General features: G+C 43.0%; 2 protein-coding genes and 1 pseudogene across 7 annotated transcripts; 1 reads left to right on the forward strand and 2 right to left on the reverse strand.

Moving 5' to 3' along the window:
- Nucleotides 1-5,685: 5,685 nt before the first annotated feature.
- On the reverse strand, nt 5,686-32,544 carry DDX50 (DExD-box helicase 50). 4 transcript variants are annotated; one of them, XM_028151431.2, is made up of 16 exons: nt 32,415-32,478; nt 28,643-28,754; nt 27,717-28,013; nt 25,334-25,409; nt 24,812-24,990; nt 23,090-23,207; nt 22,787-22,972; nt 22,169-22,314; nt 19,401-19,550; nt 14,001-14,162; nt 13,405-13,524; nt 12,632-12,705; nt 12,248-12,407; nt 9,841-9,975; nt 8,176-8,220; nt 5,686-6,183 (listed from the first exon to the last, which is right to left on the reverse strand). In XM_028151431.2, exons 3-16 carry the CDS (start codon nt 27,903-27,905, stop codon nt 5,905-5,907), a joined length of 2,019 nt encoding a protein of 672 aa, XP_028007232.1. In that variant the 5' UTR covers nt 27,906-28,013; nt 28,643-28,754; nt 32,415-32,478; the 3' UTR covers nt 5,686-5,904. The 4 variants fall into 4 exon arrangements, 3 of the variants coding, with proteins under 3 accessions (XP_028007232.1, XP_008143661.1, XP_054585005.1); XR_008558750.1 differs by lacking the exon at nt 28,643-28,754 and adding an exon at nt 7,176-7,289 and having other exon boundaries at nt 6,124-6,183; nt 32,415-32,544; XM_008145439.2 differs by lacking the exon at nt 28,643-28,754 and having other exon boundaries at nt 32,415-32,544.
- A 2,726-nt stretch (nt 32,545-35,270) lies between these two features.
- LOC129152009 (60S ribosomal protein L21-like) lies at nt 35,271-35,771 on the forward strand (annotated as a pseudogene).
- A 3,530-nt stretch (nt 35,772-39,301) lies between these two features.
- STOX1 (storkhead box 1) lies at nt 39,302-92,433 on the reverse strand. 3 transcript variants are annotated; one of them, XM_054728894.1, is made up of 4 exons: nt 92,124-92,433; nt 45,844-45,996; nt 41,211-43,566; nt 39,302-39,583 (listed from the first exon to the last, which is right to left on the reverse strand). In XM_054728894.1, the coding sequence occupies exons 1-4, from the start codon at nt 92,431-92,433 to the stop codon at nt 39,436-39,438; spliced, it is 2,967 nt and encodes a 988-aa protein (XP_054584869.1). In that variant the 3' UTR covers nt 39,302-39,435. The 3 variants fall into 3 exon arrangements, with proteins under 3 accessions (XP_054584869.1, XP_054584871.1, XP_054584870.1); XM_054728895.1 differs by having other exon boundaries at nt 39,505-39,583; nt 43,379-43,566; XM_054728896.1 differs by lacking the exon at nt 41,211-43,566 and having other exon boundaries at nt 39,481-39,583.
- Between the last annotated feature and the right edge of the window lie 22,867 nt (nt 92,434-115,300).

Below are 115,300 nucleotides of genomic sequence, written 5' to 3' on the forward strand. Positions count from 1 at the left end.
GGACGCTCTATCCACTGAGCCAAACCAGCTAGAGCTTTAATATACTTTTTAAAATATATTTTTATTGATTTCAGAGAGGGAGAGGGAGAGAGAAACATCAATGATGAGAATTGATCATTGATCCTGCAACCTGAGCATGTGCCCCTGACCTGAATCTAACCCAGGACCTTTCAGTCCACAGGCTGACCCTCTATCCACTGAACCAACCGGCCAGGGATCTTCACTACTTTAGATTGAGTTTGCAAAATCCTTTCATGAACAGCTTAGCAAGACGTCTATTCTTTTATTTTTTTTAAATATATTTTATTGATTTTTCACAGAGAGGAAGAGAGAGGGATAGAGAGTCAGAAACATCGATCAGCTGCCTCCTGCACAGCCCCCGCCGGGGACGCGCCCGCAACCAAGGCACACGCCCCCGACCGGAATCGAACCCGGGACCCTTGAGTCCGCAGGCCAACGCTCCATCCACTGAGCCAAACCGGTTTTGGCAAGACGTCTATTCTTTTATTTTTATTTTTTTAAGACGTCTATTCTTTTAATTGATTTTGATAGAAACATTGTTTGCCTCCCATACCGCCCAACCGGGATAGCCACAACCTGGGTATGTGCCCTGACCAGGAATGGAACCTGCCACCTTTTAGTGTACCTGACAATGCTCCGAGCCACACTGGCGAGGGCAAAACGTATGTTCTTGATCATTTTGTTAACTCTGAAAGTAAACGCCCAGACTCACAAGCCTGGTTTAGAACTAAGATTCAATAGGGTCTGGTCAACAAACTTCCTAAACTTCCGCTGAAGAACTAGTGATCCAAAGAATTGGAGCTAAGTCATCATAAAATCATTTTTAAAAATGGACTGAAACCCTGGCTAGTTTGGCTCAGTGGATAGAGTGTCTGCCTGCAGACTGAAGGGACCCAGGTTCAATTCCCAGTCAGGACACATGCCTGGGGTTGGGGCTCAATCCCCAATAAGCCCCGCCTCCCTGCTGTACTTGCACTGCTTCAGTGATCAATCGGAAGCACCTGATCAAAGATTCTCATCATTGATGTTTCTCTCTCCCCCTCTCCCTTCCTCTCTGGAATCAATAAAAACATATTTTTTAAAAATGGGTTGAAATCATGCATGGCTTTGAAAACCTGCACTATATTTGCTCAGTGATTTTGGACACTACCTGATTTTTCTCATACATGAAATAACAAAACCTACTTCATAGGTGGAGAAAATTAAGTAAGATAATGAATGAAAAGTGTTTGGCAAATACAGCACAATAAATGAAAGCTATTAAAACTCATAGATGTGTGAAGGTGGCTAGAAAATTCAAAATGTAATCATTTCGTGACAGGAAAATGCTGCAAATTTTATTTCTGCATGTCATAAAGTTATTTTAATTGTACTTTTAAAATACAGCTTAAAGGAAAAATTTCATGTTTCACATAAACTATTATTTCATGTTTCAGAGTCTCAATTTTTTAACAAATAAATTTATGTAATTTATATTCTGTGATATCCTTGAGCCAGGAGCCTTCAGACAGTGCCTGACACATAGCAGCCTATCACCAAATGTTGACCATTAAAATGGCATTGTCAGGTGAAATAAATTTTAGCTATATGCCAGGCAGAAAAGCAATTCAATCAATCATCCCGGCATTAGGTGTGAGAAAAGGGGGAGCAAACATGAATGTAGTCAACCAACTGAATAACAAAATGCTTAACATCTAGGATGTCAGCATTGTACGCAAACGTTAGACTGCCTCAAGCTGATAAACCACAGTCTGGTTGATAAACCACAAAACTATGGGATACTGCTATGTATGATACCACTAGAAATAGTATAAGACATTTTTATTACCAACAGATGTTCAACGAGAGCGCGCCCAGAACACTGCTAAATGAATTGTTGTCAAAGCTTATAAAGTAAGGAAAATCCTTTGTAACATACCTGCACAAGGCCAGAATTATAAGAGGAAAAAAGCAAAAGGCTCTTTTTGGCTCATAGGTGGCCAAATTACTATATAGAATCTACTTATCAGCATAAAATTTAATAAGTAGAAGATATGAGTTTAATATACATCTTATAGAAAATGCGAAGTTCTGCTTGAATACTGACTGCAGCAGACTAGTGTCCTCTGATGTAGATGATACATTTTCATGAAATTATGGAGAGGATTTGTTTCAAAAAGTATGTATACATACATGCACACACATAGTGAATTCAACTCTACACAACAAAAATGTTTGCAGTAATTATCTCTGAGTGATGTGATTGTAAGTGGTTTTTATTTTCTCTATTTTTTCAAATTTTCAACAATGGATATATATTACTAATATAAAAAAATATTTTTATAACTTATTAAGCACTACCCCAAAATATACAAAGCAAAATGTGAGAGGAAGCTCTCAGACATTCCTATCTAAATGTGAATTTGTTACAGGGGGATAAATGGTGCCGAAAGGAGACTTTGGGTGGGGAACACACCATACCATAAAAGATGTTATAGAATTGTACACCTAAAACCATATAATTTTATTAACCAGCTAGAGGCCCAGTGCATGATTCAATCATGCACGTGTAGGGTCCCCTACACACTTTCGCTTTTCACGGTGGAGCTGGGTGCCTGTCCGCTGGTGCACCAGGCCTTTCAGAAGCCTCCGCCGAGCCGGAGGCTTCTGAAAGGCCTGGTGCCGGAGCAGACAGGCACCCAGCTCCCCCACTTTTGATGGTCCGCGGCTGCTGAGGGGGGCTACCCTGCGGACACCTGGCTACCCTGCTGTTGAGAGGCGTAGCTGGGTGTCCGCGGCAGGCCCCCTCAGTGGCCGCAGATCTGGCCTTTGAGAGGCACAGGGGGCGGGAGTCCCGCCCCCTGCGCCTCTCAACAGCAGGGTAGCCCCCCTCAGTGGCAGCAGATCCGTGCCTCTCAATGGCCAGATAGGCCACCCCGAATCCCGCCCCCCAGCCTCCCGCCGCCCAATCGTGGGCGTAGCGGAGTGATGGTAATTTACATGTTACTCTATTATTAGATAGGATGTCACCCCAATAAAGTCAATAAAATTAAAATAAACAAATGTGAATTTGTTATTCAAATGTCTAATGCCGAAGGTAATAAAACATTTTTTACTAATTCAAAAACTGAAGATCAGGGCAACTGATTCAAATTCAAATAGCTGTGCACAGAGTACCAAACTGGAGGCTCTGAATGGCCAAAAAGTGGCACCATGACGTTCTGGGCTCTATGAGGAAGGAGCAGAGTAAGGTAAGTGGCTGAATGAAGCCCAAGGGCGAGAATCTGGTGAAGAATTTGCCCTGCCTGCTCCTTCTTCCAGAAGATATGGAAAGCTATGTTTGAATCTTTTTAGGACCTGCCTCACTTTCCGTTACTAGGGAAGCCAGCCTTTAGCAAGTGGATGCCTTAAATACATCTCCATCCTGCTGGCATTCATCTATATACTTATCTTTCTTTTTAAATATATTTTTATTGATTTCAGAGAGGGAGATGGAATCATCAATGATGAGAGAGAATCATTGATCGGCTACCCCCTGAACACCGCTTACTGGGAATCAAGTCTGCAACCCTGGCATGTGACCTGACTGGGAATCGAACCATGACCCCCTGGTTCATAGGTCGACACTAAACACTGAGCCACACTGGCCAGACTGGCTCTAAGTTTATGTGTCCAACTATGTCACTAGATTTTGAGCTCCTGAGGGCAGGTACTCGGCACTCCTTCTTCACTGTTGTACCCCAAACATAGTGCCTGGGGCATTATACATGTACAACACATTCTGACTTAAGTACTAGTTAGTACTCTTGCACTTAGAAATAGAGATCCTATATCATCTTGGGTATAAATCCAGAGCTCACAATTACTTGAAAAAAGGAGGACTGTTGTGTGTGCAGCAAAAGGTGTGAAACAGGGAGAGGGAAGCGAAGAAGCCGTACAGTGTGTGGTAAATGTGAAAAAGGTCTTCATGGTGCATGCTATCCTGAACATAAGTGCGCATGTTAAACTGTGTGTGGGACATTTTTGTAAATTCAATGTTACTATTTAAAAAATAATGGCAAAAGCATAAAAATTTGTTGGTGAGCTAATAAATAGTAGAAACTAATGCTAACAAAATTAATACTGTCAAAAATATTAAAGAACAAATTTTCTAATCTGAATGTAAAAGTTTAAATTTTTTAATAATAAATTTTAAAATTTACTTTTTTTTCATAAATTTATATAAGAGATAACAACATAAATGAACTTTTTTATCATACCTGAAAGTATTAAGAGTGTATGTAAAAAAACCTAGCTTCAACAAATAAGTATTAAGCTTAATATAAATTTCTTAGTACAAACGTGCAAATTCGTCAAAAAAGCCGTGGCATTTTTCACGTATACCAGGCCTAAGAGGCTGGCACTAAAAGGGTTAAGGGAAAAGAGGTCAGTGCTCCTGACTGAATAGTCAGGTATTGTGCTGCAGCTCACCAGTTAAAAATCATTGCTCTAGGGGGAATGGGGGAATAAGGACACATATGTAACACCTTAATCAATAAAGAAATTTTAAAAACTAAAATAAAAAACACTGCTCTAACAGCATCTTTAAAAGCCTCCTGGCCTCCAGTCTAGACCTTCTGCAATCTAATCTCCTCAGGGTAGCCAGTATACTTTCTGAAACACAAATCTCACCATGTTAGCTTACTCAAAATCTTTTAATGTTTCCCACCATCTTTAAGGGAATGTTTAAACTCCCTAACAATGCAATCTTTTATGTATTTATTTATTTATTTATTTTAGTATGAGCTCTGGTTTTCTTGTGTGTTTTTTAAAATATTTTTATTGATTTCAGATAGGAAGGAAGATAGAAACATCAATGATGAGATAGAATCATTGATCAGCTTCCTTCTGCACGCCCCCCACTGGGGGTTGAGCCCACAACCTGGGCATGTGCCCTTGACCAGACGGGCTATCTACTGAGCCAAACCAGCTAGGGCACACACAGTCTTTTAAAATCTGGTCCCTGTTAAGTATTAACTCCTCTCTCTCCCATTCCTGTCTTCTGCTCATCACATACAAACCTGAACTAACTGTAGGTCCTTAGATTTACCATGCTATTCTTAGCCTCTGGGTTTCTGCATGCTATTCTTCCTGCACAGCCTCTCCCTTCTAAAGTCCTCTTCCCACCATACATTTACCTGGCTACCTCAACTGATACTTTGCTTTACTTTTCCTTTCTTTTCTTCTAAAAGCCTTCCTAATTACAAGACTGGGTAGGCACAACCCAACCAGGTCCTTAGCCTTCATACTTACCTTCATCTTAGGCCTTAGGTGCTAATCTCATTCTTTAGACTGTAAGTTCCTTGAGGACAGTGACCATGCCTTGTTTAATACTATATCCCTAGTGATTAGTATTATGATGGGCACATGGTAGATACTCCAACCAATATATGTTGTATAAGTTATTAAATGTGTACTCTCTGTACACCCTTTTAATTTACACCTAATTTAAAATACAACACCTAACTAATCATGTCACCAGTTTATACAGCCCTTTAATGTAAAAGGGATTTCTCATTTTCTACTACATGTTCTATAGAATAATCTGAATACAGATACAACACATTTTGTAAAATAAAAGTAACCTTAAACAAGATTAACTTGACTGCCATGTTTTAGAAAAAATATTAAATTCTTAACGCATAATGAAAAGAGACAATAAAAGGTTTTATTATTCAAAGGTGTAACTGGGTAAGTTGATTTGTTTACATCCATTCTTGTGAAATATTTCTTAAAAAAATACGACCAACTTCTTTGTAAATAGCAGACACATACCTCAACTATGATGACCTAATTTTTGGTGGATAATGTACATGATTAGGCAGAAATAGGTAAGCTCACACTGGTAGATTAACTATCAAATTCTCAGTCAAAACTCCGTTTGTGGCCCCCGCTTCTTGATTGATTTCTATTCCCACTTCGTCTTCGACCATCTTGTCGACTTCCTGACCGACTTCCCTGTTGACTCTGTCTACCTGACCGGCCACCAGATCGACCCCCTGACCGACCTGACCGGCCTGACCGGGCACTTGACCAGCCACTCCTCTGTCTGGAATTAGAAGATGTGTTTCCATCATAATATTCTTCGATTTCTGGTAACTTGGCTGGCACTGAGATTATCCAGTCTGAATCATGCCACTCTGCCTGTTGGGGGAATTTACCGGATTAATATAAATGCAAACTAGAATCCATAAGGAAGCACATGAGTATAGGACACTCTTTTTTCATGCCTATTATCTATTAGCTAAAGGTCTTTAAAGTCAAAGTATATGGTACAAACTTAAAAACCAGAGGGGGAAAAACCATATTAAAAGCACTTGCCAGGCTGGTGTGGCTCAGTGGTTGAGCAACAACCCAGGAACCAAGAGGTCACCAGTTTGACTCCCAGTCAGAGCACATGCCTGGGTTGCAAGCTCGATTCCCGTGCAGGAGGCAGCCCATCGATGATACTTATCTCTCATCAATGTTTCTTTCTCTCTGTCCCTCTTCCTTCCTCTCAGTCTAAAAATCAATAAAAGCATTTGAAAAAAATAAATAAATAAAAGTACATTCATGCCCAGTTGGCGTGGCTCAGTGGTTGAGCATAAATTCCCAGTCAGGACACATGCCCGTGTTGTGGCTCAATCCCCAGAAGGGGGCATGCAGGAGGCAGTTGATCAATGATTCTCTCATCATTGATGTTTCTATCTCTCCCTCTCCCTTTCTCTCTGAAATCTATAAATAAATAAATCTATAAGTAAATGTGCTTTATTTCTTTATAAAGTACATTCACTAAAGATCCCAAGTTTTACTCTTAGGAGAAACCCTCAGGCCTATTTTGAGACTCTCAATGTATACATTCTAAAAGAGCACACTGTCTTCTCTGCATCAAACACTTAGGCCATTAATAAGTAGTGCATTGCTTTCAGCAAGTATACTGACAGAAGTAAGGAGTAAGAAGCTGATGATGGAGATTAAAAACGTGTAAGCACCATAGGAACTAGAAAAATGTGGCCAGTGGAAACAATTTGGTATTAGATTAAACAACTCAACATACACAAATCAGCAGCTCATAAGAGCATCAATGTCATATCCTGCAACATTAACTGTTCTTCATTGTGATCATAAATTGCCAAGGAAAGTTAATATTAAAATACCTGTTGGTAAGAGTGAGTAGACAAACACCCACACACACCATTGGTGGTAATATATAACCAAAGCCTTAAAAATGTGCAAACCATTTGGCCAAGCAGTCATCTTTAAAAATTCATCTTAAAGAGATAAACATAGCAATGTATAAAGAGTTAGCTACAACAACATTGTTTATAACAATATACTATGGGAAATAATCCAAATGTCAGAAAATAGGACACTAAGAAAAGTTGGACACCCCACATGGCCAAATGCCAGGGAGCCATTAAAAATAATCGTATAGCTGACACAGAAATGTATTCACAGTACATTCTGAATTTTTAAAGACTTAAAATACAGAACAATCCCCTCTTGTTTCAACATATGTATGTAAATATGCACAGGGATGCAATAGACAAATTCTACACTATAATCATTCACTTTCTTCAACAGATAAAATATAAGGAAATTTTTTAAAAGGACAAAAGAGGGAGAACCTATAGATTAAAAGAGAATTAAGAAACATCAAATTACAATATATGAACCTTATGGACCTTACATTAAAAAATATTTAGGAGATAATAGGGGAAATTTAAACACAAATTGGACAGTGTCGTGGAATTATTATTTTGGGGATTTAATTATGGCATTATGATTTTTTTTAAAGTATCCTTAATACTTAAGTATATGGAAATATTTGCGGTTGAAATGACAGAATACATAAAATTTGTTTCAAAATTCTAGGAGAGTGGGGAAGTAGACGGAAGTAGGCATGAGACAAAATTAGCCAGAAGTTGATAATTGTTGAAGCTGAGTGATGGGTACATGAGGATTTTTATGCAATTCTAATTTTTTATATGTTTGAAATTAGTTATAAAAAATGTTTTAAATTATGATACAGAATGGATATTTTATAGCAAGGAATTATTAATTGACTTAAGGCATGATATACTGTTACTATGTTCTTAATCCTTATCTTATAGAGAAACATACTCAACTATTGAACAGATAAAAATTTTTAAATACCTGTAACCTTTCTGACTCAGTTGTGGGAACATCAAAGCAAACACCCTAAAGACAAAATGAAACAATTTTATTTAGATTCATGAGTTGATTTTTTTCCTAATATGCTAATACTTGCTAATAATCTCTATATTCGATAAAACAAAAAGATTAGGTGTGTCCCATGATTGCTTATAGGATTAAAACAGCTAATACATAATAATGCCTGCTTATTTTATTTTCTAAATCAGAAAAATAATTAAACACAATATCTAATAAGAACCTACTACCACTGAAAGTCTAGCGCATTCTCTAGAAAAGCTTTTGTAGACGCCATAATGCTGTTCCATGTCCTTTATAAAATGACCTGTCTGATAGTCATTTCAAAATTTAGTACCAGCCCTGGCTAGTGTGCTAAATGGTTAGAGCGTCGGCCCAAGCACCAAAGGGTCTTGGGTTCGACTCCTGGTCAAGGGCACCTACCTGGGTTGCAAGTTCTATCCCAGGCCCTGGTCAGGGCACATGTAGGAGGCAGATAATCGATGTATCTCTCTTGCATCGATGATCGTTCTCTCTCTCTCCCCGCTTTCCCTCCCTGCTTCCCTTCCTTGAAATCTATAAATAAATAAATAAACTTGACCCTCTCTGAAAATCAATGGAAGAAAATATCCTCAGGTAAGGATTAACAAAGATTAATTGATTAATTAATTAGCTAATTAATTAATTGCCAGAAAGTTTCTCTCCTAAAGAGCTGCAGTGTTTATCAGATAATGAGAATGATGTAACCCAAGATGTTTCCTCCTTGGTCTTGCTAGTTAAGTTGAAAGTTAACTTAATACTCAAGTATAATAACTAGTTTAGCCTAAGGATCTTGTTATATTTTGCCTCCCCTCCACATTTTTTTCTGAATGTGTATATTTGTCTCATACTTGCCACAAACCCTTTTTGAATGTACGTAATATTAAACTCTGATCATTACTTCCAATAAACAATCAAGTTAATAAATTCTAGACTAAAATGAAGCTCTGTAGTAAAATTAGATGAATAATATAACATCTTTTCTCAAAACCATTAGAAGAAATCAGTCCCTAAGATTACAGATGGTTTTAACTTTGCTATTTCATAAATGTATTAAAATATTTAATGCACTTCATTATCCACATTAACAATCAATATTACTGGTCTGGCTCAGTGGATAGAGCGTTGGCCTGCGGATTGAAGGGTCCCAGGTTTGATTCCGGTCAAGGGCATGTACCTTGGTTGTGGGCACAACCCCAGTAGGGAGTGTGCAGGAGGCAGCTGAATCCATGTTTCTAATTCTCTAATCCCTCTCCCTTCCTCTCTGTAAAAAATCAATAAAATAAATATTTTTTAAAAACAACCAATAGCAGGCCACTCAAAAATTAATATTGCCTATTTCCTAAATAACAGTTGTGGCTGTTGGAATCATAAGTTACTTCATCTTAGAAAATAAACACACACCACACAATAAGTATATATGGGCAGAAACTTAAATAATTTGGATATTAGGTAGTCAAAATAAGAATAACTTACAGTTTTCTAGAGTAATGGGTTATTTAAATAACTGCCCAAAAATTTACAACAAAACAAACTAATTCATCCCATTAGGCCTCAATAAAAGAAAGAAAGTAGTTGATTAAGCTTTTTAGTTGTCTAAAAAAAGCTTACCATATTTCCTTTTAGGAGGCACATTCTGGTAATTTGGGACACAGCATTACTACTCAGTTTTCTGTTAAGTTCTTTCCAAGCACAGCTGACATCCTGTATTTCTTCTGGGCTTTCCAGAGTCATGGTCACAAACCCCTTAAGGAATAAAAGTTACACTATGTTTATGGAAAAAGCAACAGCAGCAGCAGCAGCAGCAATGATGTCCTAATTCAATGAAGTTCATGACTTAAACATGCCAACTTATGAGCCAACAATATAACATGACTGCTAAAAAAATAACTTCTTTGAAGCTGTATTAATAGAAGATGAGTGTTTACAGATCATTGATAGTACCATTCTCTTATGCATTGCGATGAAGACCAAATTTAATTCTAACCATCATGCTTTAAGAGATAATTAAACTAAAGCAGGGGTCCTCAAACTTTTTAAACAGGGGGCCAGTTCACTGTCCCTCAGACCATTGGAGGGCCAGACTACAGTTTAAAAAAAACTATGAACAAATTCCTATGCACACTGCACATATCTTATTTTGAAGTAAAAAAACAAAACGGCAAAAACACCCGCATGTGGCCCGCGGGCCATAGTTTGAGGACGCCTGAACTAGAGCATCAGAGAAAAGGTAGTAAAGAATTAAGGAAGTCAATTCTGAAAGAGTCCAAGTTTGCATGGAGTAGAAAAATAAGAGGCTATAAACTCTTTAAACTTTGTAGGGACTATTACATAGGCAAGACTTACTTGTTCTGTAAAATTTCACTGTACAGGAAAAGGATCAACATGAAGAATATATATGGAGGCATTCATTTAACAAATATTTCCGTGCCCTCTGTGTGTGTTTCAAAGACTCTACTAGGTGCTAGAGATTCAGCAATAAATAGCCCTTTCTCTCATGGAGGTTACATTGTAGTGTATGGGGAGAAGCGAGGGGGCTGATGGAATGCGACAGGCAGTAAACAAATAAGAAAATATACAGAATGTCAGATAGTAATAAGCACCATAAAGAAAAGTAAAGCAGAGCAAGGGAATAGAGGGTAAACCAAGCTATTTTAGGGTGATCAAGAAAGACCTCTCTACTAAGGTGATATTTGAGGAGAGACCAGAATGAAGTGAAGGTTATTAAAAGGAAAGAACATTTGAAACAATGCAAGTAAGTACAATGGCCTTGTGTAGGGGTAGGTTTAAGTTTAAGTAACAGCAAGTAGGTTAGACCCTAAACTGAAACAAGCAAGGGGAGAGTGGTAAGAGATGAGACCAAAGAGGTAGCAAGGGAAAGACACCCTGTAGGACATTTGTGGTAAAGGCTTTGGATTTGATTAACCTATAAAGAAATTTTAAACTACTAACACCCTGTTTCTAAGATATTCTAGACTTTTATCTAGACAACTGACCTACTCTTTTAAAAGATCAATAAAAATGATGGGCAAACAGTCCCAAATTAAAAGAGAGACATAATAACCAAATATAACATATAAACTCTGCCCTAACTGGTTTGGCTCAGTGGATAGAGCGTCGGCCTGCGGACTGAAAGGTCCCAGGTTCGATTCCGGTCATGGGCATGTACCTTGCTTGCGGGCACATCCCCAGTGGGAGGTGTGCAAGAGGCAGCTGATCAATGTTTCTCTCTCATCGATGTTTCTAACTCTCTATCCCTCTCCCTTCCTCTCTGTAAAAATCAATAAAATATATATTTAAAAAACAAAAACAAACTAACAAAAAAAAACATATAAACTCTAATCGGAACCTAATTTTTATAAAAAAGATATATATATAGGGGAGGGATAGGAAGAGAAAGGGGGAAGGGAGGTATAGAGTTGGACAATTAAGTCACTCTCGCAAAATGACATTTGGCTAAACCATTAACACCTGCCAAGTGGAAGCCATCAGATGGCCCAGCTGTACCCACTTAAGCTACATCAAGTAAGTCACATGCACGTTTACCTCCCCTACGCCTTTTGTTTCCCTCTCCCACCAACTCTCTCTGTCTCTCTCTTCACCCAGACATCAGAGAGCTCTTTTTTGATGGGTCCCCTCACCCAGGAACTCCCCTCACATACATCACAATGTAAGTGAACTACTTCCAACTAATGATTCTGGTGTGGTTTTAGATATCTGATACGGACATGGCAGGGGGCCAGATCAGATGACGTCTCACACACACACACACACACACACCATCCATATATACAGGCAATCCTTAATTTGCATGGTACTATGTTAACTTCACAGACTACTTCCCTATTTACATAGTTCCATGGCAATTTAAAAAATGAACAGGTTTTGGTTTGCAAGTTTCAGTTAACAAAGTGTTGTGCAAAGTGAAAATTTCCTGTATTTCTTTCCAGATAGACAGCTAGCTATGGTTCAATTTTAACCTTTTCTCAAGCACATACATTTTCTTACAGATTTCTACCTTATCAGAGGTAATCAAAGATCGTGGTTCAAAACTCGATGCACCGGAGATATGGGCTAATGCTGCAGCCAATGCATCCACCGCCCCTTTCTCTTCTATCAGTCTCTGAGCTGATGGTCGGAAAAAGTCAACAGCAGCATAAGAAACCGAAGCCAGGGACCTATAGTTTAAAAATAGCAAATTTTCTTGGTCAAGGCAAAGGGAAAAAATTAAAGATAAGAGAATGAATGGGAAAAGAAAGAGCAACGTTTTTGTATTTTAATATAACTAAGTATCTGCTGGTAAAACTGGTGATTAAATTTTCTGATTTTTGAACTAGCAGAGCTTAAAGATGAATAGCCTAACACAAAAGAAAAAATTATTCAGCAAGGTCAGAAAGCATACCTGATGGCATCCATGCTTTTAGATTTAACTAAATCCATTGTAGAAGGAACACCTACACGTTTAAAAGTAATTCCCTGAAAATGAAAGAATTACATTAAAGAAAAATGGAAGTCTTTACAATTAATTTCTAAATTAATATAGCTTTTTGAATTTCCATTTCTTGGACGAGATTTCCAAGCCCTAGCAGATCAAAAGATCTGCTTTTTCAAATAAATCACCAATTACAAAATCTAGAAAAAGAAAAGAGATTTTCTGAATTGCCCCTTAGTTACAAACATGGAATTTCACTTGCAAACTTAAGCTGATTCAAAAAAAGGAAAATGATGCTGTTTACAACTATGAATCTTTTTCTTATTACCCTATCTAATTTTACAAAGTATATTAAATAGTGTATAGAAACACATCATAAAAATAAAAAAATGTGAAATACCACAAAAAATCCATAATTACTCAATATAATCTTAACAATTACACCAAGACAATGTCATAGTCACCATTACAATGCTGGACACTAAGAGGTACTGAAATCATAATGCACTTCTGATTTTAGTATCAAGGGAGAAATTCAAGGGAAAAATGAGTCAGATTTTCTGTCTTCACAATAACACATAAATGAAAACAAAGACTTGCAGCTAATATATATTTAGCTCTCCACATGCTTCACATCCAAATGCAGCTTAAAGTGAGAAAAGTTATAAAGATCTATTTGTGAGAACAAATGTAAAAAGAACTCTTTTCAGATAATAAGCCTGAAATAAATTAACTCTACTTACTGCTTTTTGTTCCACATATCTTAGTTGACCTCTTTCTCTTGGTTGATAAAAACATATGCAAATTCCTGTCCGGCCAGCTCTACCTGTGCGTCCGGAGCGATGAATATAGGACTCAACATCCTAAAAATAAGAGGTAATACTTTTTTAAAACCTAGCAAGTTACACAGTCATTCCAACATCCAAATAATAATGCTAATAACAAAACTACTACTACCAATAATAACTCAATCCTGTCACTTTTTCCAAAATCCCAAAAAAATTTTATGCAGAATTTTGGGACACGGGGGATATGATCTTAAACCTTATCTAAAAATTTTTTAAAAATAAACAAAATAAAACCTTATCTACCCCATCCCAGGACTCTTTATATGGCAACTTTTTAATAATTCCCTTTATAAATCCATGTTTCACATCCAAATAATGAAGTTAGCAATTTGCAAAGACATCGGATTCTAGTCAATTTAACACCACAGTGACAAAAATGGCTAAGACAAGAACAGATAACATTTTTTATATCCAAAAGCAAAATTTTCCACACACAAAAAAAGTCAATTTATACAACTGTTCTTTTCCCCAAATCCAATCTCATTTCCTACCTGTGGAGGAGAACTCTGAATCACCAAGTCAACCTCAGGAATGTCCAAACCACGGGCAGCCACATTGGTCGCCACCAAAACTTTAAAACTACCTTCTCTGAAGCCTTTCAGTGTAATTTCTCTTTGTGACTGTGCAATGTCCCCATGTAAACACTGGGCATTCTATTAGGAAAAAGGGGAAAAGTAAGTGTACAATTCATACTTACAATTGATAGCACCCTAACACCATACATTCTGTGCTCTTTTTTTGTTGTTGTTTCTTTATCTTATTTTCTGATCACTGTAATGCATGTTTATTGTTCAAAAAACCATTACTGAAAACCTTTCCTTAAAATCATCCTCCTAGTAATTCACTGCTAGTAGTTAGGTGAATATTCCTCTGGAAATTTTTTTTTTAAATACACACACTGCCCTAGCCGGTTTGGCTCAGTGGATAGAGCATTGGACCGTGGACTGAAGAGTTCTGGGTTCGATTCCAGTCAGGGGCACATACTTTGGTTGCAGGCTTGATCCCTAACCCTGGTTCGGGGCATGTGTAGGAGGCAACCAATCCATGTGTCTGTCTCACACCGATGTTTTTCTCTCTCTTTCTCTCCCTCTCCCTTCCACTCTCTCTAAAAATCCATGGGAAAATATCCTCGGATGAGGATTAATAAAAAACAAACACACAAATACACACACACACACACACACACACACACACACACACACTTCTCACGTATATTAGCATGTACTGTAATTTTAAGTACTTACTTAAAAATAAGGGACCATACTATAATTATATTTATGTACTGTTTTGTAACCTGATTTATAAATTATTAGCCATTTTTCCACATCTATAATATAACTCAATTTTTTATTTTTATTTTTTAGAATTTAGTGACTTATTTTTTAATATCTATGTATATACACATACATATTTATTGATTTCAGAGAGGAAGGGAGATGGAAAGAGAGCTAGAAACATCAATGATGAGAGAGAATCATTTATTGACTGCCTCCTGCACGCCCCCTACTGGGGATTGAGCCCGCAGCCCGGGAATGTGCCCTTGACTGGAATCGAACCCAGGACTCTTCAGTCTGCAGGCCAACGCTCTATCTAGACCAGTGGTCGCCAACCTTTTGGACCTTGTGGACCACCGGTTGGTGACTGCTGATCTAAACCATCTAGGGCAGTGATTTTTTTAAGAGAGACAGAGGAACACTGATGTGAGAGTGCAACATTGATCAGCTGCCTCTTGCATGCCTCCCATCTGGGATTGAGCCCACAACCCAGGCCTGTGCCCTGGACCAGGGATCTCCTAGTAGATAGGACAACACCTAACCAACTGAACCACACTGGCCAGGGCCTTACCAAATTTTCAAAAACTATATATATGATTTCTTCATATGGATGCGGTATCATTTATTTTAACAATATTCTACTGATGAACATTTGGGTCGTATCCAAATCTTCACCTTCAGAAACAATGCTAGTGAACAACATTGTACTTGTATCTCTGGATACCTCATTATATGTATATTTCAGAAGGATATATATATATCTAGAAACTGTATTTCTGGGTCAAAAATTATGAACATTTAACAAAAGAGGTTGTACCCATTTACTCTTCAACATTCTGAGTATTTATTTCCTCATACCCTACCTACCCTGTTTACTATGAATCATTATAATCCTTGTGAATGTAATAGGCAAAAATGACTTCACAATGTTATTTCAATTTACATTTAGGTAATTTTTACTGAAGTTGAACCTATTTATATATTTATCTACCACTTTGCTACAAATAATTTTCCTAGATTACTGGTATAAATTTCCTAGTATTCTTAGCCACTATTAAAATTTTAAAGTTTATAACAATGCCCTGGCTGGTGTGGCTCAGTTGGTTGGAGCATTGTCCCATACACCAAAATGTGGCGGGTTCAATTCCCAGCCAGGACAAATGCCCAGGTTGTGGGTTTGATTCCTGGTCAGGTCAATGTTTCTGTCTCACATTGACGTTATTTCTCTCTCTCTCCTCCCCGCCTCTCTCGGCATATCCTCGGGTGAGGATTAAAAAAGAGAGAGAGAGAGAGAGAGAGAGAGAGAGAGAGCGCGAGCGAGCCCGGTTGGCATGGCTCAGTGGTTGAGCATCGACCTATGAACCAGGAGGTCACGGTTTGATTTCCAGTCAGGGCACATGCCCAGATTGTGGGCTCCAGGTTGAAGGCTCCAGGTTGTGGGGTGTGTAGGAGGCAGCCAATCAATGACTCTCTCTCATCACTGATGTTACTATCTTTCTCTCCCTCTCCCTTCCTCTCTGAAATCAATAAAAATATATTTTTTTAAAAAAGATAGTAAGACTTTTCACAAATGAAGACTACATTAGAAGAAAAACAAGACTAAACACGATAGATGATGCCTTAAAAATGGGAAGTTTTGAAAATTGAAGATGAAAAGAATTTGAGATAAAGTGACAAAGGAGAGAGAAAAGAAGAGCCAATGCCAACAAGAGTCCCTAAAGAAAAACTCCAAAGCAATCAAACCAAACACCAAAAAATTAGAATTCGGAACTACAAATTGCACATGTACATTGATTGTGTACCCAGAAAAAGTGACCAAGAGCAATACCAAAATATATTCTAGTATAACTACTGACTTTTAAAGAAAAAAGTCTTTTATGTTTAGGCAAAAGACCAAAATCACTCATAAGGGAAAAAAAGTCTGACTGGCATCAGACTTTTTTAGTATGCTTTATTCAAAAAATAAAAAATATTTAAGATACCAAAGAAAATGCAAACCAATCATTATATATTCGGCCAAATTTATTTCCAGGTATACCGTTATAAACAAGCTATCAATAGGCAATATTGTCTCCTTGAGTCTTTCTTCAGGATCTACTAGATAACTAGTCACAGACAAAAACATGACTAAAGAGACCATGATATAAGGACTGACGGCAAGATTACCGATGGATGTTGTCACAAAAAGAGAAAGCACTAGACATTTTACACACCTCCTGATGAAAGTATACACCACTGAAATAGTTCTCTCTAAAAAAACAACCTGAATTTTCAGGAAATACAGAAGACAGAAAAACATGTTAAATGATACCACATGGAAGCAATACACTAGATTATTTATGGAAACTTCGTTTCTTTCTCTTTTTTTGTTATTGATTTCAGAGGAAGGGAGAGAGAGACAGAAACAGCAATGATAAGAGAGAATCTATGATTGGCTTCTTCCTCCATGCCCCCTACTGATATCGAGGCAGCAACCCTGGGGCATGTGCCCTGACCAGAATCGAACTTTGACTTATATATTAAAGAGACTTAATGAAAACACACAACGTAAGAATTTTATCTGGATCCAGATTCAAGAAAAAACTATTTAAAGAAAAGAAAAGCACTTATGAGGCAATTGAGAACCTGAACACTAATTGATATTTCAAGGTATTAATTATTGTTAATTTAAAAAATAACAGCATTGTGCCATTGGTTGGTGTTGCTAAATGGTTAAGAGTGTCGGTCCCTGCACTGAAGGGTCCAGGGTTCGATTTCCAGTCAAGAGCACGTACCTGGGTTGCAGGTTCAATCCATGTGTAGGAGGCAACCAATCAATGTCTCTTTCACATAGATCTTTCTATCTCTCCACCCCCCCCTTTTTCCTTCCCTCCCTCCCTACCTTACCTTTCCCTTTCCTCCTTCCCTCCCACTCTCTCTAAAAATTGATGAAAAGCCGAAACCGGTTTGGCTCAGTGGATAGAGCGTCGGCCTGCGGACTCAAGGGTCCCGGGTTCGATTCCGGTCAAGGGCATGTACCTTGGTTGCGGGCACATCCCCAGTGGGGAGTATGCAGGAGGCAGCTGATTGATGTTTCTCTCTCATCGATATTTCTAACTCTCTATCCCTCTCTCTTCCTCTCTGTAAAAAATCAATAAAATATATTTTTAAAAAATTTGATGAAAAAATATCCTTGGGTGAGGATTAACAATAACAAAATAATAATAGCATTGTGGGTTTTTAAAAATAATCCTTTTCTTTTAGAGACACATACCCAAATATACATGGACATATGTTTTCTAGGGTTTGCATGAAAATAATTTAGGAGCAAGAAATGAGTAGAATTTGGATGAAATAAGATAATTGTTACAACTGGAGAATGAGTACACAGGGATTCATTAGACTTTGACTTTTGTACATGTTTGAAATTTTCCATAATAAAGTTAAGCCCAGCCGGTGTGGCTCAGTGGTTGAGCGCCAACCTATGAACCAGACAGTCATGGTTCGATTCTCAGTCAGGGCATATGCCCAGGGGACATGCAGGAGGCAGCTGATCAATGATTCTCTCTCATCATTGATATTTCTTTCTTTCTCTTTCCCTCCCCCTTCCTCTCTGAAAACAATAAATATACATAGGTTTTTAAAAGTTAAAGAAAGCCCTAGCGGGTTTGGCTCAGTGGATAGAGCATTGGCCTGCGAACATGGCACGTGCAGGAGGCAACCAATCGATGTGTTTCTCTCACATCAATATTTCTCTATCTTTCCCTCTCTCTTCTACTCTCTCGAAAATCAATGGAAATATATCCTCGGATGAGGCTTACAAAAAAAAAGTTAAAAGAAAAAAGACATGGACTTAGTATTCTGATTCATTCATTAAGTATTTGTGATTCATTTTACAACACAACTCTAAAATGTTACCCACTCATACCCATAGAAATTCACTATATTTCTACCTCTATATTTACTTTTTTATATATTTTTTTATTTATTTCAGAGGAAGGGAGAGGGAAAGAGAGAGAAACATCAATGATGAGAGAGAATCCTTGATCAGCTGCCTCCTGCACACCCCACACTGGGGATCAAGCCTGCAACCCAAGCATGTGCCCTGACTGGGAATCGAACTGTGACCTCCTGGTTCATAGATCCACGCTCTACCACTGAGCCACGCCAGCTGGGCATCTACCTCTATATTTTCAAGCTCACATCTGCAAAATCTTTAGAAAACCTGGTGAAAATGGGTAGAATTCTATCCTAACTTACCAGATCATTTGAGCCTGACTACAACTTCTTTCTGAATTAGACCCAATTCTAAAAATGACTATTAAGCCTGGCCAGTGTGAGTCAGTGGTTAAGCGCTGACCTATGAACCAGGAGGTCATGGTTTGATTCCCAGTTGTGGGACATGCCTCGGTTGAGGATTTGATCCATAGAAGGGGGTGTGCAGGAGGCAGCTGATCAATAAGTCTCTCTTATATTTGATGTTTCTAGCTCTCTTTCCCCCACCCTCCCTCTCTGAAATCAATAAAAAAATATATTTTAAAATGACTACCAAACATGGGCCACAAATGACAATATGAATTTTTGTGGAGTGATTCACCCATGTAATCTCAATTAGAGAAGTCATGAAAAAAGACTTACCTGTTTTATGTGCGGATTCATGGCCATTTCAGTTACATTCTTTTTGGTCTCACAGAAAATAATAGCCCTCCCTTCAGACCCACTGTAGACTTGAAGAACATCTCCAATAACTGCTGGCCTCTGAGACCAATGGCATTGGATGGCCAAATGCTTTGAGGAAAGAAAATGCCAAATATGTTTCATTAAAATTAGTAGAAAAGATTTCTCTTGTACATTTTTCTTCCTATCTGTTCAAGAATTGGCCTTCCTGGGAGACAATAAGACAATGATTCTCCTCAATCCCATTTAAAAACAATATACAAATGGCAATCAATAGGTAAAAGGATAAACAAATTGTAGTATATTTTATACAATGGAGTACTATTCAGTAATTAAAAGAAACCAACTTAGAGAGAAACCAACTACTGACACATCCAACATTATGGATGAATCTCAAAACATATGCTGGGAGAATGAAGCCTTTTAGAAAAAAAGAGTATAGACATTATGATTCCATTTATATGCTGCTCTAAAACAAACAAAACTAATCTACAGTAGAAAAAAATCACAACAGTGGTTGCCTAAGTATGGGAGACTGACTGGGTAGAAGCATGAGGGAAGTTCGTGGGATGATGGTAATATTCTATATTTTGATAGGGATTTATGCACCTGTATGAACTGGGCAAAACTAACAAATATATGTTTAAATGTTTGCAATTTTTTGCATGTAAATCTTATTTTTAAAAACTGTAAATATTATATGGGTGAACCTCAGAAACATGCTGTGACAGAAGCTAAACACACAAAAAGTCACATATTATATGATTACATTTATACAAAATACTAAATGATATTGAATTGCACACTTTACAAGATTAAATTTAGTTATTAGAATTTTGTCTCAATAAAAAATTTATAAATATTGAGCTCTAGCTAAAATACTTAAGAGGAAATATACTGATTTCTGCATTTTGAAATGCATCAAAAAACAAAATGGATACAGGGATGGGTAGGTAAGTGACAAAGCAAATATAGATGTTAATGACAGACTCCAGCAGTTGGTGAGTATATGGGTGTCCACTGTGAAATTTAACTTTTTGTTGTATTTATAAATTTTCATGTTAAAAAACGTAAACTATTTGTACATTTTAAAGCTGTGCATTTTAACATATACCTCAATAAAATTGTTTTTAACATGTAACATATATAAATTATAGAACACCTGGAAAATAAAGAGCACACAGAAGAAAACTAAGAATCATTTGTACTACCTACAACAAAGTGTTGCTTCCCCCACTCTCAAAAAAACAAAGAAAACAACCTGAATCTGATCAAATCTCACAACCTAACCATTAATTCACAGGGAAAATGAAGGCAGAGGAACATGTTAAATAACACTACAGGGTTGCAAATCAGCAAAATTGAGACTGTGGGAAACTTGTAAGACAACTGTTCAGTTCTTTTCAGAAAAATATTGCAAGGATATTAAATAAAAGGGACAGAGGAAATCTACAGATTACAAAAGATTTAAGACATACAAACCAGTGCAATGTAAAGATCTTATTTAGATCCAGACTCAAACTACTAAAAAAAAAAAAAAAAAAAGACAAGTAGGGTAATGTGGACACTAGATATTAATGGTATTAAAGAAGTATTGTTTTCTTCTTCTGTGATAAAAACTTTGTAGTTTTCTGGGTGGTTGTTTTTTAAAGAGCCTTTATCTTTAAAAATATATATTAAATTACATGAAGATGAAATGATAACTAGATTGCTTCAAATGTAGGGATGAAGAAAGACTTATCAGGCTACAAAAAAAATCATTTCTTAAAACATGGTAATAGGTATATCAAATCCCTTATATTATCCAATTTTCGTGTATGTTTGAAAACATCCTTAGTAAATTTTCACTGATACATTTTCCATTCTTATTGTAAAATTTCCAGCCATTACAAAATATACAAAGCTTCCTCTGACCATCCCATACTATAAAAGTCCTCTTTCCTAGAAGTAGTCATTATTAACTTGATGTTTATCCTTCCAACTTATCTTTGTACATTTACATAAATACCTAAAGAATGTAGCATTTTTTGTTTTATTTTTTAATATTATGAATCTGTACATATCACTTTGTAATTTGGTTTGTATCACTCAAATTCATTCTTTTTAACCATTACATTGTATTTACAGATATATATATAGTACGTACCTGACTATAATAAACCATGCAAATATTACCTTTAATTCCTTTTCAAAAAAACATACTATTGGTTTAAATTTTCATGAAGTCAAAATTATCAACCTTTTTCTTTATGATATATTCTTCTGACTTTATGTTTAGAAAACCCTTTCTTTTTCTAAAATCAAGTAATTGTTCATCTACATGTGCTTTAAATAATTTTATGCCTTAATTTTTAAAAAATCTTTTGGAAAAATTTTTGGTATATAATATTAGATGAGGATCTAACTTTTTTTCACCTAAACTTTAATAAATCATCCCAGCACTATTCTTTTAAATTGATATGAATCGCCTCCTCTGTCATATTCGACACACTTATTAACTGTCTCAATGGCTGCTTATTTAAATCTCCTGGAATTTGCCTGTTGATACTTTCCCCCCATTTTTTCTATTCTGCTCCTCAGTCACAGACATAGAATTACATAAGTATCTTATTGACTAAGGGCAAAAAAGAGATTTGGCTTGAAGTGGTACCCAAAACTTAAGTTTAGCTTCAACAAATTTCAAAATACCAACTAAAAGTTAAAATCTATCATGCTGGAAAGCTACTTACTTCCACAGTAGTTGCAGCCTTTTGAGTCATTTTTCCAACAAGGTCAACCTGTTCATATCTGGATTTCATGTATTTTTTTGCAACTTTGTATACCCACTGTGGGCAAGTTGCAGAAAAAAGTAAAGTTTGAGGATTGTCTTCAGAATCTTAAACAAAAAGAATTCAAATGCTTTCTTAATACCCCATGATGCAGTAAGCTCTTAAAAATCCCCCCAAACTTCAAAGAAATAGTGAAATATTCAAAAAGGGATGAATTTTGAATATACAAACTTCATTGCAATTATTCAAACTTTCAACTTTCAAAACTAGGGGAAACTATGAAGAAAACCAGAAGGAAGGTGAGAATTTAAGAAGGAAGAATGCGCAAAGAAATCAATAAATTGATTTAGTAAATCTAACTATCTATAAAATATAATACACAGAGGAAAGCATAGAAAGCTAAGAAAATAGTTAAAGTAAGCTACTGTATCTTCCTGTTCAGGAAGAGAACAGATACCAAATAACTTGAGTTGTGTTAGAAGAACACTGGGGACAATGTTGTAAAAACTATGAAATAAAAAATTCATAAGTTTTTAGATAAGAGAATTGCTAATGTGCTTATTTTGAATTAAGATGTACCAGTTTTGTAGGATTCATGGATGATATCTTCAACTTGTTCAGCAAAACCTAAATCTAACATTTGATCCACTTCATCAAGCACAACGTGGCGCAGTTTAGAAAGATCTAATCGGCCGCTCTGCAGATGGTCTTTGATACGACCAGGGGTCCCAACCAAGATGTCAATACCATTTCGAATATGATTTACTGTGAGAGGAAAGAAATATTAGCAATATGTAAATTAAATATCCTTTTCCTGCTATTTCTTTAGATTTTTAAAGTAGCAAATAGGTATTTGCGCTATTTTCATCCATATTTACTCACTTTGGCTTTGATATGATGTTCCACCATAAAAACACGCTACACTGAGTTTCCTAGTTATATCTTTGAAGTCTTTGGCTACTTGATTTGCCAGTTCCCTTGTAGGAGCCAAAACAAGTACCTGAGCAAGAGGTTTAAAAAAACAAAAACATACTTTTCTAAAGATGTCTAAATTCAAACTGAGAAGACTTTTTTAAGGTGCATTTAAAACTAGGAATCTCAACATGGTACTTAAAGACAGCACAAATAACAAGAACAATAGCTTATATTTATTATCTTCCCTTACTTCCTTCAGGTCTCTTTTCAAAACTCACTTTCTCAATGAGCTTACTAACCCTTTTTTCATATACTCTCAGTTGTTTCTCCTATCATTTATACCATATAAAATATTCATATTTTACTTATTTATTTATTGTCTGTCCCACCCACTAAAATATAAACTCCAAGAAGGCAAGGATTTATATGCGTTTGAATTACTGTATTCCTTGTACTTCAAACAGTACCTGGCACAGAACAGACACTCAAAAAAATATTGGCGGAATAAATGCTCTCTAGTGATTTTCATAAATTATCTAATTTGATCCTCACAAAAACTGTGAGGTGGATTATCCCAATTTTACAAATGAGGAATCTGAGTCTTAGAGAAGTTAAGAATCTTGCCCAAGATCCAATAGCTAGAAGTGGCAGACCTGGAATTTCCAGTAGTGTGCTTCTAGCATAAAAGCTTCTTAAGGCAGTGCTGGGACTGTGTCCTATTTCTATTACTTGCATTCTTTCCTAATTTCACCTAAGGAGCAAAACACTCTGAAAAAGATTTGTCCTGTTGGCCAACCTGATCCAAGACCATTATGACTTAATTATATTCATGTATGAGATACTTTCATACTGCAATATCATTTAATAGTCTCAAAAAAACAAATTACTTTAAGTCATGTATCTTTTCAAATTATGATGTTGATTTTTTTCTTCTTCACTTTTATGAAACTTAAATTAGGTCCTCTTTGTTCTTTACTATTTATAAAAACAAATTTCTAGACCTAGCCGGTTAGAGCATTGGGCTGCAGACTGAAGGGTCCCGGGTTCGATTCCGGTCAAGGGCACACGCCCAGGTTGTGGGTTCGATCCCCAGTGGGGGTGTGCAGGAGGCAGCCAATCGATGATTCTGTCATCATTGATGTTTCTATCTTTCTCTCCCTCCCCCTTCCTGTCTGAAATCAATATAAATACATGTTTAAAAAACAGATCTCCAGTACCCCAATAACATAGGGACCAGCAATATCATTTCTATAGTCTCTTCTTAAAGTTAACCAATGAAATAAAAATTGATAATTTGCTGAATGACCAAATAAATGAATACCTCTTTAGCAAATTCATTCTTTAAAAGCAAAGGTCATGACTAAAAGAAGAGAAGTTGTTCACTAAATATACTAACTGTAAATACTTCTAACATTAGATATGCTAGCTTCAAAATAATTATACAGTTATCAAAGATGTCTATGAATCCATACACATTACATTCATATGCAATAACTACTTCACTTTAGCCTTGAGATATTTTTTTACGTTAAAAAAAAAAATCAACAAATTTTTGCTTTAGGACCCAAATTTTTACTTTATGCCACAGAGTTAATTTTTCTATCATGGGGGGGTACCTGAACTTAAAACCAGTACACTCTTTCTTCCCTTTTCATTAATGTTTAAATCTTTTACTCCTATAATGGTTACCTTTGGTGAGCGGCTTTTTTTAATTGTCTCTTGATTTCTTTGGAGTCTTTCAATCAAGGGAATGGCAAAAGAAAATGTCTTTCCTGTTCCTGTTCGTGCTTGAGCAATTAAATCTTTTCCTTCATATACAGGACCAAAGGTCTTAACTTGAATAGGAAACAGATACGTTACCCCTCGACCTGAAAAATGAGATTTCATTGAAATATTTATATAAATATTAGGAAAAAATTTATTTCTTTGAAAATGATAATCCTGATTCCTCAACATCTGCCTAAAGATACCACCTAATGACATTTACAGTTATCCCTACCCCAAAGAAGAATTCTTATTTTTAATGGTCTAACTTTTGACAATTACATATAATTCTCTAGAGTCAAAAACAAATTGGAATACCAAAAGGATGATGTAGAAATAACCGCAATTAAAAAAGAACTATTTATGCTTTCTATATTCTCCTTTTAGACAGAAAATTTGGTTTTTAAATTTACATTTTCAATTCCATATCCATTAAGTTCATAGTACCTTTGAGAAGCTTTATAGTCTCTTCAGAAATAGGGAAATTGGAGAAGGCTCCTTCTTTCTGTTCACGTGTTAGGGTCTGTCAAAATGAAATCAAAGTTCTAACTAATAGAGTTCATATTTGACTAGGTATTTAGAATCTTTTACTCATTTACTGTTTTTATTTTACTACATAAGTTAACAAAACAACTTTCGTTAATACTTGCAAAAACTTTATAGATTAACTTACATGATAAATTAGTGGGAAATACTTTTAATTTCAAAAGTATCCCTTTAAATAGCAAGCTTACTCAATACATCTCCCATAGTACACTTAAAAATAATTCACACATAAGACTCCCTTTAGTAATAATCTACCACATAAATCAAAAATATATTTCCATTTAACTAAGATATTACAAAAAAGCTACTTAATAATCTAAATCATATTCACAGATACAAACAATGTTAATTATTATGAAAATTAATACCAGCCAATAAAACAGCCCTGAAAGAAATTACACATGAGGAAAGTAAATTGCTTCCAAAAATAAAAGTTAAAAAGTTGTTCTATAGCTCTAAACAGCATTTTTTTAGGTCACTGATACAAATAAAAGTTCCTGTAAGCTTGAAAATTTCTTTAACATATATACAGATTAGCATAACATTATCATTTAAGATTAGAAACTCTGTATTAGTCAGTGTATATATGGAACAAAGACAATATATCTACCCATAAACTTTATTATTGGCGTGTTTAAAGAAAGTAGTTCCAGAACCACACACAATAGCAATTTTTAAATAGGGAATCAGATAAAAGACATATCAAATTCAAATTGTAAGTCATTAAGCAAATTTCAACGCTGTCATTTTTTAAGATTAAAAGAAAAAATATATTACAAAAGTAATACATTTTCATTATAAAAAATATTAGAAACCATACATAAACAGAAAGAAATTTTTAAATTATCTATAATCCAGTCAGCTAAAGCCACATTTGAAACATTCTCCCAATCCTCACTCTATACACATACAAATTTTTAAAGTAAAAATAAGCCAACAGTATACACTGTTATGTTATCTGCTTTTTTTTTTCCATTTACTATGATAAACTAAGTGCCTTTTTAACATTCTTCTATGACCTTTATGATAGACGTATGCTATTATGTGGATACAACATATTTTATTAAGCCGATTGCCCACTACCAGACACTTAGGATGTTTAAATTTTGGCTATTATCAACAATGTCACTGTGTTAAGAATACTTATTCATACATTTCTGCACACCTCATAACTTACTCCTTAGAAAGATAAATTCCTAGAAATAGAATTATTGAACTCTAACATGATCTAAATAAAATTATAAACAGTTAAGTCTATTATAATACAGAGCATCATTGTACCAAGCAAAATCCCAATAGAGTGAGCAACTTGTACAGTCCATTGCTAGTAATACAGATTTGTGGGGCCTTATTTAGATCAATCTCTAATATATGTGCTTCCTGGCCAACAGCAAATTCACAAATAAAAAAACCACCATATTGTAAGACAAGGATTCAACATCTATTCCCAAAACTCCCCAAAGATTGATATTAAATTAAGCTCGAATGTATTTATATTATTAGCAACTATCAGATTAAAAAATTTTAAAGAATTATTAATTACCAAGAATTATTAAGAATATCAAAGTTGTTTCTTTCTCAACATCTTTCTAAGCATCACTGACAATTTGTGATAGCTAGAAAAATCTATGAACTCTGGTAGAGAAAAACTGCAAAAACAAACTGAACAAATTCTAAGCAAGAAAATATCTACTGTAACAGGTACTGGGCAAAAGCAATGAAGATTCTATACTAAACATGTTTTCTACACTTCGCCCAAAATATTCAAGAGAACAGATTTCTTCAGATCATTTTTATATGTTTCATTTTCTTTTTAAAAATGCAGCTTTAAGACTGAATTTCAAAGACTTAAAGATCATTTAAAGTTGCTATTGTTATAGAAGCAGAAAAAGCAGATGGCAAAATACACAGTCAAGAGGGCTTATGTACCTTATTTCAGGAAGTCAGAAGTCAATTCATGAGTACTAGTAGGGTCCAAAATAACCATAAGAAATGCAAGTATGTGACCATCAATAAGCAATTTGGAAAAACTGTTTGTGAACCCAAATGTACAGGAAAGGTTTAAATCTGACCACCCCCCACCTCCGCCCCAGAGGCAATACCTTAAAAGAAACAGGGGACAAAGGAAAAAAGGCTCAGGTTTCGGAGGTAGAGATTCCCAGGTCCAACAGAGTACTGAATACTAAGCAGAAAATATTATAAAATCAATTCTAATTAGTCTAATCAATCCAATTAGCCTGCATTTCAAGGAAAATGTCAAATGCAAGACAAAAAGTATCCATACCTCCTCTAGTTTATTATCACTTGACTTATGAGTAGAACTATCTAAGGATGATACTCGCTTTGATTTTTTTTCACATGCATCAATATCTCCATTTGACAGATCTTTTCTTCTTGACTTATGAGACTTAGAAAATTCATTTGAAAGTGTATTATATCCTTCTTCAGTGTCTCCATTTAACTTCTCTTTCATTTTAGCTTTTTTGGACTTGGGAGCATCCAGGTCATCTGCAACACCATTTTCTCTTGTTTCTGATTTCTCATCCGAGTCATAATGGTGCCTTGACTTCCTTCTATCACTCTGTGAAAAAAACAAAGAAGCAGTGACAAGAGAGCCAAAAGCTCTTCTCTAAGAAGTTAGAGCATGACTCCTCAACCAGCAAAGCTCAACATACCTTTATCTTGAAAAGTAACCTGGCAGACATCCAGGCTGGTTTCTAATGCCAAGCCTTAGCCTCATCTCCTGCTTTTTCTCTTCTTTTACATTTTCAAGACTTGGCCCCTAGCCCCTCTCTAAATCTCATCATTATTTTTTTTTTAAAGATTAATGTGTTCTATCAATGCTTTTAAAAAAATGTTTTTATTGATTTCAGAGAGGAAGGGAGAGGGTGAGAGAGATAGAAACATCAATGATGAGAGAGAATTATCGATCAGCTACCTCCTGCATGCCCCCCACTGGGGATTGAGCCCCCAACCCCAGCATGTGCCCTTGACCTGAATGGAACCCACGACCCTTCAGTCCACAGGCCGACACTCTATCCACTGAGCCAAACCGGCCAGAGCTCTAATCCCATCATTAGATTTAAAGGAAATTAAAATTACTCTTTTGCAGAAAAAAGAATGAAAACCCAAGATTTATAAATTGAAAGACACACAAAAGCTTCTAATATCTCCAAGAGAAAAAAATATTAATACTTATTGAGTACCTACCCAGCATTGTGTAATGTGTTTTCGGCTTATCTTGTTTAAATCTTCATAACAACCCTATAAGGGAAGTACAGGTCCATAATCCCTTATCCGAAATTCCGATATCCATAAAGCTCTGAAAACCGAAAGTTTTTTTGTAACTTATTTGGAGACAAAACCTTACCTGACCTGAACTCATTTGGTGGCAAAATTGGACTTGAACTAATGTGAGGCTATTTATAATCCTTATTTATTATATTAGAATGAATATTCATATTTAATATTAAGGTGTTTGATTTTAGATTGGGGGCCCAAAAACCCTTCTGGGGTGTTGCCCTTCTAAAAATCCCCAGAATTCTTAATTCCAAACACATCTAGCCCAGGGATTTTGGATAAGGGATAATGAACCTGTATTATTTTTACCATTTTACAGATGAGGAAACAGAAGTTCTTAGCTCAGTAACTTGCCAAAGACCCACATGTGGAATTTCCTGCAAGTGGAAGTGCTAGAAATCAAGACCCATCTGACTTGAAAGCCCATGATTTTTTTTTTTTTTATATCATGCTTCCTCTCTGAACTTTGATAAATAACAGGTTAAAGAAAAAAACACACAGCCCTAACCGGTTTGGCTCAGTGGATAGAGCGTAGGCCTGCAGACCAAAGGGCCCTGGGTTCGATTCCAGTCAAGGGCATGTACCTTAGTTGCAGGCTCCTCCCCCAGGCCCCCACCCCCCAGCCCCCCAGCCCTGGTCAGGGCTCCTGCAGGAGGCAACCAATCTATGTGTCTCTCTCACATCAGTGTTTCTCTCTGTCTTTCCCTCTCTCTTCCACTCTCCCTAAAAATCAATGGAAAAATATCCTCGAGTGAGGATTAACAAAAAATAAAAAATAAAACTATATAATTCATGTAAAACTCCAATTGTTATACTCCCGTGGAAGAACAAGTACCATATTTTCCGGCGTATAAGACGACTTTTTAACCCAGGAAAATCTTCTCAAAAGTCGGGTGGTCTTATACGCCGGGTGTCATCTTATAGGGCGGGTATATCCCAAACTCTATATTTTAACTGGAAAAGTTGGGGGTCGTCTTATATGCCCAGTCATCTTATACGCCGGAAAATACAGGTATATTAGTAATTCTAGAAAGTAAAAAGTTTTTTAAAGTTTTAAAATTTTAGTTACTAGAACCATTTACAAAGGACTATGCTACAACTTCAGTTGTTTTTTTAAAATATATTTTTATTGATTTCAGAGAGGAAGAGAGAAATAGAAACATCAATGATGAGAGTGAATCACTGATCAACTACCTCCTGCAAGCCCCCTACTAAGGATCAAGCCCGCCACCAGGGTATGTGCCCTTGACCAGAATCGAACCTGGGACCCTTCAGTCCACAGGCTGATGCTCTGAGCCAAACCAGCTAGGGCTGCAACTTTAGTTTTAAAACACCAGACTAGTGGCCACTGTTTTAATATCTTCAGCCAGTAAGCAATTATTTGAAAATTTAGCACTTCAGAATTACTTGGTCAAATATTCAAAATAAATTAGATAGTAGTGATTAGTGATAGTAAAAGCTACCACCACCAAAATTTTCACCATGATTTACACAATTTTTACAGAGTATTTTCACATACAATTTTCTCATCCATGAAATAGGAATTGCAGTGAAAACTTAATAATACATGTGAAAATGCTTTGTAAACAATAGACCTTTAAATTAACGTAAATCATATACAGTTAAATGTCACATCATTTGGTCTTTAGTTAAATGAACTAGCCCACATTTCCCCAAATCAATAGGTTCTATAGAAATACAAGGTCATTTACAGAGTCAGCCTTGGAGTTTGAATTGTTCCTCAGCCCTGCACTTCAGGGAAATGAAGCAAGGTAAAGGGAGACCTCTAGGTCCAAGCGCAGCAATATCACAAGGTGATGAATATATTATTCCACATCTGATCCACAGTACCTGACACTCTCCACTTCCTTGGCTTCCATACGCTGTATATTCCCTCCTTATTCTCTTACTCTACCTTCGGTGGTTCCTCTTCCTCCTCTTTCTGTGGATGCTCCTTAAGTCTGTTCTCTATGTACACTTTCATACCATTTTCATGGCTTCAGCATACACTGCAAGGCTTCCTTCCTCACCTGCACTACAATTCTGAGAACCTAAGGCCCAGCTCCATAGCTCAACAAACCCCAAACCAAAGCTATCTTCGACTATTTCTATTAGTTAGTACTCCAATCTGTTTCCAAATCATATAGCCCCAGACAACAAAACCTTATCACCTTCCGACCTTAACACCAAGGTAAACTTGCCATTCCAGCTAAGCATTTTTTTAAATTGTACTAAAATATACATAACATCAAATTTACCACTTTAACCTACAGTTTGGCAGCAAGTACTTCTGGAGAATCTACAATGTGAAAGCCATCAATTTACAAGAATATAGTGAAATGTAATGGACAAATACATAGTCATTTCCCTCCAGAATCTTTGGGAAGTATTTGGGAAAGATATACACAGGAAAAATGAGCTAACTTTACAAGGAAGTGCAATAATAAATGACAATCGAATGATAAAGATAGCACTGGAACAAGACTTACAAGGAGGATAACATTATCTGTTCACACTGGAGTGGTTAGAACATAACTAAACCTTAACAGATGGGTAGGATTTGATGGTAAAAAGGGAAACAAGTATTTCAGGAGGAGCCAAAATTAAAATCACTGCTGGATGATTCCACTTGCATGAGGTATCAGGGGCTGAAGAGAGGAGGCAAAGGGGAGTTGGTGTCTAATGGGCACAGAGTTTCGGTTTAGAAGGATGAAAAAGTGCTGGAGATGAAGGGTGGTGATGGCTGCGGAACAATACGAATGTGCTTAATACTGCAAAACTGTGGTTTAAAATAGTTAAAATGGTAAGTTTTATGTGTATATTTTAGTACAATTAAAAAAAAAGACTGCTTGGCTAGAATGGCAAGTTTACCTTGGTGATCAGGTCGGAAGGTGATACGGTTCTGCTCTCTGGGGCTATACAGAACACAGCCCTTCTTTTGTCAAATGCCAGCCTTTTTCTCAGCTGTGTTCTCCAACTCTCATTCTTCGGAGGAGCTGGGCGGAGGGGTAGTCTCTACCATGCTACAGGTTCCTTGAGAGGAGGGGCTCATTTAAACTCCTTGATGCCCCGAAGAGAGTCTGGCACAAATTAGGCTCAGCAAGTACTTGTGAAATGAATGAAAATACTAACAGTAGAGGCTATCCATAACATAACCCACAGGATCTCCATCACAGCCAAATCCTGGCGACGCTGGCGGTGATCCTTTTCCCTAAGCCTCCCCAGATTAGTTATGGAGGTTTGTAAACCTAAGGCCGCTCTCCCCAAGATTCCCGTCCACAGGTCAGGGGGACGGAGAAGCAACACACATTCAAGGCAAGCGGTTCTCTTCATCATTTTCTAAGACGGCCAACAAGAACCAGATGACAGGCCTGGCTGCTTAAGGAAGAAGAGGAAAGGGCCGATTCCGCGTCGATGGGAGCTTACAACTGCCCATCTCGTAGGCGCCGACGGGAAGGACTCAAGAACCAAAGCCGAGCGCCCGGCCGAAGCCCAGCACCGCCCTCCTCCCGGTTGGGCGTGGAGGCGGGAATGGTCCTGGAGCGACCTCAGGGGAACGAGGGCTGCGCGAGGGGAGGTCCTCGGATGCTAGGACCCGGTTGTGACAGGCTATCAGGGACAGCTCCCCTCCCCGCCCAAGCCGGCGCAGCCCAAAAGGAGGCGCGGCCCATCTTCAGCGCACCTTTTGCTTCTCCTGGCTCTCGGTGTCCTCCAAGGGTGCCTCCAGCTCCATAATGTCTCCCCAGAGTAGTTTCCCAGGCATCATTGGTCGCCGCCGCCTCCCTCTGGGCACGGTGGCCACAACCACCTACCGCTAGCGACAGAGTGAAAGGAAGCGGGGGCAGGGCGGTCGCCGGACCAGAGCCATGCGTCACTTCCGGGACACGCACCGCACAGCGGGGGTGGGGGTGGAGGGGAAGTAATCCCGGATACTCTTGGTTTAAACTCTTCCCAGGCGCCTCAACCTGCAACCAATGACTGTGAGAAGTCTCGATTGGCCCACCCTCGTTCTAAAGTGATTGGCTCCTAAGAGTAAAACCTGGCCAATCTGCATAAAGGACGCGCGAGCTTATTAACATAAAAATGGTGGTGGTGGTGGGGTTCCCTCTCTCTACCCCTCCCCCACCCCGAACATTCCTCCTCGGCACCCCGGAGACGCTACAGGGCTTCCCAGCATGCAGTGCGGGGACTAGGAAGCGCCTCGGCGGCCGGGGCGGAGAGGTCCCCGCGCGCGGCGGGCTGGCGCGTGGACGGCCCCGTGCAGGGCTAGACGGAGCGCCACGTGCCGCCCGCCATTCGCCCCGGAAGCTGCCGGCCTCGGCCCCGCCTATTGCGGGGTGAAGCGTTTAAGGTCCGAAGGCTTCGCGCGAGGCCTGCGGTCCGGCCTCGGTGGGAAGGGGCTCCGTGGGCTCTAAGTGAACACCGGGACAGGACAGTGGTCCCGCAAGTGCTAAGTTGTTGTCAGGAAGTTGGTCCTTGGCTCATTTTACGCCCTCCCCATATTCCGTATTTGAAACAGAGGGAACTAGGAAGGGATGTACCGTCTGGTCACACAACCGGTCGGTGGCGGCCACGACTAGAGAACGCACCTCCTGAATGCGGCCGGGACCGGTGCCTTCCGGCCACATGGACCTGAATGAACGCTTTGCGTTTCTTCGCAAAGCGTTTTGGGGAAGGTTGCGCTCATGAAACAGAATATGTAATAAGGAGGGAAAACCGGGAGAAACGTGGAGGGAAAACAAGCCTAAATGTGTGGCCCATTATGTATTTGCAGCGAATAAAAGGATTTTATATTACCGATGGGGATTAACTGCCCCTGAATTATATACAACCTTATGCAAAACTGGAAGCCTTTTGATAATACAAAGGGTTAATTCCCTTAGCATATACCTTGAGCCATTTCTTTCTCCTCAGGATCTCTTCACTCCAGTGACTCTTGACTGGAGAACGAGAACCCAAATTGAGATGTAGGTGCAGGGGCACTTCACAAACCACTTGGCAGTGTCTGGCCCCACCAGCCTTGTAGCCGGAGCATCAGACTTCTGTTTCAGCAAAACTACAAATTGCTACCCACAATTGTCATGGAGTTTGGGGATTGGTCCTGAGTAGCTGGAACCACAAATGTTAAATCTCTGGGAAAACGCCTCTCTCCCTAAATTGTGAGAATGGCTATGCATCTCTAAATCTGTGTGTGTGTGTTTTTCTGAATCCTTTTATCCCACTCCCTCACCCCCACCCCCAATTCTACCATGGTAAAGTTCATAGCCCTACAACGGTATAATGTGTATAGGAACATGGAGTGGATGTGGTTAAGAATGTCACACATATAAAATTGGGGTAAAAGGAACCAATTAACATATGTTCTGGTTGAAGAGCAAACAGATGAAGTTTTTAAAACCTCCTTAAGACAATTTTTGGCATTCATTTTTATGCCAAAGGTCACACAGCAGATCTGTAAAAGGAAAGGACTACACTTCTCCCTATGCAAGAGATAGGTTTTTCAGAACGACCTTCTGTGATTTAGAATACTCTACAAACCTTGCCTTTCTAAGCCCCAAATTCATTGAATCAAATATCTGACTGCTGTTTGTCAGGTGGAAAATACAAATGTGTGCAAATTAAACCAAGTCATAAGTAACTTGGCCAATCTGTGGCTTAGCTGGAAAAAAAAAAGGGGGGGGGGGGTTGGGGATACTACTACGTATGTGTTCTCAATGAGTATCAACTAGGAAACTTGAGAATGAAGGAATGGAGAATTTTTTTTCATATTTGTTCCCTCTATAAATTTCAAGAGATTTATATCTGATGAAATTTGGAGGGGGGAGGAGTATGAAGGAATAGCATAATTAAAATGCACAAGTAATTAAAAATATCTTATTAGAACATCTTTATTTTCCAAATGTCTTAGCAGTCATTGATATTTCTTTCTTAAAATTTAAGAATTGGGGAGCCTCATCTATTGCTGTGTTCCAAGGTTCTATAAAGATTTCCCTTGCCTTTGGCTTCAGCTCATTAAACTTTATGACCTTAAGATACAGACAAGATGACTATAAATTTGCCTCCCTCTGGTCATTCTAAAACTTACAGGGCTAGATTTTTACTCGATAATTAGAAAATAGGAGGTAAAAAGAGCCATCATTTTGCATCTGCGTGTCAATTTTATGTAACAAGAAAAACAGAGCTATCATTTTTAAATGTTATGACACTGAAAATAGTTTAAGGGGCAGTTATAAATTGATGAAGAGACATTGGAGTCAGAGTGTTGAGAGTACTCAGAAGTAAGGAGAAAATGAAAGAGGAAACAGGAGAGATGTTTCTGCCATTGCTAGCCACATGACCTTGGCCAACTCAACTCTAAAACCTGTTCTTTGTTAGTAATGTGCAGACAAAAATGGCTTCCCTACTGACAGCACAGGGAATTTAGAAGGGTGAGATGATATAACAGTACTACATAGATGATGCTTACATTTATACCTCTAGCTTGAGGTTTTGACAGGTTTTGAAAGCATTGGCTGTACCCATCTTCCAGGAATTCGCCAAAATGACTAACAAAGAGAAAGAGGAGAGGCACCCGCTACATGTTCTCTAGACCTTGCAGAAAACATGGAGTTGTTCCTTTGGCCACATGCATGCGAATCTACAAGCAAAGTGATGTAGTAATCAAGGGAATGGGCACTGTTCATAAAGGAATGCCCCATAATTGTTACCATGGCAACACTGGAGAAGTCTACCATGTCACCCAGTATGCAGTGGGCATTGTTGTGAATAAACAAGGTAAGGGCAAGATCCTGGCCAGGAGAATTAATGTACATATTGAGCATATTAAGCACTCTAAGAGCCGAGATAGCTTCCTGAAACGTGTGAAGGGAAATGATTAGAAAACGGAAGCCAAAGAGCACGGTTCCTGGGTTCAACTAAAGCGTCAGCCTGCTCCACCCAGAGAAGCACACTTTGTGAGAACCAATGGAAAGGAGCCTGAGCTGCTGGAATCCATTCCCTATGTATTCATGGCATGATAAGTGTAAAAAAACAATCAGAAAACCTCTGTACTGAGTCAAACAAACAACATTGGAGACAGCTTTGAACATATTTAGCACAGGTACACTTATGTATCTAACTCCTAATTCTAACTAGTTGAAAATGTTTTTAAATTTCTTTAACCTTTGGATAGAGGTCTCACAGTCTCTTTAATCACCTACTATATACACATTTTAAATCAAGTGGTGGAAGGGAGAAGTCACATCATTTATCCCAGAAGAGGGCACCATTCCCAAGAAATGGAAGCTGCTTCTGATAAAGAGGGAACCTTCTAAGGTTTCAAATGGGAGGATTCGTAGTCATGGGGATGTAAAGCACCGCATAGGGAATATAGTCAATAATATTGAAATAGCCCTAGCCGGTTTGGCTCAGTGGATAGAGCGTTGGCCTGCGAACTGAAAGGTCCCAGGTTCGATTCTGGTCAAGGGCACATGCCCAGGTTGTGGGCTCGATCCCCAGTGGGGGACTTGCAGGAGGCAGCCAATCCATGATTCTCTCTCATCATGGGTGTTTCTATCTCTCTCTCCCTCTTCCTTCCTCTCTGAAATCAATAAATATATTTTAAAAAATAATAATAATATTGAAATAACTAGGTATGGTACCAGGTGGCTACTGGAAATACCAGGGGGAACACTTGGTAAAGTATATGATTAACCACTATGCTGTAAACCTTAAATGAATACAAAATAATATTAAATGTAAACAGTAATTGAAAAAATTAGAAAAGAAAATAGCGCCCTGCTGGGTGGCTCAGTTGGAACGTTGTCCTGTGCACTAAAAGGTCACCAGTTTGATTCCCGGTCAGGGCACACGCCCAGGTTGCAGGTTGGGTCCCCTCAGTCAGGGTGTGTAGAGAAGGCAACCGATCAATGTTTCACTCTCATCTCTCTCTCTCTCTCTCCCTTCCTCTCCCTCCTCCTCTCTCTCTTAAAATCAATAAAAACATATTAAAAACAAACAAAAACCTTCTTAGCCAAAAGCATAATACCTTCCCCAGGCATATCTAGATTTTGATTGACGATACTTTCTATAATCATTACCTAAATTGAATCTCTAATTGGAGGAACTCCAGACAACCTGGCAAAAACAGAGGACCTGTATATTAGGCCATGTATTTACCTATCAGACAAGTTTGGTGAGTATATAGAATTATACACACATAGATTTATAACAACATTAGGTGCCTGCTATATTGGGCACTTTCCATAGATTACCTTCAAATCTTACAACAAGCTGTAGCATGGGTATCATTACTATCCTCCTTTTACAGATGAGAAAACTAAATCAGAGAAGTTTGGTAACTTTCTCCATCACACGACTACCAAGAATTCCAAATGAGATTCAAACTTGTCTTTCTCTTAAGCTCATGTCATCATGCTGCCTCAAGAGACCAGTTTTCTCGTTAGAGAATAAACTGCAATGGGCAAGACAAATCAAGAACTAAAATTTCCACATACAAAAATTAATAATGAGGGAAATGCAAGTCACTAGAGAATAATCTCCCAAAGAACTATTTAATAACACATGCACCCATCTTTAATATCTGTACTCATATGTTGTGTTTAATAGAAGGGAAGTTTATTGGTTTCACAATAGGCTCCATTTAATACATTTCGAATGTTATAATGCATCTAACACTAGTGGCAAATTTAGATGGCTTTCAACGATTCCTAGATGTGATTAGAGCACAAAAAGACTGGATTCCTCACTCTCAGAAACTTGTCCAGATCCAAAATCAAAGAATAGAGTTGTTGGTGCTCCTTTTTCCAAGGATTGGCAGGTATAGATACAAAAATGGAGAATTGAAAGCAATACTCAGGAATCTTACATGAGCCCTAGCTGGTTGGGCTCAGGGGATAGAGTGTCAGCCTGTGGACTGAAGGGTCCCAGGTTTGATTCCAGTCAAGGGCCCATGCTGGGTTGTGGGCTCGATCCCCAGTAGGGGGTGTGCAGGAGGCAGCCAATCAATGATTCTCTCTCATCATTGATGTTTCTATCTCCATCTCCCTTCCTCTCTGAAATCAATAAAAATATATTTTTTAAAAAGGAATCTTACGAGTTCAGTATTTTGCAGGATCCACACTGAATCTTTTTATTTAATTGAGACATATTTGACATATAACCCTCACTGAAGTGCAAAACCTTATTGTTTAAAGGAATCTTCAAAATCGTCTAGTTCAGCCATCCTGTTAAACTAAGTACTGGAAATACCTACGCAATGTTATCAGTCAAGGGATCACCAAGCCTCTATAAGAATGCCCTAAAAATGGGAAACTTATTCATTTACAAAGCTGTCTATTTCATCTGTAGATAGTTTTGACTAATAGACGTTCTTCATACTGAGCTGAATCTTTCTCCCAACTTCCATTCACTGTTGCTAATTCCAAGCTATAAGAATCCTTAAAACAATGCCTCCTCACAAGGTTTTTCTACCCAGATTACCCTTCTTGATACTTTGTCCAGGGTTTCAAATGTCATTGTGACCACAGCTAATCTTGGGTAGATTGGTTAGGGCCTATTGAAAACCAATAGTGAGGACTGGGTGGCCCACCCACTGCACAACGAAGTAGAATATCTGATTTCCACTCCTCTCCACGGGGCCTAGAGGCAGCTCTCCACAGTGCTGAGCTTCATCTGGCCTTCACTGCTCCCAGGCCAGTGAGAGTTGGAAAGAGGCACTCTCCAATTATTTAGTTATCCTTGAGATCTAAGGCCTTGACAACCTTTAGAAACCTCTTCAAAGAAACATCCTCAACCATAAGTCAGCATTAGCATCTTCATAAAACCTATCTGGACTGCTCCACGTTCCCCAAACTCAAGAGAACTGACCATTCCACTGCGTGGTCTGAAAAGGCCTTCCAGAAAAAATTCTGGCAAAGTTATGTAGGTCTTACGATGAGTGGAAATGGATCAAATGGTTTCTCTTCTCTAAATCTCTAATTCAGAACCTCCCTTTTACTCACAAGCCATTTGCAACCCTTCTGCTTCCCTTCTATCTCCATGCCATCTAAGAACATCCTGACTTCTCACTGCCATGCTATAGAGAGAGCCTCAAAGGTGGCGAGGAAACAGGTGCTTATTGCCACAGGTGTTTTGGTTGCCAGTCAGTCACAATGTGAAGCTATTTGTTCATATTCAAGCTAGTCACAGAGAAGGTCCTGGGCAGTAGGAATTCTTGTTGCAAAGTACCCAGCTCTTTGGGTAAATTCTTTCAGATAACAATAAGACTTTAGTTGTAAGCAAGTTATTTTTGCAACCCTGAAACACTATATTCTGGATTTTTGTGATGAAATCATGTGAGATCCACTTAACATAAGAACTCAATATTAGGTATGGGTAGAGAAATGCAAACTGGGTAGTAAGTTAGCATCCTCTGTATTTGAGAAACTAATGAAAATTCAAAGTAATTACATTTGGAAGAGGACAAAGGAGTCCATTTTTTTATTACAAACTATGTATGTCAAATAAATTCATAGTAAAATAAGCTTTAAAAAAGCTTTAAAATGTCAAAAAAAAAGGGAAAAGCCAGCAACTAGAACAAAATATGTAATGAGATTAGTAACATTTACACTCAGCTTTAGAGAATTCTTATATACTCAGTTGATTAAAACATCCTATATGATGCCGTACATTTTTACAAAAAGTTTTCAAAAGAAAAATAAGAATTAAACATTGATGACTGGAGTTAGTTGTAGCAAGGGATTGGATGTGAGTGTTTGACTGCTTTTTGTGCCTTCAAAGTTCTGCAGAAAATTCTGTCTTCTTTTTAGACCATCCAGAATGATTGAATTATTAGATGCCAGACTCTGTGTCCTAAAAATATTAAAAATAGAATTATTACCTTCAAAATGGGTTGAATTTCGAATCAAAGCATGATACTGTCATTTGTTTCTTTGTAGCGGTGTAACATTTATCAAATAAGTTAACCTTTAAAAATCTGAAGTACTCTTTACATTTTAAATGCTTCACAAAAGCACCTCAATTATTTGACAGCTGCTTTCTGAGAAGTTCATATTTTCTGAATAGCATCTGTTCTCAAATCCAAAATCAAGTATATTCTGGTCAGAAATAAGTTTCTGAAAAACTATTCTATACAACTAACGTAACCAATATCATCTTGTGTAATTTATTTTTTTGGAAGTCATAGGGAAGGGAAGAGCTAAATACAATAGTTTTCATACTGACAATGTTCCCTTCCTTGCAGCAGTAAGCTATGTTAGTTTCTTACCTAACACATCTGCCTTGCTTCAGCCACATTACTGTTCAGGCGTTTGGCTTCCGACAGTCCCCATTTCCCACCTCCCCTCCTCTTCATCACATGTCCATTACATTAAGATATGTCTCAAAAATGTGTCCTCCAATAAGCCTCTTATATAGCATATCACTTTTTAAAAATATATTTTTATTTCTTTCAGAGAGGAAGGGAGAGAAAGAGAGAGAGAGAAACATCAATAATGAGAGAGAATCATCGATCATCTGCCTCCTGCATGGCCCACACCAGGGATGGAGCCTGTAACCTAGGCATATGCCCTGACGGGGAATCGAACTGTGATCTCCTGGTTCATCAGTCGATGTTCAACCACTGAGCTATACTTGCCAGGCCAGCGCATTAATTCCATACCCCTTTGGCAGTTATGAAGAGTTTATGCTTTGTTCTTGAATTCAATCTGTCTGTTTATTGTTTGTCAGTCTCAACTAAATTAAATTATAAGATTCCTATAGGTAGCAACAATATCTTGTTGATCTCTGGCACCCAAATCCTTATAACATTATGGCACATAGTTGATGTTCAAATGCTCTATCTTCCCTCCCTTTTTATCTTCATGTCTTTAAGAATTATAAGTGTTTTTTAAAATCATAAGCAATTTTTACAAAATTAAATTTCTGCTCGGCCACTGGGATCCTCAGTGGTTGAGCATCGACCCACGAACCAGGAGGTCACGGTTCAATTCCCATTCAGGGCACATGCCTGGGTTGCGGGCTTGATCCTGGTGTGAGGCCTGCAGGAGGTGGCCAGTGGATGATTCTCTCTCATCACTGATGTTTCTGTCTCTCTTTCCCTCTCCCTTCCTCTCTAAAATCAACAAAATTAAAAAATAAAAAGTTCCACTTTCACCCTTTCCAAGTAAAATGTTTGCTGTAATGTTTGAGTGTGTGTGTTAGTTTCCAAATCTTTCATAGAGTCCATCAACACTCCAGATTTAATTATCTCCTAGTTGTTATTAAACTCTTTTTAATGGCTTCAAAAAATGAACAATATATTCTATTATACAAGAGATTGCATTGTAACTTTATATAATTTTTTTCAGTAAAATAAAGGCTGGCAGAAGAATATCATTATAAAAAGATTACTCAGGGGTTGCCCACTAGGTAACTCAATATATCCTTAATTTTAATAAATCCTGTGAGATAGTTGCTAATCACTTTTATGTGCACTTACCGTGGAGAATCTATTCCACTATCTCCTGCCATGCTATGATTTTCTGTTCCTTCCAAGTGACTGTGTTCATGCTGGATATCCTGAGCCATCACTGGCATATGTGTAGTGTTGAAAAGTTCTAACTTTTGTGTGAACTGTTTTCTCATTTCCTGATTCTGAGCACTCTGAGACCAGCAAGCTGCTTTCTTTCCTGTGTCACCAACGCAGTCTCGTGGGGTTTCGGCCTGCGAGCTGGCTTTCCTTGAGCTGTAGTAATCAAATATGCTTCTCTCAGCAGATGCTGAGGCCTGTACACATTCAGCAACACGGGGATCCTCTTCATAGTTACATCCGGATTGGGTCCCTGAATTGAGGTCACAGCTTTCAGCAGGGAGATTAGGTTTTTGGCTTTCACCTGGGTTAGTGAGCGACGCAGGCTTGCAGCATTCATTTCCTTGAAGCGCCGGAGGCTCAAACCTCTGCATTTTGCTGTTGTACTCAGTCAGAGATCTCTCAGTTACCTTTTGTTTTCCTAAATGACTCCATTGGCTTCCCCCAGAAAAGGAATACTGAATGTGACCAGGCAGCATTTGACACAAATCATCATTCTCGGAAAAGTCATCCTCATCTAAATATAATGAACTGCAGGCACCGTCCTCATCTTCTACTTTATTTTGATACAAGGCTTGGTCATCGTCAGAAAGCACCTCATTTTCTTGACTCACCGTCTCTGCTTCCTGCACAAATGCCTTTCTCATTAGGGTTTCCTCTGAGTCTCTGACTTGCCGCTCAGGTTGACTCAAATGGTCCACACCAAGTGGATAATCCAAAAGACCAAGATTTTGGAATTGGTGTGTTGTTTTATCAACTAATCTACAAGCAGAAGATGCCTGGTCTAAAGAGGAGGAAGCCGGTGATGGAAGGACATTCTGTGTGTCTTTTGTCTCCCCTAACATGTCAGAGTGAGAATAACCTTCCCTCGAGTCTTCAGGGATTGCTTTGTTTTCTCTACCATACACATCATATGTCAACATGCTTTCCTTAAAGGAACAGCGTTGACTATCCTTTTGCAAAACACTACATTGAGAGTAACTTAAGAGGTGATCTCTAAAGTCATCACTGACAGGCTTGACAGTAGAGTTACTCACATGAATGGGTTCTGCCCTCAGTTGATCATTGCATTGTTCAGCACATGGCTGTCTGGCCTCCCTGTCAAGGATTCGTGAGGACTCTAAAGACCTTGACCTTTGGCAAGGCTTGCCCTTTGGTCTAATCTGGCTGGGTTTCAAATCACTGGTCTTCTGGTGGTTGTGCCCTTTGGTTATTGGGCTCCTTCGGTGAGACAAACCCTGGAAAGGATTACTGATTCGCTTTTTGTAAATCAGATGGGAACCTAGCTCTGACGGGATCTCACCAAGTGGTTTCTGCACTACTGCTTCATTTGGGCTTTTCATCCTGGGGGTGGGCTGTGTGGCAGGGAGCTTGGGGTGTTTCTCCGGTCGAATGCTTCCTGGCTGAGGCTCACTTCCCTGACTCCTGGCTTTGTGTCTATCCCTCTGAGAATGGCCCCGCCTTCGAGGCTTTGCAGACCGGCCCTGCCTTTTCTTACCTCCCTCTCTCGAAGGGTATTTATGCCCGACTGTCAGCATGTCAGTGGAAGTGCCCTGGCTATTATATTTTTTCTGTTCTTCGTATTTTTGCATTAGGATGGTATGTTTGATTAAGTTGTCAACAGTCAGAACGGGATTAATGCGTTTGATGATCTCATGTTCAATGTCTCGAGGGATATTGTCCAAGTTATCTTCATCTCGGACAGGCCATTCTTCCGGTGGGAACTGGGCAGAGAAACTGCTGTGCTCTGTTCTGGACTTCTCCTTCCTGGACATACCGCGCCAGAAGAGGCTAAAGCCAAACTTCCTGCCTCTGTCTCTGTCTCTGGTGTATGGTAAAGGCTTGGTGCTCTCAGAGACATGGTTCTCCTCAGACACTGAAACTGCTCGGTTCTGTCCCAAAGATCTGGATTCCCCAAGACCTTTCTGGCCTTTTCTAGTCGCTTCCGCAGCAGCTGGTGGTTCCTGTGGGTCCTGCGTGCACACATCAGGGAAACACTGGCAAGACGGACAATGGGAAACGGGGGCAGCGTTTTCTTTGGCTAACTCTGCCAACTCCGCACAGCTCTCCACGCTCACCAGGTACGTGATGCAGGCAGGTATCTCATCTGATTGGACTCTCTTATTTTCTTGGGGGTTTGTATTTGTGATGAAGTAAGTCTGAGGAGTAACTATGAAGTATCCTTCTCCAGTGTGATAAATCTTCCTTTCTTTAATCAGAGTGCCCAGAGTGGTATAGAGGATATCTTGAGATGGAATTGCAATGCCTAAAACAAAAGCATTTTACACTGGTAAATTCTGAATAAGAAACATTCTAACGAGTGAAATCAGTCACACAGAAATGACCATACAGTTGCTTGATGAGCCTAGAGCTAACTATAACACAATTGATATATGTAATTAAAATGCCAAAGAAACATTAACAGTCATCATCATTTAACTGAATAACAGGAATATAATTTGGTCCACACAAAAACATATGGCTACGCCCTAACCGGTTTGGCTCAGTGGATAGAGCGTCGGCCTGCGGACTGAAGGGTCCCGGGTTCGATTCCGGTCAAGGGCATGTACCTTGATTGCGGGCACATCCCCAATAGGGGGTGTGCAGGAGGCATCCGATCAATGATTCTCTCTCATTGATGTTTCTAAACTCTCTATCCCTCTCCCTTCCTCTCTGTAAAAATCAATAAAATATATATATTTTAAAAAAAACACACAAAACATATGGCTAGGCTAATAGTTAAGTAGAGAAAAATAATCTGAGTTCACTAAACTACAAACACTAAATTATACAATCCCACTACAAATTTAAATTTTGCCTAAGGAAAGTATTCTTAAGAACAAACATAGGAGTTTTTGAAAACAGTCTCATTGCTTACATCTTAAGAAGCTAAAGAGAAAATGAAATCCAGTTTGTGCTTGGGTGAGGGCAAACTACCTAAAATCTGGATTATGGTGGTTTTTCAAACTGGGAAGGTGATACTTTTAAAAGAAATTTCCCTTTCAAAATAGCAGGGTTTAAAATTATATTGTGAAAACAATGTTCAAAATGTGTGTGTAAGCGTAACACTGGAAGGCACTCCCCAGAAGTGGTCAGAGGTGATTGCTCTTCACTTAGAAAACCCCACAAAGCCATGCAAATAAAGAGGTTCCAATCTTCGTGTTCACTTTAAGAACACTTGTGAAACTGCCCAGGTCATCAAGGGTATGCATATCCAAAAAGCCAGTAAGTATCTTTAGGATGTAATTTTTAAAAATATATGTTTTTTAAAAAATATGTTTCAGAGAGAGGAAGGGAGAGGGAGAGAGAGAGAGAAACATCAAGGATGAGAGAGAATCATTGATCAGCCACCCCTGCATGTCCCCCACTGGGGATCGAGCCCGCAATATGGTCATGTGCCCTGACCAGGAATCAAACCCATGACCTCTAGGTTCATGGGTTGACACTCAACCAGTGAGCCACACCAGCCGGGCAGAATGTCACTTTCAATGTGTGCCATTCTACAATGGTGGAGTGCCCAAGCCAAACAGTGGGGCTGGACACATGGTCAATGGCCTAAAAAGAGTGCTGAATGTTTGCTGCACGTGCTTAAAAATGCAGAGAGTGATGCTGGACTTAAGGGTGTAGATGTAGACTCTCTGGTCATTGAGCACATCCAGGTGAACGAAGCTCCCAAGATGCAGAGTAGAACTTTACAGAGATCATGGGGGGATTCACCCACTCATGAGCTCTCCCTGCCCCACCTGGAGATGATCCTGCTGAAAAGGAGCAGATTGTTCCTAAACCAGAAGAGGAATTTGCACAGAAGAAAAAGATACCCCAGAAGAAACTGAAGGAACAAAAACTTATGGCCCAGGAGTAATTCAGCATAAAATAAATACTAACACATAGAAAAGTGTAACACTGAAAGAAAATACATTAATATGTTAACCTTGGTTTCTTTTGGGTGGCCATACTATAAGTGGTTACTTTTCTATATTAACCACATTTTTCTACAATATGCATGTTCATTTTAGAATGAGAAAAATAAAAAATACTCCTGTACATTTACACACTGGGATATGAAAAAATGAGATCAATTTATGCCAATACAGAAAGATCTCCAAAATATGTTTGTAAGTTTTTTAAAAAGTGCAGAAAGAACGTATAGAATGATCCAATTTATGTTATTAAAAAAAGATACATATACTCAAATATAACTTATGAAAGTATACATAAGAAACTATAGACAATAGAAATTATCACCTCTGGGAAGTGGCAATGGAAGAACAGGAGGTGTGGGGGGGAGAAGATGAACTTTTCCTTTGCAGAGTCTGATTTATTTATTGCCTTAAGTATTTTTTTAAAAAAGTTAATTGGAATGTAAAAGAAATACCCTTATCAAATTTGCTGATGCAGGCCTTTTCCTGGCAAGGCTCTAAAATAAGATTCTATAATAGAAAAAACTTTGGATATCATCCAGCTCATTTGTGTTTAAGATTATTTGTAAAGAGATCCATCAAACACATGCAAAGAACTAACAGAGAAAAACTTGTTACCCTACCTGGGTAATGTTTCATCAAATGCTCCAACAGTGATTCCTGTGTTACTACAATTTCAGCAGCATTCATGTCAGATATAGCACAGCAAAGAACTTCAGCCAAAGGTATAAACTGTGATTGGGCTATTGGATTCATTTGCACTGGAAAGACATCACCTAAATTAGAGATTAAAAAAAAAAAAGGAAAGGTGATAAATTTGATAGAGTGTAAACTATTTGAAATTAGTGAATCAAGCACATTTATAAAGATTGAATAGCAGGTGGAATTGCTATTCTTTCATCAGTCCTTACTAGGAATCTGTTAGCATGACATGCACAAGAATAGACACTGTAGAAGAAAAGAGTTTACATTATAGTCCCTACTTTTAAGAAGTTTGTATGAGGCCACGTGCCCCTGGGTCTGGGGGAGGCCAGGCGTCACTGGGTCCGGGTGAGACCGTGTGTCCCTGGATCCGGGTGAGGCCTCGTGCGCCTAGGCCCGGGTGAGGCCACGTGCCCCTGGGTCTGGGGGAGGCCAGGCGTCCCTGGGTCCGGGTGAGACCGTGTGTCCCTGGATCCGGGTGAGACCTCGTGCACCTAGGCATGGGTGAGGTCACGTGCCCCGGGGTCTGAGAGGCCAAGCGTCCCTGGGTCCGGGTGAGACCATGTGTCCCTGGATCCGGGTGAGGACGCGTGCACCTAGACCCGGGTGAGCCCAAGTGGCCCTGGGTCTGGGAGAGGCCAAGCGTCCCTGGGTCCGGGTGCGACCATGTGTCCCTGGAGCCGGTTGAGGCCTCGTGCACCTAGGCCCGGGTGAGCCCATGTGGCCCTGGGTCTGGGAGAGGCCAAGCGTCCCTGGGTCCGGGTGAGACCATGTGTCCCCGGGTCCGGGTGAGGCCTCGTGCACCTAGGCCCGGGTGAGCCCAAGTGGCCCTGGGTCTGGAAGAGGCCAAGCGTCCCTGGGTCCGGGTGAGACCATGTGTTCCTGGATCCGGGTGAGGCCTCGTGCACCTAGGCCCGGGTGAGGCCACGTGCCCCTGGGTCTGGGAGAGGCCAAGCGTCCCTGGGTCCGGGTGAGACCATGCGTCCCTGGATCCGGATGAGGCCTCGAGCACCTAGGCCCGGGTGAGCCCAAGTGGCCCTGGGTCTGGGAGAGGCCAAGCGTCCCTGGGTCCGGGTGAGACCATGTGTCCCTGGATCCGGGTGAGGCCTCGTGCACCTAGGCCCGGGTGAGCCCAAGTGGCCCTGGGTCTGGGAGAGGCCAAGCGTCCCTGGGTCCGGGTGAGACCATGTGTCCCAGGATCCGGGTGAGGCCTCGTGCACCTAGGCCCGGGTGAGCCCAAGTGGCCCTGGGTCTGGGAGAGGCCAAGCGTCTCTGGGTCCGGGTGAGACCATGTGTCCCTGGATCCGGGTGAGGCCTCGTGCACCTAGGCCCGGGTGAGCCCAAGTGGCCCTGGGTCTGGGAGAGGCCAAGCGTCCCTGGATCCGGGTGAGACCATGTGTCCCTGGATCCGGGAGAGGCCTCGTGCACCTAGGCCCGGGTGAGCCCAAGTGGCCCTGGGTCTGGGAGAGGCCAAGCGTCCCTGGGTCCGGGTGAGACCATGTGTCCCAGGATCCGGGTGAGGCCTCGTGCACCTAGGCCCGGGTGAGCCCAAGTGGCCCTGGGTCTGGGAGAGGCCAAGCGTCCCTGGGTCCGGGTGAGACCATGTGTCCCTGGATCCGGGTGAGGCCTCGTGCACCTAGGCCCGGGTGAGCCCAATTGGCCCTGGGTCTGGGAGAGGCCAAGCATCCCTGGGTCCGGGTGAGACCATGTGTCCCTGGATCCGGGTGAGGCCTCGTGCACCTAGGCCTGGGTGAGCCCAAGTGGCCCTGGGTCTGGGAGAGGCCAAGCGTCCCTGGATCCGGGTGAGACCATGTGTCCCTGGATCCGGGAGAGGCCTCGTGCACCTAGGCCCGGGTGAGCCCAAGTGGCCCTGGGTCTGGGAGAGGCCAAGCGTCCCTGGGTCCGGGTGAGACCATGTGTCCCAGGATCCGGGTGAGGCCTCGTGCACCTAGGCCCGGGTGAGCCCAAGTGGCCCTGGGTCTGGGAGAGGCCAAGCGTCCCTGGGTCCGGGTGAGACCATGTGTCCCTGGATCCGGGTGAGGCCTCGTGCACCTAGGCCCGGATGAGCCCAAGTGGCCCTGGGTCTGGGAGAGGCCAAGCATCCCTGGGTCCGGGTGAGACCATGTGTCCCAGGATCCGGGTGAGGCCTCGTGCACCTAGGCCCGGGTGAGGCCACGTGCCCCTGGGTCTGGGAGAGGCCAAGCGTCCCTGGGTCCGGGTGAGACCATGCGTCCCTGGATCCGGATGAGGCCTCGTGCACCTAGGCCCGGGTGAGCCCAAGTGGCCCTGGGTCTGGGAGAGGCCAAGCGTCCCTGGGTCCGGGTGAGACCATGTGTCCCTGGATCCGGGTGAGGCCTCGTACACCTAGGCCCGGGTGAGCCCAAGTGGCCCTGGGTCTGGGAGAGGCCAAGCGTCCCTGGGTCCGGGTGCGACCATGTGTCCCTGGATCCGGATGAGGCCTCGTGCACCTAGGCCCGGGTGAGCCCAAGTGGCCCTGGGTCTGGGAGAGGCCAAGCGTCCCTGGGTCCGGGAGAGACCATGTGTCCCTGGATCCAGGTGAGGCCTTGTGCAACTAAGCCCGGGTGAGGCCACATGCCCCTGGGTCTGGGAGAGGCCAAGCGTCCCTGGGTACGGGTGAAGCCAGATCCTGGGTCCGGGTGAGGCCATGCGCCCCTGGATCCATCCGGGTGAGGCTGGGTCCCAGGCCCGGGTGAGACCACGCGCCCCTTGGGTATGGGTGAGGCCACGTGCCCCTTAGTCCGGGTGACGCCGTGCCCCTGGGTTCGGCCGAGACCAAACCAGAGGGAGTCGGACCTCCATTACCACCATTTGTCCACCATCCAGAGCTGAGGGGTCAGTGCTGACATGTACACATAAGGAACTACTGGACATTGAAATTGGGTCTCAAAAGAACTGTTGGTCCAGGGGGAAGCTCGCTACAGATTGATTCATTTGCCTGTCAGCATAACTATTATTGCTCGTCTCACATTCAGTTCTTATTAGTATATATCTAGTGACATATGATCTCGCTCATCTAGGGGAAATGATGAACAACATAGACTGAGGAACAAGAACAGAACCAGAAGCAAGGAGGCATCGATCGGACTATCGGGCCTCAGAGGGAGGATAGGGGAGGGTAGGGGGAGGGTGGGGGGAGGGGGAGAGTTCAACCAAAGGACCTGTATGCATGCATATAAGCCTATCCAACGGTTAAGTTCAACAGGGGATTGGGGCATGCGTGGGGAGAGGGGTGGGATGGGAATGGGGGGATGAGGACAAATATGTGTCACCTTAATCAATAAAGAAATTTTAAAAAATATATATATATATATATATTAAAAAAAAAAAAAAAAAAAAGAAGTTTGTAGTATTTTTCAGTCCAAGAAAGAGTAAGAGTATGAAAGTCACAAAGTGCTATCACAGTTTAGGTCTGACAATGCTTATATGACAATTGTATTTCAAAGCATTTTTCATATTTTAAAATATACAAAGCCATAGAAAGCTCAAGTAATTGTCCCAAGGCCTAAAAGCTAGTACAGTAGCAGGAATACTGACACCTAATTCAGTATTTTCATCATTCCACACTTTCCTGATTGGAATGATTAAGAAAATATGAACTCTTTGCTGCATCTACTGTGAGGATGAAGACCATTTTCAGCCATCAGACTGTTGACATTCCAGAAAATGTTGACATCACTCTGAAGGGACACACAATTACTCTGAAGGGCCCCAGAGGCACCCTGCAGGGGGACTTCAATCGCATCAATGTAGAGCTCAGTCTCCTTAGAAAGAAAAACAAGAGGCTCCAGGTTGACAAATGGTGAACTGGCCATCATTTGCACAATCTGCAGTCATGATCAAGGGTGTGATACTGGGTTTCCATTATAAGATGAGGTCTGTGTACGCTCACTTTTGCTGTACGGGGCTGTCTTGTGCATTGTAGGATATTTAGTAGTGCCCTTGGCCTCCACCTACTGTCTCTCTCACATTTGTAGCAACCAAAAATGTCTCCATTGCCAAATGCCCGGGGGATAAAAGGCACAGGTGGAAGAACTAGCTTAGACAATAGAAATTGTCACCTCTGAAAGTGACAATTATGAAGATTTTACTTCATCTGAGACTTAAGGAACCAACGGAGGGTAGCAGAAGCCCAGAAATATACTGAGGCAGAGAAAGAATAATATTAGCTTGGCAAGTTATCTGATCTCTGTAAAGTCAGAGAGAGAATGGGTAGGAATGGGAATGACGAGATGAAAGGTAGAAAAGGGGGGTTTGAGGAGCAATTCTTGGAGAATATTAGGAAATTAAAAACCAATATGAAGATTATGAAGGAGCCCTGAGTGATTTTAGTGTGGTTTCTGGCAGATGAAGCGGCAAGAAAGGAAGAGAGGCAGAGAGGCCAGCAGTGCTGCTAAAACTTGAATGTGCAGCTGGCAATCATCTGCTAATGTGCAGATTCTGATTCGGAAGGTCTGGAGAGGAACCTGTGATTCTGCATTTCTAACCACCTCCCAGGTGATGTCCACTCTTGGGAGCGGCAGGGGTTGGGGTGCTAACGACAGCAATGTTAAAGTAGCTAACCATTCAGCAAATAAACATGGCCTGTATGGGAGTCAAGTGTAGCCCGAAGAAAGCCGAAGAACTGAGAAACTTAGCCAGACATTTCCTGCAGTGACAGTTTAGAAGCTGCTACACTGCAGCGTTGTTGAGGGGAAGGTGGTGAGGACTGGCGTGGTGGAAAGGGTTGCAGCCAAAGCTGGCGAGAGGCCCATCTATAATCTATAATAATAAAAGCGTAATATGCTAATTAGACCAGACGTCCTTCCGGATGAAGCCGGGGCTGCAAGGGAAGCCCGGGTCCCCAGTGCCTCCCAGCGGCCAGAGGGAAGCCCAGGTCCCGGCCCGGGTGCTGAGTGCCAGGTGCCAGAGGGGAGCTGGTGCCGGCAGCTGAGGGAAGGAAGGCCTACTCTAGCATGAATTTCGTGCATCGGCCTCTAGTAATAAGATAAAGGGCTTCCTGAGGGAAACTGATAAGCTGTGTGCAGTTATACCTCACATTGGTCTGTTTTCTTGTTTCCTTACGCTTCTCTATCTGGCAGACTGGGCCTCAGGTCACAACACAGGAGAGAACTGCAGTTCGGCAGCCTAGGGAAGGCTCCCCTCTGGGTGTGCTTGTGGCTATCCCACTGGATTCTGAGAAGCTACAATGAGGGGCTAATCAATTCATTAGCATTTCAAAGGGCAGTGATGAGAGATGGTGCTCTCTGGGCCAAGGGTAATAAACCTCTCTCCTTAACTTCACTTCCTCTTTGCCTTTCTTTTTTCCCTCCAGGTCAGAGATTTACTCTCTTCTCTTTCACATCCCTCCTTAACCAGACAAAACACAAAATTAAAGTATCATTTCAAATATTTGTATGCTTTCAGATAACTATGTGCTATTTTAAATAAGTGACTTTAAACTTTTATATATTTCTCTTCCTCATCTCCCAAAATGCTGTGACTTTTTTTTCTTGTATGTGATCTTAAATTGATTACCTGCCTCCACCCTGTGTGGACCAGAAGTCTTTAATTCAAAGAAGAGGGGGTGTCAACGTAAGAAACATTCAACCCTGTGAAGAATTTTTTTTTTTAAAGAATTTTTGAGCCCTAACTGGTTTGGCTCAGTGGATAGAGCATCGGCCTGAGGACTGAAAGGTTCCAGGTTCAATTCCGGTCAAGGGCATATACCTTGGCTTCGGGCACATCCCCAGTAGGAGGTGTGCAGGAGGTAGCTGATTGATGTTTCTCTCCTATCGATGTTTCTAACTCTCTATCCCTCTCCCTTCCTCTCTGTAAAAAATAAAAAATAAAAAAATCAATAAAATATATTTTAAAAAAGAATTTTTGAGAGTTTGAGCCAAACTGTCAACAATTGTAGGGAAGCAAAATCTCAACCAATTGAGACAGTGCTCCAGAGATTGGCAGTTTTGTGGCTTATTTTATACATTAAAAAGAGATGATACAAGAGGGTTACATGAAATCCACTGGTGACAGATTAGGGAGGTGTGAGAAAGCAAGCAGGGAGGGGGTAACCCCAAGGCTTGGGTGAAAGTAAATTGATAGACACCTGTATCTTTTAATAGGTGGGTACAGTATAGTTAACAGTCAAAATTAACATGATAAAACAATGAGAGTATGTTTTGTATTAGTTGTGCCCTGAGGGATCTGGAAAAAGGGGAGTTACCCTGACTGCTTTTAGTTAAAAAGTTTTAATTTCAGCCCAGCCGGTGTGACTCAGTGGTTGAGTATCAACCTATCAACCAGAAGATCATGGTTCGATTCCCGCTTCCATTCCTAGTTAGGGCACATGCCCCAGTTGTGTGTTGTAGGCTCGATCCCTACTGATGATTCTCATCATTGATGTTTCTTTTTGTTGTTGTTGTTAATGCTCACCTGAGAATATTTTTTCCATTGATTTCTAGAGAGAGTAAGGGGAGGGGAAAGAGAGATGGAAGAAAGGGGGATGAAGGGGAGAGAGAGACACATCGATTGGTTACCTCCCTCATTTGTCCCTATCAGGGCTGGGAAATCTGCTACTGAGGCACTGTCAGTGCCCTGACCGGGAATCGAACCGTGATGTATTCATAATTCCTACTGGTTTGGGGAATGTGTATTTTATTTTTAAAATTTTATGTTTTAATTTATTTTTAATTATAGTTGACATTCAATATTAGTGTCAGGTGTACAACATAGGATTTCAACATTTATACACCTTAGGAAGTGATCACTGCAAGAGGAAACAAATCTACTACCAACTAGAAAGACGACTTATCTTTTTTCCCTTAAAATTAATACAACCATAAATCAGCTGCATTTTAGAGAACAGGCTAAATCACATGTAACCTCTGCTTTGGAGCTCCTTTCCAGACAAAGCTTAGCAGTTTCTCAGTACGTTTCCTTCACCGTCGTTGCTAAGATACGTCGGCAGGTGCATAAATCATCAGGAGTTTCTTATGCAGGGAAGCAGAGTGACATGGGAACATCTGTGACGGATGCAGGAATCATTTTCAAGCTACAGCCACAGTGTGCTCTGGTTACTTTGGCATTGCTTGAGTTTTTGGGATACAATAACTAAAATGCAAAAATAACTTTCTGTGTAGAAGATCCCCCTTACAGACTTCACAATCAGAGAAGGCCAGTCCTTTGACTTTATCCTCCACTGCTATTGAAGAGCATCCTTAAGTCCTGCTGCTGCTGACCTCTGCCCCTGGAGAAGGAGCAGGGATCAGAAGGCTAGGAGAGGCTGTGGGGCAGAGTAAACAGTTCACAACAATGCTCTATGTTTACACAGCCTTGTGCTCTGGGGTGCCAGGAGAATGGGAAAGTGTTTAGGCTGAAAGACTGGTTTCACAAAAACTATCAACAAAGCAGAACCACACAGATTTGTGCCTGCTACATTTAATGCCACTTTTTGTGCAAAGAACATTTTTAACTTACTGTATCTTGCTGCTCTTCCCAGGGAGAATTAACCAAATTTAACCAAATAGTTGGTATATAAATTTTTTTACATTTGTGATAAAGCAAGTTATGAGTTTTAAAACAATTACTTTTTATAAGTCTACTTTTGGAGGGAAAATAGTGGAAGGCAAATTAAATGTATGCAGCATACAGGTGCCCAATCAGCAAATATAGAACTCAACTATCAAAACTGATGACATCCAGTATGTGCCTGGCCTGGAATCGAACCCGACACCTTTTAGTGTATGGAACAACATTCCAACCAACTGAGCCACGAATATAAGTTTATCTTTACATTTTAAAGCACCTAAACAAATTCTAAAAGGGCTTCCTCATGGACACTAAATTCTTTTTTTTAAATATATTTTATTGACTTTTGACAGAGAGGAAGGGAGAGGGTTAGAAACATTGATGAGAGAGAAACATTGATCAGCTGCCTCCCGCACACACCCCACTAGGGATGTGCCTGCAACCAAAGTACATGCCCTTGACTGGAATCGAACCCGGGACCATTCAGTCCGCAGGCCGGCGCTCCATCCACTGAGCCAAACTGGTCAGGGCTGGACACTAAATTCTGACATGTATAACGTGGGTGCCTGCATTTGACTTTAAGATCCATAAGAGGCTGTGCTACCAAGCATCAGAACAAAGTGTTCTTTGGAAATTTGGGAAGCATCCCCATCAGCACTTTTTTGAGTCATACTAAAACATGAATTTGCCATCAAACTAAATTCTAGGCAAAACTAATCCTAACATTGCTTGTTTCATATTCAAAACACATTTTCTCTAGGATAAAAAAGTTTAGTCCCATACAAATGTGTGTGTGAACTCTTTGCTAGGCAGTCAGCCAGAAATTCATGCATTATTGACCTTCAAACAGTTAAACTGAGCCACTCAAACTGCTAATTACCCGGCACGTGAAATCTGAGACCATCTTTTTGGGCGCCTGTATTGAATCACACTGTGGGAAAGGTATCTTCTACGTGCATTAGAGATGACAATAGAGCAAGAATAAAACAGCCTGCGATACACCCAAGTTTAATAAAAAAAAGGATGCTTTGTTCTAAGTAATCCAAGAAGCTTCCCTGATTTTAAACTGTACTTTTATCCAGTACAGAATTTCCAAATTTCTTTAACATTAAAATCAATCCTGACCTTTTAAAAATGAAAGCATTTTGTAACAACGTGCATCTCATCAGAGATAAGACGCTGTGCAAAAATTTCCATGGCTTTGAATAGATTCAGAAAATCAAACGAAACGGGGACACAAAAAGATGAACGGCTTCAGGTCAGCAAAAGCAAGCCCCTCTCCATATCGCCCTGTTCTTTTAGTAACATGAAAGAATGCAAACACTTTACTCCAGGTTCAGAGACAAAAGCGCACCAAGACTCCGAAACTGGCTGTAGTCTAAGGGTAGTCGGTTTATCTACGATGGCGGCTGAGATTCTTTCCCAAGCGCGGAGATGTTTATTTTGGACTCCCAGACAAACGGCTTCCCTTCTGGGAAATGCCCTCTCTTGAAAAGCTCAAGGCCTCCCTCAGAAGGCTGGGCTGTTCAACAAGCCAGGAGTTCATAATGCTACCTTCTTTAATACCTTCTTTAATAGTTCATAATGCTACCTTCAGCCTCTCAGGATTCGTAAATTAGCATTCCTTTCAAGTGATACATCCCCTAATATCCACCTTCAATTGAGTTGCAGAGGACTTGGGCCACTTATGACTGAGACTCTACGCGATTTGGTTGTCAGGATAGACACAGAGGCGGCCCTACTTCAGGGAGCCCCGTGAGCCTCTAGCAGCCGTTCCCCACTACCACTGCCCCTCGCTTTGGGCAGAGATACAGGGACTCCGGCCTGGGAGGGAAGGGAGGGAAAGACTTAAGCCCCCTACCCGACCCCCGTTTTTTAAAAACAATAAAACTCACTCAACATTCAGCCCCAAAGCTCTTCCAGCCCTGTGGTGCCCTGTCCCACCCTCTCTTCCGTCAAGGCTTCCACTATTGGATATGTTAATGACTTTACCCAAGAGTGTTAGTTTTATAAGGCTGTCAAAATGAATGATCATAAACTTAGTGGCTTAAAACAACACAAATTGCCCGCTTAGCTGGTCTGGCTCAGTGGAAAGAGTGCAGGCCTTCGGACTGAAGGGTCCTGGGCTCCATTCAAGGGCATGTACCTGTAACCTGGTCATATACCCTGAAAGGGAATCAAACCGGTGACCTCTCGGTTCCTGGGTCGATGCTCAACCAGAGTCGCGGTGGCCGGGTGAAGGATGTCATTTTCCATGTGTCCCATTGTATCATTACAATGGTAGAGTTGGGAGGTGTGTCCAGGCTAAGCAGTGGGGGGCTGGACACAGGGGTCGGTGGCCTAAAACGAGTGAATGTTTGCTGCACGTGCTTAAATATGCAGAGAGTGATGCTGGACTTAAGGGTGTAGATGTAGACTCACTGGTCATTGAGCACATCCGGGTGAACAAAGCTCCTCCAAGATGTGGAGTAGAACTTAACAGAGCTCATGGGGAGGGGTGGAGGGCATGAGCTCTCCCTGCCACCTGGAGATGATCCGACTGAAAAGGAGCAGATTGTTCCTAAACCAGAAGAGGAATTTGCACAGAAGAAAAAGATACCCCAGAAGAAACGGAAGGAACAAAAACTTATGGCCCAGGAGTAAATTCCGCATAAAATAAACGCTAATAAAAGTTAAAAAAAAAAATTACTGCACAAAAACAGGGGAAATTTTAGCCCAAGGTTGTTGTTTGAATAAAAATAAAGTTCCCTGTAATAAAGGTGTCCTTCATATACACATAGTCTTACGTTACAAATGAGCATTACACCGGGGGTCAATCTGACAGAGGTTCTAATCCAGAGATATGTGGCTCTGAGTAGGTCATCTGTCTGGGTCCCAGTTTCCTTGTCTATAAATGTGGGGCTGCTGGATCATTTCCAAAATGTGTTCTGTGGAAAATTCTTTCTATGAAATGCTCTGCAAAAAAAAAGGACCCGTCCTAGCTGGTTTGGCTCCGTGGATAGAGCGTCAGCCTGCGGACTAAAGGGTCCCAGGTTCCATTCCAGGTTCCATTCCCGTACATGGCCTGGGTTGCGGGCTCGATCACCCCAGTAGGGGGTGTGCAAGAGGCAGACAATCAATGATTCTCTCTCATCATTGATGTTTCTATCTCTCTCCCTTCCTCTCTGAAATCAATAAAAATAATTTTTTTTAAAAAGTGTCAAGGTTGAATGTTTGAGAAATGCTGCTTGGAGTCACAGTGGCATTGTTAAAGGTTTTAAGAACTGTTATGGACAAACTAGATTAACCCAATGTTTCCCAATCATGTTTGGCAACAATCCCTTTTCTGCAATACCTATTACTACCCTTCAGCTGTGACTTCTCTCCATTCAAACTAGCCTCTCCCTAAATAGTCTGTACTTTCTCATCTCGGCATCCTTGTCCTTACTTCTTCCACCTAAAGCACTCTTCCCCACACCTAAGTGTTTAGAAGTCCTATCATGAAGACTGGCTCAAATGCCGACTGGCTCTCCCATGAATTGCTCTCTGGCCTCATCAGATGGAGATATATTCTCCTTTATACATGGGTCAATTAAGAAAAATGTAATGAGTGGCTACCATAGTGTAGCACTAGGTACACAAAAACACTGACAGTAGTAGCAGTCCTTCATTCCTTATCCAGCAAATACTTATTGAGTACCTACTATGTGCCAGTTCCTGGGGATACAACAGTGAACAGGATACAGTTCTTGCCCTCAAGGGGCTCTGGGTCTACTGGAAGAGCAGTGGTTGGAGGCATTGATAACCCAACATGAGGGCTATAATTGGTAAGACTAGGACTCAGTATTCCTGGGCCCCCCTCCTGAATGCCATTCTCAGAAGAGTATGGATGCTTGGGCATAACTACCATAAGGACGAGAGCCAGACTTGTCCCTGTGGGGCCTTGGGATACCTAAGGCAGCATCTATCTAGTAATAGAGGAATATGCAAATTGTCCGGGATGCCATCACAGTAACAGTAATGACCAGCAGGCTGCGTAGGGCAACCAGACCGGCAGGGGGGTTAGTGTGGGACGACCAAACAACTCAACAGCAGGCTGTGTGGGGTGACCAGGCCGGCAGGGGGGTTAGTGAGAGATGACCAAATGACTCAACAGTAGGCTGCGTGGGGCGATCAGGCTGGCGGGGGGTGGGGGGGTAGTTGGGGGTGACCAGGTCGGCAGGGGGGACAATTAGGGGTGATCAGGCAGGCAGGCAGGTGAGCAGTTAGGAGCCAGCGGTCCCAGATTGTGAGAGGGATGTCCGACTGCTGGTGTAGGCCTGATCCCAGGGATTGGGCCAAAACTGGCAGTCTGACATCCCCCGAGGGGTCCTGGATTGGAGAGGGTGCAGCTGGGCTGAGGGGACCCCCCTCCTCCATGTACGAATTTCATGCACCAGGCCTCTAGTAGGATAATAAAGGAGCCATGGAATTGGTCAGGCAGATCTGGACTCAAATCTTCCACATCCACTTACAGACTGTGAGTCCTCCTCAAGTAGTCATTAATGACCATAACTGTACAATATGATAAACAATATCTGGCTCAAAAGTTATTGTGGGAAAACATTCAGAAGTGCCTGGAATAAGATCTGACACACATCAGTTCTTCTATCAATAGCAGCACTCTTTAACTTTTCTTCCCAAAACAGGGATATCAAACTTGATCATCCCTTGTTCCACATCATTATTAGTACTTCAAGTTTTTCTTGTAAGGCACTGGTTCTGCCTATGATGGATTTCTCAGCCAATCCTGACTTTTCTTTTCCCAACTCCCAGAGCCTAATGGACCAGACACCAGTCCTGACCATGATCTGGAGAAAACGTGGGAAAAGACAAATGATGTTGGCAAAGCCACTGCTAGCCCTGCTTTGTTCTACTGGGTAATATTCTATTGCAACCCTCATGGCAGATAAGGTAGGACTGGCACATTCAGCACACACTCCCAGCCACCTTTTTCCTTGTCTTCCTCTACCGTGGAGGCAGGAGAGCGTGTTACCTGACTTCCCAGCCTCACTTGAAACTAGTGGCCATCACAGTGGTCAATGAGATAAAGGCAGCTCTCTGGCTGGCAGTGCCAGAGGAGGCCTCTCAAGGAAAAAGCCCTTCCTTTGTCTTTAAGCCTTTCTTTCTTGATTCTTTCTTCCAGCCTGGATATTAGGGAAGCAGCCATCTTGTGACCATGAGGTGAGAAGTATGATGTCAAAATACCACCCACTACGGAAGGCAAAGCAGAGAGAAAGAGCGAGCCCAGGTGGCTGAAAGCCTTGCGGAGCCACCGGGCTGGCCCCGGACTGACTACCTCCAAACTTCTTGTTCTGAGACAAATCTACCCCTCGTTTGTGCATGCCACAGCAAAACACATCTCTAAGCAAAATACTTGGTCAAAGACACCTGACATTTATCTCCTCCTCCTATTTTCTGCTGTGCGCAAAATCTTTGTCTTAATGAGGCCCTGATGAAAGCTTCTGGATTTTATACCAGCCAATGCTTGTACTTTAGCACCTTAACTGCTGTGAAACTAGAACGACGTACTGATGGGTACTTACAGGAAAGATGTTAGGGCTCCTGCTGCCCGACCCACATCATGTCAAGTCTGGGACACGCAATGAGAAGGAGGATCTGCAGGAGTTTCAGCTAGTGTTGCTCATTTTTTTAAAAATATATTTATTTTTTAATTGATTTCAGGGAGGAAGAGAGAGGGAGAGATAGAAACATCAATAATGAGAGAGAATCATCGATCGGCAGCTTCCTGCACACCCCCTACCAGGGATCGAGACCACAACCTAGGCCAGTGATGGGCAACCTTTTGAGCTTGGTGTGTCAAACTTCGCCAAAAAACTGAGCATAACTCGGGTAGTTGTCACTTTCAGGAAAAAACATTATTTCGCGATATTTATAGTTTAAATAACATAAATGTTTCATCCTCGGCATGCGGCCGCTTCAGCGGCCACGTGTCATCAGAAATGGCACTGACACGCGTGTCAGAGGTTCGCCATCACTGACCTGGGCATGTGCCCTGACTGTGAATCAAACCGTGACCTCCTGATTCGTAGGTTGACGCTCAACCACTGAGCCACACTGGCCAAGCTAGTGTTGCTCATTTTTAACTGCTTGGAGATATCTGTCCTAAAAAGGTTATAGGAGGCACCCTTCTCTTGATGAGGGTTTCCTTCCTGCATGTAGAAAATCACAGAGGGGAAGACAGCAACGGTCACAGCTGTACAGCCCGCTCTCAAAATGGGTATCTACAGTTACAGCCCTGAGAACGGGTGCCTTTCAATCTCTCCCGAAAGAAAGGCTTGTGAAATGGAGCCAAAAGTCAGTATCATCATCAACATCAATGTAAGATTAACTCGGGGTTTAAAGAGACAAATAATGAATAACCCCACTTATATTGCAGGGGCGGGGAATCCCTGCCATTTGTTGAAGAAAGGGGCATTTGGTCCTGAAAGAGCCTGGGTCCATCCAGGCCCCAGGTCTCCGCGGCTGGGTGCGTGTGATGGTGGACTGAGCCCCGCACAGGCCTCCTGCGCCAATGATGGGAGGGCTCTGGGTGACGGGAGCTGGGGAAAGCGCTACTTCATTACATCACAAGATCGACGCACTTAATGCTGCCTTTTACCCCAGACTATACACAAACATACCTACGTACTTTACCACAAGCATCATAAAAACTGCAGCCCTGCCGAAACCGGTTTGGCTCAGTGGATAGAGCGTCGGCCTTCGGACTCAAGGGTCCCAGGTTCGATTCCGGTCAAGGGCATGTACCTTGGTTGCGGGCACATCCCCAGTAGGGGGTGTGCAGGAGGCAGCTGATCGATGTTCTCTCTCATCGTTGTTTCTAACTCTCTATCCCTCTCTCTTCCTCTCTGTAAAAAATCAATAAAATATATTAAAAAAACAAAAAAAACTGCAGCCCTGCCTCTTCCTCTCCTACCGATGAAGGTGGGGGTTGGTGACCCAGAATAATGATGAGCTCCTTCCCCAGAATCCATGCCCAGAGGCGCCCCCTCAGCAAGGCTGCTCAGCCCAGTGGGCCATCCTCTCTCCCACCCTGAACCGCTCTTGCCCCAGTCTGGAAAGCATCACTGAGTTTCTGCATCAATGGTCCCTTTCACGTCTCCCAGACTGTCTGCTACGCTCCAGCTGCTTTCAAGTTGATTACAGACTCTTTTGGCCTCCTGAAATATTAACTTTTAAAAGATAAAAGCCACGGTGGGGATACAATTCACATAAATGTAGTTTCACTGAGAAGTACTTCTAGGCTGTTAGAAACTTTAAGAACACAAACTTTTCAATTTTAAGACTGTGAACTCCCTTTTCTCCAACCCAGAAGGCTTCGTGTTAAACCCGGGCAGACGTGACTGTGCCTGAGCAGGACGTTGGCATCTTTTCACCAGGCCATCGCCTCAGAAATGAAATGGAAAGTTCGTCACCCTGACAAGTCTTAAGCGAGGCTGGCCGGGCACCACCCTGAAAAACCTTCAAAGAGGCTGTAGGGTCCTAGCTGGTTTGGCTCAGTGAATCTCCAGAGCATCGGCCCTCGGACTGAAGAGTCTCCGGCTCGATTCCGGTCAAGGGCAGGTACATAGGTAGGTTGCAGGCTCGATCCCAGGCCCGCATCAGGCACATCCTGGAGGCAACCAATCAATGTGTCTCTCTCACTGTCTTCCCCTCCCTTCCACTCTCTCTAAAAATCGATGGGAAAATGTCCTTGGGTGAGGATTAAGAACAACAACAAAAAGAGGCTGTAGATCAGGTGTCCTCAAACTACGGCCCGCGGGCCACATGCGGGTGTTTTTGCGATTTTGTTTTTTTACTTCAAAATAAGGTATGTGCAGTGTGCATAGGAATTTGTTCATAGTTTTTTTAAAACTATAGTCCGGCCCTCCAATGGTCTGAGGGACAGTGAACTGGCCCCCTGTTTAAAAAGTTTGAGGACCCCTGCTGTAGATCTTGCTTAGTATCAGTGGCTCTCATCTCTGCCTGTGAGGGGTCACTGCTTCTAGGAGCCGACCACCTACTCACTTCACACTCAGCCAGACGTGCTCTCAGATTACATTCCGGTAGAGAGGCTGTGGGTCTGTGCACATCATGTTGTGTCCAGACAGAAATCACTAGGGTCCGTCCTAGAGTTCTTTCTGACCCTTCCCTTTGCCTTCCACACAGACATGGATCCCCAACCCCACTCAAAACAAACATGGTGTCAACCCACAGAAGAGGCTCCAACATATCTTTTAAATATACATGCTTCCTGGCTTACTGCTTCTCTAACACCCTCTTTTTTGTCCAGCCTAAGACGGACATTCTCCGTTTCCTCATGAAAGATCCCCTCTCCCAAAGGCTGCACAGCCAGTACTCCCGCTACCAACCTGCTGCAGATTTTCTCAACTCCTGCTCACTTCACCAACCCTCTTGCCCAAGTGACCCCCTCCCTTTCCCACCGCCACCTCAGGCTTTAACCCTGGCAGCCCAATGCATGGTGCCGCAACTCAGGTGTTGGAGAGCAAAGCCAATTCTTATGGAATTGCCTGGAGCAACACAGACTGCTGGGTCGTGGAAGTCATGCATCCATTCTGCTTCCAACGTGGCCCAATGGAGCAAACTGTTAGCAAGAGAAGCGGAATGTTTGACTGAAGAGTTTGGGCTTTCTGAGAAATGCTGAAATCTTGGGATCCCGAGCTAAGTCAACTTACAACTATACCAGATAAAATAGATGATAGATAGTTAGATAGATAGATAGATAGACAGACAGATAGACAGACAGACAGACAGATGGAGCTGAGCTGTTATCCCAGAGGTACTGCCTTGCTCATTTTATACCTCCAACCTTGGAATGTTAAAACGAGGCAAAATAATCTTTGGACTAGTCCTAAAGCAACATTGTGTTCCAAAGAACTGTATGCAAAAACAACAGGAAAGCAAAAATTATGACTATTGAATTGATGACTACAAACTGAAAATTATAAACAAGCGTTACTATATTCATTTTCTTCACCTTCTATTTAGAATGCTATTTGGGCTTCTGCCTGAATCAGTGCTTCCTGAATTACTCTTCTCTCTTTTTTAAAAAAATATATATTTTATTGATTTTTTTACAGAGAGGAAGGGAGAGGGATAGAGAGTTAGAAATATCGATCAGCTGCCTCCTGCACACCCCCTACTGGGGATGTGCCCGCAACCAAGGTACATGCCTTTGACTGGAATCGAACCTGGGATCCTTCAGTCCGCAGGCCGATGCTCTATCCACTGAGCCAAACCGGCTAGGGCTACTCTTCTCTTTTTTATCCCAAACAAATGCTGTTGCCTCTCACGTTAACCTTTTATTTTTAGGTTAACAATAGTGAGAAAACTCTGGAATTCCCGCATTGAAGTGTTTATATTTCAAGGTGATGTCGGAGGCTCATGGGGAGGCCTAGGGAGACCTCAATCCTGTGTCCTTGGGGTGGAGCTCCTACTTCCTCTCCCCTACACCTGGTCCTGGCTCTCCCCGGAGCAGCAGGCCAAGAACACTGGATCCCAACCACCTTCACCCCAGCTCACTTACCAGGCCCAGACTCAGCCTGGTAGAGCATGCTGAAAAGACAACAGGCTGCCATTGTGCCCAGCGCGGGATGTGTCTCAGTGTGCCCAGGGGCAGAGGCAGTTCATAAGAGTTCCAAAACACTCCCCAAAGGAACTGACTTTATTTGAAAAAGTGTTCCGGAAAGTTTAAGCCTAAGAGCACTACTGAAAAAATAACTCCTCTTAGGAACAATGCGCTTAACTATAGGCCAGTTCCTGCGCCAGACAGAACCAGAAAAAGAGAGGGCTAAGAGCACTCCTGGAGTCAGATTAACCTCAAAGACTGATCTCAGAAGTGACCCCCCACAGAATTTCACTGAATCAGACTGCTGAGCAAGTTTGCCCCAGAGCACTGTTGAAAACAACAGAGCAATCACCAGTAATTATTAGTCCCTCATAGGAGTGGTATAATACCAAATGAAGCAGACCTTTTAACAAAGAGTCCAAGAGAGAGCCCTGCTGAAAACCACTGTCATCCCAGAGTGACTGTGTGCCAGGCCAAGGCTGCCTTCTTTGAGGAAAAACACCAAAGCCTTCTTGCTGCTGGGGAAATAGACTTCACTAAAGTAGCCTAGTCAAGTTACAAAAGCAAACAAATACAAGTCCCAGAGATGGGAAGAGAAATCTGGATCCAGAGTTGCTATAATACATATCACCTAAAAGGTCCAGTTTTCAACATCACAAGACATGCAAAGAACCAGGAACATGTGACACATATGCAGGGAGGAATGTAGGCAACAGCAAATGCCTTTGAGAGGGGCCAGATAAAGACCTCAAGGTACCTATTACATGTTCTAAGAACTAAAGAAAACCATACTTTAAAAGTACAGGAGCCCTAGCCACTGTGGCTTAGTTGGTTGGGCATCTGTCCGTGCACCATAAGGTCACCAGTTTGATTCCCAGTCAGGGCACAGGCCCAGTTTGAGGGCTCAATCACAATTAAGGTCCTTGCAGGAGGGGAGGCAGCCGATCAATGTCTCTCTCTCTCTCTCTCTTCTCCCTCTCTCTCTAAAAAATCAATAAAAACTTATTTTTTAAAAGTACAGGAAAGTATGAAGACATAGAGGATATCAATAAAAAGGAACTGAAAATTAGGGAGTTGAAAATACAATGACCAAATTTAAAAATTCATTAGAGGGATTCAACAGCAGATTTGAACTGTCAGAAGAATCAGTGAACCTGAAGATGGAGCAATAGAGATTACATAAACAGTCCGAAGAACAAAGAAAACAGAATGAAGAAACAAAACAGAACCTCAGAGCAATGCAAGACTCCTTTCAGCACACCAATCTATGTTTAAGGAGGAATACCAGAAGTACAGGAGAGAGAGAAAGGAGCAGGAAAAAGTATTTCGATAAATTATAGTAAAATATTCCCAAAGTTGCTGGAAAACTATACATCTGAAAAGCTCAAAGAACTTCCAAGTATGAGAATGCTACACACAGACCCACCAGAGAATGAAAAGACTAAAAGCCAAAGACACACACACACAATCTTAAAAGTAGCAAGGGAAAACAACTCAACACGTATAAAGAAGATCCAAATAGATTAACAGCTAACTTCTCATCAGAAACAATAGAGGCCAGAAAGCAGGGTGGTAACATTGAAAGTGATGAAAGAAAAATCTGTCTCTATCAAAAACACCTCATGTGTGCATTCCAGATAAAATTAATAAAGATAAATATTAAAAGCCAACAATGCGCCGAAACCAGTTTGGCTCAGTGGATAGAGCGTCGGCCTGCGGACTCAAGGGTCCCAGGTTCGATTCCAGTCAAGGGCATGTGCCTTGGTTGCGGGCACATCCCCAGTAGGGGGTGTGCAGGAGGCAGCTGATTGATGTTTCTCTCTCATCGATGTTTCTAACTCTCCATCCCTCTCTCTTCCTCTCTGTAAAAACTCAATAAAATATATTTTAAATAAATAAATAAAATAAAAGCCACCAATGCTCTAATTAAAAGTTTTTTAATTTAATGACTTTTCACTGACACAATTGGAGGAAATAATATTAAAAACTGCGTTAAGACTCACATGATTCTTTAATCATGGAGATTTCAAACTGTCCACAACATTGAGGGTCCCTCTTCCATTCTTTTTGCAAGATGGAGTTGTATTTGACTTCATGTAGAGACCTGCTTTCCCTCATCTATCATAATCTATAATAATAAAAGCCTAATATGCTCTTTAGACCAGACAGCCAAACGGCCTTCCGGACGAAGCCGGGGCTGCGAGGGCTGAGGCAGCCGGAGCTGTGAGGGCCGAGCCCCTGGCACAAATTCGTGCATCAGGCTGCTAGTGAAATCATAGAAAGGTATTTGGTCTTTGTCCCTAGTTCCTGGCACAGAGCTCCTAAAACCCTTGGAATTTCCTGAGTGATAAGTGTGATTAGTGGGCCCCTAGATAGTCTCAGGATGGATGCTGGCTGCCAGAAGGACCAAGCCTTGATTAGAAACTTGGAACTTTCAGCCCCACTTTCTAATTTCTGGGGGTGGGTGAAGGGCTGGAGATTGCATTGATCACCAATGACCAATAATTTAAAAAATATTTTTATTGATTTCAGAGAGGAAGAGAGAGGGAGAGAGAGATAGAAACATCGATGAGAGAGAATAGATTGGCTGCCTCCTGCACGCCCCCTACAGGGGATTGAGCCTGCAACCCAGACATGTGCCCTGACCAGGAATTGAACCATGACCTCCTGGTTCACAGGTCAATGCTCAACCACTGAGCCACAATGGCTGGGCCCCAATGGCCAGTATTTTAATAAATCATGTACCATGGCATTTGTAATGAAACCTCCATAATGAAGTTGGGAGAGCTTCCGGATTGGTGAATACATCAAGGTGCTGGAGGGAACCTCTGAAATCCTTCTCCCCTTTACCTTATGCATCTCTTCCATTTGTCTGTTCCCGAATTGTAACCTTTATAATAACCGGGTAACATAAGTAAAGCACTTTCCTGAGTTCTGTGAGTCATTCTAGCAAATTATTGAACCTGAGGAGGGTGGTTGTGGGAACTCCTGACTTTGCAGCCAAGCTGCACAAGAGTGTCAGTAACCTGAGGACCTGATACTTAAAATTGGCATCGGAAGAGACAGTCTCGTGGGACTGAACCTTAAACCTGTGAGTTTGATGCTAACTCTAGGTAGTTCATGTTAGAATTGAATTGGAGGGCCGAAACCGGTTTGGCTCAGTGGATAGAGCGTCAGCCTGCAGACTGAAAGGTCCCGGGTTCGATTCCGGTCAAGGGCACGTGCCTTGGTTGCGGGCACATCCCCAGTGGGGGGGGTGCAAGAGGCAGCTGCTGATCGATGTTTCTCTCTCATCGATGTTTCTAGCTCTCTATCTCTCTCCCTTCCTCTCTGTAAGAAATAAATAAAAAATATATTGAAAGAAAAGAATTGAATTGAGGGACACCTAGTTGGCATCTGCAGAGAACTAGAGAATTAGTAGGTAAATTAGAGAATTTACCCTTCTTGTTTTCCCCTCATTCTCTGTGCCTCCACCCTGTGTATTTAAAGCTGGTGGTCCAGGTCAATAGGGTCCCTGTAGCCACAGCCGCCATACTCCAAGAGGCCCCCATACACACAAAAGTCTAAGTATAAATAAACCAGATGTCATGGAGTCTCAGCTACCGATAAAATGTCAACTTCAAAATGAGTGTGGAGCGCCTTATTCAACTCAAAGGAAACTTTTGCAACACAACACTCCCCTCCTCCGCCCTCCCCAAGGGTTTCCTTATAGTTGAGAGAAGTTGAAAAGTTAGTGCCCTAGTCCATTGTTTCCTAAACATCAATCATTTGGGTCACCTTTGGGATTTAGGACCTATCCACATATACCTTTATTTGTGAATCAACTCTATTAAAATCATTACTGAGGAAACTTTATGTCCCTACTTTAAATGGAAAATCAGTACCATTTGCTATAATAAAAGGTATGCTGTAGTTCATTTTTAAAAAATTAATGTTTTGCCGAAACCGGTTTGGCTCAGTGGATAGAGCGTCGGTCTGTGGACTGAAAGGTCCCAGGTTCGATTCCGGTCAAGGGCATGTACATTGGTTGCGGGCACATCCCCTGTGAGGGGTGTGCAGGAGGCAGCTGGTCGATGTTTCTCTCTCATCGATGTTTCTAGCTCTCTATCCCTCTCCCTTCCTCTCTGTAAAAATATCAATAAAATATATATATTTTTTAAAATTAATGTTTTGGTAGCCAGCATGGCTCAGTGGTTGAGCATCCAACCTATGAACCAAGAGGTCATGGGTTCGATTCCTGGCCAGGGCACATGCCCAGCTGAGGGCTCTATCCCCTGTTGGGAGAATGCAGGAGGCAACTAATCAATGATTCTCATCATTGATGTTTCTCTCTCTCTCCCTCTCCCTTCCTCTCTGAAATCAATCAATATATATATATATATATACATACACACACACATTTATATATTTTTTTTTAATTAATGTTTCCATGTATACTTAAATCAACTTGTGTACCACCCCCAATGTTATACATAGAACACTTTGGGAAACGATGCCCTACTTCATTGTGGGATGAGAGGCTAAGAACAGAAATAGAAGGCCCTGGCCCTGTGAAGCGCCCTGGGTTTCAGAACCAGGCTTCCTTCTGAGCAGACTGCCTTCAACTTCCTTTCTAAAGGCACATCAAGGAACCACTAACATCGACAGTGCCTTGGTTCCGTGAGGACACTAAAAAGAAGAGTTATTTTTATTACCAGGGCTTCCAACCAGCAAAGCTGAGGGCAACTGCAGGGCCAGACAGTTCAGCTCAGTGTAAAAATACACAGGGCCCTGGGCTTTGTGCGAAGTGCCACCACTGAATGCTCTTGCTGTCCAGCGAGGGCCCGTGTGATGTGACCCACAATGACCATTTAAAGGGCACGCCATTCCTTTACTCCCGTTCTTAGGGTGGCGAAGAATCGGATGATGGAAAGCTTAAGAAAAACAGATTCTGGCAAAGGCTGGGATTAAAAAAAAAAAAAAAGTAAACATCAAAACTGCTTCTTGAAGGTGATTGTTTTACCTGTACTCCAATAAGAATCAAAATTTGGAACAGGGATGAAAGAACAATCACAAAAGGAATTCGAGGGGCAGACACACATACCCTGTCCTGCTAAGGTCCCTCACTTACTAGCTCTCTGTTTCTGTACACAGGGCTCTCTACCAATCATATGGCAGAGGTCAAATAGAAGACAAGGCCTTGCACACCCTGGTTCTCTTCAGGAGATGAACTGCCTCTGGTTGAGGACTCCTTCCACAGCTCCCAGAGGCTGGAAGTGCCTCTGGTTGGGTAGGGAATGGGTGGAAATCACACAATTTTCAATTTTTCAAAATATAATTTTTATTCACTCTAAATTACAAATAAGATGGACCATTCCATAATTTTAGAAAACAGTGATTTATAAATTAAACACTAGGAAGGGGCAGGAATTACCGGCCTATGAGAATCATCCAGTGACTCAAGGGAATGAGAATACTACAGGACTGAATGGAAGACACCCACAGACTGAAAGTGAAGTTCAGAGACGGTCAAGGGGCTGGCTATTCAGGGGAGGAGTTAAGACTGGAATCCGGGTCTCACAGACTCATGGGCCAATAATGGTTAAATAGGAAAAAGCAAAGCCACGTTTATCTTTTAAGTGCTTTATCGGTATATGTCATGTTATCTTACAACAGCCCACTGTAGTCCTATTATCTAAGTTTTGCCGAGGGGAAGCAGTCACATAGAGAGTTAAATCAGTTGCCCACAGTCTCCGTTAGGTGCCTGAACAGGACTGGAAGCCAGGCAGTCTAGCCCCAGAGTTGGTGCTCTTGACCACTGATATTCACTGAGCATCATGCTCTGAAATCCCTCCTCCCCCTTCTTAAATATCAGCCCCAAACTGTGGCACCGCCGTCCCCTGAACAGCCCAGACCAAGGCTGGGTGAAGGGCCTTGGGCTTAGATGGAAGGTAGCCAATGAAGCTGCGTTGAGCCTGACCTGGCTGAGGTCGGGCCAGAATGATCATTTTTCAGTTGTAGTCATTTAGCAGAGATTAGAGCAGTGATTCTCCACCTTTTTTTTTTTTTTTTTTTTTGGCCATGCCCCACCTAAGCATCTCTAAAATCTTGGTGCACTCTGCAAGACATATAATTCTTATTATTCAAAAAGTGAACTCCTCTTCACGTGGAGGAAGCCTAAAAGGCCATTAACTTAGTCTAAACAAGCTTCCAAAGAACGTGGCATCCATGAAAGAGAAAAATAAAAGAACAAAGGATAGTTGAAATACTGAGGAAGAAAGCACTAAGAAATTGTTTAAAATAATAATAATAATATGAAGTGATATAAAAAATAGCAAATAAAGTTTCAAAACATATAGAGAACTGAAATGCATAAATATGTCACAATATATATTTATATACTGTATGTGAGGCCCCTAGAACCATAAGAAATGCAAAAAATTCACTGTTAATAACTCATTCTCAAATTGCCCCCCTTAAAAATCAAATTGCCGCCCTGTGGGGTGTGTGCCCCTCATTGGGAACCACTGGAGTAGAGGCAGGCTCCTTGCCTCTGCTCTGAGATAAGAGACATGGCAGGCATGATTTGCAGTGTGGGAGAAATGCCCCTTGGCCTATGCCCATGGCAGGAGACCCAGCATCCCCCACTGGGCCCTGCCTGGCACCCAGGTCAGAGCTGGCCTAGCATGATTCTTGATCAACAACTAAAAAAAAAAAATTAAAAAAAAAAGGCAGGGTACAGGCAGGAGAAGAAGATAATAAGCCTTGAAAATACTTCTACTTCCAATATCCAAGCCCACACACAACCTGACAAAACAAACTCCCCAACCACCCAAGCCACCACCACAAACTTGTATGTGATGATGCTCTTAAAACCTAAACCTGGGGTCATCTTTTGTTGGCTTTCAAAATATTTTCCCCTCAGTTGATATGGATTTCCTAATTCTTCCCATGAGATTTGCCCCTTTTTGATCCTCTGTGTCCCTGCGCCCCTTGAGAATGTAAATGAATCTCCGGAGGGCTCCCTTCTCTCTGCTTCCTCCGGCACCTGCATTGCTTACTCCCTGGTATCTGGAAGGCATCTGGTTTCACAGAAGGCTTTCAAAGGCTGCAGAAGTCAAAGGTCAAAATTTACATTTGTAACACACAGTCAGAATCAAAGAAGATTTAATAGGTCTATTGTGTACCTACATCAGAAGACTCAATATTGTTAAGATGTGAAGTCTCCTGAAATTGATCTATAGATTTAACACAATCCTAATAAAAATCCCAGCAGGATTATTTTCCTGTGGAAATCAATAAACTGATTCTAAAGTTTACAAGGAAAAGCAAAGGACCTATAGTTGCCAAAACAAAAAGAAACAAAGTTAGAGGTCTTACAATACCTGATTTCAAGATTTACTATATAGTTACAGTAATCAAAACAGTATAGTACCACCCATGGCTCAGTGGTTAAGTGTCGACCTATGAACCAGGAGGTCACAGTCTGATTCCTGGTCAGGGCATAGGCCTGGGTTGTGGGCTTTATCCTCTGTGTGGGGCATGCAGGAGGCAGCCTATCAGTGATTCTCTATCATCACTGATGTTTCTATCTCTCTCTCTTCCTCTCTGAAATCAATAAAAAATATACATCTATATATTTTAAAAATTGGACATATATCTGCAAAAATAAAGAACATCAACACATAACACACCATATACAAAAATTTTCATGAAATGCATCATAAATCTAAATATAAACCTAAAAGTATTAAAAAATTTAAATATATTTTTATTATAGTCACTTATGTAAGACTAATTAGCCATGGGAAAATCTGTGTTGCGAGACCCTCACATCAAATGAATACAGTTACAACTGATGGTTTCAGATTGGGGGGAACAAAAGCTGTTTTGATTTTAAAAGAATTTTACAAGAGACTTCCTAGTCCTTAATTAACAGCTTAAGAAATGGTGCAGAGCTTTGTATCAACAAGAGGGAGATCTTTTGCACACATTTCCCCCCAACAGATAAATTTTTTAAGTCAATTTCCATGTAATGAGCTTAATATCATAAACTAGAGGCCCGGTGCATGAAATTCATGCACGGGGGGCGGGAGGGGGGAGGTCCCCTCAGCCCAGCCTACACCCTCTCGAAATCCAGGATTGCAGGATTGGGCCTAAACCAGCAGTCGGACATCCCTCTCGCAATCCGGGACCACTGGCTCCTAACCGCTCGCCTGCCTGCCTGATCACCCCTAACCACTCGCCTGCCTGCCTGATGGCCCCTAACTGCCTCTGCCTCTGCCCCCGCTGCCACAGCTTTGTCCAGAAGGATGGCCGGAAGGACGTCCAGAAGCTTGTTCGGCCATCCGGTCTAATTAACATATTACGCTTTTATTATTATAGACGATCCTGGGTAAGCAGTCTCTGTTTCCTCATCTGTAATAAGTTAGCTGACCTAAAGAGTGCTCGGCATTGTAAAACCTTGAAGTCTCCTTTCCCTACCAGCACAAGTTAGCGGAATCTCCAGGGGGCCTTTGAAAGCCCTCTGATCTATGAAACCTGTGAGCTCAAAGGAAGGCAAACTCTACCCCTTCCCGAGGCCTCCACTGTGCATGTGCAGGGCAAGTCAGTCAGAAGGGGAGGACTGCGGGGTCAGTGCTGGGGAACCTCTGCCCCAGGTCACATGATGAACACTCTACAGCAGCCCAGACTCAGTCCAGGGCTCCCCACAGCCCAGCCCCACCCTCTGTCCTCCAACACACTGACCTCCCTAGGGGAAGGGTAACCTGGGCGGTTTGTACTTGGCCTCGACATCCCACCATCACAGCTGCTCTGAGACTGTGGCCCTCTATGGGGGGGGGGGGGACCTCTGGGTCAGCTCTGTGAGCTGATCAGCTCCTTCCTCAGGAAGATGCTCCAGAAGAACCCAGTTTCCCAAGAATGCCTCAAACATCTGCCCCAGAAGGAGTTAGGCAACAGGGGTTTCCATCGTAGAATAAGCCTGAGGCACTAAATTTTTCTCCCGCCTCCTGGATGTCGGCAATCAGCTCACCAAGGTCTCCCAGAAGTCTCTGCAGTCATGAAACCTGTTTAAAAGTGGTTTCCAAGCTCACTTGGCTAGGAAACTCTCTCATGTAATACCTATTTACATGCCATGGACCTAGTGTTTCTGTACACACTTAGATCAGTGCTATTAACTTCTTTGCATTTATACTGTTCCTTTTTTATGACCGTTTTAGAAATCCTATGTTCCCAAGAAAAAAAGGTTCATGCGATATGCTAGCATTTATGTAAAAACGGGGGAGGATATTTCTATACATATGGCGTGTAGATGTATAAACTATCTCTGGAAGGATTTAGGGAACTAACTGGTCACTGCAGCTGTTTCTAGAGAAGGGCAATGAGTGGCTGGAGGTAGGGGGAAGAGAGACTTTTTACTGTGTACCCTTTTGTACCGTGTGAATATGTTACCTAGCAATCCATTAAATTAAAATCAAATTAAAATAACAGGTACTAAAAAAAAGTGATACCTTAAAAATACAAAAACATTCACAAGTGCATGTGCACGCACACACACGCAGGCACTCCAGCCATAATCAACACCACAAAAAAATATAACCACTGTTAATATTTGGTGTTCATATTTCAGTCTCAGTTGTCTTTTTTGCTTTAGTTGCCTGTGACTTTTTTTTTTTAAACTGATTTCAGATAGAGAGAGAGCAATGATGAGAGAGAGTCATTGATCAGCTGCCTCCTACATGCCCCTTATTGGAGATGGAGCCTGCAACCTGGGCATGTGTCCTGACCAGAAATCGAATCGTGACCTCCTGGTTCATAGGTCAACGCTCAACAACTGAACCACACCTGCAGGGCTAGCTGCCTGTGCTTTTGATGTCATATTCAAGAAACCATTGCCAAGACCTACGCCATTATGTTTTTCTTCTCTTTTTTTAAAAAAAAATATTTCTTTATTGATTTCAGAGAGGAAGGAAGAGGGAGAGAGAGAGAGAGAGAGAGAGAGAGAGAGAGAGAGAGAGAGAAACATCCATAAGAGAGAATCATGGATCAGCTGCCTCCTGCAAGTCCCCCACTGGGGATCGAGCCCACAACCCAGGCATGTGCCCTTGACCAGAATCGAACCTGGGACCTTTCAGTTCACAGGCTGACGCTCCATCCACTGAGCCAAACCAGCTAGGGCTCTTCTCTTTTTTTAGGAGTTTTACAATTTCAGGTCTTACATTAAGCCTTTAATCCATTTTAGTTGATTTTTATGTATGGTGAAAGGCAAGGATCCAATTTCATTCTTTTGCATGTGGATATCCAGTTTTCCCAGCATCGTTTTCCCAGCATCTTTTGTTGACATTATCTTTTCCCCACAGTGTATTCTTTTTTTTTTAAAAATACATATTTTTATTTCAGAGAGGAAGGGAGATGGAGATAGAAACATCAATGATGAGAGAGAATCATTGATTGGCTGTCCCCTGCACACCCCCTACTGGGGATTGAGCCCACAACCCTGAGCATGTGCCCTTGACTGGAATCGAACCTGGGACCCTTTAGTCCACGGGCCGAAGCTCTATCCACTGAGCCAAACCAGCTAGGGCTCCCATGGTGTATTCTTTACACCCTTATAAAAAAAATCAGTTGACTTTATATGTGTGGGTTTATTTCTGGGCTTTCTATTCTGCTGCATTGGTGTATATTTCTGTCTTTATGCCAGTACCATATTGTTTAAATTACTGTAGAATTATAACATATTAAAATCAGAAAGTGTAATGCCTCCAGCTTTGTTTTTCTTGCTCAAGATTGTTTTGGCTATTCAGGTTCTGTTGTGACCCCACATGAATTTTGTTGTATTTTTTTCCGTTTCTGTAAAAAAAAAAAAAAAATGAGTTGAGATTTTTAAAAAAATTTTTTTTGTTAATCCTCACCTGAGGATATTTTTCCCCATGCTTCTTAAAGAGAGTGAAAGGGGGAATGCAGAGAGAGAGAGAAACATTGATGTATAGAGAGAGACATCGATTGGTTGCCTCCCGCACACGCTGACAGGGGCCGGGGATGTAACCTGCAACTGAGGCACCTGCCCTGGCCAGAAAGCGAATCCTCAACCCTGCAGTGCGAGGGCCAACATTCTAACCACCCAGCAACACCAGCCAGGGCGCCATCGAGCTTTTGATAGGAATTGCATTGAATCTGTCGATCACTTTTGGTAGCACAGACATTTAAAAAATATCAAGTCCTTGGACACAGACAATAGTGTGGTGAAGGTCTGGGGGGTAGTGAGGGAGGGGGAAGGAGGTCAATGGGGAATAAAACGGGGACATCTGTAACACTTTCAACAATAAAAAAAAATTTAATATTAGGGTAAGTCTTTTAATCCATAAACATAGGATAATGTTGAGGAGCACACGAGACTTGGTTGGAAAGTTGTAAGGAGGACATTCTGATAAAAGTGAAGTGTGTGGAAGGCCGCCTGCCCTGTTAATTGGAATTCCGACTTAGGGGAGACTTAGGGGAGTGTCAAAGGCGGCACCCCTAATTATTCCTTGATCTTTCCAAACACGTGCAGACCCCTGGGTGTTTACTGGAATCCTTATGCTTAATCCCTGCATGCCCTTGCCCAGAGGACAATGCAAACACGTGTCCTCCCAAGATTACTCACCCTACTGATTGTATCTAAAGACAAAAATTCCAATAAAGTCTAACGAGGCAGGCAATCGAGGCTGCCGGGCCGTCCCTTAGCCCTCTCTTTCACAGCAAAGTGTCAGAGTAATCGATTCATCCCTTGCTCAGGTCAGCCCTGGCAGGATAAAATTACCTTAACTTAACCTTAATTAAATTAACATAATAAAGCCCACAGCTAACATAATAATCAATGGGGAAAAACGGAAAACTTTTCCTTTATAATCAGGAATAAGACAAGGATGCACATTCTCACCACTTCTATTCAACATAGTCCTGGAAGTCCTTGCCAGAGCAACTAGGGAAGAAAAAGAAATAAAAGACACCCAAATTGGAAAAGAAGATGTAAAATGATCTATTTGCAGATGACATGATCATGTATGTAGAAAACCTTGAAGACTCCACAAAAAATACTATTACAACTAATCAACAAACTCAGTGAAGTTTCAGGATACAAAATCAACATCGAAAAATCAGTTGCATTTCTATATAATAACAAGGAACTATCTGAAAAGGAAATTAAGGGGAAAAAAAATCCCACCCTAGCTGGTTTGGCTCAGTGGATAGAGCGTCTTTGGACTGATGTGTCCCAGGGTCAAGGGCACATGCCAGAGTTGCGGGCTCAGTCCCCAGTTGGGGGCATGCAGGAGGCAGCCGATCAATGATTCTCTCTCATCACTGATGTTTCTATCTCTCCCTCTCCCTTCCTCTCTGAAATTAATAAAAAATAGATTTTAAAAAACCACAGCAACAAAGTTCTAACATACTTTGAATATTTTTTTAAAAAGGAAGAAAACAAAAAGAAAAAAGTCCTATTTGCAATACCATAAAAAATCCTTAGGAATAAATTTAACTAAGAAAATAAAAGACTTGTACACTGAAAGCTATAAAACACTGATGAGAGATAAAGAAGACATAATAGCCTTGGCTCAGTAGATAGAGCATTGGCCTGCGGACTGAAGGGTCCCAGGTTCAATTCCCGTCAAGGGCAGGTGCCTCGGTTGCAGGCTCGATCCCCAGTGGAGGGTGTGCAGGAGGCAGCCGATCAATGTTCTCTCTCTCATCACTAATTTTATATATCTCTCTCTCCCTCTCCTTTCCTCTCTGAAATCAATAAAAAATATATCTTTTTTAAAAAGAAGACATAAATAAATGGACAGACAGACATCTTGGTGCTTGTACTTTGTACTTTTCAGGGTTTTCACAGATAGTATCTCCACCTGAACCTGATGCCAACTCTGTGAAGCTAAGAGCAGATAGAATGCTTGCCAAAAGACAAGGACGCCAAGGCCCCAGCGGGTCTGGATGAGAAACTGGTCACTCGGCTGATCAGCGAGAGGATCAGATCCACACAGCCCTGGGCTCTTACTCAGATGACAGACCACCACTTACCGAGCATCAGTGGGTCCACAGGGACTACAGAACCCCTCAAAGGCACCGCCACTGCCGACAACAATCTCGATGGAAGATAACGCACACCCATCGGCTGGGAAATGCAGGGTGGGGCAGAAGTAGGTTTACAGTTGTGAGTATGGGAAACACAGAGTTTATTCTTGCATTATTATTTATTAATTACTGTATTATTTTCCATACTCACAACTGTAAACCTACTTTTGCCCCACCCTGTATGTATCATGTATCATGTTAGACAGGATTATAAATGTAATCACATACACATATGTGCACTCTACTACTTACTGCTCTTCAGTGGCCTCAGGCTCAAGTCCACACCCCTCAATACAGTGGTCAAAGCCTGTCACAGCCTAGTCCCTCTCCCGGCCCTTCATGCCACTGCCCACAGCACATGCACTGGCTGTGCTCGGCTGCTTATGGTTCCCCATGTGGGCCAGGCCCTGGGACACATGCCCTCCCCCTCTGTGTAAAGTGTACTTCTCATCAAGCTAACATCCACTCATTCTGAGTTCAGACATCACTTCTTCCAGGAAGTCTTTCCTAAAAACAGCTGTGTGTGTACAGAGGCACGCACGCAGCTCTTGGTCAGCCGTGCTTCTACTGCTCCCTATGATTCTATCCCCTCCTCATCCATCTGACCCCTGGACTATAAACTCCTTAAGGTCACGACAGGAGCCCTTGGCCCCTCCGTACTGACCAGTGAGGACCAGGCACACAATAAATGCTCAGTGCACACCCTAACAGAAGTGAGAGCGAGGGCGGCCCAGGATGGTGTGGTTGCTCCAACCGCTGCACTACTTTAGATGCTTCAGAAGGGGGAACAGTATTAGAGAATCAAGGTGTCTGGGCAGGACTGAGGGGAAGGTACAACTGCCCTGCTTGTGGAAATAGCTTAAGCAACTTCAATGTGAGCTTTCGTCTTCTCTTCCCTGGACCCCCTGACACAGGTGACGAGGAGGCTGATCCAGCCACAGGCCACTGCCAAGCCAGGAGTAGGGAAGCCTCAGCCAGAGGCCTCAACCAGAGCCAAAGTGAGCAGTAAGCTATTCGCAGCTGAAGACCCGGACGTCCAGAGAAACGAGCCGATTGACCTAAAGGCTCAGCTTGTTAAGAGGACAGCACCCACGTACGGCGGAAGGGAAGTGTGATGGTCAGTCCTACACGTCAGCCTGGATAAGTTTCGGCCTCATTTTTCAAACACAAACCCAGGCATTGCTGGGAAGTTTTTTTTTTTTAGATATGATTAATAAGGAAGATTATCCTACATAATCTGGGTTTCAATCAATTGAAAGGCCTTAAGAACAGAACTAAAGAAATTCCACCCAGCCCTAACCGGTTTGGCTCAGTGGATAGAGGGTTGGCCTGCGGACTCAAGGGTCCCAGGTTCGATTCTGGTCAAGGGCATGTACCTTGGTTGTGGGCACATACCCAGTAGGGAGTGTGCAGGAGGCAGCTGATCGATGTTTCTCTCTCATCAATGTTTCTAACTCTCTATCCCTCTCCCTTCTTCTCTGTAAAAAAAATCAATAAAATATATTTTAAAAAATAAAAATAAAGAAATTCCACCTATTCATAGCAGCTTTGGTTTGTGCCTGAGATGTCCAGCCTGTCCTTCATGATGGCCAGACCTAGAGATTTCTGACTCGCCTTGCGAGCCCCCACAATCACACAGAGTCAATTCCTTGCAATCTGTCTCCTACTGGTTTTGTTTCTCCGATTGAACCCTGACTGGTACAGGAAGGCAGGCACCTCCCAGAAGGTGGGGAGGAGGAAGGTGCTGACGGTGGAATTGGATCAGAGAGCCTTGGGGTGCATGTTAAAGGCTCGAGCTTTTCCTGAGAAGCTAGGGGACCTGAGCAAATCAAGAGCAGAATTAGGTCTCCTTTTTGGACTGTCATAAGTCTGCCTACCTGTAGGATGGAGAATGAACTGGCCTGTACAGGACCACACAGGGGATGGCACCACAACAAGGAGGAAGCTGGAGCCCTAGTTCACGTGGGATATGGCGAGATCTTGGGTGGACGAAAGCCCAGCAATGGAAACGGAGAAAGGGATGGATTTGAGAGAAACCTGAGGTGTTGAGCCTCAAGGAACTTGGTGACCAGCTGGCCTGGGGCAGGAGAAAGAGGGTAGAGAAAGCCAAGCTAATTTTCAGGTTAATGGCTCTTTTCATCTCACTGAACCTCAATACTACAAGGCTAGAGGTGTCTTCTCCTACCCACCAGCTGCTTAATCAAAACATGGAGCCAGAGATACTTATAACCTACCCAGATGCCACATAGAGGCCATCCAGCTTGATAACAGCAATGTGCCTACAAGACACCCTGCTGTGAGCCCTTCAACGGCCCCTGCACAGGCTAAGGTAAAAGGCAACATCTGGCAGAACAAAGCCAGAGAAATATGGGTGGGAAGGAGGGAGGTGAGAGTGGGGGCATGGACAGAGCAGCTGTTTCTGCCGTTTTCTGGGCCTTGGAATGGACCAAAGGCCTTGTGGGAATCTGATAGCCCCTAAGGAAGTGTGAGTGCCGGTGAAAAATGCCAGGCCCTTTACACGAGCCCCAGTGAACTGGTGGTGAAGAGAGAAGAAGGCAAGAAACCCAAACAACTCCAGTCAAATCACAACCTTCATTCTGTTTCCTGTCTGCAAAATGGGCAGACAGGAAATTACTCCGGCTTCCCCCCTAACTCGAGAAAAGGGATGATCAAGCTAGCAGAGATGGGGGGGAAACCGAGATCTGTGAGGGGGAAGGAAGAGGTGGAACAGAGGCATGTGTTTTTGGTGACTGTCTAAACGATCTTGAGTTTCTCTGTGGCCTAGACATTGTTCATCAACAGAATAACATTTCAGAAGAGGAGAAAAGCCAGGAATTAAGGACATTTATTACTGGGGTTTTGCTTCCAATAATGGTGAACGAGATCCTAGTAGACGAACTCTCTCGCCAATAACAACTATAACTTTGGACAAAACATAGAAACCTCTACCTGTAGGTACTGAAAAGCAACCAAAACCAGGTAGAAACTGGAAGGGAGGTTCCCGTGGAAGGAAACGGCACTGGATAAGTTTCCCATTTTTTACAGCTTTTCACCTAAAGGCAGGCCCCATTAGGAGCCAGGCCAGAGAGAAATCAATGTTTCTCTCTCCTACCTCCTTCCTTTCTTCTCTCCCCTCCCTCCCTCCTCTCTTCACTATTTCTGAAAAGCAATGGAAAAAATATCCTCGGGCGGGGGGGGGGGGGGGGAGCAACACTGTACAGAGGAATGTAACAATCCCGAGTTTCTACAACACATCACTCATAATGTCAGAAGTACAATCTGAAACACTAGACAATACAGAAATAGAAAAACAAGTGACTTATTCAAAGTCAAGGCAGCCAATGAGACTGACTTGCTGACCCTGAGATGACGGAGATGTTAGAATTGTAAGTATTTTAAAGAAGCTGGAAGATAACATTTTAAATATGCTGATGATGAACAAAGAAATTGGAAATGACAGCCAAATGGAATCTACCCAAAAATTAAAATGTGTGTGCATACACAGACTTGCACAGAGATGTTCACAGCAGCATAATTCATCACGGCCAAAAAGGAGAAACAACCCCAATAGCCATCCATTGATAAAATGGATAAGCAAAATGTGGTATATACACACACAACATATTATTATTCAGCCACAAAAATGAACTTCTAATACATGATACAACATGGATAAACCTTGAAAACATTATGTTAAGTGAAAGATACTAGGACAAAAGACCACATATTGTGATTCCATTTAAATGAAATGTCTAGCCCTAATCGGTTTGGCTCAGTGGATAGAGCGTCAGCCTGTGGACTGAAGGGTCCCAAGTTCGATTCCGGTCAAAGGCATGTACCTTGGTTGCGGGCACATCCCCAGTAGGGGTGTGCAGGAGGCATCCAATCAATGATTCTCTCTCATTGATGTTTCTAACTCTCTATCCTTCTCCTTCCTCTCTGTAAAAATCAATAAAATATATTTTTAACAAAAAAAATTTAAAAAATGAAATATCTAGAACAGGCAAATTCATAGAGACAGAAGATGAATTAGTGGTTGACAGGGTTTGTGGAGGGAAATAGAAAGAATATGCTAGTGAGTAGTGGTAAAGGGTTTTCTTTTTTGGGTGATAAAAATCTTCTAAAATTAAATAATGGAAATGATTGCACAACATTGTGAAAATCCTAAAACCCACTGAGTTATACCCTTTAAACTGGTAAATGTTATGCTATGTGAATTATATCTCAATTTAAAAAAAAATATGCTTCTATTGATTTTTTTTTTTAGAGAGGAAAGGAGAGGGAAAGAGAGAAACATTGATGAGAGAAACATAATCAATCAGCTGCCTCCTGCACGCCCCCTACTAGGAATCGAGCCTGCAACCTGGGCATGTCCCCTGACCAGGAATCAAACCCATGACCTCTTGGTTCCTGGGTTGACGCTCAACCGCTGAGCCACACTGGCTTTTTATTTTTTTAAGGTAAGGTTAAAAAAAAAAATTATGGGACACTGGGTGATGAATACAGAGCTCTGTAATATATTTGCAATTTTTCTATAAATCTAAAATTATTCCAAAATACAAAGTTTATTTTAAAATAATACCACTTATAATAGCATCCAAAACATAAAGATCTTAGAAACATAAATTTAACAAAAGATATTCAATACACTAAAAAGTATATTAGACACTCAAACAGAGAGATATTCCATGTTCATGAAATGTTAAGATGTCAATTCTCCCCAAATTAGGGTGACCAATTCTCCCAGTTTGCCTGGGACTAAAGGGCTCCCAAGATGGCAAGACTATCATTTTTTTCAATCCTCACCAGAGGATATGCTTATTTTTAGAGAGAGAGAGAGAAACATCGAACCCACAACCAAGGTATGTGCCCTGACTGGGAATCAAACCTGCAACCTTTGGTATTCAGGACAATGCTCCAACCAACTGATCCACCTGGCTAGGGCAAGACTATAATTTCTTTTTATTTATTTATTTATTTATTTATTTATTTATTTTTAATATATTTTATTGATTTTTTACAGAGAGGAAGGGAGAGGGATAGAGAGTTAGAAACATCGATCAGCTGCCTCTTGCACACCTCCTACTGGGGATGTGCCCGCAACCAAGGTACATGCCCTTGACCGGAATCGAACCTGGGACCCTTGAGTCCGCAGGCCGACGCTCTATCCACTGAGCCAAACCGGTTTCGGCTTTATTTATTTTTTTAATCATCACTCAAAGATAGTTTTCCATTGATTTTTTTTAAATATATATTTTATTGATTTTTTACAGAGAGGAAGAGAGAGGGATAGAGAGTTAGAAACATCAATGAGAGAGGAACATCGATCGGCTGCCTCTTGCACACCCCCTACTGGGGATGTGCCCGCAACCAAGGTACATGCCCTTGACCGGAATCGAACCTGGGACCCTTAAGTCCACAGGCCAACGCTCTATCCATTGAGCCAAATCGGTTTCGGCTCCATTGATTTTTTTAGAGAGAGTGGGAGAGAGTGGGAGAGAGAGAGAGAGAGAGAGAGAGAGAGAGAGGAGAGAGAGAGAGAGAAACAGTGCTGTGAGAGAGACATCCATTGATTGCCTCCCGCACATGCCTCAGTCAGGGCTGGGGATTGAGCCTGCAACCCAAGTACGTGCCCTTGACCAGGAATGGAACCTGAGACCCTTCGGTGCACAGGCTGGTGCTCTAACCACTGTGGCATACCGGCCAGGGCAAGATTATCATTTCTAAAACCAGGGTAGTTCAGGAAAACCAGGATGAGTTTTTTCATCTAACTTCACATTGATCTCCTGTTTCAACACAATCCCAATCAAAATCCCAGCTGGATTATTTTTTTAAGTAACTGATAAACTGATTCTAAAATGTATATGGAAAAACAAAGAATCTAGAGCCGTGGTCGGCAAACTGTGGCTCATGAGCCACATGCGGCTCTTTGGTCCCTTGAGTGTGGCTCTTCCACAAAATACCACGGCCTGGGCGAGTCTATTTAGAAGAAGTGGCATTAGAAGAAGTTAAGTTTAAAAATTTTGGCTCTCAAAAGAAATTTCAATCGTTGTACTGTTGATATTTGGCTCTGTTGACTAATGAGTATGCCGACCACTGACCTAGAGTAACCAAAACAATTTTTAGGAAGAACAAAGTTGGAAGACTCACAATATATCTGATTTCAAGTCTTACTATAAAGTAAACCAGATAGTACAGTATTGGTGAAAGGATAGACTCAAGATCAATGGAAACAGATCCTGACACAGTCAACTGATTTTCAACCAAGTTCCAAAGGCAAATTCAGTGAGAAAGGTTAGTCTTTTCAACAAACTGTCCTTGGACAATTAGACACTCATATGAAAAAAATATAAAAAACGAGCTTTAGCCCTAGCTGGTTTGGCTCAGTGGATAGAGCATTGACCGTAAGGGTCCCAGGTTCGATTACGGTCAAGGGCACTTGCCTGTGTTGTGGGCTCCATCTCAGTGGGGGTGTGCAGGAGGCTGCCAATCAATTATCTCTCTCATCATTGATATTCCTCTCTCTCTCTCTCTCTCTCTCTCTCTCTCTCTCTCTCTCCCTTCCTCTCTGAAATCAATAAAAATACCGTATTTTCTGGCATATAAGACGACTTTTTAACCCAGGAAAATCTTCTCCAAAGTCAGGGGTCGTCTTATACGCCCGGTGTCGTCTTATAGGGCGGGTGCTGAAACTTCCGAGCCAGACTGGAGAATGTGCGGTTGCCACATACAGTTGGGGGAGCTCAAAAACGGCCGCACTCCATTCATTTCAACCGCTCGTTTGCCTGCCTGCCTGATCGCCCCTAACCATTTTGCCTGCCTGCCTGATCACCCCTAACTGCTCACCTACCTGCCTGATCGCCCCTAACCGCCTCTGCCTCAGCCCCCACCATCACAGCTTCATCTAGAAGGATGTCCAGAATGACATCCAGAAAGTTGTTCTGCTGTTTGGTCTAATTAGCATATTACACTTTTATTATTATAGATTTTTAAAGTAATAGCTCTGTGAGATAAAATGTATATGCCAAAAATTTCACCCTTTAAACTACAATTAAATAGTCTTTTGTATATTTTACAGAGTTTTGCAACCATCCCCACGAATATCAGAACATTGTCATAACCTCCCTCCGAAATAAATCTTATACCCATTAAGAGTCACTCCCCAGACCTTTTTTCTCTATACTCCCTGCAACCACTAAACTACTTTCTATCTCTATGAATTTTCCTATTTGGCACATTCCCTATACATGGAATCATGCAATATTTGTTCTTTTGTATCTGGCATCTTTCACTTAACACAATGTTTTCAAGGCTCATATATGCTGTTACATGCATTAGTACTTCATTTCTTTTTCTGGCTGTATATTTCATTGTATGGATATACTATAATTTGTTTATTCATTCATCATTACATGGACATTTGGGTTGTTTGCATTTTTGGTTATTATGAATATGCTACTATGAATATTTTTGTACAAGATTTTGTATGAGCTTATGTTTTTAATTCTCTTGCATTTGGTATATTATTTAGGTCTAGAGTTGCTGGGTCATATGGTAACTCTTATGTTTAACTTTTTGAGTAACTATCAAACCATTTTCCAAATTGACTACACCATTTTTTTTAAATTTCTTTATTGATTAAGGTATCACATATTTGTCCTCATGCCCCCATTCCCATCCCACACCCCTCCCCACACATGCCCCCACCCCCTTGTTGTCCCCAACCACTGGTTAGGCGCATATGCTTGCACACAAGTCCTTTGGTTGATCTCTCCCCTTTACCCCCACCCTCCTGACTACACCATTTTACATTCTTACCAGCAGTGTTCTAATTTACCCATCCTTACAAACACTTGTTATTGTTTATCAGTAAACAATATTATATTTTTATTGTATATCAATACAAGTGGGTGTGAAGTGGTATCTTATTGTAGTTTTTATTTGCATTTCCCTAATGACTAATTACGTTTGAGTATCTTTTATATGCTTATTGGCCAGGGGTATACATTTTTCAAGGAAGATCTATTCAAATCCTTTGTCCATTTTCAATTGGATTATTTGTTTTTACTGTTGAGTTGAATAAATCCTTTATATATTCTTGATATAAATCTGATCAGATATATGATTTGCAAATATTTTCTTTCATTCTGAGGATGTCTTCTTGCCTTACAATTCCTTTAAACATAAAATTTTAAGTTTTGGTGCAGTCCTATTTATTTGTTTTTCTCTTATTGTCTATGTTTTTGGTGTCATATCTAAAAAATTATTACCTAATCCAAAGTCATGAAGATGACTTTCTTAGAGTCTTATAGTTTTACTAGAGGCCTGGTGCACAGCATTTGTGCACTGGGGGGAGGGGCAGTCCCTCAGCCCAGCCTGCACCCTCTCACAGTCTGGGACCCCTTGGGGGATGTCTACCTGGCAGCTTAGGGGGAGCGGGCCTAAGCCGGCAGGCGGACATCCCCCAAGGGGTCCTTAGCGCTGCCACGGAGGTGGGAGAGGCTTCCGTCACCAACACTGCACTTGCCAGCTGTGAGCCTGGCTTCTGGCTGAGCCACGCTCCCCCTGTGGGAGTGCACTGACCACCAGGGGGCAGCTCCTGCGTTGAGCGTCTGCCTCCTGGTGGTCAGTGTGCATCATAGCAACCAGTTGTTCCGCCGTTCAGTCGATTTGCATATTAGCCTTTTATTATATAGGATTTCTTACATTTATGCTTGTGAATTATGTTTTAGAAAAAAATTTTAAAGTCTTTGTTAAAATATAATACCTATACAGAAAATAAAAACAAGTATTAAGCTGATACATTTTTGCAAACTAGGTGTCCTATTGGTTCAACGGATCAGCCTCCCAGTTACCTGAGGTGGACACTCTTGGTGCATCCCTTTGTGGACTGTGTGTACAGCCTTGTTGTAGTTAAGTCTTGATTGTTGTTGGTGTCACTGGGAGGAATTGACCTCCAGGCCAATTGGCTGTGAGGACCCGCTGTGTCTATAACGGAAGAATTGCTGTGCTGGAGACACACTTATGGGGCAGGACTTGTTCCAGTAGGGCTTTGGTGCTCACTGAGTCTGCCTCTTGAATGTGTCCCTTATGAGAGTGGTTGAAATCTGGTGTCATCTCACACTGACCACTAGATGCACTAGTTCTGGATCTCCAATGGGGTGCAGTTCAGCTACTGTCTGAGGCCACCCAGCAGGAGCTACAGCAAGAACTACAGTTTTCTCCTCTTTGCTTGGGCTTTGGCGGTTTTGGAGAAGTCTGACTGGAGCTGCAGTTAATTTGGTTAAGCTTCCACAGAACAGACCATTTATATGCCAAAGGTGCTGTGTGGAGCCTGGGCGGGTTTGTAGAATGTGCGGGGCGGGGTCTCAGGGCGTCACTAGGCTGGGGCGCGGCAAACAGCAATGGCGGCCATCAGCCGTCTCTGCCTTTCCGCGTTTCCAAGTCCCTGCATCCCGCGCTCCAGCGCAGTAAACAATGATTGCTGGGTGCACCTCTGCAGAAAAGTCACTCTCACTTTCCGACCTGATGGCCGAGAGTCCAGCTTCTCCCCGTAGGCATCTGGGTCCCCCGCGTGTCCCCAGAAACTGGATTTCAGAGTGAAGGGGAGCTTGTCTCCCTTCAGGTTGAAAAGAAGCTGTGCACCCAGTCGCCCGCCACCAGCCTGATGCACGCGCCTCCGTACCTCAGTTTTTCCATGTTTGTGCTCCTTTATTTTTCCTTCTTAGTTGTAAATCTACCACTCAGCCAGCTTTCCCGTGGTTCTGGGTGGTAGACATTTTGTCTTTTAGTTGTATTTTTGAAATTGTTGTGCGAGGTGGCAGTTTAGTTGTTTACCTTTGCCGCCATCTTGGTTCCTCCTTCAGCCGTGGCCATTTTTGAGCTCCCCCCCACCGTATGCAGTGACCGTATGAAAGCAGCAAGGACGGCGCTGTACAAGTACAGTAGAAGAAAATCCACTCACCAGGATTCGTGGAAAGAAGTGACTTAACGCGGTCCCGATGACAAGGTGAGGGGCACCTCACCAGGAAGGTGTAAGTGAAGGGCGGAGCCAGCTGCAGGCGTCTGGGACGCCCGGGGTTTGGAAAAAAGAGAGAGAGCGGCGCTGTGCCCAGAAAAACACATTTAAAGATCGCATTCAAGAACAGTGGAATGAATGGATGGTTAGTGGCGAAAAGTCATTCACAAAAGGGGGAAACATGCGTGCTCCACAGCTGGATGTTTTGTGCAAGTTTGTCCTAAAAGCCTGGAATGATATTGATGCAGAAACAGTCATCAAGTCTTTCAAGAAGTGTGGCATATCAAATTCATTAGATGGTATGGAGGACGACTACTTGTGGCAAGATGAAGAGGAAGCCGAAGCTGAGACCACACCATATGACACGGAATTCGATCCATACGATGACTGCCTTACAAATGTATCACAAGAAGTCATTGATGTACTTATGATATCAGATGACGAACAGGAGGATTTTGAAGGCTTTTAAAGGGAAACTGTCACGCCAGCAAAACCTGTAAAAATACCGTGGCTTGCAGCTATGATGGGCGTTGCTAACTCCACAGGGACTTGCCCAGCACTTGCTCTCTCTCTCTTGTTTGTTATCTTCCTCCTATCATCATCAGTTCCAGTTTGGTTGACAGCTTAGAAAACAAACAGCATGGCAGCTCCCCTGGGTTTATTGTCTTATCCTTCCTTTCAGCTTTAGAGTGAATTAGGAAAAGTTTAGTCAGGGCACATGCCCGGGTTGTGGGCTCAATCTCCAGCAGGGAGCGTGCAGAAGGCAGCTGGTCAATGTTTCTCAGCAATGTTTCTCTCTCTCCTTCTCCCTTCCTCTCTCTTTAAAAATCAATAAAAACATATTTTAAATAAATAAATGAATAACAAATAAATAAATAAAACCACAAGATACTACCAGAATAGCTAAAATTATAAAGACTGAAAACGTCAAATTTTGGCAAACATGTGCAGCAACCAGAACTGTCTCACTTTGCAGGTAGGAATGTAAAATGGTACAACCACTTTGGGAGAAGTTTTCATAAAACTAAACATAATCAGTGAGTTAGCAATTTCTCTCCTAGATAAGAACTCAGAAAAATAGAAGCATAAAAAAAAAAACTTGTACATAAATATTCACAGGAGCTTTATTTATAATAGCCATAAACTGGAAATAGCCCAGGTGTTCATCTAAGGTACAATGGATAAACTGTGGTATATTCATAAAATCCTACTCAGCAATAAAAAGGAACTAGTAACACAGAGAGATGAATCTCAGGAACATGAAGTTGAGTGAAAGAATCCTCACACTAATGATTCCACCATTTACATGAAATTCTTAAACAGGCAAAATTTATAGTTAAAAATAATCAGAAGAGTGGTTACTTCTGAGGGTAGGAGCAGAGGTGACTGGGAAGGGGCAAGAGGGAACTTTCTGGGACAATGATAATGTTCTAAATCCTGTTAGGAGTTTGGGTTACACTCATTTATTTATGTATTTGAAGAATGCATCAAATGCTACTCTAATGATTTGTGCATTTCACTAAATGTAAATTTCAACTAAGAATTCCATTGGCTAGCCCTAGCCAGTTTGGCTCAATGCATAGAGCGTCAGCCTGCAGACTGAAAGGCCCCAGGTTCAATTCCGGTCAAGGGCATGTACCTCGGTTGCAGGCTCGATCCCTGGCCCTGGTTGGTGCACATGCCCGAGGCAACCAACTGATGTGTCTCTCTCACATCAATGTTTCTCACTCTGTGTCTCTCCCGTCTCTTCCACTCTCTCTAAAAATCAATGGAAAGATATCCTCGGGTGAAGATTAACAAAACAAAAAATTCCATTGGCTACTAAAACCTACAAGATGCCCTACTATCATTCAAGGCAGGACCTCAGAAGCAAGACAGAATAGGAGCTGGCCCACTCTCTCCTCACCATCTCTACACACTTCCCTATGCCATTCCCTCGGTCACAGAATAAGTCAGACAGCATTCCAGATGTTTGCCCAACTCTTGTACAATCAGGCACCCATACCCTTGAGCTGTTCCTCTCCCACACCAGATCCCAGACTAGATTCTGAAATCAGTCATTTATACCTAGCATAAATTAGTGACTTGGCCTCTCGTCTTCAAAGGCACTTGCAATTTTACCTTAATAACTCTGTGTGCTCAGAGATGTTTCAGGAAGCAGGGAGAAGGGTCATGAGGGGAGGTGGGAAGAGTCTCACATTAGCTCCCCTTCACCAGCCTGACCTGCCAGATCTATATTTACCCAAACACACACCAGGGAACTCCATCAGAGGCAGAACCTGCCCACACAGGTCACTGTGGGATGGAGAAGACTGTGCACCTAGCCTCCCACTCACCTATCCCTCCTGAACTGAATATGGAGGAAACAAACAGTCCATGAAAGATACACTGAAACACCTAGAACAGTATCTGGCACATGAGTGAATTAAGGAAGCAAATATCGTCAAAGAGCCACGGGCATTCTCATTCAATGAGAAAAGATGGAAGGCCATGATGGGGTTAAAATGTGGATACCTCAGCTATCAATTTCAGGAGAAGGGAACAAACTTGTTTGGCCAAGTGGCCTTCCCCCCTCCTTACCCCAGGAAGCCACCATTAATCTTTCATCTACCTGGTAGGTGTGGACCCAGAGGAACAACTGATTCACCCAAACAAATCCGGGTGTCCTCCACCCCTACCACCTGCGGGTCAGCTAGGTAAACAGATGTCTTCCTCCAGCTTTCAGCTCGCCCCTCCCATCTGCTAATGTCATTTGCTAATTTAAAAGAAAGAAATGAAAGAAGAAAACACTTGAGGACTCGAGCACAAAAAGAGAGTGAGTTTGTTCAAGATCCTCTGCTGTACACCTGAAACTGACACAAAATAATACTGAATGTCAACTGTCATTGAAAACTAAAATTTAAAAAATATACATCCTATGTCCCGCTGTTTAGGGAAATGCTCTCAGCCTGGGAAATACCTTCTCATCAGAGGGAAGCCGAGGTGGAGAAAGTGAAGAGGGAAAGAAAGGGCACAAAACATGGATAAAACAAACCCCTTCAGGCCTTAACTTCAGGTCTGCATCTGGGGCTCAGGTCACTTCCGTCTGCTTGGCCAAGGCGCTCAGACATCATTTCTTCTGAGGCCCCGGGTAAGTCCCAGGTCCAAAAGCCCGGGAGAAGGACCCAGGGAAGCACAGTGAGTTTATAAAGCTCAAGGCCACACCTCTTTTCCTGCCAGCTGGCTGGCAATACTCCCTATGCCCAGATACTTGTATGTAGGAGAAGAGAGCCTTTAAAAAAACACACACAAAAAAAAAAACACTACAGCCCTAGCTGGTTTGGCTGAGTGGAGAGAGCGTCAGCCTGGGGACTGAAGGGTCCCAGATTTAATTCCGGTCAAGGGCACATGCCCAGGTTGCCAGCTTGATCCCTGGTGACGGGCATGCAGGAGGCAGGTGATCAATGATTCTCTCTCATCATTGATGTTTCTATCTCCCTCTCCCTCTCCCTTCCTCTCTGAAATCAATAAAAAATACATTTAAAAAAACAACTACAGATGCCGAAACCGGTTTGGCTCAGTGGATAGAGCATCAGCCTGCGGACTGAAAGGTCCCAGGTTCGATTCCGGTCAAGGGCATGTACCTTGGTTGCGGGCACATCCCCAGTGGGGAGTGTGCAGGAGGCAGCTGATTGATGTTTCTCTCTCATTGATGTTTCTAACTATCTCTCTCCCTTCCTCTCTGTAAAAAAATCAATAAAATATATATATTTTAAAAAAAAAAAAAACTACAGCAAAGAGACCAAACCGATCTAACCAAATTGATCCTTTGTATCTTTTTCTAGTTCTGCTGGTTCCCACAGGTAACAAACAAGGTGTGAAGCCTGCAGTGTGCAGCTGCTCTTCCCTTGCCTCCCCGGAAGCCCCCTGGAGCCTCTGGAAGCCAATGCTGCCGGATCCAGGAAAGCAAGCCAACTGAAACGCCCAGATCCTGTGGGGCAAGGCGGCTGCCCCGGCCCTCACCACCCTCTGTGACCTGATGGCCCAAGGCCTGCCTTGGTGCCTCCTCTCCTCTGACCTGACCCCAGGACCCCAAGTGAGACCCGCAATTAGCCATTCTATTCAAAACAGCCTCCCCCCGGAGGAATCCACGGACCTGCATGAAATAAGATCTTTCCCCAGTTTCCTCCTCAAAATGTCCCCATAGGTGGTTTTGTACAAATTCCAGCTAAATGTCTTCATTCTTATCAGGATGCTATTAAAAACGTCACTATCATTTCTGCCCGGAGACCCAGGTCAGGGGTGATGGCCCCGTGTAAAGACCACTGCACTGCACTCTCCATAGAACACAGTGTCCACCGCGTCCTGAGCGATGCCATGAGGCGGCACTGCCTGGCGGTGGAGAATCAGAGCACCTGGGGGATGTTCCCTTTGTCCACTGCGGCTTTCAGATGGCAGCTGACCCGGCCAACCCAGGAACCAGCCTCCACCACCGCTCGCTGGACCCCAGGTAGTAAGCCTCTTGGCTGCCTCTGGCTTAGCACAAGCCCTCTCTATTTCACCCTCAGGTCTAGACCCCAACTCCACCCACCCCCTTTCTGCAACACGCTCTATGCTCACCCTTCCAAAGGGGGTGGGGGAACCAGAGAATGCAACCGCTAATTCAAACCAGAAAACCCCAGGACACAGAACTGAAAAGAGTTTTTCATCCACCCTTCCCCTGTGAGAATTTCGGCTTTCAGAGCCAAAAACCTATTTTCTTCACTCACTCCTGCAAGTAAAAGGAGATGAAGTGCGTTTATGTGGCTTTGCAAATGAGCTCTTTTTTTGCTCTTAGGGGAAGAAAAAGGGTGTGTGTGTGGGGGGGGGGGGGGGGTTGTACCAGACAGAATGGTAATGCATGGAGGTGGCAAGCCAAGGTTTAGCCTCACTGACCTGGGATGCAGAGACATCATCTCTGACAGGTTGATGCACAACATCGAGTGCCTCCTGCCATCCCGTTCCTTTCTCCCTGGGGGCTCAAACACGTGTTTTTTATTTGCTGCTCCTCCTCTGAGGAGGATTTATGGACTGAGACGGAGCGGGGTTCCTCGGTATGAGTCAAAATCCAGGGCTGGAACAAGTGGTGACTTGTCAACAGCACACCATCACATCGTCGTCACAGCCCCCCACACACGCAGACAGACAGAACCCGGCTGTTACCGGGAGCTGACAGCCCCCCGGGGCGCAGTGGCCGGTGCCAGGTGCCAGGGAGCACTCACTCGGCGGCGCTGCAGCGGTTTAGCTTCTCGAACGAGGAGCTAGGTCACACCGGCAAAAGCTGCTGTCTGTCTCCAAACAAATGGGCGCTCTGAAAAGGCTGGGAAGGAGGAATTCTATTCGGCCGACGGGATGTGTCCACAGCGCCATTTGTCATGTCTTTCACCCGAGCAGTTAACGACCCCAAACCTTCCGCTAGGCCCTGACCCAAAACCACCACACCGCCCGATACAGCAGAGGACGAAAACCACACACTGCTCCAAGTCTGTAATTAAAGAAGTAAATAACAGCGGCCAGTTCGGAACCAGTAGATTCTGGCCAACCCCCAGGGCTCCCCTTCTAAGCGCCCCCATGGGACAGAGACAGAGGCCCCAGCCTCCGGACCAACCCTCTGGCTCCCGGGCACAAAGCCTTTCTCCCCAAAGCACCACTCTTCTAAGGAGAAAGTTCCTTCGGCCAGGAACCTGCGCGCTATTTGGGCAATGGAGGCCTCCCGGAGTTGGCCCGGCGTGTCAGGGGGGCTGGGCCCGGAGCGTCCGTGCCCCAGGTGGAGGGAACGCGCGGGAGGAGAGCCCTCTCCCAGCCGCCGGCCTGTTTCCTCGTCCCCCGCATCCGCCCCGCCCCCGCCCCTCAAAGTGGAGCCGGAGTGCACGCGCCCGGGGAACCGGGGCTTGGGCTCCGCGGCTCGCGCGGGGCGCCCCTCCCGCCGGCCCCGCACTCACCCACCGCGCTGATGCGGAAGCCGCGGGGCGGGCGCAGCGCCCGCCGGCACCAGGCGTCGCGCAGCACCTGCAGGCTGGCGGGGGGCGCGTGCACCAGCAGCACCCCTCGGCACAGCCAGCCCTGGAAGGCCAGCCGCGAGGCGGCGCGCGCCAGCCGCGAGTTCCAGAAGCAGCGCGCGTTGGCGCGGCGGAAGGCGCGGAACACCGCGTGCCCGCCGGGGTCCTCCGCGACCCCCGCCGCCTTCGGCGTCTCCAACCTGCTTAGCACCAGTGCCAGCGACCCCGGTGCCAGCTGCACGGGCCGGGCCATGCTGCGCGGACGGCCGTGGCGCCCAGCCTGGCGCCTCGGTGGGCGCGGCGGGCGCAGGGCACAGGCGGCCGGGGCGCCGCACGCCCGGCGGGAGCGATCGGCTGACTGCGCGCGGCGCCGGCCGCCCCGGGAACCGGACTCCAGGGGGCGGGGTCAGCGGTGCTCCGAGGGGCCGGGGGTGGGGCGGGACGCGCGGCCCTGGGGCTGGCCGCTGCTCTCGCCCGCGAGGCGCTCGGTAAGGGTTTCCAAGTGCCCAGTTACCAGGTCCCTCCCCACATCCCATCCTGGGCTCTGCCCTCCCCACCCCGGAGACTCCCCGTGCTCCAATGGGCCTGCCCGGGGGCTCTCCCAAGGCCTCGGGGAGCCCTGCAGCCCCTAGAGAGCCCAGCCAGCCGCCTCCGACCGCGGCGCTAGCTGCACGGCCAGGGACCCCCAAAGCCGCGAGGGCCAGGCGGGCGCCCAGGCTTTGTAGTCGCTCCCAGTGAGAGAGGCCACAAGGGACGGGCAGCCTGGAGGTGTCCAGAACCTCGCTCGTGGCCGGAAACCCCGGTGGGATCTGTCGGCTCCTAACCTGTTGAGACATGTCACTTGCCCTCTCTGAGCTCCAGCTGGCGGTCCCATAAAATAAAGCGCTGGGCCCCGCTGGCGCGGCTCCGTGGTTGAGCGCAGACGTATGAACCAGAAGGTTCGGTGGGCCGGGTTGCGGGCTCCATCCCCAAAGTGGGCGTGCAGGAGGCAGCCGATGAAGGATTCTTTCTCATTGTTGATGTTTCTCTCTCCCTTCCTCTCTGAAATCAATAAAAATATTAAAAAAAAAAAAAAAGAGTTGGGCCCTAACCAGTTTGGCTCAGTGGATAGAGGGTCGGCCTGCGGACTGAAAGGTCCCAGGTTCAATTCCGGTCAAGGGCACATACCTTGGTTGCGGGCACATCCCCAGTAGGGGGTGTGCAGGAGGCAGCTGATCGATGTTTCTCTCTCATCGATGTTTCTAACTCTCTATCCCTCTCCCTTCATCTCTGTAAAAAATCAATAAAATATATTTTTTTAAAAAAAGAGTTGGGACTCTAAGGACTTTTTCATCCATGACTTTCCGGGGTTCTAGGATCTGGCCCCGCCCCTGGGACATGGAAGTGATAAGAGAAGTAAAGTGTTCCAGAGGTGCCACCCCAGTTGGCGCGGCTCAGTGATGAAATCCCTGGGATTCAGACTGAGACACCGACTTGCCCCACGAGGAACGGGAGAAGGAACTTGTGATCTGTCACGGAACTGGAGCCAGTGCCTCACAGGAACAGGGACATTGCAGATGCTGAGGACAGAGGCCCTGGGTGAGGGCTCCTCCACGAAGGAGTGGGAAAGGAGAGGAAGGGCCTTACTACCCTAGACAGGGGCAGTGTGAGAGGGAGCAGAGGTGCTTGGCAAGACCTGGGCCCCATTCCAGACCCCCCAGTCCCTCACTTCACCCATCATCAATGACAACTATTGGGATCATCTATAACTGTCCCTAGTAACTACCACAATAAATGATTGACGATGTCATTACCTAGCAATCCCTAGCATTTATTGAACACTCTATACTGCGGCATTAAGGTCACAACCCTGCATTAATTGCTGTTCGCATGTATGTGTTACAGATAAGGAAACTACAGCTCGGTCAGATTAAGGTGTGTTTCCCAGGCACAGGTATAGTAAGAAATGGAGTCAGACAACTGCCAAGTCAGGGTTCCCTATGACAAAATTTCAGTTCGAATTATAAGCCTGAGACAACACTCTCCCCTCTGAATTCTAACTCTAAGATGGATGGATGGATGGATGGATGGATGGATGGATGGATGGGTGGGTGAATACAGCCGAGAGCCCAAATGAAGTAAACTCCTTTGTGCAACCACAGGGAGAACAAAGTTCCTCCCAGAGTTCTGTCATCACGGGGAGCTATGACTTCGAACTCCGTAGATCTAGCAGCCAGGACAGTGCCTTTTCCGTCATAATCATGAAGATGCTGATTCCCATTTCCTCACAGCTTCCTCTGTGCCTGCAACTGCACAGAGGGGTTTTTTTACATGTGTGATCTAATTTTATCCTCAAAATTGACTCTCTGAAAGGAGTAATACTATTAAGCCCCATCTTCCACAAGAAAAACTAAAGTTTAGAAAGTTGCGGCAGCTTGTCCCGAGGACAAAGCTCCTAGTCAGTGATGGGCAACCTTTTGAGCTCGGTGTGTCAAACTTCGCCAAAAAACTGAGCATAACTCGGGTAGTGTGTCCCTTTGAGGAAAAAACATTATTTCGCGATATTTATAGTTTAAATGACATAAATGTTTCATCCTCGGCATGCGGCCGCCTCAGCGGCCACGTGTCATCAGAAATGGCACTGACACGCGTGTCAGAGGTTCGCCATCACTGGGACCTGGATAGTGAAGTGGAGATCCCATGTCTCCTTGCTCACGCTCCTGGCTGGAGGGGGAAGCCAGACAACCACCACTCGGGCTCATTGGACCTGTATCTGATGTGAACAGCCATCCTGAGCTTGGTTCTCCCTTCCAGGAATTTGACCTGGAAATGCACAGACAACCAGGGCCTATGAGCAGGGCCTGTGGCTGCAAGGCTGCCCCAAGGTAGACCCAGATGTGAAGTTTCATGGTCTGATAGTATGAGAGAGGTTTCAGAGGTGTGACATCTCCCTTATTTTATTTACGCTAGTCCAATTATCAAAGGAGGGAGAAAGAATATACAGAGAAAAATTTTAAACTGTACAGCCATTAGTTTTCCCGAAGGATCAGCTACCCAACCCCCACAATTCTCAAACTCCTACAAAACGGAACGTATCTTAGATGTTAAAACTCCAGGCGCTGGCCGGGTAGCTCAGTTGGTTAGAGCATTATCCTGACACATCAAGGTTGTGGGTTTGATCTCTGGTCAGGGCACATATACGAGTAAAGAAGCAACCAATGAGCCAATGAGTGCATGAATAGGTGAGAGGACAACAAATCGCTGCCTCTCTCTCTCTCTCTCTCTCTCCCTCCCCCACTCTCTCTCTCTCTCAAATCAATGTTAAAATGTACAGCTTAAAAAAGAAAAGAAAGAGCAGCCCTAGTCAGTTTGGCTCAGTGGATAGAGCACAGGCCCAAGGACTGAAGGGTCCCGGGTTTGATTCCCGTCCAGGGCACGTACCTCCGTTGCAGACTCTATCCCCAGCCCTGAGTTGGGGTGTGTGCAGGAGGCAACCAATCAATGTGTCTCTCTCACATCAATGTTTGATGTTTCCCTCTCTGTATCTCTCTGCCTCTCTTCCACTCTCTCTAAAAATACGCCCTGGCCGGTTTGGCTCAGTGGATAGTGTCGGCCTATGGACTGAAGGGTCCCAGGTTCGATTCCAGTCAAGGGCATGTACCTTAGTTGTGGGCACATTCCCAGTAGGAGGTGTGCAGGAGGCAGCTGATGGATGTTTCTCTCTCATTGATGTTTCTAACTCTCTATCCCTCTCCCTTCCTCTCTGTAAAAAAATCAATAAAATATATTTTAAAATAAATAAATAAATAAAATAAAAATAAATGGAAAAATACCCTCAAGTGAAGATTAACAAAAGAAAGAAAGAAAGAAAGAAAACTATAGCCTCCAACTATGGCCTGTATTATATGGCAAAACTAGAGAAATGGAACTTCTCAAGAGCCTTCCATCTTGTGGCCCCTACAGACCAGATCAGAAACATTCATCCTCCTCGTAAAAGGCACAGAGTAGTCAAAATAAACCAAAAATTCTCAGGATAGAGGGATTTTTTAAATTTTACATGTTCAGTGGACTCTATGCCTGAGAAAGGACAACATAGCTCTAACACTATATACAAATCTAAGCTGCATGCTAGGCAGTCATTAAAAAGATGGATAGAGCCTGGCCAGTGTGGTTCAGTGGTTGAGCATCAACCCAGGATGTTACCGGTTCGATTCCCGGTCAGGGCACATGCCTGGGTTGCAGCTGGATTCCCAGTAGGGGTGTGCAGGAGGCAGCCGATCGATGATGTTTCTCTCTCATCAATGTTTCTATCTCTCTCTCCCTCTCCTTCCTGTCTCTCTAAAATCAATAAAAACATATTTTTAAAAAGATTGATAGAACTTTATATGCTTATATAAGATAATATTCCAAATACATTTTAGTAAAAAAGAAAAGTAAATAGAATAGTAGGTCTAGTACGCTAGACCAACTACTGTGTTAAAAAAGAAAAAATGGGCACATATATGCATGTGTACCTGGAAAATCTCTAGAAAATACGTTACAAGCTGCTGATGCCCTGGCCGGTATGGCTCAGTTGAGCATCCTCTCAGGCATGGAGAGGTCACTGGTTTAATTCCTGGTGGGGGGGTGTCTAGTGGGAGGCCTGCAGGAGGCAGCCAATGATGTTTCTCTCTCTCCCCTTTCCTCTCTCTCTCTCTTTCTAGAATCAAACCTTTTTTTTTTTTTAAAAAGCTGGAGATAACAATGGTTAGCTCTAGAGAGAGGAACAGGGAATAGGGTAAGGGAAGCTTTTTTTCGCTGTGCATTAATTACCATATATAAATACTTTTTCAAAAAATACTTTCAGAAATTTATATCAGGACATTAAAAGATCATCTCTGGTCATTTTGACAAATGGAATTTTTAAAAAAATATATTTTATTGATTTTTTTAAAGAGAGGAAGGGAGAGGGATAGAGAGTTAGAAACACTGATGAGAGAGAAACATTGATCAGCTGCCTCCTGCACACCTCCCACTGGGGATGTGCCCGCAACCAAGGTACATGCCCTTGAATGGAATCGAACCTGGGACTTTTCAGTCTGCAGGCCGATACTCTATCCACTGAGCCAAACCAGTTAGGGCAACAAATGGAAATTTTAACGACTGTTAATTTTATTCTGTCAGGAGTAAATAATTGCTAACAATTTACTTCATTTTTCTCCTCTCCTATTTCCAGATGACCCTTCTCTTGTCCACCTTATCAAGCCTGAAATTCCTGCCCAGATAAGCCCGTGTCTCCACAGTAACTGGTAAGGCACATACAATGCCTCTCCCATGATCACATTTAAAAAATATATATTTTATTGATTTTTTACAGAGAGGAAGGGAGAGGGATAGAGAGTTAGAAACATCGATGAGAGAAACATCGATCAGCTGCCTCCTGCACACCTCCTACTGGGGATGTGCCCGCAACCAAGATACATGCCCTTGACCGGAATCGAACCTGGGACCCTTGAGTCCACAGGCCGACGCTCTATCCACTGAGCCACACCAGCTAGGGCCATGATCACATTTTTGTGAAGATTTATTTAGCTCATCCAACTTGCTGTGGCCTTTCATGGGACAGGACACAGAGCTTTTGGCTTTGGGACCATTGAGGAAGATGAACATGGCTTGCCCTAATGCGGAGGGAATGGGAAGCTAGTGCCTTTAATTAACGGAGGAGTGGCACTATTAGGAGGTGCCTTTCCCAAAAGAAGCCCTTATGGAGGAATACCTGCTGAGCCTTGTGGAGACCAGACCAAGGAGTCAGCCCTGAGAACAACAGTGAAAGGGTCTCCGAAGCAACATGGCCCTCACACCAACACAGAGCATCGGAGCTTGGTAATCAGTGGAGGTGGAGGAGCAGCCCTCGACATCAGTCCTGTGTGGCCGTGTATCAGTCCTGTGTGGCCGTGTATCAGTCCTGTGTGGCCGTACATCAGTCCTGTGTGGCAGTACATCAGTCCTGTGTGGCAGTACATCAGTCCTGTGTGGCCGTACATCAGTCCTGTGTGGCCGTGTATCAGTCCTGTGTGGCCGTGTATCAGTCCTGTGTGGCCGTACATCAGTCCTGTGTGGCCGTGTATCAGTCCTGTGTGGCCGTGTATCAGTCCTGTGTGGCCGTACATCAGTCCTGTGTGGCCGTGTATCGGTCCTGTGTGGCCGTGTATCAGTCCTGTGTGGCCGTGTATCAGTCCTGTGTGGCCGTACATCAGTCCTGTGTGGCCGTGTATCAGTCCTGTGTGGCCGTGTATCAGTCCTGTGTGGCCGTACATCAGTCCTGTGTGGCCGTACATCAGTCCTGTGTGCCGTGTATCAGTCCTGTGTGGCCGTGTATCAGTCCTGTGTGGCAGTACATCAGTCCTGTGTGGCCGTGTATCAGTCCTGTGTGGCCGTGTATCAGTCCTGTGTGGCCGTGTATCAGTCCTGTGTGGCAGTGCATCAGTCCTGTGTGGCCGTACATCAGTCCTGTGTGCCGTGTATCAGTCCTGTGTGGCCGTGTATCAGTCCTGTGTGGCCGTACATCAGTCCTGTGTGGCCGTGTATCAGTCCTGTGTGGCCGTGTATCAGTCCTGTGTGGCCGTACATCAGTCCTGTGTGGCCGTGTATCTGTCCTGTGTGGCCGTGTATCAGTCCTGTGTGGCAGTACATCAGTCCTGTGTGGCCGTGTATCGGTCCTGTGTGGCCGTGTATCAGTCCTGTATGGCCGTACATCAGTCCTGTGTGGCCATGTATCAGTCCTGTGTGGCCGTGTATCAGTCCTGTGTGGCCGTACATCAGTCCTGTGTGGCCGTGTATCAGTCCTGTGTGGCCGTACATCAGTCCTGTGTGGCAGTACATCAGTCCTGTGTGGCAGTACATCAGTCCTGTGTGGCCGTACATCAGTCCTGTGTGGCCGTGTATCAGTCCTGTGTGGCCGTGTATCAGTCCTGTGTGGCCGTGTATCAGTCCTGTGTGGCCGTGTATCAGTCCTGTGTGGCAGTACATCAGTCCTGTGTGGCCGTACATCAGTCCTGTGTGGCCGTGTATCAGTCCTGTGTGGCAGTACATCAGTCCTGTGTGGCCGTACATCAGTCCTGTGTGCCGTGTATCAGTCCTGTGTGGCCGTGTATCAGTCCTGTGTGGCCGTGTATCAGTCCTGTGTGGCCGTACATCAGTCCTGTGTGGCCGTGTATCAGTCCTGTGTGGCCGTACATCAGTCCTGTGTGCCGTGTATCAGTCCTGTGTGGCCGTGTATCAGTCCTGTGTGGCCGTGTATCAGTCCTGTGTGGCCGTACATCAGTCCTGTGTGGCCGTGTATCAGTCCTGTGTGGCCGTGTATCAGTCCTGTGTGGCCGTACATCAGTCCTGTGTGCCGTGTATCAGTCCTGTGTGGCCGTGTATCAGTCCTGTGTGGCAGTGTATCAGTCCTGTGTGGCCGTGTATCAGTCCTGTGTGGCCGTGTATCACTCCTTTGTGGCAGTGTATCAGTCCTGTGTGGCCGTGTATCAGTCCTGTGTGGCCGTACATCAGTCCTGTGTGGCCGTGTATCAGTCCTGTGTGGCCGTGTATCAGTCCTGTGTGGCCGTGTATCAGTCCTGTGTGGCCGTACATCAGTCCTGTGTGGCCGTGTATCAGTCCTGTGTGGCCGTACATCAGTCCTGTGTGGCAGTACATCAGTCCTGTGTGGCAGTACATCAGTCCTGTGTGGCCGTGTATCAGTCCTGTGTGGCCGTACATCAGTCCTGTGTGGCAGTACATCAGTCCTGTGTGGCCGTGTATCAGTCCTGTGTGGCCGTGTATCAGTCCTGTGTGGCCGTGTATCAGTCCTGTGTGGCCGTGTATCAGTCCTGTGTGGCCGTGTATCAGTCCTGTGTGGCCGTACATCAGTCCTGTGTGGCAGTACATCAGTCCTGTGTGGCAGTACATCAGTCCTGTGTGGCCGTGTATCAGTCCTGTGTGGCCGTGTATCAGTCCTGTGTGGCCGTGTATCAGTCCTGTGTGGCCGTACATCAGTCCTGTGTGGCCGTGTATCAGTCCTGTGTGGCCGTGTATCAGTCCTGTGTGGCAGTGTATGCCAGGGTACCTATAATGAGCTTCCCAGGAAAAGCCCAGGCGCCTTCTGCATACCATGTACATCCCCAAGCTTGTTGTTGCTGTTGTTGTTGACAACTCCAAGGAGTAGACTCCCCAAAACTTGGTCAAGATTCAATCTTCAGTCAACTCTGGCAAATGGAACCTGGAGTTTGATTTTTTTAAAAATATATTTTTATTGATTTCAGAGAGGAAGGGAGAGGGAGAGAGAAATAGAAACATCACTGATGAGAGAGAGTGATTGATCAGCTGCCTCCTGCACGCCCTCTACTGGGGATCCAGCTCCCAACCAGGGCATGTGCCCTGACTGGGAATGGAACCTGTAACTTCCTGGTTCATGGGTTGGCGCTCAACCACTGAGCCACACCGGCTGGATTGAGTTTGATTTTATTTTGTTTAGAAAACTGGACCTGACAGAGAACAAATTCATACTTGCTACATTATAATTGCGATAGAAGGTGAACTAGAGCGTTTGATGCTCACACCTGCCTGGTGTCTGTCCCAAGCAGAGCATTCAGTGCTCTTCACACCCTGACTCCAGCCTATCTTTCTAGCTTCATCTCCATTTCCATCCTTGCCCTCCTTCTTTAATCCAACCAAGGGTCTATGCTGCAGCAACGCAGAATTGCACACCTTCCCAAGAAAATGCCTTTGCTCACACTATTCCCTCTGCCTAGAAGGCCTTTCCTCCTCCTTCCAGGTGCTATCCTGCAAAGCCCAGCTCATAAAACCTGTGACACATCCAGCAAGATTTCATCTGTTCTTGGAGCACATTCTTAACACCTGTGTTAAGGGCTATAATATTTAGTTACTTGTCTCATCAGGCAACCTGAGATTTCTTGAGGGCCAGGCTCTTGCCTGACTCATCTCTGTGACCCCGCACGTAGCCCAGTGTCTGGGCCATAAGTTCATTCCACCCAAATCAAAACTCATTTAGCTAGTGCTTGACCGAGGATAACCGGGCTCTTGCTGCTTTCTCACTAGCCTGGTCTCACTGCTGCAGAAGACCAGAAAGAAAACCAAGCAACGCTTAGAGAGTTTGGAGTCACACTTGAATATACACCGGTGGACTTAGAGAAAAATGAATTCAAATTCTAAGCAGAGCCACAAGCAGAATTTTTCTTTTTAGTAAAGAGCCAGCCCTATGTGTGCTTAGTGGTTATCTCGCTGGAAGCTTGGGGCCTTGAAAACAACACAGTTCTATCCAATTAAAAAACACATCTGGCATGGCATTGAGAGTATGGGCGTATCTAGTCTCTGGCCTACAAGGTCAGACAGCTAAGTTTATCTTCCTTATTATTCAAGCAGGCTAAAGCAAAGTTATTTTTTCAGACTAAGGGGCTGTCTAAAAAATAGCAGGGTTGACTTTACAGAATAAGGGACTATCTAAATAGCAGAGACTTTCAAACGGTAGTTTTTTGTTTGTTTGTTTGTTTTTTAAATATATTTTATTTATTTTTTACAGAGAGGAAGGGAGAGGGATAGAGAGTTAGAAACATCGGTGAGAGAGAAACATCGATCAGCTGCCTCCTGCACACCTCCTACTGGGGATGTGCCCGTAACCAAGGTACATGCCCTGGACCAGAATCGAACCTGGGACCTTTCAGTCCATAGGCCGACGTTCTATCCACTGAACCAAACCGGTCAGGGCTCAAACAGTAGTTTTACAAAATAGGGGTTAGCCTTCTCACCACTACACACAAAAACATTTCTGGTTTGAGGGTAAATCACAGGAAAACCTGGGTGTCCAACAGTTAATGCCCAGGGCAAAGTCTCAAGGCACACCCAGGCCCCACACATCCGGGCATCTGGAACTCAGTGACTTATCTGGAGTCTGTTTACAACATACCTGTTGTACTGAGGATCCCATTGGGATTAACCACCTCAACGTTTTCTCCACACCAGGTTCATCAGGCTGAAGGTCCTAGGCTTTAACTCCGAAAAATCAAGCCTTGACACTGAAGGCAGATTTAGAAAGCATTTCCTATTTGGATTCTCTTTATTATGATAATTTCCACTTCTACAGCACCATTCTTCCCTTTACCAGAAAAAAGGAAAAAAAAAAGAAAAAGCCTTGGAGACTTTTGTTTCTATTTCTCAAAGGAAAATGTGAAGTTTTGCTAAGCAACTGTGTTGACAAAAGGCAGAGAAAAGGAGGTGGGGGCATTTAGTGCCATTTAAAAAAAACACCATTACTTTCTTTATTCTAGCTGCTTAACTTCGCTAAGACTCTGGGCCACAGTAGCTTTCTCTGAAAAAATGAGAGTAAAAATACTCAGCGGACCTGAAGGATGTCTTAGGGTCCCTTCCAGGTTCAGGATTCTACAGCTCCCCGGTCACACCCAAAGATAGAAAGCAGAAACCGCACGTTTTAAACTGTCATTGAGTCCAGTGAGGCACTGAGAGATGCCGAACCAGAGCCTGAGAATAGCTGTCCCAAAGCTGATTCTGGTTTGACTTGAAACAACTCACTTCATCTTTCCAATGGCAAGAGGCCAACAAGGAAAGTAGTATTGGAGAAAAAAAAAGGTTCTTAGCTTGGAATACTAAAAGGCTAAGAATACTAGAAATCCCCTGGTTCTGATGTGAGAAGTGTTAAGGAAAAATTATTCTGACATTTGTTAAAATGGCAAGGAAGACTTTATTCAAGATTTTTGCAAAGTCGAGTGCTGGCCGGTGTGGCTTAGTTGGTTGGAGCATCGTTCCGTACACGAGAAGGTAGCCACGTGGCAGGTTTGATTCCTGGTCAGGGCACATGGCAGCGGTTGATTAATGTTTCTCTCTCTCTTTCTCTCCCTTCTCTCTTTAAAATCAATAAAAACATGTTTTAAAAAAACACAACACTTAAAACATCCCATACTCCCATTTTTGTTTGGGAAGTAGGAAACTGGGATAATGATATTAACAAATTATTTCTAGATCGTGGGATTACAAGCAATTTTTTATTTCTTTGAGTTTTTCTATACTTCCCAAATATTGTATAATAAATTTTTTAAAAGGCCCCAATAACTTTTGGTTTAAAAGAAGTTAAGGCGCCCTAACCGGTTTGGCTCAGTGGATAGAGCATCAGCCTGCGGACTCAAGGGTCCCAGGTTCGATTCCGGTCCAAGGGCATGTGCCTTGGTTTCGGGCACATGCCCAGTAGGGGGTGTGCAGGAGGCAGCTGATTGATGTTTCTCTCTCATCGATGTTTCTAACTCTCCCTCTCCCTTCCTCTCTGTAAAAAAATCAATAAAATATATTTTAAAAAATAAATAAAATGGATGCATTAAAAAAAAAAAAAAGTAAAAAACTTTAAAAAAAAAGAGAAAGAAGTGAAGGCAGCTGGCTCTCCTGCACGGGGACCATCAGAGCCAATAGGCTTTCCAACCAGAATGAAGAGACTTCTTCACTCCACTTCCCCATTAAACTCGGGGTCAGAGGGCAGCTCTCACAGCTGGAAAAATGTATTTCCTGAAAGAAAGTGGGAGCCCCAGCCTGTCAGGAAGGTGTGCAACTAAGTGCCCTGGACAGGCAAGTCAGCAAAATTCTTATTATTGGAAACATGGAAAATCGGGTTAACTCTTCCCTAAGAGACCCCCCCACCCACCGACAAAAGAGAATCAAGTATGGAGGACTGAGGCAGGATGCCAGATCCAGTGTCAGGGTTTTAAAGGAGAAACCACTTCTCTTCAGTTTTATTACAGCCAAAGGGTGTAAAGCTGGGCCTCACATCCCACTATTTACATGCAAATCCGATTTAAAAAAAGTGCGTTGGCCCAGCTCCAGGAGCTCAGATCTCACAGGAACTCTGTTTCCAGCAAGGAAGGCCCTGCCTTCTAGCTACCAATCTCTCCTTTGCTTTCTTCAGAGGGAAGGAATTCTAAGGCCCCTCCCTCACACACTGAAATTCTCATGGATTGGGGAACTGTTCCTTTCCCCCTTCTCACAATCTACCTGTAACCAGTTGTTGTAGCTTCTTAACAGCAGGAATCCAGGTTGGCCTCTTAGTCATCCATTCATACTGGCTGCTCTAGGATGCCTCTCACGGCGCGGCTCAAAAGCAAAAGAATGGCTCCCAAGAGCAGGACTAGCCCTTCACGCTGGTACCCACAACCCCGGTTTAGTACTAAACCGACGTAGTTCATTCAGTTTCTCTATACTTCTACAGGGGACCCAAACAAAATATGAGACGTTGTAGAAGTAACTATAATACAACAATAATGCATAGTCATTGAGCCCCAGGTACTGCTCTGAGCAACAAAGGAAAGGATTCAAAGATAAAGGAAGCATTTCCATTAGTCAAACAGCTTACAAGCTGGTGTTTTTCCACACCTCAGCACCTTCATAACAAGTGCATGACAAGAAAAACAGCCGGGGAGGAGAGCGCAGGTTCAGAGACTGAGAGCACGCCCACCACTGCAGTGGGGAGTGTGGACCTGCGAGCGGCTTCAGGGGCGTCTTTAGGCGTCAGCAACAGGGCGGAGACATCCAGACCGAAATCCAGAACTACCAGGCCACCCCTTTGACAGCCCCCTCACCCCAACCAGAACCAGACCAGGAACTGTTGGCAGAACCACCTGGACTTCCGCCGCTGTGAGGAGGCAGTGACTGCTACAGGGGGTGGTGTCTCCATGTGCCCGTGGCACCAGCGTGTGTACAAGTCCCCGTGCCCCATATCCTGGGTTTGGCCTCGGATGACTGCCAGGCAGAAGGCGCGTTTCTTGGGGAGATTGGAAATGGCGGCACCCCACTGTCCTCCGTCCTCCATCCTTCTCCCAGGGAGGTGAAGGGGGACCTGGGTACTTCCCACCCTAGGATCCTGAATCTTGGCTTACCTAATAATACATACTTGCTGAAAAGTGTATAAAGAAATGTGGACCTTATTTGGGTCCCAATTTGAGCAAACCAAATGTAATACAACTTATTGGAAACGTGAACATTGCCTGGCTGGTGTGGCTCCGTGGCTGAGTGTTGACCTATGAACTAGGAAGTCATGGTCAGGGCACTGGCCAGGGGGCTCAGTTGGTTGGAGCATCATCTCATACACCAAAGGGTTGTAGGTTTGATTCCCGGTCAGGGCACATACCTAGTTTGCCAATTCGATCCTGCATCAGGGCCAGTGTGGGAGGCAACTAACCGATGTGTCTCTCTCACATCCATGTGTGCCTCTCTCTTCCCTCTCTCTCTCCTCCTCCCCCGTTCCACTCCCGCTAAAAATCAATGGAAAAAATACCCTTCCTCCTAAGGTAAAGATTAAAACAAAACAAAACAAAACAGGCTCTAGCCGGTTTTGCTCAGTGGTTAGAGCATTGGCCTGAGGACCGAAGGGTCCCGGGTTCAATTCCAGTCAGGGGCACGTACCTCGTCTGCAGGCTCCTCCCTGGCTGGGGCCCTGGTCAGGACGTGTGCAGGAGACAGCCAACCAGTGTGTGTCTCTCACACTGATATTTCTCCCCGTCTTTCCCTCTCTCTTCCACTCTCTCTAAAAATCAATGGAAAAATATTCTTGGATGAGGATTAAAAAATAATAAAACAAAATGAAACAAACAAATATATATATATATATATATATATGTGTGTGTGTGTGTATATATATATACATATATATATGTGTGTGTGTGTGTGTGTGTGTGTGTGTGTGTATCAGTGTATTAGATAAGTTGGTGATTTTGTTTTCTACTCTTTAGTAAAAATGATTATGAACCTTCCGTCATCACCTCTTACTTATAAGGTACATCTGGTAGCAGAGTGCTTATAAAATGTACTTGCCAATAAGTCACAAAAACATTAACATTTTAAATGTTTTTGGGTTGTTGTTGTTTTTTTAATTGATTTCAGAGAGGAAGGAAGAGGGAGAGAGAGATAGAAACATCCATGATGAGAATCACTGATGGGCTGCCTCCTGCATGCCCCCTACCGGAGATTCAGTCTGCAACCCAGGCAAGTGCCCTGACCAGGAATCGAACTGTGAACCTCCTGGTTCATAAGCCCACACTCAACCACTGAGCCTCGCCCACCAGGCTAAACTAATTTCCATTCACATACATAACACTGCCTGGGTTGACTTCTGCTCCTATAATAAAATCAGGAAATCCAGTATTATAATACCTAAAAAATGCAATAAAACAAAACCCACCTTTGTCTTATCTGTTCCTGTTCCTCCCATTCTGTCAAAACGTAATAAAGAAACTGAGGCCCAAACTGAAGTTAAGCATGTGCCCAGGGTCCCACAGCTGGTTAGTGGTTGGGCAAGGAGTGGCCGTGAGAGAGATCTCCACCTCCTGGTCCAGAGCAGAAATGGGCCAACTACGGGCGGCAGCCACCCCTGGCCCGCTGCCTGTTCAAGGCTGACCTCCAAGCTAAGAAGGATCTTGACGTTGTTTAATGGTTGGAGGTAAAACACAAAAGAAGAACATTTCTTGACGTGAAAATTACATGAGATGCAGTATAAAGTTTTATTGGAACACTGGCTCACGCATTCGTGTTTGTATTCTCTGTGGCTGCTTTTGTCAACAGAACCCAGTGGTTGCAGCAGAGACTGTGTGGTCTGCAAAGCCTAAAATATTTCCTCTCTGATCCTTTTCGGAAAAAGTTTCCTCTCCGTGTCCAGACCGCCTTACAGAGACGGGCCGGACGCATGAAAAGTACTCTTAGCGCACAGAGGGTGGGCCTTCTGGGCCTCCTGGCCCAGCCCAGCTGCTGTACACTGTCTGTTGGATGCTGCTGCAGAGAGGACTGGTAGCTGCCTGGTGAGTCCTCCAGCCAACACGCTGAGCTGAGTGGGGCAATTTAAGTTTCTGTTCTCATCGCCCATTCATCACTGAGCCTCTCTGCGGAGCCTGTCAACAGGGAGACCAATTAGTGCCAATTTCCATGTGAAAGGCGCTTCCTTCAGGCAAGACTGAGATCACCACCTCATTTCACACAAACAATTCAGGGTCAGAAGGTTAACCCGGGTTAGATTCAAACCAGTGCTTAAAAAGTGAGAGGCCGCCTTCTAACCAATCCCCAGAGCTCTCCAGGCTCCTTAGGAAAACAGTGTCAAAGAACTCACTTCATTTACCAGAAGGGGACCTAACACTTTGGGGGTAAAGAGCCAACAGGCCCTACAAATTAAACATCCCTCTACCAGACTGCGCTCAGACTTCCCACAGATGTTCGTGGCGACGCGTTATTAGAGCCATGTGTAGCAACCCGATTCCTTGGGATTCAATTGAAGAGAAGCAGGCCCTCCACTTCAGAATTCTGAATTTCTTAGGAAACCAGAGATCCCTCCTAGGGCCAGTGAGTTCTCAAAACACATTTCTTAAAAAGTGAAAATATTTCTTTTGCATGAGGGAAAGGTACATTTATAGGTCACCTTATTTTATACCAGAGTGCCTAATAATTTACTGTAAATAAAAATGTTTAGTGTATATTGGACTATTTAGGATGAGCAGAGCTTAGTACTCAAACCCGTTGGTGGATCATTTCACAATAAATAAATCTCTTTTTTATTGAGAGTGCTCAGTTTGTTATTCAAAAGAATCTAACTCTTTAAATTGAAGTTCCATTCACATAATATAAATTGCATGTTCTATATAAACCAAAATTATTCATTCCAAAGTAAACAATTCAATGGCATTCAGTACATTTATTCATAATGTCATGATTTTTTTTGTCAATGTACCTTTCCACATTTGCCTAAAATTTTGTTTATATATTTGAATACATATATTTCTTAATTCTCACCCGAGGGTATTTTTCCATTGATTTTTTAGAGAGAGTGGAAGAGAGAGGGAAAGAGAGAACAATATCGATGTGAGAGAAACACATCGATAGGTTGCCTCCTGCACTTGCCCCAACCAGGATCTGGGCCAGGAAGGAGCCTGCAACCAAGGTACATGCCCTTGATCGGATTCGAACCCAGGATCCAAAAATAAATAAATAAAGCTATTTCTTTTAAAAAATGCCTCTATTGTTTTTTAAAAATAATATATCTCAAAATTAAAAATTTAAACACCATACAAAAGAAAAATATTCACTTGAAATTCTCCACCCAGAAATGATCATCTTTAACAAGGTGAACATTTTTTAGAGTTTTTATTCATTTGCTTTAGAGAAGGAGAGGGAAAGAGAAACATCCATTGGCTGCCTCCTGCATGCCCCCTACTGGGATCAAGGGCATGTGCTCTGACTGGGAATTGACCGTGACCTCCTGGTGCTTGAAAGAAAGCTCAACTGAGTCACACTGGCTGGGCATCTCAAATGCTCTTTCACTAAATCTGGCATTTCCTTTGCTTTCTCTAGAAATACCTCTCCATTCTGCTTTTAGGATTCGAGAGAACTGATGCAAGCCCTCTGCCTATTGCTACCACAGCAGCACTTTCACTCATTTCACCTCTAATGCTCCTCCTTAAGTAAGAAACGAGGTCAGAGATCACACGAATGGCTTAGTTTATCCCCAGCTCCACCTCCTGGACAGAAACGGGCTCTCTACAAGAATATTGCTTCACCAGTGGCCTGTCCTTTTTTCTTTTGTTAATCCTCTCATGATACTTTTCCCATTGATTTTTAGAGAGTGAAAAGGGGGGAGAGATAGAGAGAGAGAAACATCAATGATCGATCTGCACACGCCTGGCACAGGCCACCGGAATCGAACCTGGGGCCCTTCAGTCCACGGGCCAACACTCTATCCACTGAGCCAAACTGTCAAGGGCTCCAGTGGCCTGTCCTTGATGGTTTATCAGATTGCTCTAACCAAGAATATTCCTTTAAAGACTCTGGCACTTGTGGGGAAAATACATATTGTTCAAGGTCTAAGAGTGGAGGTGCCTGCTCACTTCGCTGTAGTTGTGGCTGTTCTTTCATTGGAGGTGATAATTTTCCCTCTATTTCATTTCTTTTGTATTTTCAGTTGCTTTGAATAGAGGATAATGAGCAAAAATAACTTTATTTCACCATTTTTAACTCAATATAGCTTTCCCAACCCAAATGTTTGGGACAGCTCCTTCCTAGGCATCCAGAATGAAGCTGTCTGCCCTCTGTAGCTCATTCATCTACTCTTCACCCTCAAACATTTGATGCCTGATTCCTTTCCATTATGGTTGACAACATCTCCATTCTTTTTTTTTTTATTATTGAGGTATTATATGTGTACATATCTTACCATTACCCCCCCCAGCCCACACCCATACATGCCCTCACCCCCCAGAGTTTTGCGTCCATTGTTTATGCTTATATGCATGCATACAAGTCCTTCGTTTGATTTCATAACTCCCCCACATCTCCCTAACTTTCCCCCTGTAATTTGAAAGTCTGTTTGATGCTTTACTGTCTCTGTATCTATTTTTTTGTTCATCACTTTATAATGTTCTTTACTAACATCTCCATTCTTAAACCCCTATGCTCAACATCTGCAAATGAAAAGGGGAAACCACAAAGGACTTTATGTATCAAAGTGCCTAACTCAAGTCAGCTAACAGCAGTGTCGATGCCCCAAAGAAGTTTATGCTAGAAACCATGCCGGGCACTTAGCAAGAACAGGGAGAGATGGCTGACGTTATTGCCAAAGCAGCTACACATCAGTTTCTGATCAGTTCATCACAGCTACATCATTCTTAAACTGCATCTATCCCAACCTGTTTTTCCAAAAATAGTACAGGCTCTTAAAGAAGAATTTTAAGTAAATTTCCCTGAATTCCAGTTCATTATGAAGAGAATCCGAGACATCTTGTTTTTATTTGGTATCTATCATGAGAACTAAGAAAAGCAATCCAAATGTTTTCCCCTCGTTATGAAGCTGGGTGGAGCCTTCAGCTAGTGTTCCAAGGTTTGGCAGGCCAGCAGTCCCCCAAATGTCTGTGTGACTGAGGTAGAGCCCCACAGTTCTGGTTCCTCCCCTCAGGGTTCTACCCCACAAATTGGGAGGATGGGGAAAAGCTGTATCATGTAACTTTTTAAAAAATATATTTTTATTGATATCAGAGAGGAAAGGAGAGGGAAAGAGAGATAGAAACATCAATGATGAGAGAGAATCATTGATTGGCTGCCTCCTGCAAACCCCCTACTGGGGATCGAGCCCACAACCTGGGCATGTGCCCTTGATCAGAATCGAACCCAGGACCCTTGAGTCCACAGGCCAACGCTCTATCCACTGAGCCAAACCAGCTAGGGCTCATGTAACTTCTTAAAAATATATATTTTTATTGATTTTTACAGAGAGGAAGGGAAAGGGATAGAGAGTTAAAAACATCAATGAGAGAGAAACATTGATCAGCTGCCTCCTGCATGCCCCTATTGGGGATTGATCCTGAAACCAAGGTACATGCCCTTGTCTGGAATTGAAGCCGGGACCCTTCAGTCCGCAGGCTGACACTCCATCCACTGAGCCAAACCAGTTAGGGCTATCGTGTAACTTTAAAAGGTGACTAAGTGAAGCATGATTTAGGGTAAGACTTGGGATAGAAGAGGGGTAAAATAATACTGAAATAAGACTATCCATTATACTATGTAACACAGATTTTTACAAAGTATAATTTCTTACAATCATTTTGTAAACTATACTTTATTATGCAAAATTCCAGAGTTCTAGCGTATTTCCTTATCCCAAGCTTTCTCTGTTCTGATTTATATTTCCTCTATCATTCTCTCAATTAAAATTTGGATGTAAAGCCAGTTACACTTGAGAGTGTTGTTTTGAAGGTATTTAGTAAAGGTACGAGAACCTTTGTCGTGACCTGAAAGAATATACAATTGCTCCAAGTAATTAAAGTTAAAGGCTAATAATGCACAGTCCCTTTACAGGTGGGAAGCACTGTGAGCTGGGCAAGGTGGCACTGAAGTAGTGACTGCTAGGATCAGTGCAAGACAGGAGTGGCCCTGACCCTGCAGCTTAGACCTTCAACTGCTATTTTAAGAAGTTTAATAAAGCGTTTTACTATTCATACAAGTACCATTAAATCACAGCTGGCCTGATTAGCTTTTTTCTTTTTTAGTGTGGAATAAAGCTGAAAGTTTTATTATTTTGTAAGTAATAAAACTGGCCCTGGCCGGGGCTGCTCAGGGCTCGGAGCATCCGCCTGCGCACCGAAGTATCCTGGGTTCCATTCCTGTCAAGGGCACCTGGGTTGAAGGCTCACTCCTGGCCCCTGGTCAGGGAGAGTGCGGGAGGCAACCAGTCCATGTGTCTCTCTCACATCAATGTCTCTCTCTCCTCTGTTTCTCTCCTCCTCCCTTCTTTCACTCTCTGAAAAGCAGTGGGAAAAATACCCTCAGTTGAGGATTAACAAAACAAAACAACAAATCTAAAGTTACATAGCCTGTTTTCATATGCCAGGTCAATCAATGCTTTCCTGTTTGCACTGACTGACTAAACCCCATACACCATCTCTATTAGGTTCCTATTTCTTATCCTTACACCATGACATTTCAACCTTTTACTTTTTCCAGGTGTCACAGGGCACATGCCTTGATGCCTGACATGGTTCCTATATCTGTATATAATCAACAGAATAACTACCCATTCTCTCAATAATCATAACAGGAGTGTTTGTGTGATTTCATAATCAAAGGAATCAAATGATCACTTTCTTCAAAAACTTTTGAGCTACTCAAGCAGAGAAAGGTTGGCTCAGGAAACAGGAACTGGTCTGCTATTTGTTAAAAAATATCTAAGCCGAAACCGGTTTGGCTCAGTGGATAGAGCGTCGGCCTGCAGAGTCAAGGGTCCCAGGTTCGATTCCGGTCAAGGGCATGTACTTTGGTTGCGGGCACATCCCCAGTAGGGGGTGTGCAGGAGGCAGCTGATCGATGTTTCTCTCTCATCGATGTTTCTAACTCTCTATCCCTCTCTCTTCCTCTCTGTAAAAAAATCAATAAAATATATTTAAAAAAAAAATCTAAGGCAGATCCTCAATCATTTAAAACAAGAGTACTGCGGAAGCAATGTTGAATGCTAAGGAAAGCCAGAAGCGTGTGCATTGCAGCTTTTTTTTACCTTGCCTTCAGTTTTTTTTAAATACTATTTTAAAATATGTTTTTATTTATTTTAGAGAGGAACCTTCTGGTTCGTGAGTCGACGCTCAACCACTGAGCCACAATGGCTGACTTTTTTGTTTTTAAATTAAAAATATATTTTTTTATTGATTTCAGAGAGATAGAAACATCAATGATGAGAATCATTGACTGGCTGCCTCCCAACCAGGCATGTGACCTGACCGGAAATCAAACCATTACCTCCTGGTTCATAGGTTGATGCTCAACCACTGAACCACACCATCTGGGCTAAATTTTTTATTTTATATTGATTTGAGAGAGAAACATTGATCAATTGCCTCCCATATGTGTGTTGACCAGGAGTTGAATCCAAAACCTAGGTATGTGCCCTGACTGGGAATTGAACCTGCCATCCTTTCATGGTGGAAAACACTCCAACCAACTGAGCTACACTGACCAGAGCAAGCTTCTGTTTTTCGTGGTGATCTGCAGACTGCTGGAGACCCCACACAATGAAGAGCTAACATGGCCAAGACATTATAGAAAAAACTGTGGCTGAAAGGATTAGCTTTAGAATAGCACAGAATTCTCGTTTTATTTCAAATTCCAGTTCTTATGGTGGTGGTTTGGTTGGTTGGTGCTCTTCTGAAAACAGTAGCCCAAAGGTTAAATATTCACCTCTGGAAACATTTCACAGCCAGGTGAATGCCTCCTGAGTGCAAAAGGCCTGGGACAAATAACAGATGGATTTGGAACATGGCATAAGTGTAGCCCAAGGTTATAAGTGTACTTTATGGGAAGAATGGGTTAAAGTAGGTTTTAATTAAATATTTATGTTATAGTCAGAAATGGCAAGCGGTCTTTGTGTGGCCAGGAACTGGCTTTCAACAGGTCCATCTGGCTAAGAAAGAAAATGAATGGCCATTAAATATTTATTCTTTATACTATATTAGGAGGAGATTCTGCTCTTTCCCTGCCGGAAGGAAGATAAAAAGGCTTGAGGTAAACAGTGAGCTGCATTTAAAGATGCACTCTTATAAAAAGACAGGTTCAACTAGGAAGTGGCTCTGAGGTTTTATTGAAGCCCAAAGATGTGAAATATTGAAACTTTACTATTTATTTGGGCACCACAATGGAATAACTTATTTTTTTGGTTGCATTTTCTTGCCTTTAGAATGGGGAAAATAACATGACCAAATTTTTTTCTTTTTTGCTGAAGCATAGACTACTAAGTGCTCTACCAATTTCCCAAACTCTGATATGACCCTTGATTCTGATAGGCAAAAATTTTGTCATCCTAACCGGTTTGGCTCAGTGGGTAGAGCCTCGGCCTTTGGACTAAGGGTCCCAGGTTCAATTCCGTTCAAGGTCATGTACCTTGGTTGTGGGCACATCCCCAGTAGGGGGCGTACAGGAGGCAGCTGATCGATGTTTCTCTCTCTTCAATGTTTCTAACTCTATCCCTCTCCCTTCCTCTCTGTAAAAAAATCAATAAAATATATTTTTTAAAAATAAAAATAAAACAGGAAAATTAACAGCAGAGCTCAAGGCTTAGCATCTGAATGGCAGAGTTCTTTTATTCTAAATCCTGATTTCCTCTGAATTTGATTTCATGCAATTTGAAATTACACTGGCTCTAACAAAACATATTAAAGCCGAAACCGGTTTGGCTCAGTGGATAGAGCGTCGGCTTGCGGACTGGAAGGTCCCAGGTTTGATTCTGGTCAAGGGCATGTACCTTGGTTGCAGGCACATCCCCGGTAGGGGGTGTGCAGGAGGCAGCTGGAGGCAGCTAGTCGATGTTTCTAGCTCTCTATCCCTCTCCCTTCCTCTGTGTAAAAAAATCAATAAAATATTTTTATTTATTTTTTTTAAAATATATTTTTATTGAATTTTTACAGAGAGGAAGGAGAGGGATAGAGAGCTAGAAACATCGACGAGAGAGAGACATCGACCAGCTGCCTCCCGCACACCCCCCACCGGGGGATGTGCCCGCAACCAATGCACATGCCCTTGACCGGACTCGAACCCGGGACTCTCCAGTCCGCAGACCAACGCTCTATCCACTGAGCCAAACCGGTTTCGGCAATAAAATATTTTTAAAAACATATTAAATATATTAAAATGCCTAGATATTTTTGATTAATAAATCTCTGTAAAACCACCTGTGGTTAACCCCGCATTTTAGCCCTGCACTGCTGTAAGTAGGTTCTCTCTAAACTGCACTTTTAGCCGCACGAGGTTCTTGAGCTAATCCAAGCAGCCTGACATTTTAGGGTGTTCATCACACCAATGGCTAGAATGTATTACTTTTATTGTCCTAAATGCCACCACCCTCACAGGGCTCTTGTCTTCAATCAAAATCGCATAAATGCGCCTCTGTCTTTACTCCTGCCTAAATTGTTTGCTGAACTTGGGGCCTGCTTCTGACTCCTGCCACTGTGGTCAGGGTCCTGACAGTCTGCTCAATACTCTCTTTCTGGGCGGCTTGCTTCTCTCTACATGGCCCTACCACTGGCTGAGCTCTAATTCAAACTGATCCACTGCCCTGCAATTAAGATTATACTCCGCCTGATTTTCAGTAAGACTGACACAGCCTAGACTAGAGGATTACCATCTCCTCACCCCCTATTTACTCTCTCCACCCACCAGATTAGACCTTTGGACAGTGAAGTCAGCCTGTACACAGTAATCTGAATTACTGTCCACCCCCGGGTAGGGCCTGGGGGAGCAACACAGGATGACCCCCACACATCACCAGTCCCATTGACTACACATACTCTAGTTCTGGAACTCAATGGAGCAGCAGTTTGGAAATGTATCTAACTTAGCCCAATTAAGTCTCTCTCATCACTGCCTTGCCCATGCAAAGCAATTTCTCTCTGAGGGCCTAACTAGTCATGGAAACTCCCCTTCTGCCTCACGGAGAAAACACAAGGCTCTTTGGTTAAGGCTTCAGAGGGCGAACTCACTACCTTGAAGATGAGTCAGTCCCTTTAGATTCAGGCAGATGACTAACCTCTGGCTGGAGACACAGAGAATCTGGAATTGAAATGATAGCCTTTGCTCACATATTTTCAAGAGATGCT

Source organism: Eptesicus fuscus, chromosome 17 (assembly GCF_027574615.1).
Source record: "Eptesicus fuscus isolate TK198812 chromosome 17, DD_ASM_mEF_20220401, whole genome shotgun sequence".
Lineage (NCBI taxonomy): Eukaryota > Metazoa > Chordata > Mammalia > Chiroptera > Vespertilionidae > Eptesicus > Eptesicus fuscus.

Coding starts and splice junctions, on each gene's coding strand:
- DDX50 (XM_008145439.2), bottom strand. CDS start 32,498: ATGATGCCTGGGAAACTACTCTGGGGAGACATTATGGAGCTGGAGGCA. Junction 23,208..24,811: donor AAAAAAGCCGCTCACCAAAG/GTAACCATTATA, acceptor CCTCTTGCTCAG/GTACTTGTTTTGGCTCCTAC. Junction 14,163..19,400: donor TGAATCCGCACATAAAACAG/GTAAGTCTTTTT, acceptor TTTTCCTAATAG/AATGCCCAGTGTTTACATGG.
- STOX1 (XM_054728894.1), bottom strand. CDS start 92,433: ATGGCCCGGCCCGTGCAGCTGGCACCGGGGTCGCTGGCACTGGTGCTA. Junction 43,567..45,843: donor TTTGATGAAACATTACCCAG/GTAGGGTAACAA, acceptor CTTTTGTTTTAG/GCATTGCAATTCCATCTCAA. Junction 39,584..41,210: donor AGTGGAATAGATTCTCCACG/GTAAGTGCACAT, acceptor TAATATTTTTAG/GACACAGAGTCTGGCATCTA.